We start from the raw sequence: 144179 nt of genomic DNA, 5'->3' as shown, positions 1-144179 counted from the left end.
GGAGCACCAACCCCTGATTTATGATCACCAACTCAAAGGAGCACAAACCCCTCCACTAAGCTACAACTTAGTGAAAACAATATAAAACTCAGATATACAAATGGAATCACTATTGCAAGTGAAGTTTTGCAACCTTACAAAATTCTCCTCTGCTGGTTTCACCCTTACTGGTCTATATTCTCTCCACCCACTCTACAACTTGACTTTACTGATCACCTTTCTCAATCCTCTCTCACAATTTCTTCCTCCTCTCAACTCACAATCAATCACTCTTAATCAAACACAGCTTCTGTCGATTTGTCATCTCTATGTACAATGCACTCTCCACCGGTTGTTCCTTATACCGGTTTGCTTTACTTCTCCTTGTAGGTCAATACTTCACTCATAAACACTTAAAGTGTTTTTCTTTTTGGCTCTTAGAAAACAAATTTACACTTGTCTTCTTATTGAAATAGCAACAATCACAATCTCAAGTCATCATATTTAAACTTGAGCTTTCCCACCAAGAATCAAATCAAACTTTGCGGTGGTTAGGGTTTCCTTTACCCGACAATATCAGCATGTGATCTGATCTAGCCTATCTTGGATTGATCGCCTGTACTCAAGGAATGCATCTGTACATGTTTTTCATTATCCAATGCATACTTGCTAAAGATAGCAATCTTGTACATGATTTTCTACCTTGAAATTTGTCCACTAATAAAAAGCTTAGTTGTTTACTTCTCAAGATTTTCTTGTAGTCTGATTTATTTGCTTCGATTGAGGCACCAACTACTCACTAATCTTTCTCTGTCATTCTTTCTTCCTCGAGCCACATTAGTCCGTTACCATCTGGTGATTTGTGGCTATTTCATTAATGTCGACTAGTTGTTTCAACAACCATGTCGATGGAGGCTTCACCGACCTCTGCATGTTTGCCACCTCAGCTCCACATGGCATCACAATGGTCAATCACTCAGCTCACCAACCCAAGGTCATTTTTTACTTGATAATTCAACAAACTCATACTAGTGCATGCCTTTACTGGTGAGACCTTCTTCTCTTGCTAACTAGTAGTGCCCACTACACCAGTAGCACATCTTCACCTCTGGTGGTTTGTGATTACTTTAACATTTTGAATCTTCATCATAAACAGGCAGCCAAACTTCAGACTGACAAACTCTAGAGTAGTTTATACTCTACCGGTTATCACTCAACATGCTAACACACACATTCATCTCACCTCATACTGGTGAAGTCACTTATAGTCTCAGTAACTACTTGTCTTCCACCATACTGGTAAACTCTTCTTCATACTGGATGACAATCCTCTATCGGTAGCCTGCCTGCAATACTAGTTGACATCAATGACAACTCAATGCCAACAATCTCCCCCTTTGGCATCGATGTCAACATCTTCTTTTCTGGTTTCTCTCCCCCTTTGACAACAATGGCAAAGGTAACTTCAGTCTGACACCAATAATCTCTCGCTTTATTACTTTTGGTTAAGACACTCTCCCTCCGTGTCCATGCTTCATGATTCAAAGGTCATAGGATAGTAGAAATGGTTGACTCCTCCTGAATTATGCAAACTCTTATGCATTTAAGTGTTACTAGATGGTTGGACAACTCCCATCTTTTGTCTCAAGTACTCAAAAAGACCCAATGGAAGTGTCTTGGTAAATATGTCAGCAATCTGCTCACCAGTGGGAACATATTCTACTATTACCTCCTTGTCTGCTACCTTCTCCCTCAAGAAGTGATACTTGATTGCAATGTGTTTTTTTCTTGAGTGCATTGTTGGAGTTTTGGAGATGTTGATTGCACTTCAATTATCACACCGGATTAAAATGGGTTCTGGTATCTCCACCAATATGTCTTTCACTATCTTCTTCATCCATAGAACCTGTGAACAACATGTAACAGCTTCTATATACCCTACCTCTACAGTAGATAATGACACTAAATCTTATTTCTTGCTATGCCATGATACTAACCAGTCTCCTAAGTAGAAAGCACCTCCACTTGTACTTTTTTAGTCATCTATACTTCTTGCCCAATCTACATCAGCATAAGCCTGCAAAGGGAAGTCTCCCCTCTTTGGATACCACAGGTCATAGCTGATAGTTCCATGCAGATACCTAAAGATCCTTCTGAATGGATTTAGGTGAGATTGTTTAGGAGCAGCTTGGAATATTGCTACCATCCAAACAACTTGTTCAATATCCAGTCTAGATGTTGTTAAATACAATAGACTACCGATCATAGACCTATACAATGTTTGCTCAACTTCTGGTGATTCATCTAGTTTTCCCAACTTATAGCCGGTAACCATGGGAGTACTGACCGGATTGCTATCCTCCATTTGAAATTTATTCAACATGTCTTTTGCATACTTGGTTTGGGAGATAAAAATTCCTTTCTCCTTTTGTGAGATTTGCAAACCAAGAAAATAGGACAACTCTTGGGCAACTCAAACTCTTTGCACATGATGTCCTTGTCTCCACCAAAGAGATCTGCAAACGTAGACATCTCAAACTCTATTTTCATTTATTCTGCAAATTCTTTGCACATGATGTCCTTGTCTCCACCAAAGATAATATCATCCACATATATATCAACTATAAGTATGTGATCTCTATTTACCTTGATATACAATTTGTTGTCTGCACTCCCTTTTTGGAATCCTTTCTCCTTCAAGTAATTGTCTAACCGAGAATACCATACTCTGGGAGCCTGCTTCAAGCCATACAAGGATTTCTTCAACCAGCATACAAAGCTCTCATCTTCATGTAGTGAGTACCCTTCTGAATATTCCACATACACCTCTTCTTCAAGATTACCATTGTGAAAATCAGATTTTACATCCATCTAATATACCTTATATCCCTTATAGGCTGAGAAGGCTAAAAACATTCTTATTGCGTCTAACCTAGAAATCGATGCAAAGGTTTCTTCAAAGTCAATACCTTCAGCTTGAGCATACCCTTTGCAAACTAACCTATCTTTATGCCAGACTATCTTACCTTCTTCATTCATCTTGTTTTGGTAGACCCATTTGGTACCTATGACATTCTTGCTTGTTGGTCTAGGAACAAGTTCCCAAGTTTGCTTTTTCTCAATTTGTCTTGGTTCTTCATTCATGGCACCTACCCACTTCTCACTTTTGCTAGCATCATCAAAAAATTTGGCCTCTACTTCACTCATGAGATAGAAATTTACTTGCTCACCTTCCCAGGCTAATCTCCTTCTGGTTTGCACACCTTCATTCCTATCTCCTATGATATGTTCTTCCGGATGATTCTTCTGCACATATTGGTTCAAAATCTTGTTTGGTACATCTTCTACTGGTCCATTTTCAGATTGTTCTTCATATTCAACATCTGACTCATCAATGTAGGGTGCAGGTGCAAATTGTCCTCTATGTGTCTTCATCTATTCTCACATTTACACTCTCAACCACTCTTCTCAATCTCTTGTTGTATCATTTGTAGGCTTTATTGTTAGCTGAGTATCCCAATAAAAAAATTTCATCACTCCTGGAATCAAAACTTACCAGTCCATCAACATCTCTCTTGATGAAGCACTTCCTTCCAAACACTCTCAAGTGTTTGAGTGATGGTTTTCTTTCATTCCATAACTCATATGAGGTCATTCTACTGTTCACTCTTAGCTGTACCTGGTTTAAAGTGTAGACAATAGTATGAACTGCTTCCTTCCATTATATATCCAGTATGTTGGCCTCATTTAACATTGTCCTGGCCATCTCCTTCACTATCTTATTTTTCCTCTCTACCACCCCATTTTGTTGAGGTGTCCTTGCAGCTAAGTATTATCTTCGGATTCCATGTCTCTCACAGTAGTCAACAAACTCATTTGAAGAGAATTCTCCACCCTAGTCTGATCTTACGAATTTATCTAGTATCCACTTTCATTTTCCACCATCTTCCTGAAAATATGTAACCTCTCAAATGCTTGTGACTTATCATGCAGGAAGGTTACCCAAGTCATTCTTGAGTAATCATCTATAAGTAGCATGAAATACCTTTCACCGGCCAATGCTCTTGTCCTTGTTGGCCCACATAAGTTTGTATGTATCAACTCTAAAGGTATTGAGGTGTTATATTCCTTATTTTAAAACTAACCTTTGCTTGCTTACCTTTGACACATTCATCACAAAATGTACTTGCTGGTTTTATGATCTGAGGTATGTTTCGCACACACCGAGTCTTTCTTATCTTAACCAGATTATCAAAATTCACATGTCCTAATCTCTAGTTCCACAACTATCTTTCATCAAACTATTCTATCCTACATTGGGACTCATAGCATTCCTTTAGATTATAGACATTTCCCTTTGTTCTCTTTCCTTCTGCTACCACCTGACCGGTACTCTTCTTTATTATTTGACAACCAGTAGAGTCAAATGAGAACTTGTACCCTTTGTCACACATGTGACTTATGCTCAGTAGGTTATGTTTCAAACCTTCCACATGGTACACATCATGAGCCTTGAGCTTTCCATCAATATTCAGTGTACCTCAGCCTTTGATCTTAATGGAGGAGTTGTCACCAAACCAGATTGAACCACCATTCCAATCATCAAGCTTGATGGAATTTTTCTTATCTCTGATCATGTGATTTGAGAAACCACTATCAACTACCCATAAGTTCCTCTTTTCAGCATGTAGAGTAGTCTGCACAATGAGGCTAGACTTTGTCTTGTTTTTCTCCTTCTCTACCCAAACTGGTTTCTCTTCTTTCTTTTCCTTGTCTGTCACTTTGTGTTCCGGTTTTATTTCCAACTTCTCATCTGGTACAACTCTCTCTTGCTTATCATTTCCTAGTTGGCAGTTCCTTGTTATGTGACCAAAATTTTGACACTTATAGCATTTGACATTAGCACCATAAGATGTACTCAATACATTCTTCCCAGAAATTTGCATATTACTCCTACATTCATAACTCTTGTGACCAAGCTCATTGTAATTATAAAATATGACATTTGTACTTTGTAATGCAGCAAATGTGTTTCTATTCTCAAAACTAGGGTTGACATTTATTTTCCTATAATCTGCCATTCTATGACCAAATTTATTGCACCAGTGATTATAACCATGAAAATTTGCAACATACCGGTTAGGTTGTCTTGAACCTGCAAATGACTGCCTCACCGGAGGTCTTCCTTTCATGCTACTAACCCTTGTGAATCCTTCATGATCAGTACTTGCATTTCTCCTTGGATCTACATGTCGATGCATTGAGTATGGTCTCTGGTTCATTGATTGAGCTAGCTAGTTTGTGTAGTGGTTTCTAGCAACATCTGCATATGTCTTCTTGCCAATATCCTTGCCCATCGCGAATGTCTTCTTCTCTTCACCTTCATTTGAAGAAGTGAATTCTATTTCCTTATTGGATGTGTCTTCGTTGTTTGAACTTTCACCTTCTTGAAAACCTAAGCCACTAGTATCTTTGGATTGCTTCTGTTTGCTCAACATCTTGTCCAAAGCTTCAGTGTTGCCTTCATATTTGCTTCTCACTTTTATTTCTTCCTGACTTCTCTAAGTCCTTCCAGAGTTTCACTATTTCTGCTTCCAGATTCTGAGGTTCCTTTTCCTTTTCACTTAGACCGGTACTAGTGACTTCACACATCCTCTTGGCCTCTTCCAACTAGAGTTTTAGATCATCAATATTTTTCTTGGACTCTTCAAGAGATTGTTCAAACAATTCTTGTTCTTCAGTTGCAACCCTTTTTACCTTCTTCAAATATCTCCTTGTTTTCTTTAGCTCATCTAAGGCACTAATGAGTTTTGTTTCAAGATCTACTTTGCCTTCTTTCTCTTCCTCTTCTCCTTCTTCAGGTACCAGAAGCTCTTAAGCCATGAACATTTTTGCTTTGACTTCATCTCCACTACAACAGTCATCTAAGGCACTTTCCTCATCTGTGGTATCATTTTCATGTGTGTAAAGACTGCTCTACTTCCAATAGCCTCTTCTGCCATATTGGTAGACATTCTTATTCCTATTCTTACCATTTGATCTTCTTATCACCATAAGGACATTTAGCAGCAAAATGTCCAATCTTTCCATAATTGAAACATTTCAAAGGCAGCTTGCCTTTGTATTTGCCTGAACCTGTCTTGAGTTTTGTGACAAAATTTGCCATGATGTCATCAGAGTCTTCACCGATTGCATTATGAGAAGATTCTTCTTTTCCTTTTCTTGATGCCTTGAACGCAATTTCTTTCTTCACAGCATCAGTATTGGCAGTCCTCATCTCATAAGCAGTTAGGGAGCCATGCAACTCATCCATTGTGAAGACTTTCAGATCTTTTTCTTCTTCTATTGCTAAGACCTTTGTATCATACTTAAATGTAAGAGATCTAAGTACTTTCTTCTCTACCATCTCATCTTTTATTTCTTATACAAGCCCTCTAATGGTGTTAGTTGTTTCATCAACCCTTTGGAGATAGTCAATAATCTTCTCTTCATCTCCCATCTTCAAACCCTCAAGTTCTTCTCTCAAAGTCTACAACTTGGTTTCCTTGACTTTAACATCACCTTCAAATATCTTCTGCAACTTATCCCAAGTTTCCTTGGCAGAAGAGTAGTGCATAACTTTGACAAACTCATTATCAACCAACCCACTAAGAATGGCATTCTTAGCTTTAGCATTGTTCTCATATTCCCTCTTAGCATATGGATCAATAGGGGGATTATTAGGGACTGTATACCCATTCACAATCGACATCCATACATCACAAGCTAGAGAGGACAAATAGGTTTCCATTCTTCTACTCCAAAAGGCATAGTTGACACCATCAAACATAGGAGCTTTTGAGGAGGTTGATTCATTTCTTGCCATTGTGAACACTTGACAGGATCAACCCAAGCTAGAGAATGCTTTTGACAAAAATAGGTTACCTAGGATCTGATACCAATTCTTGGACACAATGGTTCACTGAGAGGGGGGTGAATAAGTGATTTAAACTCTTTTTCTTGAAAAAGGGATATTGGTAAAGTAGAGAACAAACTAAGTGCTAACCGGTAACTTAAACAATGCAAGTAGAGTATGTGAAAGGACCTGCTAAAACACAAACATATCAAATGCACAAGAATACATCACACACCACTAGATATATACTAGGAAAACCTAATACGGGAAAACCCACAGTGAGAATAGTTGTTGGAGATCTTCTGATCCAATTCAACCTCATAATAAAACTCTGATTACAATATTTAGGGCACCAACTCAAGGAGCACCAACCCCTGATTTATGAGTGCCAACTCAAAGGAGCACTCAAATGGAAACACTATTGCAAATGAAGTTTTGCAACCTTACAAAATTCTCCTCTGTTGGTTTCACCCTTACCGGTCTGTATTCTCTCCACCCACTCTGCAACTTGACTTTGCTGATCACCTTTCTCAAACCTCTCTCACAATGTCTTCCTCCTCTCAACTCACAATCAATCACTCTTAATCAGACATAGCTTCTATTGATTTGTCATCTTTGTGTAAATGCACTCTCCACCGATTGTTCCTTATACTGGTTTGCCCTACTTCTCCTTGCAGGTCAATACTTTGCTCATAAACACTTCAAGTGTTTTTCTCTTCAGCTCTTAGACAAAAATTCCACATTTGTCTTCTTACTGTAGCAACAACAATCATAGTCTCAAGTCATTATATTTAAACTTGAGCTTTCCCGCCAAGAATCAATTCAAACTTTGGGTGGTTAGGGTTTCCTTCACCCAGCAAGATCAGCATGAGATTCGATCCAATCTATCTTGGATCAATCACTTGTACTCAAGGAATGCATCTGTACCCATTTTTCATTATCCAATGCATACTCGCTAAAGATAGCAATCTCATACATGATTTTCTACCTTGAAATTTGTCGACTCATAAAAAGATCAGATGTTTCCTTCTCGAGATCTTCTTGTAGTTTGATTTATTTTCTTCGATCGAGGAGACAACTACTCCCTGATATTTCTCTATCAATCTTTATTCCTCAAGTCATATCAATTAGATACCATCTGGTGATTTGTGGTTGTTTTATTAATGTCAACTAGTTGTTACAATAACCATGTCGATGGAGGCTTCACCAACCTGTGCATGTTTGCCACCTCAGCTCCACATGGCATCACAATGGCCAATCACTCAGCTCACTGACCCAAGGTCTATTTATACTTGATCATTCATAAAACTCATACCAGTACATGCCTTTACCAGTGAGAGCTTCTTCTCCTACTAACCGGTAGTGCACACTACACCGATAGCACATCTTCACCTCTGGTGGTTTGTGATTACTTTAACATTCCACCTCTTCATCATAAACGAGAAGCCAAACTCCAAACTGGTTTATGCTCTACCAATTATCACTCAACATTATAACACACACATGCATCTCACCTCATATCGGTGAAGTCATTGATAGTCTCAATAACTACTTGTCTTCCACCATATCGGTAAACTCTTCTTCATACCGGATGACATACCTCTATCGATAGCCTGCCTGCAATATCGGTTGATATTAATGATAACTCAATGCCAACATCCATCTCATTATCTCATGACATTGTTAGATCCGTCTCACCTAAACATGTAGAAGTCCCTAAATTGGGACTTTATGATGGAAAAGGTGATCCCTTAACTCATGTTAAAACATTCTAAACTTTGTGTAGTGACTTTTCTCATGATCAAAGGTTGATAGAAAAATTGTTTACTAGAACATTAAGGGATAGAGATTTGAAATGGTATTGTTCTTTTCCTCCTTATTCTATTTCTTCTTTTCAAAAACTGGCTAATGCTTTCATTCAACAATTTCACAATAACATTGGTCCTAAAGTTACTTTGACTGATTTAATGCATTATAAACAAGGTGTTAGAGAAAAAGTGATTGATTTCCTTGGTAGATATAAGCATTTGTATTATTATATTTCTTTTCTTTTGCATGATCAAGACATTCAAAATATTTTCATTGCTAATTTACAAAAAGACATTAGGGATAAATTTCTTTTAACTAATTTTACTTCCTTTTCGCAGTTGTGTGCAATACTTCACAATTATCAATTGGCTATGAGTCAATTGGAATAATCATCTCCTTCCATGGCTCTGAGTGATAAGGGTGATAGTGCTCAACAACCATTTGTGAAGTTCAAACCAAACAAATGATTCATCAAATTCAATAACAACAACAATCAAACAATCAATTTGTAGGTGCTATAGGTGTGCTTCCTTTGTCTAAATTATTTAAAAGAGAAAAAGAGTTTACTCAAAATAAATCTTTGCATAGAATTATGTCTCAATTAATACAAAAGAATATCTTACAACTTCCCCAAATCAAACCAATTGATCCATCTAAAACAACTTCCCCTTACTTTGATGCTAAATCTTTTTGTGAATATCATCGTTAGCTTGGTCATGATACTACAAAATGTTTTTAATTGAGAAGTAAGATTCAATAATTGATTGATAACAATACTATATATGTGGCAAGTGTGAATAATAAAGGAAACAAATCCATATCTCCTCCTAATTATAACTTTCAAATTTTCACTGATCCTTTACCATCCCATTTCATTAATGTGACTGAGTCTGATCATCTTGCTTTCTCTCGCAATGACGTGACCATTGAATCTAATAACATGGTGAACCTTGTAGATCAACAAGAACCTCCTAAGGATTTGTGCATAAAATTTGATCCTAGTGAGACCATTAAGGCACTTGATGGCCCATTATATATAAGTGCAAAAATTAAAGGTATTCCCGTTAGAGGAGTTCGTATTGATCCTACTTGCATGGTTAATATGATAGTTGAAGAATTTCTTTATACTTTGCAATTGAATCAAGTGATATATGATGATACTGATGTGATAATTAAAGTATTTGATGGCTTCTCTTGTCCTGCTATTGGTTCTATAAGACTTCCTATTGATGTTAGCACTAAATGCTTAGATGTTAAATTTTCTCATTCCTACATCTAATCGATTTAGTATGAAGCTGGGACAGCCTTGGCTCTCTTCCATGAAAGCAATTGCTTCTACTGTTCATAAGTGTTTAAAATTTCCTCATAATGACAAAATAATAACCATTAATCATATCATATTTCAACCTACACTGCTGTGTGGAGATGTTTGTCTTGATTATTTTTGGTCTGAACAATTCAAGCCTCTTGAACCTGGAAGTGATGCTCTTTTAGTATCATATTTAAAATTGAAAAAATTAAATGATTTTATCCTTGAGAAAACCTATAAATCCAACACTCAGCATTCCTTCTAATGATCATATACTCCCTCATGAGGATAAGATTGTTCTTCCTCCTAAGGAAAGAAATAATCTTCTTCCTAAAGAGGCACTTATTCCTTCTCCTAAAAAGAAGAGTATCCTTTCACCCAAGAAAAGAGATATCCCTCTTCCTACCAAAGAATCCATTCCTTCTCTTATGGATGAGTCTCCTCTTCTTCCTAAAGGTAGAAAAACTCTTCCTCCTAAAAACAAACTATCCCTCCTAAGGTTAGACCTATTCCTCCTCCTCACGATAGACCTGGTATCCTTCCTACACCTCACATTCCTCCTTTGTATGGTGTGGTTCCTCCTCCTCCATCTTATAGAGAGAAGTGACCGGCCTCTCCCATTGTTCAACCTAAAAGACCTCAACCCATTCATCCTTCCCTAAAAGAAGAGACAAAGACTAATGAACCTAAACCTACCCAGCCTTCACCCAAGGCTAGACAAAACCATTGTGCGAGAGAATACCGATAAAAATGCCATGCTAGAGATCGTGAGGTTTCTTATCAAACCATTTCTTCTCTTAAAACACCAACTATTGACATGATTCCATTTTCTTCTAAATAGGATATTCAATCTAATTCTCCAAGATGCAAAATGCTTAAAACAATTGATGGTTCAAGTTATATTCCTCCTAGAGATCCTATTCTTCTTAATCTTGATGAAGAAATAGGTGAAAATGTTCTTAATTATGAAAATGTTAATCCTAATATTTATGATGATGAATATGAATATGTTGACATTGACAATGACTTAACTGCAAAATTTTCAAAAGCATTAATTCGAGCTCCTAGTAATGAACAAAGTCACTTATCATTAGAGAATTGTCCTTGTTTGGTATTTGTGATACCTCCATCCACTGTGCTCGATGTGGCTCCTCTTGTGTGTTGTCCACCTTCCTGAAATAATGATCAACAAGATCGAGGGGAGGATGATGTGCTTGATTAGCTTCATTAACAATGTAGACTCTATCTCTCTCTCCTCTCTTTCTTGTTTGTGACATTCTTCTATTTGTTCTCCCTATTCTTCTTTATGTTGTCCCTAATGTTGTCTACTTGAGGACAATGCAAGGAGTTGATATCTGTTTTGGTCTCTCCCATGTTGACTCAAAAGACACATGTGTTCACTTTTTCCATGGTGGTTTCCTCTCCTTGGAGGATGAGGATGATTCTATGTATTTATATACATGATAAACATGAGTTATCATAAAAAGCATACTGACTCCAAATTTAGGTGAAACCACCTCATTCTTTGTGTTTTGTGTTCATTATCCTTTGATATATTGAAGTAGTCACTGACTAGAAGGGACGTCAAAGAGATTAGTCTAGACCTGTCAGCAAGAGTAAACACAATAGAAACACAAGAACATGATGGAGGCAATGCAAAATAGTTGAATTATGCCATGAAAACTATTTACAACCAGCTGATAACAACCGGGTTATAGAAACTGGCTCACACGCCTGCTAAAACATGCTCAAAATACAAAACATGTCACAACTGGGACCTCAAATCTTAAGATCTATCTTCTATTCTTAGTCTAACTTCTTCATTACATTATAATGCTCATTAAAATGATTTATATGATCCAAGAGGATTCGGTCAGCCCAAAAAGGGATCAAAAACCCGAAGAACAAGACTTAACATGTAGAAACAACAAGGTCGGCCTCCACCAAAGAAATTCCTTTGAAAACTCAAAAGGATGAAGTGTATATCATGGGGAAAGGTCAACCACATGCTATGGAACATCAGAATCAATTCTTAAGGCTCCACAAACTATGAAAGGGGATCTGGTAGATCACCAATGCAAATAGGTCCAGGCAACTGGTAATAGAAAACTGTATCAGAAACTAGTAGCGATAACTTGTCGGAAAATGATCCAAATGCTCCATGGTTTGGGAATAAGGAAGATGATCAAGTCTTCAATTAAAATCCAACTCCACAGGTTCTGGTGATCCAAATCCAGGACACAAAAAGAAATGTTGAAACTGCAAACAAAAAGAAAAACATAAAGGAAATATTTTTGGTTGATGCCAAATTGTTGTGAATTGGGGATGCTCCTGCATCAGACATCCGGGGTTGTTGAAAAAAAATTGAGTCTCTCACTTTCCTAAGGTTAGAGGAAAACCAAGGTGGTCTACGTTTTCTTGAGAAATACAAGATGAATCTTCAATTGGTCTTTCCTTCCACTTCACAAGATACTCCTTATACTGACTGCTTTGGGTCATGTACACCCAATCCTACTATCCAAAAGGTATTCAATCTGATCTGGTTACTTCAAGGGCAACTGTTTCTCCAAGTCTACAATATTGTCTTCACTGAATTATGGTTCATGATATTGATGAAGATATGCAATGTTAAACACAGGTGATATACTCGGTCTATCCAATAACTCCACTTCATATGCATTCCCAAAACTGAACTTCCTCAAGATCCTGCAAGGTCCAAACTTTCTCATCTACAATTTGTTATAAGTTCCAACTAGGAATCTTTCTTTTCTCAGATACACCATCACTTCATCACCAACTCTAAATTACTTTTGTCTCCTCTTCTCATCTTCCCTCTCCTTATACTTCCTATTCATGTCCTCCAAATGTTGCTTAACTTGAATATGTAAGTCCTTCATGTGATCTACAAATTCTTCTACTTCTAAAGTTCTCCAGTCTTCACTGCTAATATCTATTAATTCTGATATACCTCTAGTGTGTGCTTTGGTAACAATCTCAACAAATGCTCTTCTGGTACTCCTTCTTACTAAATTATTGTAGGCAAACTTTGCTTGTGCAAGAATGAAATCCCAACTTTTGGTTTTATCTCCAACTAAACATCTCAACAAATATCCCAAGCTCTGGTTAACTACCATTATCTTTCCATCAGTCTGTGGATGAAAAGTAGAACTGAACTTCAAATCTATTTTCATCTTCTTCCAAAGTGTTCTCCAAAAATAGCCAACAAACTTAGTGTCTCTGTCTGAAACTATGCTCTTAGGTAATCCATGCAATCTCACTACTTCCTTGAAAAATAGGTCTGCTACATGTAATGCATCTAATGTCTTCTTACAAGGTATGAAATGAGCCATCTTCAAGAATCTATCCACTACCACAAATATAGAATCATTCCCTCTCAATGTTTTAGGCAATCCAAGTATGAAATTCATGCTTATATCCTCCCAAGGTCTTATCGGTACTATCAAAGGTTTATACAATCCCACATTCTGACTACTACCCTTTGTAACTTGACAAACTCTACAACTTTGCACATATTTCCTAACATCCTTATGAATCTAGGGCCAAAAGTAATGCTCACTCGCTGATGCTACTATTTTGTCAATACCAAAATGTCCGACTAATCCTCTACTGTGTTTCTCCTTTATCAGATTCTCCCTCATAGAACTCTTAGGTATGCACAACTAAACTCCTATGAATAACATTCCATCCTGAATGAAGTAATCCAACCACTTGCTTCTATCTACCGTAATGGGTTCTCTACATGCTCTCCAAGGTTTTGCAAAATCCAGGTCATCATCATACAAGGTCTTCAATTCCTCAAATCCTAATACTGTTACTCTCATCTCTGTCAGTAAATTCCTTCTCCTACTCAGTGCACCAACAACTTTGTTAGATTTCTCACTTCTATGCTTCACCAAAAAGGTTTAACTCTACAAAAATTCTACCCCTCATATGTCTTTGATTCAACTTACTCTGACTATTCAAATACTGCAAAGCTTGATGATCCGTATACAACACAAACTCCTTAAGCAACATGTAATGTCTCTACTTCTTCAAGGCTTGAACTATGGCATAAAACTCCTGATCATACACTGAATATCTCCTTCGGGCATCATTCAATTTCTCACTAAAATAAGATAGTGCTCTCCCTTCCTGAATCAAGACTGCTCCTATTGGTGTTCCACTTGCATCATAATCCACTTTAAATACTTTATTGAAATTGGGTAACGGTAACATGGGCTGCTCATCCACTTTCTGTTTCAACAACTCAAAACTTTTATTTTCTCCAATGGTCCACTTGAATTCATTCCGATCTCCCCTCATGGTCTCAGTCATAGGGTTACAAACTAAACTAAAATTTCTGATGAACTTCCTATAGAAACTAACCAATCCATGAAATGATCTTACCTCTCCAATTCTTTCCGGTGTAGGCCACTCAATAATTTATTTTAGTTTCTCAGGGTCCATCTTCAAACCATCCTCAAATATCACAAATCCCAAATAGACTAATTCATCTTTCATGAAAGTACACTTAAGATTTATCAACAACTTTTCTTCTCTCAACCTCTCCAAAACTTGTTTCAAATGTAACAAATTCTCATCTTTTATCTTACTGAAAATCAGAATGTCATCCAAATATACAATAATAAACTTACCCAAGAATTTCTTCAATACCTCATTCATTAGCCTCATGAAAGTACTCAGTGCATTAGTTAACCCAAAATGCATCACCAACCATCCATACAGTCCTTCATTTGTCTTGAATGTTGTCTTCCACTCATCTCCTTCTCTTATCCTAATATGATGGTATCCACTCTTCAAATCTATCTTTGTAAAGTATTTGGCTCCACTCAAACAGTCTATTATGGCATCCATCCTAGGCAAAGGAAACCAATATTTCACTATGATCTTGTTTATTGCTCTGGAATCGGTACACATTCTCCACTCTCCATTCTTCTTAGGTGCTAATACTACTAGTACTGCACAAGGGCTCAGACTTTCTCTGATCAAACCTTTCTTCAACAACTCCTGCACTTGTCTATTCATCTCTTTATTCTATGTCAGTGTCATCCTATGTGCAACTTTGTTAGGTAAACTAGCTCCGAGAACTAGGTCCATGCAATGACTGATACTTCTCATAGGTGGTAATCCATCAAGCACATTATCTGAAATGATGTCTTCATATTGTGTCAAAAAATATTTTATCTCTTCCGGTTGTTCCTTTTCATGCTCTGGATTCTCAGTCTTCTTAGGAACTAAGGCAATTACACATTCTCATGTCTCAATCCATCCAGGAATTTCCTTCCATCCACCAAAGGGATTCTAGCATTCGTACAAAATTCATTCTTTAAAGGTTCCTCCAAGGGCAACAAGGTTTTCTTCATCCCATTGGCCACAATAATGTATGTATTCTTCCTCCCATCATGTATTGCATGTCTATGAAACTATCAAGGTCTACCCAACAAAAGATGACAAATATCCATAGGCATAATATCACACAAGATTTCATCATGATAATTCCCAATTTTTAATTTCACCAAACATTGTTCACTTACTAACAACTTATGCTCATCCTGAATCCATGCTATCTGATAAGGCTTAGAGGGTTTTGAACCTTTTCAAATTCAAATTATTCACCATCTCTTTTGAAACAAGATTATTTGAACTACCACTATCAATAACAACTTTACAGCACTTGCCGGAGACCTTACATCTAGTCTTGAACAAATTCTTCCTCTACAAGGGCTCTTTATCTCTCCCGGTATGACACAAAGCTCTTCTCATCATCAAAAGTTCTCCATCTTTTGATTTATTATCTGATCCGATGGGTTTTTCCTCCACCAATGTTTCTCTTCTGGTACTATCTGTCTTCTTACACTTGAAAGCGTGATATCCTTATCCCCCACACTTATAGTAAGTTCCTCTAAACACTCTCCTATCTTGTCTTCCAAAATTCTCATTTTGGTAGTCATCTGATTCTCTCCTCTAGTAGAAATTTCTATCATCTTTCTGGTATGAATTACCTTCTTTGTTCACTTATTTTTCCTTGTTCTCATCTGTACAGGTTCCTATACCTCCGGTATATCCTCTTACTCCTTGAAATATTCCTCTGGAAAACCTTCCACCTCTGCCTTTGCTCATGTCTTTTGTTTAGTTTCTCTTCTTCCTTCAGGGCATACTGGTAAACCTCTTCAACACTTTGTAATTTGATAAAACTGAGTGAAATATTGTATAGCCACCTATAATTCATTTAAATATCTTGCAATGTGTTCAACTTCATCATCAACATGTTCGAATCTGATATTCAACTTGTAAAATGCGTCAGTGTATTCCTTCACAGTAGATTCTTTCTGTCTCAAATTCTACAACTTCCAAAATAGATTCACTTGATAATCAGCTGGCATAAATTTTGATTTCAACTTCACAATCATGCGATCCTATGTCTTGATCTTTTGTTTACCTCTTGTATGTCTATCAACCTGCAAATTATCCCACCAAAGAGATGCATGACCTTTCAACTGGGTACAGGCATTTTCACCTTCCTTTCTTCTACAGTATTTTCAAAATAGAAAAATATTCTGCAAAAACATGCTCAAAATACATAACAGATCACAACTGGGACCTCAAATCTTAAGATCTATCTTCTATGCTCAGTCTAACTTCTTTATTACACTCTAATGCTCAATTACAATTATTTATATGATCCAAGAGGATCTAGTCAGTCTAAAAAGGGATAAAAAACCCAAAGAAAAAGACCTAACATGTAGAAACAATAAGGTCGGCCTCCACCAAAGAAATTCCTCTAGAAAATCCAAAGGATGAAGTGTAGATCATAGGGAAAGGTTTGCCACATGTTAAGGAACATCATAATCAATGTTCAAGGCTTCGCAAGCTACGGAAGGGGATCCACTAGATCACTAATGCAAATAGGTCCAGGCAATCGGTAACAAAAAACTGTCTCAAAAACTGATAGCAATAACTTGCTGGAAAATGATCCAAATGCTCCATCATTTGGGAATAACGAAGATGATCAAGTCTTCAAGTAAAATCCAACTCCATAGGTTCCGGTGAGCCAAATCTGGGACACACAAAAAGAAATGCTGAAATTGCAAACATAAAGAAAAATAGGAAGGAAATATATTTGGTTGATGCAAGATTGCTATGAACTGGGGATGCTCCTGCATCATTTATCCTCTCTTGGGGGCTAAATTATTGTGATAACGTGCTTGTATCCTTTGGATGTATCCTACCTTAAAGAAATTACTCCCGATAAGGCATACGCAATCACTTTAATGTGAGGGAATACACTTCGCTCATAATTCTCTCTTTTGATACTTAAAGTTACTTAGGAAACTTTGTCTTTGCTTTGTAATTTTTGGTATTTTTTTCTTGACTCACAGTAAGAGAACCTTACTAGTTGTAGTCATGGTTCTCTCTCTCTCATGATCTTCCTTTTTACCTTATCATTGAAGTCATAAGATCTTAAATTCCATTGGGGGCTTGGTGAATCTTGCCTCTTTGATGTGGTGAAATTCTTTGAATCTGAATTCCTTGTACTTTACCAACAGTATTTGTGTAAGCTCATACTCCCGCTAAAGTGGAGGCTAAATGTAACATCCTAAAATTACACCCCTTGCAATTTTTGATTCATGCACATAAAAACTACATTACAATTCAACCCTGAACTCTTCCTGCACCTTGATCCTGCCCCAAAATAGGGAAGGATTAGGGTTGGTGCCCTAGAATCTACTAGAACTAGGGCATGACACCTTGGGATCCACCTATTTGGGACATATTTTGGGGTCCCTCCCTTGTGCTCATCTCAAATTAGAATGGAAAAATCCCCCCTATGTCGGTCTAAGTTAGAAAATCAGTCAATTAAACCCACTCACAAGTATATAAGTGGGATTTCCCCTCTCATTTGAACATACATAACATTCAATCAAGCATCTAAGCATCCAAGAGATCAAGCATTCAAGCATTCAAGCATTCAAGAGAAATTGAGCATTTTTTGTCTTCCTTCAAGCTTTGGAGTAGCAATAGAGACAAGATTTCATGCATTGAAGAGGAGATCAATATTCTACTTCATGAAACCCTAATTCCATGTGGAGGCAAGCAAAACTTCACAAGGAGGTATAATCATTTCTATTTAACTCAATTCAACATCCCCTCAAAGAAGAGTATTTCTACTTTCAGTCATTTCATTTACATTATTTCAACCACTTGGTTAATTCCAAAATCGAGGTTTGATTTGAAGACAAACCCCTATTCCCAAAATATTTCCCTTTCTTTCTGTGTGCGGGAAAAAAGTGTGTAGTTGTACTTTTGTAATTAAGCTTTATTTGCAAAGATGGGATAACCCTTTTCGATGCGCAAAATGTTCAAGGATCGATAGGAGGGCGCCCCCATCCGGACACATGGTCCCTACAATTTTTGCCAAATTTCACAGAGCAGCTCTGAATCATTTCAAACTTCTCAGATCCAAGTGCACAGATGAATCCTGAATTTGTAGCTCACTATTTTCGCATACTTTGTCTCCATTTTTAGCACTTTGTCTTAATTCAATCAATCAACTTACAAAAGAGGGTTAATTTCATTCTAATCTGCTTAGTATTTAATCCTTGTATCCTCTAGGATTGGATCTAGTACATTCATCCCCCTCTTTTGAATTTAAAGTCTTCCCAAGTGAAAGTTGAACCTTGGTTAAGTTCCCATCTTTCTTCCATATGGAGAATTGGCTAAGGTTCCCAATTTTCCACTTTACAGGGTTCAACACACTATAGGATGTATGGGAGAGAATGGGTCAGGAAGCCAAGGGTTTGATCAGACTTTGTCTAGCTAATTTTGCGCTCTTCAATGTCCATGAAGAGAAGACTGCAACTGAGATTTGGAAGAAGTTGGGTGATATTGATTTTAAGGAAAATCAACCAAATCCATCTAACAATTAAAGAACTCAAAGTGCACATCATGAGCTCCCAAAAGCTAAAATAACCATGATCCTCAACTAAGAAGACACACTTTCATAACAAATAAATAATCCAATCAAATCATCACCAATTAAAGCACCTTTAAATCCAATCATGTGATTCCAAAGTCCCTAAACATAAGGAATATCTATGATATCATGATAACCTCCCTAAAATACACATCTAACTTTGAATGTGTCCAACCTGTAAGCATCACATTGTCAAGACTATAGTTTCTCCACCATGATTGTACTTGGTAACAACATATCTCATCCTCAACATGACAACAAAATTAGCAAACTATGTGACTAAACCAAGCCACCACATTGAATATGCATCAACAATGGAAGGTTTACGGGCATAGACAACCCATATCCAAGTTGTAAATACAATCCTATAAGTCTATACTACCTACAACACCGCACAATTTGTAGAGACAACAATGCAACATACATACCTAAACAAAATACTGATAACCATGTCAACATGAGAGAAATCTAAGATACAATACTAAGTGTACAATGACATAAATTCCAAATATTCAATATGTAACATGTCATAAAATCACAATATCACCATAGTCAAAGGAATCCATAAACAAATTAGATCAATATAAATCATGTAAAACTTGCTTCAAACATGATCCACTATGTAGTGCTCTTAACAAACTTTTTGTCAATTGTTCGAAGTCCAAAAGCTGACTCCATATGCTTAAGTTATGACCTGTCAAATTTAAAAGGGAACTAGTGACTTCTAGCTAGTATCTTACTACCCAAACAACAAAATTTAGAAAAAATAATTACACATACATAGTGCACCAAGTTACCTTTCCAATGACTATAAGATGTCAAAAAATTGACACCATACGCCCAAGTTATGTTCTGTGGGAAAAAAGTTGCTTATTAGGCTATACTTGCAATAATATGGACCCTAAGAAAATATTTCTCCAATATGCCATAATATGAATTTTGAAGTTTTTTAAAATAAAATATATCAAGTTGGTCCAAAACTTGGGCCCGACCACACTATAGAACCTGGCAAATTAAATTTTATTCTTTGGCCACAATAATTTTTATTGGGTGACAAAAGTTTTTACTAAAAAACATTATAAAAAAATAAAATGGCCAAAAGTTTTAATAAAGTTTAAAAACATTTATTATAAATTATTTTGGTTTTTAAAGTTCTTTAAACACTGGTTGGTAGTGGGACCCCAATCGATGTGTGACCGACATCGATGGACCTAGCCTTGCTGCCTCAACAACCCACAGATAGGGGGCAGTATTGCGATACTGTTGCCATAGTATGCAGTACTACTCCATGCAATAAGGGGCTCGTGGAGTAGGGTCAAATCCCCCTAAAAAATAATTATTTTGTAATGATTATCACATTGAAGTGTCTATGTTAGGGAAAGGAAGGGAAAGCTTTGTGACCTCTCATGGGGAAGAAAGATGAAGGATATGACAGATTTGTGACCTCTCACGAGAAAGAGAGATGAGTAAATGGGTACTGGAATTCTAGAAGAAGTGTACTAAATGGTCTGTAAGACTAGATGGATTGAACTATTGCGTAGTGAGTTGCAAAGAGTTGGATTTTGCCACATTAAGTTATCTTGTACTAGCAAGACCACGTTGAGTTGCAAAGGTTCAATTTTGAAATATTCAAGACAAATTATGAATCTCAGCATCAAGGGGGGGAGTGTGTTGATAGGTGATGCTCAAGTCTTACCGTCGTTCAACTGAATATTATTATCATGCACTGCCATGCTACAATTCTAATTTTAGACTGTTAGTTTAGAGTTTAGTTTCCTTTTTATTCGGTTTAACTAAAAATTAACATAGCTTTGTTTTCATCGTTATTTTGTCTTCTTCAAGTCATGAATAATAAATTCTTTGTTTTGGGTTGTGCATGCCCTATTTTTAGGAGCTATAAATTGAGGCTACAACCTCTATAAAAACTGCCAATTATAATGTTTTGAATGTGGCTTGCAAAAATGTAATCAACTTCCCAAAGTTGAATACAAGAATTCCTTTCATGTGTTTAAATAATCCTCAATTTTCTCCTCTATTTTTCCATAGTTGTGTTTACTATTGCAATATAAAATCTACAGGGTGGATTGAGCTTCCTTGATGTGCAATTTGTAGACCCTCTCATGCAACCTTTAGATTTGCAGATGTTGTAGATGAAAGCCACCAAGCTATCACGTCTTTGGGTTGCTTAAGTTAAGCTCCCTGTTTACTTAAGTCATGGAAATTTCTAATCGCAAGTTACATTTTAGAGCAAGTTGTAATTGAAATCAAGCGGCTAGTGTAGCAAGGTTTGTACCACCATACACATGGCCCTCCTATACAAGTTGCTAACACTATTCACATGTTCTAGGGAATCACCATATTTTTGAGTTGCTAGATGACTTATGAGCATCATTTTAAAAATAGGCAGCAGTTATTCTTGTAGAATTTAGCAGTTGTGGCTGCATAGCACAGGATAGATCTAGTTAAGAAAAAAGAAAGACAAACTTGAGATCCAATGGACAGAAGATAAAACAGAGCAAGGAAGGAAATGAATTTTATTAACATATTATGTCTTTTACATTATGCAAAGGCATGCATTTATATAATAGTAACCACCGCATGATCACATAATATATGGTGGAAACAAAGGCATAACAACCATATCAAACTTAGCGGTGAAAGGGGCGAAGATAACAAGTGTAGTTCTCTGTAGTTAACTTGCATGCAAGCATGCAATCCGCAGATCATAGAGATGATTGTGTTGCATGACTGACTGTTTTGCATGTGCTAACACCCCCCCTTAAGTCTAACTAAGGAGAGATAAACCTAATGAAAGGAAAGAGGGAAGAGGGAAAACCCAATGGGAACAAAACTCCCCCCAAAATAAACACTAACTCTACATGACACTTAATATGCTACAATGTCTTGCAACCAAAGAAGGTCTTGCAAAAAGTGGCTATTTGTGCCTTCACAAAGAAGAGAAAGAATGTTAATACACAATGTAGCAAAGTGAATGCTGTAGTAGGTTCCCTAGCAACAAATGATGCCTCTTCCTTTTGGAAGATAGAAACCTTGAGTTGTCAAACTGCCGAATTCCCACTCAAGAGAAATGTATGAAGGAATCAAGATGAATGGTTTTGAAAAATACCTATGTTTCTCCAACCCGATGGTGAACTGCAACTCTACCATACAAGATTCCAGAACAGTGACCACTGAAGTGTGAGATTTGTTCAGATATGAATCAGGATGTGTCAAGATAGTAGCATGGAGTGGTTGAGAGGAAACAAGAGAATCCAAACCAAAAGAAGATGCAACTTGATGCGAGCCCACGTCAGAGAGAGGACATGTGTCCTCAAAATTGTCATCATGATCAGAGAGAGATTCAACAAACAAATGATAAATGTCTGATAGGATGATAGCTCGCTCATCAAGAGGACAAGAGTGAATCTGCTGAAGAGAATCTGAAGTAGCATTCAAAGAAGCCAAGATCTCTATCAAACTCGCAGGTGAAGGTGAAGGTACATCAGCTATTTTTGTAGGTGGAGAAGGAGTAGCTTGCAATTTTGATGCATTCCCAAAAAAGAGTAAAAAGGCATTATGTGAGAAATGGGGACACCATTCATGCCCATGTTGATTGCTCCCACAATACATGCATTTGCAATCCTTATATATATACATCATTCACTCCTTAAAAATATCTCCAAAAAGATACAAAAACAAAACCTTCAATACAATGGTTATTCCAATCTAAAATGACTCTATCTTTAGTACCTGCAAATAAAAGTGTTTAGCTTTTTCTTCCAAGCAACCTTGCTCTGATACCATGTAGAATTTAGCAGTTGTGGCTGCATAGCACAGGATAGATCTAGCTAAGAAAAAAGAAAGACAAACTTGCAGATCCAATGGATAGAAGATAAAACAGAGCAGCTGAGAAAGGAAAGGAATTATATTAACCCATTATGTCTTTTACATTATGCAAAGGCATGCATTTATACAATAGTAACCACCGCATGATCACATAATATATGGTGGAAACAAAGGCATAACAACCATATCAAACTTAGTGGTGAAAGGGGCGAAGATAACAAGTGTAGTTCTCTATAGTTAACTTACATGCAAGCATGCAATCCACAGATCACAGAGATGATTGTGTTGCATGACTGACTATTTTGCATGTGCTAACAATTTTGATTTCAAAAATGTCAAATCATACATCATATTATTGACATAGTCATTGTTAATATCTGATTAACTTATATGTTATATATGTTATGCACACCTTACTGCCATTTTGAAACCAGAATAACTTATTCCATGTTACTATTTAAATTGATTGGGATAAATGCATCAATAGGATGGTTCTAACTTTTTGTACTTATAATGGTAGAACACCTATGTAAACATATTTCATTCCTAACTAGCTAACGTAAAAATATCACGTATTAATCACAGGCATTGATTTAGGCAACATGATTAATTGGACATACGTGAAAAACAAATGAAATATTCACAATCAAATTAGAAGAGGAAAATACCAAAACATAGAACACATGTATAAATCACATAAACCCAATGAAGATATTGTTGGAAAGTCTAAGAAAGACAAAAGTTAAATGGAGTATTCATGAAGAGATAAAGGATGAACTAGAACTAACTAAAACTATCTAAAGAAGAGTAACTCTCACATAATTATTAATTAAATCTAGCACAAAATTATTAAAATAATCTTATTATTAAACTTAAACCTTAATTTTTCCAATAGACCTAATAGATCTATGTTCTAAAATAGTCTTTGTAATTTCAAAAGACCTCTATATAAAAACACATTTGTAATGAGTTCTTCAACATTAGGAGTTCTAATTGATTAAGTGATCATGTAATCAATTGAAAAGAGTAATGTCAATGTTGTAAAATTCAAGTTGTACAAATTTGTTTAGAGAATCCTTAATGTAAGATTGTGTTGTAAGATTTAAGCAATATGTGTTTGTGCACGTACATTTTTGAATTTGTGAGTTGTTGGTGTTTTGAGTCTACGTATTCATTTATATCGTTCACCCCAACAAATATTAGATGAATAGAGAAAGGAATTCAAGATAGTTGGGGAATGGTAAGTGAACTGTTATAATAGTTAATTAATCATGCTTTGGTGTATGAAGTTACAAGGTTTGGGTTCTCTCTCTTTTGCAGTGGTGGGTGTAACAATTATTGTATTAGATGTTTAGGTGGGGCCAAGGAGTCAAATAGAAATCATTCTTTCTTTTGATTAATGCTTATAGGAAAAAAAAGAAAAAAAAAGGGAAAACAAATTAAAAAAATTGGAGTATTTAATATATGTTTTTGATCTATTGTGTGAGTCATTGATTCAAAGTCATCAAGTATCTAATGATTACTTTGAAAAAATTGTGAACAATTGATTACAAAATTTTATGAATTGTTTTTTAATAAATTCAATATGAATTTTTTTGGCAAGTATTTGGGGATTAACTGAATCCACTAACTATGCTATAGACATCCAAAACATATAAAAGAAAGTTAAAATACTTATTCATGCATGTTATTTTTGTTTATTATTGCCAATCACATCCTAACTCATACAATGAAGCAATTATTTCTTTAATGTTGCAAAGAATAATCATAAAAATATCTTATTGGATGTTATATATCTCAAGAGTTACAAGAAAGTTGAATAGAAGAAACCACAAACCTTGCAAAACACCATTAGACTGAATTCTAAACACACAAAATTCACCTTTGTTTGGTTTGATTAAGAAAATTGAGACTCACCTTTGTTTTTGGACTCTTTCATTTGTTCTCATTCATAATGGTTTTCATAGGGTCTCATTTATGTATAGTTTAATGGGTAATAAAAAGTTTGGTTACATAGAAATGATTTATAAACAAGAAATTTTTAGTAGCTATATGCTAACATTTGGGTATTTTTGGTATCTATACAGGAATAGAATGTTGAACCAGTTATTCTGATATTATCAGAAAGATCAACTGTAACTAAAGATTAGAGCAGAGAAGCAGAAAGTCAAACGACTCCTAGGTATGTAAGGTTGAATCATTTAGAAGATCAGATAATTGGACAAGATGATGGTTGGCAACTGATGAGGTATGTTTAATTTCTCAAGTTGAACCGACATTAGTTATTGAAGCTTGTAAGTATGAATGCTAGATGAAAGCTATGGAAGATGAATTAGATCAAATAGAAAAGAACAATACTTGGACTTTGGTTCCCCGACCTAAAAATAAGAATTTAATTGGAACTAAATGGGTTTTTAGAAAAAAACTAAATGAGGATGGACAAGTTGTAAGAAACTAGGCTTGATTGGTCTACAAAGTATACTCTCAAAAGGAAGGAATTGATTATGTTGAATCCTTGCTTTGGTAGCTAGGATTTTCAGATATTTTCAAGGTTTTTCGAGTATGGTTTTTGGTTTATGAGGACTTTACACTATGAGCATATTCAAATCCAGATTGGGCAGGTGATGTTAATAACCAGATAGGCTCATCCAGTGGAGCATTCTTTCTTGGGAAGGAGTTGGTTTCATGGATCAGCAAGAAGTAGTCATGCATCTCTTTATCTACTACTAAAGCTTAGTATATTGCGACTAATTGCACTCAAGTTCTATGGATGAAGCAAATATTGGAGGATATACAAGTGAGTTGTAATGATCTGGTAGTTATTCACTATGATAACTCTACAACTATTGACATATGAAAGGATCTAATATTTCACCCCAAGACTAAGAAAATATCAATCAAGTATAACTTTTTGAAGGAAAAGGTGGAAGCAAATGAAGTCAGATTAGTTTGAGAAATCATTTGAGTATTTGAGAGACAGATTGGGAGTTTTTGCCCTTTCGGTAGAGACTTGAGTGTTGTGGATTGGCATAAGTCCGGTTACATTTACAAAGGTTTTATTCTTCTCGGATTGATGAGTTGGTGCTAGTACTTAGTGGGAGTAGTCAGCTGTGTGGTTCAGAGGCACTATAGTGTTTTTCTTTGGTGTTTATGTTAGATTTCTGCCATTGATGTCAAAGGGAGAGAGATATATATGTGAAAAGAAGAGCTTAACAATATATCAGTCTAAGGGGAAGATTGTTGGCACAAGAAGGAGAAACATAATTTCAGATTGGTTGTATCCCATTGGGGGAGTTTGGTTCAGGTCTATGGATGATTAATTAGTACAAAGAGATTTGGTTTAGAGCTTCATTTCTATATCTTTTTATGGGAGATTGTTGACTATCTTCCATAGGAGAAGACTTGTTTGGCATTTCTTGACACTTGGATGTTTTTCACATCTAATGTTTCCATCAATTCCAAATGGGGAGATTGTTGGCAATATGAAGGAATTGATTATGTGTTGCATTGATATTTTGTCATTGATGGAAACACCGACTGTTTTGGTTGTTTATCGGTTTCCAGTTGGTTTTGGTAGAGTGGTTAGATTATAATATTGATCTGGTATACTTCAGTATGCTTTGGTTGGTGGAATTTGTTTGGATTGGTTATTCCTGTGTTCTAATGTTTATCACATTCAGGTTGTATTTCCTTGATGATCGGATGCTATCTTATGTTCTAGTAAGCCTGCTTTGTCGATCCGATAAGGGTTTCACCAACAGAGATTTATTAAACATCTTTGATGTAATGGATAAGTAGTGTTGGTGCAACTTCTAGAAGGGACTCACGATGCTGATGGTGATTGTGTTCGTGCCTCGACTGATTGGTGTCAATACTTTGGCATGTGTGGATCTCCTTTAGGTTGGGTGCTATCTAGGTTATGGACTGGTTTTCATGTAATGTGTTGGTGGATCCTCTGATACACTTCCAAGATGTTTTATTGATTGGATGATGTTTGTTTGGCCACAGGCCGACATGTGTTATGATTTTATTTCAGGATTATTTAATGGATTTATTGAATTATCATTTGTGTGGCCGACCTAATTGGTTAGGTCCTGGGTTGGTATAAAGTGATGTAAGATCTCATTGTAGATCATATGTATGCATGTATGGGCAAGAAGCAAATAATGTAATAATAATTTGTGCAAAGGATTTGGTCGATCATAGGTGATCGAGTTGTCTTTATGTAAGAGGTTTTAGACCTCCGACATTGAGATTAACTAGAACTGTAATCTAGCACGTTTGATGCTATCACATACAGTTCTTCTTTCTGGATTGTTGTTTGAATATTATGAGGTGGTTAACCTCTCTGTAGTCAGTGAGACTCCATTGTGATGAGAAGTGCGCTCTAGGTAGTGTGCCTTCATGCATGTGGAGGCCCCTTATTGCAATATTTATTCATCTGATATGTGGATAGATATTGTGGGTCTCCAATCCCATCGTGGTTTTTCCTCCTTGAGGTTTTCCATTTATAAATATATGTTGTTATGGTGTTCATCTTTGTGGTTGCATTGTTGCTTATTTTTATATGCTTTTATGTTTACCGGTTGCTGAGTTGTCATATTAAAAAGGTTAAATTTCTCCATTCTGGTAGAACATTGATTCACCCCCCCTCTCAGTGTTCTTGGATTCCAACAGACGATTGGCTATTCAATATTAGATTATCAACAATAAATGAGGTATGATTGGGTTTTTTTGGATTCAAGGTAATTTAATATAGGGTTATTGTGAAGATAGCATATTATTACCCTGGGATGTTTTGTCATTGGGTTATTGTGACTAGTTTATAATGTTGTGGGTTATTTTGGATCAGTTGTTCTGAATAGATACCTATTTGCAACCCTTTTTCTACTCTTTTCCTTTTTTGATCATACATCCAGTACTATTGAACAAATATTCATAGCCTTTTCTACACATCTAACTAACACTTAACAAACTATGTCTTAATCCTTTAACATAATAAAAATCATTAGTTTTATGCTTACCATCAATAGAAACACTTCCAATACCACAGATAGTTGCACCATCTTCTCTGACAAATTTCACTGATCCACTATCATATCCCTTGAGATTAATAAATCTATCTTTGTCACTGGTTATATGGTTTGGACATTCAGAGTCAATGATCCATGTATTTGGTTCTATTTTTGCATGCAATGTAGTCTTTACTATTTTCTCCTCTTTCAGTTTCTCTAGTGCATTCTTTTTTTCTTCAGTTGCCAAAAATAAGGATTCCTCATTTGAGTCATCATCAAGTTCATCTTTAGATGATTTTTCTTCTATATAACATAAGCCTTTTTTCTCTCTTATGTTAAAGTTGCGTCTTCTAGTTTTATTTTTCTTCTCCTCATCATCTGATCTCTTATAGTCCTCCTTGTAAATGCAATGAGAATCATAATGTCCAATTCTACCACAAGAAAAAAAAATTAGAGGTAACTTACCTTTGTATCTTCCAATGCCTTACTACAATATTCTCACAAAATTTTCCTCTACTTCATCCATGTCTCTACTAAATTCCAAATCATCATGTCTTGAAACATTAAATGTTGTCTCTATTTTTTCTCTTTTCTCTTACTCCATTTCTGAAATTTCAAAGGCTGCTAAGGTATTGGTAGCTGATCAATGGTATACTTTCTTAAATCATTTCTTTCTTTAATTCCACACCTTGTTTCTTTATAAGATTTTGGCAGGTTCAACAAGATCTTTTGAATGATATCACCTTCATCCAAAATTCACTCTATGTATATAGTTATCAACACCTTCATCTTCGAGTAACTATTTTCATCATTAGACAAAGTATTGGAGTCCTTATATTTACTGACATTATCAACTTGTATAGGAATGATAAATGTTTCATCATTTGAATCATCACATTCTTCTTCTTTAGATTAATAATTACTTTCTTTGGAATAAAAATAACTTTTAGGCTTGTCCCATCTATTTTTATCATCTCCTCCTCTATTTATATCTTCTTTGAAAGTATATTTAGCTGCATATTAAGCAATTCTTCCACAATTAAAGCATTTGAAGCATAACTTACCTTTATATTTTTCTATGCCTTTCTTCAATATTCTTACAATGTTTTCTTCTACATTGTCAAATTCATCATCAGGATCAACATTGTCTTCCACTTTCTTACTAGCTTTGAATACAAATTCTTTCTTAGGATTATCCAATTCAAATTCTCTCATCTCAAAATTAGTAAGTGCACCATAGAGTCAATCTATTATATATTTGTCCAGATCCCTACTTTCCTCAATAGTAGACACCTTAGGAGTATAGGTTTTAATAGGAAGAGTTTTGAGTAACATCTTCACTACTTCATTGTCATCCAGTTTACCACTAATGCCTCAAATTTCATTTACCACTTCAATTACTTGATGTATGCAGATATCAATATTTTATTCTTCTGACATCGATAGGTTCTAAGAAAAAAATGAATTTATGCAACTTGACATGTTTTATTTTCTAATCTCCTTCATATATACTGCAAAGTTTCCCCCAAACATATTTTGGAAACTTGTAGTTCATCACCTTCAAGGGTTCTAAATCATCCAGAACACTTATGATTGCATTTCTTGTCTCTCCATTGTTCTCGTGCATTTTGATCTCATTTGAAGTAGATGGATTAGTAGAATGCAAAGTATAACCATATACAATAGAGTTGCACATACAAAACCCTATAGAAATCAAATATGATTCCATCCTTATCTTTTAGAAGGAGTGATATGTGACATCAATCTTAGGTATCTTGTAAGGTCCATCTTGTACCATCTTAAACCTTTCTCAATCAGTTAAGCCTCTTCTAGAGGAACTTGGATCTGATACTAATTGTCAAACTCACCCCAAGACTAAGACGAGGTTGGGAGAGGGGGCGACGACAGCCGGGAGGGGGAGAATCAATCTTAATTAAGAACTTAAACTTTATTCCACAAATCAATGTTAACTTATCCTTAATCTTATTAGCAGTAATTAAAGACAAAATAATGAAACACCAAGCACAAGAGAACACCCAATTTACATGGAAAAACTAAAGGGTAAAAGTACAAAAATGTGTCATGTTTCAGGCCAACTTATCAGCACAAACAAATTTAATTATTTATAATTAAAATTTAATTTAAGTCAAACATATGGTCTATATAGATTCATATTCATTATAACTAAGTTATATATGGGCCACAACTTTTCCAAGTGGAAGTGCCTACTAAATGTATATTTTATACCACTTTAGGTCCAATTACCAAATTTATTTTTTTTAAACTCAATGTTTATGCTAGATATTGTTGAGAAGTTTGTTGGAATGATGTGTTGTCATTGGTGTCAAGATATTCCTTTGTGTGTTCTAGTGTTGCAGTCAGATTAAGTGAGTTGCTTTGGCAAATGTGTTTCAGATGAGTTGTTGTGGATTAAAGGGTTTTGAGATAAGTCTCTCTTGTTGATTCATATCAAGTTTTAGAGGTTCACATGAAGATTTGATCAGGTTATGAGATTTGGTATTGTGGTTGTTTTTTCAGTTATTCTGTGTTCTGGATTTTGCTCCACATTGCAATATCTTGGTTTGTAGATTTGATAGAGTGTTTGGGAAATTTTGGTGTGTCCTCATTTCAGATGGTTCATGATTTGGAGGTCTGCACATGAATCTTTTAGTTTGACAGTCAGTTCAATTAGTGTTCTTGAAGTTTGATATAATGGTGATGAAGAATTCTAGTAAGTGGTGTTGGTGTGGATTGTTAAATTTAGTTGTAAATTTACCCAAGATCAATGTGATTGAAGGAAAGCAAGACAAGAATCCAAAGATGAACAAAACTTAGCACTCTCATAGCACTGAACTAGACTCACAATTTGAGCTAGTGTTTTGATACTTATTACTTAGCATAGGGAGAGGTGAGGGTTGTATATATTGCAAAATATGAGCATATAAAACCAAGAGGAATAATAACTCCTTGTAGCCCAAAATAGGAGGGAATTTTACCTACTTGGTAAATGCCAAATACATGGTTATGCAAACTCAGGTGAAGGCAAGAAATGTTTATGGGGAGGTGGAAAATAAATCCAAAAGAGGGTGTGAAATTAAACCACTCAAATGTGGGTGTGAATGTAGGATTCTGCCACATGTCCTCACCCTAACCATTATATTATAACATAAGGAAGCTTAATAATGTGTAGGAAAAATAAATATTCCCTAACATAAGATAAAATAAATACCTACACTAACACGAATGTTGTTGTGGTAATTTATGATGCTTGTGGATGTTTCTAGATCATTTCCTATTTGCATTGATCGTTGTGCTCATTATTGATGATTTTCCTTGATCTAGTGGTGTTCTTCATGTTCTTAGTTGACATGTTGATTGTAGCATGTTGTCGATGTTCGAGGCATAATTATTGGAGGTGTTTCATGTTTGAGGTGGTGATTTAGGTCCATACTATATCTTAGCTGATATTGTTTTGCTCTGCATATAATGTTGTAGAGTGTATGGTTATATCTTTTTAATTTTTGATGTGTGTTGATCCAACCTTGAAAGATAGCTTGATGACATGTATAAATAAATATAATACTCATGTGAGAAAGGTATTTGTGTGTGTCAATAATCCATTAATCATTCAACAGTAGATAATAAGTGTGAAGAAGTGCAAAAGGGCAGAGTATGTGATATGTGCTTAACCAAAACTATAACCAATAATGAGAAGATGCTATTTTTTTAGTTCATGATCTTCTAGATGTAATTTCAATATGTTTCTAAGATAATGAGTCTTCCCAAGGGTTGTAGCCCTCTTTGTTATGCATTTTGAGAAGAGAGCTCTAGGGAGTGTGCCTGAATGCATGTGCATTCCCCATTGTAATATTTCATATACTTCTAACAATTAGTTATCCATGTGCATTTCCCATTGTAATTTGCTACAAACAAGTACTTATCCAGCCTATCATACCAAGCCCTGGGGGCTTACTTAATTCCATACAATGTCTTCTTTAATTTGCAAACTATATTTGAAATTTTTGATAACCTAAACCTATCTAATTGTTTAATATAAACTTCTTGTTCAAGCTCCCCATTTAAAAAGGCTAATTTGAAATCCATCCAATACACATTAAAAAAATTATAAACATAAAATGCAAGAAACATTCTTATGGTTTCCATCCTAGCTACTGGAGCAAATGTCTCCTCAAAATCTATACCTTCTACTTGTGAATAACCTTTACATACTAGTCTTGACTTGTTCCTTTTGACTTGTCCATTCTCATTTAACTTATTTTGAAACACCCACTTAGTTCCTATCACATTTGTCTCCACTAGTCTAGGTAATAGTTACCATGTTTGATTATTCTCTATTTGATTCAGTTACTCTTCCATTTTCTTTATCCAACTTTCATCTTTCCTTGCTTCCTCATAAGACTTCAGTTCCACCTAAGATAAGAAACAATAATTTTCCTACTCATTGACTTCAACAACTTTCATTCTATTCTAAACACCTTTATTTTTCTCTCTAATGATCAAAAATTTTGAGTGGTTCTTTCACACATACTGAGTTGGTTTTTTGAGTACTTGATTAGGTTCTTCTTCTTCAACACTTGTCTCTTCTTTGTCTTTAACTTTTAGATCATTCTTCTCTTCTCTAACAATCAGAACAACTTCAACTTTAGTCTTAGAATCAAATTCTAGAGAAGTCTAACTCCATTCTTCACACACTTTTACATTTGTCCTTTCTACCATCTTGTTCAGTCTTTTGTTGAAACATTAGTAATATTTTCTATTTGTAATATATCCCTAAAATATACCTTCATCTACTCTAGCATCAAACTTTCCTAGGTCTTCTTCATCTCACTTCATATAGCACTTGCTTACAAATATTTAAAATACTTCATAGTGGGAGGTTTATCATTCCAAAGCTCATAGGGTTTCTTAGTATGATTTACTCTCACTTATACCTTATTAAGAATGTAAACAATAGTCTGCACAACTCCTTTCCAATATACATTAGCTAGTCTAGCATCTTTAAACATAGTTCTAGCCATCTCAATAACAGTCATATTCTTTCTTTCTACAACTCCATTCTATTGTGGGGTCATTATAGCAGAAAATAGCCTTCTAATACCATGTTCCTCAAAAAAATTGCCAAACTTACTTGAAGTAAAATCTCCTCCTCTATTAGATCTCAAACATTTGATCCTAGCATCTACTTGATTCTCAACCATTGATTTGAACACTTTAAACCTTTCAAAAACATCAAAATTTTCCTTTAAGAATGTAACCCATATCATCCTAAAGAAATCTTCAATAAGAAACATAAAGTACCTTTCTTCGTTGAGTCCTCTTGTCCTAGTGGGTCCACAAAGGCATGTGTGAACCAACTCCAAAGGTTTTGAAGTAGAATATTCTTTCTTCTTGAACCTCCTTTTCATCTATTTTCCTAGTTTAGATTTCGTGCACACATCATTCGTAGGTTTGATGATCCTTGATAAATCTCTCACATATTTAGTAGTACTAATCTTCATAATATTATCAAAATTGATATGTCCCATTCTCTTGTGCTATATCCAACATTCATTATTATGTTCTAATAAACAATTTCCCCCACTCTTGTCTTTCATATAGTATAAATTTTCATTTGTTCTAACATCATTTGCAACCAATCTTCTAGAATAACCTTTTTTTAATCACACATCTAGACTCTTTCAATATAACCTCATAACCTTTATTGCACATCTGACTTACACTTCAACAAATTATGTCTTAAACCTTTGACATAGTTGTAACGTCCTAAAATTGTACCCCTTGCAATTTTTGACTACATTTTGGTCTTCGCCTTAGCGTTTGTGCCCCTCAGCTTGATCGAAGACCTGATTATGCTCACACATATCAAAAACTTCATGCAACTCAATAATTCACCCTTCCTACACCTTGATCCTACTCCAAAATTAGGGCAGGACCAGAGCATGGCACCCTAGTCCTCCTTAATGGGGACCTATCTTGGACCCCTCTCCTTGACCTATCTCAAATTCGCAATGGGAAAATCCCCCCTATGTCAGTTCATGTCAGAAAATTAGTAAATTAATCCTACGGGCAAGTATATAAGAGGTAGTTCCCCTCTCATTTTCCATAACATGAGAATCATCTATCTATCATGCACACACAAGAGATCAAGAATTAAAGCATTCAAGAGCAATTAAGTATTTTCATTCTTCCTTCAAGATTTGGAGCAGCAATAGAGTCAATATTTCAAGCATTGAAGAGGAGATCATCATTCTACTTTATGAAATCATAATTCCATGTGGAGGCAAGAAAAACTTTACAAGGAGGTATAAGCATTTCATTTTCATGAAATTCAATATCCCCTCAAAGAGGAGGATTTTTACTTTCAGTAATTTCAATTACATTACTTCAACCACTTGGTTAATTCCAAAACTGGGGTGTGTCCTGAAGGAAAAACCCTATTCCCAACATATTTCCCTTTCCCTTTGTGTGTAGAAAGTAGGTGCACAACTGTACTTCTATAATTAAGCTTTATTTATAGAGATAGAAAAACCCTTTTCGGTGCACGGAACATTCGGAGGACCGAGAGGAGGGTGACCTGGTCTGGACACACAGTCCCCACAACTTTTGGAAAATTTTGTAGAGTAGCTCTGAATCATCTCAAACTTCTCAGATCCAAGTGCATGACTGAATCCTGAATCTATAGCTCATTGTTTCCTCATACTTTGTCTTCATTTCTAGCACCTAGTCTTAATTCAACTAGTCAACTTTCAAAAGAGGGTCAGTTACATTCTAATCACAACCAATCTACTTAGTATTTAGTCCTCACATCATTTACGATTGGATCTAGTAGTTTCATCCCCCTCTTTTGAATGTAAAGTCTACCTCAAGCAAAAATTGAGCTTAGATCCTCCTTTCCCCGTGATGGATTTGATAAGCTCCCAATTTTCCACTTTACATTTTGGTGAACCCAGTCCATGACACCCTTAATTCTAATTTTTTATTTTCAGATGTGAGTGTATTCAATTTAAAATTCAAATTTTCAATTACAAGTTTAATTTCCTTGCAATTTTAAAAAATTAAGAGGTTAAATTCACAAAAACCCTAATTTTTAGATTCAAGATTGAGCTTGTCATTTGTCTAAATTGGATTAATTGTTTTAGATCTTATAACTCTTCAATTTTACAATTCAAGTTTTCATTTGCAAGTTCAAATTTCAAAAAAAAAAAAAATTAAAAATTAAGTGGTTAAATCACAAAGCCCTTAATTTAAAAATTGAACTTGTGGATTGTGTAGATCTTGAATGAATTTGAGTCTTTGATTAAATTTCACAATTTACTTTCCCTCCTTGCAACATTCAAATTTTTAAATTTAAAAAAATTAAACGGTTTATGCAACAAACCCTAAATTTTAAAATTAAATTAATGTTGTGTGAATTCAAATTTTTATTTAAGCATTTAATTGACCCAATTAAATCTAAAGCCTCTTGTCTTACTTCTAAACATCATAAAAGTTGGCCCTTAAGTGTGCCCTTTATGTTGTTCTTTCAATTAATCATTTTATCAAACATCCTAAGTGTGTCCTATTTTGACCTTTAAGGCTTACTTTCGCATATCTTGACATCTCCAATTCCCATATCCTTCTGGAATTCGCATTAAAATTATAATATCTTTCATCCTTGAAAATTTGATAAAAAGTTGGTCAGACTGTGTGTTCGGACCAAGTCACTACCTACTTGGTCTCGACTTTTTATCCTCAAATTTTGGGACCTTGTTTTGACTATATTTTACTGCACAATTCCTGAGATTTATGAAATTTTATTGATTTTAGGTCACTGTAAGGTCGAAAACAAATTTGAATTTCAACATTTCAATTTTTTATTTTCAAAATTAAGTGGTTAATTACATATACACTAATTTTTAAAATTAAAGTGATTCCTTCAATACTTCAACATTCCAAAAATTTCAAATCTTAAAATTAAGAGGTTAGATTTGGAAAACCCTAGTTTTAAATTTAATCTTCCCCCCTTTAAAATTTTTAAAATTAAGAGGTCATTTTCAGCCCTAATTTTGAATTTCTACCTTCTAAGGGATAATTTCAAATTTAAATTAAGAGGTTATTTTGGCAAAGCCCTAATTTTAAATTTTAAATTCCTAGGAAATTGCATTATTCTTTCAATCATTTTGCATTCAAATTTCAAATTTACCTCCCTTAGTGCATGAATTTTACTACTCTTAGTCCTACCTATAGTATCCTCATTAGAAGAAGTTATAGAATTAAGACTGCCCAAGGTTTAATTATCGAGGAGATGGATCCTAATTTGGCTAGCCTTTTCAATGAGGATATTGGCGATTCTTCCAATCCTACAGATATTCCCATTTATCCTCTTGATAATTCTCATGATGTGAAGGAATCACTAACTAGGGTATCCATTGATCAATTGTTGAAGATGAACAATCAATTTGACAATCTTCAATAATTGATGAGTCAAGAATACTCAGAAAGTGAATCTCTCCCATTGATTGAAGGATTAAAAAGAATGATTCAAAATTATAAACATGGTGTTGATATCTTTCATGGTATTGCTCACATTGTTGATTCTAATATCATGCCTATGAAGAGTTGTGCTGAAAACCTAGGTTATACATGTTGGTATTATGGATGTGTTGCATTGGCTTTGTCATTGATGTCAACACCTATCAACACTTGTGAACACTTATCAGCACTAAAGATCTTTGGTTATGTTCACTGGCATGTTCAGTGACTTATGCACAATCACTGGTATCTGGTTCACTGACAAGTTATATTGTTCACCGGCACTGAGGATGATCTGTTATCTTTTGGAGATTACTTGGGTATGTCGAAGACATTGTTTGGACACTTTATTTTGGTGATTTAGTTATTGTTCTAATCAAGTTTGCATATTTGTTGTTACAGAAAAATAGGTCTAGGTTATGGATCAACATGCGTTATCTATTCCAGATCAACACGACACATTATGGAGATGTTTTATTGATTGGTTATTATTGTAAATGCATTAAGCTAACATGATACATCACATATTGATTCATTTGTAATTGACTTAATTGTAAAATTCTTAGTGAGTCGACCTACACATTTGGTCTTAGGTTTTGGTATATATGTAAGATCTCATTTGTGAGATTATAGAGAAGGTGTGAAAAAGGAATGTAATAAGGTATATGTGAATATAAGTAGAGCTATACATGTAGACATCATTTGAAGATTCAAGGAAGGTATGACGAAGACAATCAGAGATTAACTGGTACTGAATCCAGCATATGAAGATGCTATTTTGAACATTACATTATCATTGGATCTAACCATCCAATTGTAGTCAGTGTGACTCTCATTTTGTGATTGAGTAGTGAGCTCTAGGCAGTTGGCCTTTCTGCATGTGTAGACCCCATTTGTACACACATACAATCTGCAGTAGTATCATCTGATTGTGGGTAAGGTTTCCCACCATGGCTTTTCCCCTTACATGGTTTCCACGTACAAATATCTATGTTATGTGTTATGGATGTTATTTGTCTTTCTATTTCATGCATCAAACTTTACCGATACTATTATTAACTGTTAAACTATCTACCGGCATTAAGTTTGGTTTACCAGTATTATGCATTAAGTTTGGTTAAGTTACATTTGGGTTGAAATTAATAGACAATTGATTCAAACCCCCCCCCCTTAGTTGCCTCCGGGTCCTAACAATACACAACCTCCTAGTCAAGTTAATCATTCCATTCCTTTGATAGCTCCTATGAATAGTGTTCCTACCTTCACATAAAATATCATGGCTACTTCTACACAAAATTTCATACCTACAAATGTTAGTCATGGTGGAAATACATCTTCTTTCATTTCTCCTAGCATGATTGTTCCCCTTGTTACCCAATCACACCCACCACCTATAAATGTTAGTCAAGGGGGAAACTCCTTAACCACAATTCCATCATTCCTCCTATGAGCCTTCCATGTGTTACCAAACCTTCTCCATTGCCTACTTATCATTGTGTCCCACCTCCTTATTCTCAATCTCTTCCTTCATTTGAACAATGTTACTCCTCCCTGTCAATCCAACATGTCTATTTTCAACCCTTCTACCGAAGCTACAATTAATAGTCTATCACAAACAATGTCTTCCTTACAACAACAAATAGCTTCTATGAATCAATCCAAGTATAATTTGCCCATATTTGATGTAGTGATCCCATTATCCAATGACATTGTTAGAGCCATTCCTCCTAAACATGTAGAAGTTTCTCAATTAGAACTTTATAATGGAAAAGGTGATCCCTTAACTCATGTTAAAACATTCCAAACTTTGTGTAGTGACTTTGCTCATGATAAAAGATTGTTAGCAAAATTGTTTACTAGAACATTAAGGGATAGAGCTTTGCAATGGTATTTTTCTTTGCCTCCTTCTTCTATTACTTCTTTTCAACAATTGGCTAATGCTTTTATTCAACAATTTCACAATAACATTGGTCCTAAAGTTACTTTGACTGGTTTAATGCATTGTAAATAAGGTGTTCCAGAAAAAGTGACTGATTTTATTGGTAGATATAAGCATTTGTATTCTCAAAAAAAAATTTCCTGTGCCTAATCAAGATATTCAAAAGATTTTTATTGCTAATTTACAAAAATATATTAGGGATAAAATTCTCTTAATTGAGTTTACTTCCTTTCCTTAGTTGTGCGCAATACTTCACAATTATCAACTGACTATGAGTCAATTGGAACAATCATCTCCTTCCATGGCTTCGAGTGATAAGGATGATAGTGCTCACAACCATTTGTGAAGTTCAAACTAAACAAAGGATTCATAAAATTCAATGACAACAACAATAACAGTCACTTGGTAGGTGCTACAGGTGTGTCCCCTTTGTCTAAATACTTTAAAAGAGAAAAATAATTTACTCCTTTGAATGAATCTTTGCATAGCATTATGTCTCTGTTAATACAAAGGAATGTGTTAAAACTTCCTGAAATCAAACCAATTGATCCATCTAAGACAAATTCACCTTACTTTGATACTAAATCTTTTTGTCAATACCATTGTCAGTCTCGTCATGATACTGAAAAAATATTTTTCATTGAGAAGTAAGATTCAACAATTGATTGATAAAAATACCACATTTGTGGCAAGTGTGAATGATAATGGAAACAAATCCATAGCTCCTCCTACCCAAAACCTTCATATTTTCACTAATCCTTTACCATCCCATTCCACTAATGTGATTAAGATTGATCATCTTGCTTTCTCTCCCAATGATGTTGGCCTTGGATCTAATAATGTGGTGAACCTTGTAGATCAACAAGAACCTCCTAAGGATTTGTGCATCACTTTTGATCCTAGTGAGTGATGGACCATTATATATAAGTGAAAAAATCAAAGGTATACATGCTAGAGGAGTGCTTATTGATCTTGCTTGCATGGTTAATGTGTTAATTGAAGAATTTGTTTATACTTTGCAATTGCATCAAGTGATATATGATGACATTCATGTGATAGTTAAAGTTTTTGATGGTTTATCTTGTCATGCTATTAGTTATATAACACTTCCTATTGGTGCTGGCACTAAATGCTTAGATGTTAAATTTGCTATCATTCCTACATCCGAACAATTTTGTGTGAAGTTGGTGTAGGACATTGCTACTGCTAAGATATGTTGTCATTGATGTCAACATATTCCTATCATTTATTGCTCCTATGGTTGCAGATTAGTTTATTGAGATCATGGTTCAGTATATGGAGTAGTTCTAGTATCATTACATCTTTCTGTATTAGTTTTAGTGATTTGTGAGCTTAATTGATAATATCATATGATCTGGTTTATAGTTTGGTTTTTCTGATCAGTGCTTTGCAGAGTTCAATATTTCCTCCGGTATATTTCGGTGTGATCAGATCTTTAGTTGATATTTTGGGAAATTATTTGGGAGGTTCTTGCGTATCTTCATTTAAGATAGATCATGATTTGGTGCTTTCCAAGTTATCTTTCCTCATGGTAGTTGTTGTTGTTTGAGTGTTTTTGAGTTTCAGATGTTGATCGATGAAGATTTGATAAGTGGTGTTGGTGTGTTGCCACAGATGATTCTAACGTGCTTGTTGGTGTTTCCTAATTATGTCCTATTTATTTTGCTGATCTACATTTATTATTGTATGATTTTTTGGTGATTTTCATGATCCGGTGATGTTATTCATGTTATGCGGTATTTTGGTGGTGTAGCATGTTGCGATTGATCTTGCCATGATTTCCATGTTGTGTGTTTGAGCATTTGGTTTAGGTCCATTTTATGTCATGTATATCGTTATATTGGTCTGTTGGTCAATCTTTGTATCATGTGATGTAATTTTGTAATTGTGAGTTGAGGGTTTGGCCGACCTTGTAGTCATGATGAATTGTATAAATAGGTGATATAGTCATATAGATTGGGTATCAGTACCATGTCTGCATTAATAGATAATGGTAAAGGTGTGAACAAGAAAATACATCCTTTAGAATTATGATTAAGTAGAGATTGGAGTATTGCAAAGAAGACATATATGCTTAACTGGAACTGTCATCAGGCATTTGCAAATGCTATTCTTTTAGTTCATTTGATTTCGGATTATAGTCTCAATAGTTTGTATGTCAATGAGACTTCCTTGTAAGGTAGTGAACATTCCCTAAGGGTTGTAGCCTTCCAAGTGATTGTATTTTGAGCAGTGAGCTCTAGGAAATGAGCTTGAATGCATGTGCATCCCTTATTGTAGTTATTTTCACATACTACTATAGAGTATCATCTTATTGTGGGTAGGTTCCCACCGTGGTTTTTCCCTTAACTGGGTTTTTCATATCAAAATCTTGGTGTTGTGTGTTGTGATATCTATTTGCTTATCTTTGTTGTTGCTGCAGTTAATCAGATTTGTATTTGAGGTTAAGTTTGTTTATCTGGTGAGAACTAATTCACCCCTCCCTCTCAGTTTTCCTTCATTGTTGTTGCTAACAATTGGTATTAGAGCTAGATCCTCTGGAAGAAGCTTGACCTCTTGAGGTGATCCAATATGCCAACTAGAGGTGTTATTTTAAAAAGGAGAGTACGATATTTGATGGAAGTAACTATGTTATATGAAAGAACCTAATGGAGGTGCACTATTGGCATTTTTAGTTTGTTGACATTTTGCATATAGAGTGCATTAATGATATGTTGTCATTGATGTCAATTGAATCGATAATGGTATTCATGTTATTGTTGATATTGTTGTTTTTTGATATTGGTGAGTAATCGGTAGGAAGAGCTTTGTGGAAGATGTTGTAAATCGGTATGTTAAGTTTGTGAGTTGAACCGGTAAACTGATGTAAAGGGTTAAACCTTTCTATGCAATGTAACCGGTAAACCCTATCAGTTGTTAAACCCTAACCGATCAAGTTTGTTGGTTTATTATCTAATGAGAGGTAATGATGGAGACACATGTGATCATTGTATGAGGATTAGTTCATATTGTTTTGGTGCGTTTGTTTGTTGACTAGGGAAGGAGCAAAGTGGATTGCATCTAATGCATAGCACGTGATGAGTTACAAAGTCCGATGAAGTGGTGATCATGGAGCGGTTGGAATTTTCTTAAAGAATGTGAAGAGATTGTTATGATTTTTAAATGGTCAAGATTGTACCAACTTGTTTGTAATCTCGATGATGAGAATTAGGTTTTTGTTGTGTTACCAACCTAATTGATTTGTATTTAAAGTAGATGAAGTTGTTTGTAAAAGTTGTTGGCAAGATTGGTAGAAACCTATTGAGTGTGTAGTTTCCTAACCGGTGAATGGATCTACACTTTGAGTAAAGGCATATTGAAGCTTAAAAGGATCTAATCAAGCAAATGTAGTGCTATTCAGACAGATCAAGAAAACCTATTGTTTTCTAACAATTATAGTAGAAGGGAAATCCCTTAACCAGGTAAGCTCTAACAAGCTTGGTTACTTATTAAATCCTCTAACAAGGTGTTCCATTAGCTTGGATTCTTAAATCCTCCAGCGAGGTTACTCCTAATAGGGTATTGTGCTTTTCATCAAGGCATATTTGTAAATCCCTTAATCGAGTGATTCCTAACCAGAATTAATTCTTAACAGGACTTATTGTAAATTTTTAATAGGCTTGGCTCCTAATAGGGCGAACTTCAGAAGATTTTAGATAGCTATCTTTGTGAGTCTCATCTCACCGTGGTTTTTACCTATTTAGGTTTTACACGTATAAACATTTGTGTCAAGTGGTGAATGTTTTTGTGGTTATGATCTTATTTGTTTATTTGATTAACTTCTAATAAGGCATGATAACTAGAAGCATTGAGAGATGAATATGTTGAGATATGATTAAGCATTATTGATTTTTACAAGATTGGAGGTGTTTACTATTAATTTGTCATAATAGTCAAACCGGTTGATGTCAAGTATTCTTATGAATATTGATCTTGACTGTGATATGTTTACTTTGTGTGATTGAATTTGAGTTTGGGAACTTTGTATCAATTTTTTAGTATACTGATTCACCCCCTCGCTCTTAGTATTCTACTAGATACTTATTCTTTCATCATACCATCAATTGGTATCAGAGCATCTCAGGTCCTATTTAATATAAAAGCCTAACAACTTGAGGAAAAGATCTTCTAGATCATGATGAAGAAAGAAGGTCTGAAGTTCAACAAAGATAACTATAGAATATGGAGTGATAGAATGAAGATTTACATTAAGAGTCTTGGTAGTCAGTATTGGGATCATATAGAAAATTAGTATATTACACTGACTGGAACCCTAATTGATGATCAGAAGAAAGAGCAACAAGAAAATCATCAAGCATTAGAGGCTACTATCAGTTACCTGTTTGATGTTGAATATGTAGATGTTCATGGTCTTGAAACTGCATATCAAGTTTGGAAAAAAATTGAAGAGATTTATAGCAGTGATGAACATATTAAGATTGCTAAAGAGAAGAGTCTAAGAGGAAAGTTTGATGACATGAGAATGTCTGAAGGTGAGAATATCTAGCAGTATGGTCAAAGAATAAAAGAGATAGTTGGTGAAATAAAGAGTGCGAGAGAGAAATTGGAAGATGCCACAGTGATCAGTAAGGTACTAAGAACCCTTCTACTGGTCTATGCTATCTGAGTTGCAACTATTCAGGAGCTGAAATCTATTGACAAGACAAAGGTATCTCTTGACTCTATTATTGGAAAACTTATTGAATTAAATGGTTATGATGGTAGTGTACAAAAATCAGAATCTGCATTCAGAGCTTCTGTCTCTAACCCATCTATGAGAAGAAGTAGAGATATCAGCCATAGATATGAATCTAGATCCTACAAAGATGTTGATGATGAAGACAACTTAGTGGAACTTGAAGCATTGTTGGCAAAATAACTGCCTAGAGGCACTGGTAAATATAGAGGTAAGCTACCTTTAAAATGTTTTGCATGTAACATGATTGGTCATATGGCAACTAATTGTCCTAATGGTGAAAATGAATACAAGAGAGGAAAATTTAAGAAGTATAAGGGTAAACGCAAGAGAGATTATCTTGTGGCTATTAACAATGGTATTACTGATGAAGAATCTGATGATGATGCTAGTGAAGATATTTTGTTTGTAGCTATAAAGGAAGAAATATTAGATCAGAAGGCATTAGCATCCAGGATGGATAACTCTGATGATTGGACCATTGATTTTGATTGTTCACATCACATGACCAGTGATCGGAGAAAATTTCTTTCCTTGAAGGAATTTGATGGTGGTGTTGTCAGATTTGGCAGTGACTCACCATGTATGGCTAAAGATAAGGGAGTCATTTCTCTTAATGGGAAGAGCTATGCTGACGATGTCTATTGGGTTGAAGGCCTAAAGCACAATCTTTTGAGTGTGGCACAACTTAATGATAGAGGATACCCACTGGAGTTTAGAAATGGAATGTGCAAAATCTTTGACAACAAAGGTGAATTGATTGCATTCGAGAAATAAACCAGAGATAATCTATTTCATCTTAATCCTAAAGTTAGCAACTGTTTGATTGCAAAGATAGATGATAGTTGGATTTGGCATAGGAGATTTTGTCATATAAATTTTGACCATATTGTTAAAGTAAGCAAGTCTAAGATAGTACGAGGTCTACCTCAGCTAGACAAACTGATTACTGCTCTTTGTAAAGAATGTCAGTTAGGAAAGATGACTTCTTCAACTTTCAAGAGCAAGTCCTTCTCAGCAAAGAACTTGTTAGATTTAGTTCATATAGATCTATTTGGACCAATAAGAACAAGAAGCATTCAAGGTGACATATATTTCATAATATTCACTAATGATTGTTCAGGGATGATGTGGGTCACATTCTTGAAGAATAAGAATGAAGCTTTTGGTAAATTCAAGGAATTCGGGGCCTTAGCAGAGAAAGAGAGTGGCAAAAAGATAAAATGTCTAAGAACAGATCAAGGTGGTGAATTTACTTCCGAGGAATTCACTAAGTACTGTGATGAGAATGGTATCAAGCGGTAACTTTCTGCACCAAGGACACCACAACAAAATGGTATAGCGGAGAGAAACAACTGGTTAGTGGTTGAAACTACTAGGACTATGTTGATACAAGGAGGTGTAGTGAAAACATTTTGGAAAGAAGCTATAAGTACAACTATCTACACAATGAACCGAGTTCTGGTGAAAAGAGGTAAGGACAAGACCCCTTATGAATACTGGTATGGGAGATCACCTGATGTTAGTTATTTTAAGATATTTGGAAGCAAATGTTTTATTAAAATAGGTGATTAAATAAGAAAGTTTGAAGCTAACAGTGATGAAGGCATATTTCTTGGCTATTCCACCAAGAGTAAGGCCTATAAATGCTTCAACAACCAGACACGGAGAATTCTTGAGAGTGTTGATATTCATGTAGATGAGTGTCTTGAAGTCTCTGAAGGAGCCAGTTTAGAGAAAAAGATGAAGATCCTTGAATTTTTCTTTTGGAGCCTAAAACTGTTAAATCAGAAACCGGTAAAGCAAATCCTTATGTACTTGTTCAACCAGAACAAATAAATTCAGAAGAAGATGATAATGAAGAAACTAAACTTGAAAAGAATGACCATGTTATTCCTAGGTATGTGAGACTGAATCATAGTCCTGAACAGATTATTGGGATAAGGATGTTGGAGTACTAACTAGAAGGAGAATAAGAGAGAACTCTTGCATGATCTCCACATTTGAACCTAGAAGTGCTAAGGAGGCATTTGGTGATGATCATTGGGTTAAAGCTATGGAGGAGGAATCACATCAAATTGAGAAGAACAACACTTGGACCCTGGTACCCCGACCGGTAAACAAGAATGTTATAGTTACTAAATGGGTGTTCATAAATAAGTTAAATGAAGACGGTGTTGTATTTCACAAGGAGGCAAGATTAGTCTGCAAGGGTTATGTCAAGAAGAAGGAGAAGATTATGGAGAAACTTTTGCACTAGTAGCAAGACTGGAAGGTGTCAAAACTTTACTTGCATTTGCAACTCATAAGAAGTTCAAGGTATACCAGATGGATGTTAAGTCTGCATTTTTGAATGGGATATTGGAAGAAGAGGTTTATATAGAGTAGCCTTATGGTTATGCATTAATAGATAAGGAAGACATGGTATGCAAATTGTATAAAGATTTGTATGGATTAAAGAAGGAACCTAGAGCATGGTATGAATGGATTCATATACATCTGATGAAGCTAGGCTTTGCTAGAACTAGTGATGACATCAACATTTATCTAAAATCTGAAGGAGATGAAATACTAGTCAGTGAAGTATTTGTTGATGACATTATATTTGGAGGTAATGATGACATGAGAAATAGTTTTGCAGATGAAATGAAGAATGAGTTTGAGATGTCACTAATAGGAGAAATAAAAAATTTCATAAACTTGCAGATACAACAAATGAAGAATGGTATTTTCATTACTCAATCTAAGTATGTGAAAGAGGTTTTGAAGACTTTTGGTATGAGTGGTTGTAAATCAGTTGGAACCCCAATGGTTACAGGTTGTATGTTGTCCAAGGAAGATGCATCTAAGTCTATAGATGAAAAGGAATACAGGTCAATGATTGAAAAATTACACTATGTTGTTCATAGTTGACCGGATATTGCCCATGCAGTTGGTATTATTGCTAGATTTCAGAAGAATCCAAAGGAAGCACATCTGATGGCAACCAAGAGAATTTTTAGATATCTAAAAGGTACTGTTGACTATGGGTTATGGTATCCATATGGTGGAAATTTTGATTTGAAGGCATACATGAATGTTGATTGGGCAGGAAACATTGATGACTAGAAAAGTAATACCTATGGAGCATTCTTTCTAGGAGGAAGGGTAGTTTCATGGAGTAGTAAAAAGTAGAGTTGTACTTCACAATCTATTGTTGAAGTTGAGTATGTAGCAACTTATATGAATTGTACACAAGCTATTTGGATGAGACACATTTTGGAAGGTTTTAAGATGAAAATATCATAACCAATAAAGATTTTGTGTGATAATACAAGTGCAATAAACATTTCTAAAAATCTTGTTTTGCATGCAAGGAGTAAGCCCATTGAATTTAAGTATCACTTCTTGAGGGATAAAGTTCAAAGTAAAGATGTTATCTTGGAGCATGGTTTCTACCATGGAGCAGCTTGGAAATATCTTTACCAAACCTCTGCCTAAGACCACTTTTGAGTATCCTAGAAGTCAATTAGGGGTTGTCCCTCTTCATGAAGTTAATTGAGCATGATGTTGATTGCATCAATCCCTGAATTACTTGTAGAATCTTACATGGATTGATGAAGAAGTAGATGTATTCCATAGGGGGAGCATCAAGTTGTAGTATGTAGTTGATGCATAGTGAGAGCAAAATTACATGTTTTTACTTTCACTTTGGCATTGCTATCAAAGGGGGAGAAGAATTATGTGATTGAGGAGAAGAATTATGTGTCTGATTAGGTGAACCAGTGACAGGCTAAAGATAGACAGAGCAAGGTGAATACTTGGTAATGTAAACCAGGATTCCTATTCACCAATCTCAGCAACAATCAGAGACGTTGATATTTGTATTGACATCAATGCCAAAGGGGGAGATTGTTGGCATTTTCCATATAAATTGCATTAATGATATGTGGTCATTGATGTCAATTGAATTGGTAATGGTATTCACGTTATCGTTGATATTGTTGTTTTTTTATATTGGTTAGTAATCGGTAGGAAGAGCTTTATGGAAGATGTTGTAAACCGGTATGTTAAGTTTGTGAGTTGAAATGGTAGACCGGTGTAAAGGGTTAAACCTTTCTATGCAATGTAACTAGTAAACCCTATCAGTTGTTAAACCCTAACCGATCAAGTTTGTTGGTTTATTATCTGATGAGCAATAATGATGGAGACACGTGTGATCATTGTATGAGGATTAGTTTATATTGTTTTGGCGCATTTGTTTGTTGACTAGGGAAGTAGCAAAGTGGATTGCATCTAATGCATAGCGTGTGATGAGTTACAAAGTCCGATGAAGCGGTGATCATGGAGCGGTTGAAATTTTCTTGAAGAATGTGAAGAGATTGTTATGATTTCTAAACGGTCAAGATTGTACTGACTTGTTTATAATCTCAATGATGAGAATTAGGTTTTTGTTGTGTTACCGACCTAATTGATTTGTATTTAAGGTCGATGAAGTTGTTTGTAAAAGTTATTGGCAAGACTGGTAGAAACCTATTGAGTGTGTAGTTGCCTAACCGATGAATGGATCTACACTTTTAGTAAAGGTAGATTAAAGCTTAAAAGGATTTGATCGAGCAAATGTAGTGCTATTCAGATAGATCAAGAAAGCCTGTTGTTTTCCAACAATTACAGTAGAAGTGAAATCCCTTAACTAGGTAAGCTCCAACAAGCTTGGTTACTTATTAAATCCTATAACAAGGTGGTCCATTAGCTTGGAATCTTAAATCCTCCAACGAGGTTACTCCTAATAGGTTATTGTGCTTTTCATCAAGGCATATTTGTAAATCCCTTAACTGGGTGATTCCTAACCGGAATTAGTTCTTAACAGGACTTATTGTTATGAATATTGATCTTGACTATTATATGTTTACTTTGTGTGATTGAATTTGAGTTTGGGAACTTTGTATCAATTTTTCAGTATACTGATTCACCCCCCCCTTGTAGTATTCTACTAGATACTTATTCTTTCATCATATGATCAATTGGTATCAGAGTATACAGGTCCTCTTTAATCTAAAATCCTAACAGCTTGAGGAAAAAATCTTGTAGATCATGATGAAGAAAGAAGGTCCGAAGTTCAACAAAGATAAGCTTGATAGAAATGATAGATATAAGAAGCATGAGAAGTATGATAAGCCTTAAAAGTCTAACGAGAAGTATAAACATTAGAAGACCTATTATTATGCTGATGATGAAGGAGTTATAGATGAAGAATCAGAAGGAGATGAAATTATGTTTATTTCTATTAAAGAAGTTGGACCAGTACCTATTGATTCCACAAGTTGCACTATTGAGGAGAAAGCTTTAGCTGCTAAATTTGAAGAGAAAGATGAATGGGTTATTGACAGCAATTGTTCAAATAATATGACCAGTGATAAAATAAAATTTGTGAATATGGAGAGGTATGATGGTGGAATATTAAGATTTGGAGATGACAAATCCTATGTGATCTGTGGTAGAGGTTCTATTTTCTTTGATGGTAAGCATAACACTGATGATGTCTTATATGTTGAAGGATTCAAGCATAATATTTTAAGTGTTGTACAAATGGTTGACAAAGGTAATTATTTACAATTCAAGAATAGAAAATGCAAGATCCGAAATGCCTCCAGTATAGAAATTGCATCAGGAAATAAGACTGAAGGTAATATCCTTCATTTGAATGCTAGTGAGAAAAGTTGCTTGATTGCTCAGATTGATGAAAGCTGGTTGTGGCATAGGAGAATGTGTCATGTTAATTTTGACTCTATGATTAAGATCTGTTCTACTCAAGCTATTGGAGATTTGCCTAAAATTGTTAAGCCTACTAATCTGGTATGTAAGGAATGTCAAATGGGAAAGGCAACAAGAATTTCTTTCAAGACTAAGCAATATACATCTGATGGATTGCTAGATCTTGTGCATATTGTTGGCATATGCACACTCCAATGAGACATTGTAGGTGATTGAAGGTTTTGTCATTGATGGCAACCTTACAATCCTATGGCACTTGCAAGGCATTACACGGGCAAGATAGTTCACCAACATCAATGATCATACTCTACACCGACACTCAGGACACCGACACCGACACAAAAAAAGGAAGTATACCAGCACAGAGGCTGACAGGATTTTGTTATATTATATTTTGTTTATTATTGTAAAAACTTTGTAAGCCGACTTGGAATGTTGTAAAATGACTCTTATATATAAGAAAGATCATTGTAGACATTTTATAAGAAAAAAGAAAGTGATGTAAGCAAAAGGGAAAAATATTAAGGCAAACCTATTATGCGAAATATGGGTTAAAGGGTTTATGTAAGAAATAGAGCAGCAACCGGTACTGAATCAGGCATTATAGATGCTATTGTAAAGTAGTACAAGATATTGGATTTGTTTAAATCCACATTGTAAGTCAATGAGACTTCCCATTGAGCAATGAGCTCTAGGCAATTGGCCTTCCTACATGTGCAGGCCCCTCTTATAAGTAGTAATATTCTCTTATTGGCCAGTAAGTGGATATTGTGGGTCACAAATCCCACCGAGGTTTTTCCCACACTGGGTTTCCTTGTTAAATCCTTGTGTCAAGGTGTTCTTTTCATGTGGATGTTTTTAATTCTATTTATTGCATTATTTCTTGCTTATCGGTACACTATTATAATATGTTCTACATGTTTTAAGATAAGAAATTCTACTCACCGATTAGATACTGATTCACCCCCCCTCTCAGTATCTGTGGGAATCCTAACAATTGGTATCAAAGCGTGGTCCTCTATTTTCAGAAGCCTAACAGCTTGAGGAAGATCTTGACACTAGTAAAGATGGAAAATCTGATAAAGCAACTTGAAGCAGCTCTCTCAGACTATGATACAAAAAAATTGAAAAATATCAAACTAGAAGATGATCTAAAGGTAGCTCAGGATATCATTCAGGCACTTCAAGAGAATCTTACTGTTGCAAGAAATAAGAGAAGAGAACTTTGTGAAAAGATGCAAAATGAGGATGATGAAAAGGAATCACTTAATGATCTGATAAGCAAGCTAAAACTAGAGAACATGACAACAAAGAATGAGATGCAAGATATGACTATGAGATTTTGTAAAGAGATTGAAGATAGGAAGAAGAATGAAGAAGAATTGACCAAAAGACTAAGTGATGCAGCAAATGAGAACACAAGACTTAGCTATGAAAATGATTTATTGAAGATAGATCTGATGCACACTTAGAATGACTCAAATGAACTGATGAGACAAAAAGAAGTCTTAGAAAGAGAACTAGAAACTGCAAATCAACATAAAGAAAAATTCAAGAAAAGCTTAGAGGAACTTGGCACCTTGCCGAAGAATGAAAAACCTAAAGGTGACACTTCTGGAATTGGCTTTGAAGTTGGTGAAAGCTCCGGTACTGCAAATACTCAAGATCACAAAAAACCAGTAAGACAACATAATGCTTATAAATTCAATGGAAAATGCTTTAACTATAATAAGTATGGTAATAGAGAAAATGAATGTAGATCTAGAAATTATCAGAATATCAACACACCCACTGGTCAATGTTCTAAATGCAACAAAGTTGGTCACAACTCTAAAATTACAGAATGAATGTCAGATGTTATGTTTGTGGAAGATTTGGACATTTATCTAATCAATGCAGAACAAAAACCGGCATAGGTTATGGGAAAGCTATTTAGAAGAATAATGTAACTTGTTATGCATGTAATAAGATTGGGCATATTGAAAAATTCTGTAGAAGTAAAGGATCATCGATAGACAACAAAAGTTCTAACTTGAAGGGTAAAGAAAAAGTTGAAGAGGTTAAGCAAGAATTCTAAAAACAATGGATTAGAAAAGCTGATCTAAATATTGGGAATACTCCTCCACAAGTAGAACCAGTCAATGCTTCACTGACAGGATAGAGTGATGCTTCACCGACAAGATAGAGTAGTCCTCCACCGGTAGGAAGTTCTTCATCAAATTGAAGAAATTTTCCTTGAGGGTTTGGCAATCTAATGACACATGTGCTATTATTCCCTTGATTAGAGATGAGAAATTGAAAATTACTTATTACCGATAGACAATGTTAAGTGAATACTTAACCGGCATGCATTTAATGTGGTAGATGGAAAAAAAGCACTATAAATTTGAGGTTTTGGCTCCATTTCATTTCACCGAGATTTCAAACCTATGAAAAGTGTGAAGATTCTGAGCTAAGGCATATTCGAGAAAAAGGCAAGAACACTTCAAGAAATCATCCATCCTAAAGGTAGTAAAAGGTATTTTATCATGGCATCCACCTCTGCACTTGAATATATAGCAAACCCTACTATTGTCAAAGTTATAAAAATACCTAGGCCCATATTTCAATTAGTTCCCGAAGTAGCAAAGAAAGATGATACTTTAGGTGCTTTTTCTCAAATTCCTAAGGGAGTTGTTTATGCTGAAGATCTCAAAATTTACATTCATTGCAACATTGAGGAACTAGGAGATGAAGAGATTAAAACCATGTTTAAATCTGTCATATGTGATGAATCTGGTAATGTAAAAGATGAACATAAGATCATTGAAACCCTAGGATTTACAAAGATCCTTAGCATTCCTGAATTCCCCAAGGATGTGATTAGGATAGTCTTAAGCAGGGTACATGGTGAATTTTTTTGGTTAGATGCAATTCACAAAATCACCAAGGAAGTTGTGAAAGCTATCACAGGGCTACTGACCATCGATAAAAGGCCAGACAAAACTAAAAAGGTCTCCAATGACCTAGTTATGAACCTAACTGGTGCCACATCCGACAGAAGGTCCTTAAGAGTCAATGATGTAAAAGATACTAATGTAAGATTTATTAGCATGATATTAGGATATAAAGCTACTCATGCAAATAGTCTCAATTCAGTTTTAAGTCTATGCATTAAGAGCGCTTACGACATGGTCATAGATAATGCAAAGATTGATGTATGTGAGTGGTTGAAGGATGAATTAATTGACAACTTAGGCAAGATTGAGAAGGACAAGAAAGGAACTTTTAAATTTGGAAATCTGCTAGTATGTCTGATACTACATATAACCAAACAGGCTCCCAATATAGGCTACAAAGAACTTGGATATGATATACTGGTATGTAAACAACTAACAAAACTATTCAATAATATGGGAGAAGATAAGGAAAACAATATCCATGATTTCTTTCAAGCACTTAAGGCCAAAATGAAGAAAAGAATTGTTAAATTCTGTGAGAAGCAAGAATTGAGCCAGGATCTGATGTCGGTCATAGATCACATGCAACTCCAAGCAATGGATGATCGAAGATCAAAATAGCTGAATGAAGATAAATCTGATATGAGAGAAAAATAGAGATAAAGAAGAGAATTTAGAGAAGACTCTCACCGAGCTATCACTTCACTTGTGAAGGTGAGAGTATATTGCTTATTATATAGAAAAATAATAGCATATACAACCAAGAGGTGCATTAACTCCCACCTCCATAAAAAGTGGGAGGTTTTACCTACTACCCCATAAAAGGTGGGAGGTTTTTACCTACTTGGTAAATGCCAAAACATGTGGCATAACCTCCTTACATGAAAAGAAAAAAGGAGTTATAAGAGGTGGCACATAAGGCCAAAAGAGGGTGAGAAACCCAACTACCCCATAACCCACTTAGGAAATGACAAAATAGTGGTTATGAGAGGTGGCACAACAAGCCAAAAGAGGGTATGTAACTCAACTACCCATGTGAGGTGGAGAGTTACACATGTAGCTAATGTATTCCGCCACGTGTCCTCATATTAACCACACCTAATAACCTAAGCAAGCTTAATAATATATGTGTAGGAAAAATAAATACCCCCTAACATAAGGAAAATAAAAAAACCTACACTAACACCCCCCCTTAAGCGTAGCTTAGGTGGGTGAAAAGATGGGTCCCGGCAAATGAGGCCATGTTAGGTACCCATGTACATAAATATCCCCCCCAAAAGAAGAAGACCCCCCCCATAAGAGGAATAGACCCCCCTAAATAGAGAGAGAAAGAATGAAGGACTAAGAAGCCCCTCCTGAAGTAGACACCTTTTGCATCCCAAGCAAAGATCGCAAATGAAGGAACTTGCTTTCAATGAAAGGTTTGGTGAAGATGTCCGCAGTTTGCTCCAATGTAGAACAATACTTAAGATCAATGATGCCTTCCTGAATGAGCTCCCGAATATAGTGCATATGTATCTCAATGTGTTTCGTCCTCTGATGATGAACTGGATTTCTTGAGATCTGTATAGCACTCTGATTATCACAAAAGATGATGGTAGGCTTTCTGACTGGAATACCAAACTCAGTAAGAATATTTTGAAGCCAAATAGCCTCAGTGGTGGCATTGACTGCCCCTCGATACTCAGCCTCTGTTGATGAAAGAGCAATTGCAGACTGCTTCTTGCTCGACCAACAAACTAGACCAGAACCAAGTGAGAAGCAATACCCAGAAGTAGACTTGCGATCCTGAGAATCACCTGCCCAATCTGAATCCGTATATCCTACCAAGTCAATATCCACACCTGCTACATACTGAATTCCATAATTGTGAGTACCCTGAATGTAGTGGAGGATCCGCTTAGCTGCTTTCCAATGCAACTCATGTGGCTCCTACATGAATCTAGAGACCATGCCCACAGCATAAGAAATGTCGAGTCTCGTATGAGTCAAATAAATGAGGCTTCCAACAAGCTGTCGATATAAAGTGCCATCAACCAAGGGTGAAGAGCACTTAGACTCAAGTTTGACCCCTGACAAAAATGGAGTAGGTGCAGGCTTACAATCAGCCATGTGAAATCTGGAGAGCATATCAAGTGCATACTTGGGTTGTCCAAGGAAGATTCCTGAAGATGATTGAGTGATCTCAATTCCCAAGAAGTAATGTAGAAGACCCAAGTCTGACATCAAAAATCTATCATGTAGAGCAATTTTCACTGCTTTGATGGTGGATGAGTGACTCCCTGTGAGTAACAAGTCATCAACATAGAGAACCAAAAATGTGAGAGTTTCATCCTGTTGTAGAATGTATACATTCGGATCAGAATGGCACCGAGTGAACCCAACTGTCAGAAGGAATGAGTCCATCTTGGCATACCAAGCTCGAGGAGCCTGTTTGAGGCCATAGAGAGACTTTCAAAGTCGACACACAAGTGAAGGATCTTGAACAAACCCCTGTGGTTGCTCCATGTAGATTTCCTCTTGAAGGTCACCATGAAGAAATGCACTCTTCACATCCATCTGATGAACTTCCCAACGATGGGCTGCAACTATAGCAAGAACAAGTCAGATGGAATTCATCTTAGCAACTGGAGCAAAAGTCTCAGAGTAATCAACCCCTGGAACTTGGGAAAAACCTTTTGCTACCAAGCGAGCCTTATACTTATCAACCGACCCATCCGCTGCAAATTTTGTTCAATAGATCCACTTGCATTGAACAAGTTTCCTTCCCTTAGGAAGAGGAACTAAATCCCATGTGTGATTCCTTTCCAAGGAATTGAACTCTTCTTGCATTGCAGCATCCCACTCAGGAACACCTAAAGCTTCTCAAAAGGACTGTGGATCAGAAGCTGAAGCAATGAAGAGATGTGGAGCTTGCTGAAATTGTGACCTTGTTCTTCTAGTATCTAATGGATCACCAAGCCAATCTCCTGCTCACTCAAAAGTTTGTCGAGCCCAAAGAGGCACTGAGGCTGGAGAGTCTGGGGGAGAATCATCAACCTCTGAATGATGACTATGAGAGGAATGTGAATCCTCATCATCACTGTCACCATCTGAAGTAGAGGAAGAAGACTCCTCATCAAGATTAGGAGGATTAAGATCCTCTGAAGAACTGTCATCATAATGCAATTTCTCCAATGTGATAGTGGATGGAGAGGTGGTATGAGAAGAACTCTCCTCAAAGCGAACACTCCTCTCAATGAACAACTCATGAGTAGTGGGATGGAGAAGCCTATACCCTTTGACATCATCTGGATATCCAACAAATATGCAAGGCTTACTCTGCGGATCCATAGCCTTGCGTTTTTCAGCTGGAATGTGGGCCCATGCAAGAGAACCAAACACTCTAAAGTGTTTAACTGTGGGTTTTCGACCAGTCCAAGATTGAAAGGGAGTTACTCCCTTCACAGCTTTATGAGGAACTCGATTCTGGATGTAACATGCACAGTTGATGGCCTCTGCCCAATACTGAGGTGCCAAAGACTTGGAGTGAATCATACAATTAGCCATCTCCTTCAAGGACCTATTCTTTCGTTCTGCTACACCATTTTGTTGAGGACTGTATGGAACTGTGTGCTGCATGTTGATACCTTCTGAAGCACAAAACTGTTCAAACTGATTATTAACATATTCACCCCCATTATCTGTATGCAGAATCTTGATGAACTTCCCAGATTTTTTCTCTGCAAAAGCTTTGAAATCTAGAAAATTTTCAAAGACTTCAGACTTTTGTTTGAGAAAGTAAACCCATGTATATCTGGAAAAGTCATCAATAAATGTCAAGACATATCTAGCCTTGCTGAAGGATGGTTGTGGAAATGGTCCTGCCAAGTCACTATGTACCAACTCCAATAGTTGTGTAGCTCTCCAAGCTTTACCTTTATCATACTTCTCCTCTGGATGCTTACCAAGAATGCACCTCTGGCACACTCCATCAGAAAATCGAATAGAAGGCAACCCTGAAACCATTTCTTGTTGACTGAGTTGTTGCAAGTAACGGTAGTTCAAGTGGCCAAACCGTTGATGCCACAAACAACTCACCTCATCTGCATGAGTGAGTAAAACTGTCGAAGGAGAATCAGGAACAAAGTGAGAAAATTGATATAATCTAGAATGATGATCTGCTTTTCCCGTAGCAACAGTAGACCCATTATGTATTTCGCTGATTACCACTGCATCTGGTGTGAACTCAACTCGCTTGCCAGAACCAGTGTGAGTGAGAGTGTCATCACCCATTAGGATGGAAGGCATAGAACATGGCTCTAAAGATGTGAAATCATCTTCTGAAGAAGCCATGTGATGTGAAGCACCTGAGTCAATTATCCAAGAATTTGGTTGTGAAGCAATAGCAACTAGGGCCTTACCCTTTCCTTTCCCCTTACTCTTATCTATGTCCTTAGAAGATCCTTCCGATGAACTTTGTTTGACTGAATCAGGAACCTTGATATTATTCTTTTCAAGAAGATTTGAAAGGTGATCAATTTGTTTCTTTAAACACTTATGTTCATCATGACCAGGCGTCTTACAATAAGAACACTTGACCTTCTCCTTCTTAGGTTGTTCACCTTTTGATAAAGAGGTCTCATTGTCTGCTTTTGAAGTAGCAGATTTCTGATCTTTCTTCTTCTCTCCTTGGTTCTTTTGTTTCTTATCTTGCTTACTAGACCCTTTCTGTTCTTTTGTGCCTTGATTTACAACTAAGGCATGTGACTTAGAGGGCTTTATTGTACCCATTTGAACCAATTTGTCCTGCTCCCTAGTGAGTTCTGTAGCAAAATCATCTAAAGAAGGCATTTTGAATGTGGTACCTAGGGCACATTTGGTAGCATAGAATGTAGAAACAAACACTGAATAGTTAGGACCAAGCTTAGAAAGAATACTCAAGATCAGTTGCTTATCATCTTTCTTAGTTCCACACTGTTCCAACTGCAATCTTATAGACTTAAGTTTAGTGAAGAAGTCTTGTATAGTATCAAAATTGGTTGGATTCAACCCTATGAGTTCATTCTCCAATTGATGACCTCTTAGTTCATCCTACTTACCAAAGAGGTTTCCCAAAGTAGTCCATACTGCATTTGGTGTAGTAGCAGATTCAATGTGAAAAAGAAGGTCAGGAGAGACTGACATGCACAATGTACCAAAAGCTTCATCACATTTATTAAACCATTTAATCTTTTTTGCAGCATCTTGAGGTTCAGTTTCAAGTCCCATAGTAACACGATGATATCCATGTCTTTTCAGATATATTATCATCTTAGATTTCCATTCAAAGTAATTATATGGTGTTAAAAGTGGAACTATAGATGCATCCATGATAGCAGAAAAGAAGATTGCAAAGAGTCAAGAAGAGTGCAAGAAAGAAGACACAAGAGACACCCCCCCTTTTCACTAGTCTTTGAAATCACCCCCCCCCAAATATTACAAGGTTGGCACTTTATAATTAGTGCATTTACAAGGCTTTTATCAGATTACAATGCTTTCTAAGGCTTTAATGGCCAAAATAGAAAGTTTAAATAAATTTAACACAAAATCTGAAAAAATTAGCCTTATAGCTGCTCAATGTATCTTAATACCTTTCCAACAACTATTCGTTTTTGTAAAATAGAGTTGTGAGAAGACAGATATGATCTATAGAAGGAAAAAAAAAAAAACATGCAACTGATTCAACCTGCAATATCTAACAAAGAAGGGTAGAATATTTCAATAAGACCTGCAATTATGAAGAGTGCTCATTTCCAGCTTTCCGTCAAGTACTCTGATTTTTTTTACTGTGTTCTCCAAACTCTGAATTTGGTGAAATAAAAGTCACTTATGATTTTCACAAGCCTTCTGGACACTCTGGAAATGCTAAAGAAGCCTCCAATATTACCAAAAATGCTGCAATCACCCAGATCTCAAAGAACACATATATAAAACCAAATTTAACTAGAAGCTTATTTTCCTTTAAACTATTCTGATTCTCCAGATCACACGAAAATGCAGGAGAAGAGCATACTTGGTTTTTAAGAAAAATATTAGCTATCTAACAATCTCAAATCTCTCAAATAAATCAGAAAAGCAATGAGCTATACCAAACAACATGGCTCTGATACCATGTTAAATTCTGTGAGAAGCAAGAATTGAGCCAGGATCTGATGTCGGTCATAGATCACATGCAACTCCAAGCAACAGATGATCGAAGATCAAAATAGCTGAATGAAGATAAATCTGATATGAGAGAAAAATAGAGATAAAGAAGAGAATTTAGAGAAGACTCTCACCGAGCTATCACTTCACTTGTGAAGGTGAGAGTATATTGCTTATTATATAGAAAAATAATAGCATATACAACCAAGAGGTGCATTAACTCCCACCTCCATAAAAAGTGGGAGGTTTTACCTACTACCCCATAAAAGGTGGGAGGTTTTTACCTACTTGATAAATGCCAAAACATGTGGCATAACCTCCTTACATGGAAACAAAAAAGGAGTTATAAGAGGTGGCACATAAGGCCAAAAGAGGGTGAGAAACCCAACTACCCCATAACCCACTTAGGAAATGACAAAATAGTGGTTATGAGAGGTGGCACAACAAGCCAAAAGAGGGTGTGTAACTCAACTACCCATGTGAGGTGGAGAGTTACACATGTAGCTAATGTATTCCGCCACGTGTCCTCATATTAACCACACCTAATAACCTAAGCAAGCTTAATAATATATGTGTAGGAAAAATAAATACCCCCTAACATAAGGAAAATAAAAAAACCTACACTAACAAGAATTAGATTATCACAAAAGATTGCTGACAAATATAAGGATGAAATATGCTTTGTAATCAAGAAGGATGAGATCTAGATGGAAGCAGTCATCCCTAGGATAGTTTGGGTAACAGAGATGGGCTATGAAACAGATGATCATATAATTGAAACTTATGCTAAAGCACATCTGGAAGCCCCTAAACAACCTAAGGAAGAAGTATTTGGTAGTGCAGAAACTATTGAAAGTCAAATACAATCTAAGAAAAGAGTGAAAAAGGTTGAGGCAGTTTTAAGAAAAGGTTCTAGGAAAGCAAAGGAAATAAAGGATAAAGTAATGGAACAAACCGGTATAACAGAGGATGAGTTAGCAGCTCCACAACCTAAAACTCACCTATCATCGGTAGGTACTTCTTCAGAGAATGACATGCCTGCAACTTTCAAAAGAGTTGTAAGGAAAAGAGATCCCTCAGCGGCAACCACACCCTCACCTAGGAGGACAAGACAAAAACAACAAGCAGTGAGATCTCCGGTAAGAAAGGCTACACCAAAGAAGAAGAAACTGACACCCAAGAAGAAGAAAAGGACAAATAAGGACTTGGCCCCTCTTGACATACTATTGAATGAAATTATAGAGGAAGGGAAATTGAAGAATATAGAGAAACTATATGACACTCTGATAGCTGATGAAAAAGAACAAGTAGAAAACAATTTTATATTGCATATGGATATGTATAAGAAATTTCTGATGGAAGTAGTAGATGAAGTACTAGATGAACTATTTAAGAGACTGGAAGAAAGGAGACAAGCAATAATAGAACTTGACAAGAAAATCAAGATAGAAAAGCTACTTGCTATATAATTCACCCAAAGAAATTGATGGCTTAATTGCTGAAGCCAACTGGTCAGTATTTTCTATTGCACACTGGCACATTGCTTTAATGGTTGGAAGAGTTAATGAGGTGACTGAGGAGACAGAAAATGCATGGGACATTTTCCTAGTAGAAAAAGAAAAATAGGAGGAATACCGGAACCCCAAACCAATAAAGGTATATCAGAAGGAAAGAGACAAGGGTAAAGGAAAAATTGGTGGACCTCCAAGTATAAAAGTTAAAGATAACTTATCCCCACCGCCTCCTTCTACATTGCTGGTAAAAACTACAGAAGATCAACCGGTAGTTGAAAGTATGGATGTAGAGGATGTCAATCCTAATCCTGAAGTCTTATATATAGTGGATGTTGATACTCAAAAGCTCAACATTGTGGTATACAAAGATACAGCTGATAAGACTGAAATGGCTAGTGAGCCACCGGTAGCTGAGCAAATTGATAACACACAGGAGAAACCACCAAATGAAAAAGAGAAACAGGTAGAAACTTAGACTCAGATAGAGACAATGCAACAAATAGAGAAACAAACAGAGCAAAAGGCTCCTGAACAGGAACAACAACAGAAACAAGAACAGGTTCATAAGGAAACAGTGCCACCGACAACTAGAGAAATAGAAAAACCATTGCTTAAGGAAATGCAAACACAAACAGACCTACCAGAGGTCAATTCAAGCTTGGTTACTTCCACTGGTGGTACTCAGAATGTAGGTTCATCATCAGGCTACAAATCAACAAATGTGACTGAAGTACTATTAGATTCAATTAAAAAGATAACAGATTGCAGCTCATGAGCTTATAAGGCAATAGATGACACAATACCAATTTTGAAGGTAATTTCTCCTAACTGTAATATAGACAATAAAGATTCTTTAGGACAACTTGATACCTTGTGTAAATATATCACAGAAAACATTGAGAAATTAAAAGAAGAGACATTGAAGGACAAATTGGAAATTGAAAAGCAAAGATTCTTTAATGAGCAGACAAAGAAGTATACCAGAGATTTTGACATACTTCTACCGAAACTGTGTAACTTATTGAAAGAGTACAAAACTCTGTACAGAGACACTTGTAAGACAAACTTTTTGACTGTAGATATAGATAAGAAGATGAGAAAGGTACAGGATGAAATCAATAAACTTGTAGATAATTTTGTTAACTCACCTGATACATTATCAGTTTTTGAACAAAAGACAACAAATTTTGAGGAAGGATTACTTAAATTGGAAAGAGAAAAGGAGATAACAGTGAATAAGGAAAAGCATCTGAGATTAAAACTGAGTCCAAGACTAGACTATCTAGCATCATTACGAAAGGAAATATCTGAGGCACTGATACAGGGACATAAAACATTGACAGAGCATTTGCAACATCTCACTGGTATAGTTAAAAGAACAGAGACAACAATAAGAGATAGTAAAAAGTTTATGGAGAGTATAAACTTGATTTTGGTGGATCTATTTCAAATTGTAACTACCCAGTTACAAGGTTGAAACTACAAACTCTACTAACATCTTGACAACCTTTGTCATTGATGCCAAAGGGGGAGTAGTGGGATGAGAAAATTCAACATCACAGGAATCATATGCTCAGGGGGAGTACACAATTTTTGGTAACATTTTTTTTGGACTTCACATTTTTGGATACACTTTTGAAATTTCTCATAAGTGTTGCCATCAATGGAAAAGGGGGACATTGTTGGCATATGCACACTCCGATGAGACATTGTAGGTGATTGAAGGTTTTGTCATTGATGGCAACCTTACAATCCTATGGCACCGACAAGATAGTTCACCGGCATCAACGATCAGACTCTACATCGACACTCAGGACACCAACACTAGCACAAAGAAAGGAAGTATACTGACACAGAGGCCAACATGATTTTGTTATATTATATTTTGTTTATTATTGTAAAAACTTTGTAAGCTGACTTGGCATGTTTTAAAATAACTCTTATATATAAGAAAGATCATTGTAGACATTTTATAAGAAAAAAGAAAGTCATGTAAGCGAAAGGGAAAAATATTAAGGCAGACCTATTATGCGAAATATAGGTTAAAGGGTTTATGTAAGAAATGGGGCAGCAATCGGTACTGAATCAGACATTATAGATGCTATTGTAAAGGAGTACAAGATATTGGATTTATTTAAATCCACATTGTAAGTCAGAGAGACTTCCCATTGAGTAGTGAGCTCTAGGCAATTGGCCTTCCTGCATGTGCAGGCCCCTCTTGTAAGTAATATTCTCTTATTGGTCAGTAAGTGGATATTATGGGTCACAAATCCCACCGAGGTTTTTCCCACACCGGGTTTCCTCGTTAAATCCTTGTGTCATGGTGCGCTTTTCATGTGGATGTTTTTAATTCTATTTATTGCATTATTTCTTGCTTGCTGGTACACTGTTATAATATGTTTTGCACATTTTAAGATAAGAAATTATACTCACTGGTTAGATACTGATTCACGCCCCCCCCCCCCCTCTCAATATCTATGGGAATCCTAACAGATACTGAATAATGTGGACCTACAAGTGTTAGGCCCAATATAGAAAGCTAATGTACTGAGAGGGGAGGGGTGAATTAGTACTCCAAAACTTTTCCTTTGTAATAACCTTATTGTTATGCATAAACAATATAGTGCAATAACATAAAATAAAACTATAATCAATAGATAACAATCATACATCATTCACTCCATAACACATATATTTTGGTCACATAGAAACTCTTGGTTAGAGAGAAAAACTATGGTGGGGATGGCACCCACAACTTCACTACTGCAATAATAAAGAATGCTTGGTTAGAGCTACATTTAGCTATTTCTGATAGCTTACCCTGTTAGGAGTATTAAGATCAGTTAGATCTACCTTACAAAAGGATTTTTACAACACTATATAAGTGTAGCACCTGGTTAAAGGATTTACAATTTATAGACTTGGTTAGAGTCTTTTACCCTGTTAAAGGTTTCTCTTACAACTTCAAAATATTACAATATAATCATTACAAATATCTGCAACTTTACATCTGAAATGCTAAGGTAGATTCTATGTACTCTGAATAAGATTACCTAGCTTGTAGCATACCTCGGTAACCCATAATGAAACTCGATAAACCCTTCTGTTTACTCTGTTCTTCGACTGTTCACTGATAACCTTCTTGGTGACCTCTCTGTGTCTCTGTAACAGTCTTCCTTCATGTATACACACTGCTATCTCATTGCATCTCATACCATATATATCTAACCCTAGAATCATGCTATATATATAGATCTCTTATAGCAGTGATCTGATTCATTGCTTCGATCTTACAAAAAGATTCTTCAAATGAATAACTAAACAAAATATCTCATAGGTTAGATTGGCCTTGTAATCATACATAATCTCATAGTGCAATTTCCAATGCAAAAATGGTTAGATGTGCCTCGATCTTGTAACACATTTTCATGTCCATGTTTAGGTTCAATGTATCTAAAATGTTTCACTCGGTGAATATCAAATCGGTGAGTTAACTTTACCACTCGATAGCTATGAACCTTTACTTGGTAAACAACTTGGTGAATACTATGTTCTGTGACTGCTTTCTTCAGTAACCGACTAGATTGTTCATACCGACTTCTCTGTGTGTACCGACTGCATGATTCGGTAATACTAACTGACTAGAATATAGTATGACTTTGGATATGAAACTAATGGCAATTTGATAAGTAGTAACAATCTCCCCTTTTGACATTAGTTGAGATGTTCGACAAAAACTACTTATAGAGTCATAACTCAAAAAAAAAAAACTATATACTTGACAAAATGACTATACTTGACAATATGTACAATAGTCAATAGTATATGTAGATATACTCCCCTTATCATTATCCTGTACATAACTTTAAATTTTGCATGTTCGGTTCTGTTCTGTACTTGTGTGCTCTGAATGCTTTGTATATTCTGCTCGGTATACTCCCCTTGTATACAATACTCAAAATTGTCTTATCAAAACTGTACTACTCTCCAAGTGTAGAATTACTCCCCATTTGTTGGGCTTTCCTCTATGTAGTAACATAATATTACTCCCCCTTTTTGACAAACATTAAAAACTTAATTTGCATCCGGAGGTGGTAACTGATCAAAACTAGTTTTATACTTGGTCTGAGCGTCAGTGAGGGTGACTAAGAGTGAGTCCTTGAGACTTTCCATTAATGAGTTATGTGCTTGAATATCAAATAAGAGTGATATCAAGCCACCAAGAGTGCTTCCCTCTTGGGTAGTTGATAAGCTTGTAGCTCAGTTGAGCTGCTCTTGGACTGATGAGAGATGAGGAAGGAATAATGTTTGAAGGGTCATTATATCCATCCTAATTTTATGCTCTTCATTCCTCAGTTCTAACTATTGAGCCATGAGCTGTTGTAGCTTTTTGTAAAAATTTTGAACTGAATTAGGTTCAGTGGTCAACTTGGATGAGAGATCAGTGATCTCTTTCTCAATTGCATCAGTTTTATTTTTGATGTCTTTAATAAATAATGAAAATGTACACAATTTTTGGAATAAATAAAGAATGTGCTTGAGTTGAGGGGACAACTCAACAATGAATTTGACAAGTTTTACCCTGCCAACAACAATTGATTTTTGGACTTCCTCTATCATTTTTGCTATGAGCTCTTTATCCTTGAGCTTGCTTAGGTATTCGGATGCATCAACTCCAGATGTTTCAATTTGATTAAGGAGTTCATCCAAATGAATATGGATGGCTGCATCGGTTGACACTGTGGCTGATGGTAGCATTTCTGTGAGCAGTGTCCTAACCTTTTGAAGTACCTTGTTCTTTTTCTATATGGCTAGTTGTTTCTCCTATTTAGCCTTTGCTTTGCATAGTTCACCGAATTTAGTGAGTGCTTGCCCTTTTAATTTGGAGATGTCGACATTGGGCAACACGATCGGTGTAGATAAGTCAAATTTAAAACCATGCTTTCTCACCTTCTTCTCTTTTCCTTTTGTCTAGGGCACTAAGATAAGTGCTTGTGAGGCTTGTTGTCCCTCGGTAGGTTGCTCGGTAGATGCAACACTTTGCACTATTCCTATAGTAGTTGCAGTGTCTTTGGATGGGTTAGTGTTAGGGGTCTCTACTGTAATGTTTGTTGTGCTTGTCTATCCCTAAGATGATTGATCTTTTGTTGTGTCTGCTACAGCTTCAGACATATTACTTGTATCTTCTGCAGCTTCAGATTTGTTACCTTTGGTAACTTGTTCAGTGTCCTTGGTGGTTTCAGTTGGTACTGTTGGCTTCACCAGCGGATAAGGTTGAACTTGTTCTAAGACCGATTCACTAGACACAAGTTTTTCATAAGTGCTGCCTTCAATCATATCTTTCTCTGGTGTGGCTTCATCCATTACATCTTCATCAATTTGTATTGTCTCAACCGGGTCTAGACCTTGCTCGGTGACATCTGGATCTTGCTCGGTGACATCAACAATTTCAATTTGAGATTATTCACCAACATCCTTTTGTTTGAAGATCTCCTACCACTTGGCCATAGTCTCATTCTCCACATCAATATATAGCCCATTCATCAATTTTAAGGCTCTTTGTTTCACAAGAAATTTTGAATTGTATGTGGACAAATGCTCCTTGATTTCAGCTATGAACATGTCAAGAAATAAGTGGACAAGACTTCTTTCTCTTATTTGTCTCTCTGAATCCATTGCAAATTTCCATCTGTTATCAATATGTGAGTAGAGTTCACTTGGAAGTGACTTTGCTAGTTCCAATGGTGCTAACCGAAACTTCAAAAGTGTACATATGACAGCTTCTTCAATCTGTCATTTCTCATAATTGTTCCTAGACTCATACTTAACATATCCAAATCCTGCAAATCCACCGTATTCCTTAAGATTGGCATAAAAGTTTTCAACACTGTGAATGTTTGCCTTTTTACTCTTCACAATCTAGAATTTGTTAGCATCATCAGACTCTGTATCACTCGACTCTTTTGCCAAGATGAGTCTCCGAGTAGATTTCTTGTAAGTCTTTGTTACCTTAGGAATGACAACAGTCTTTTGTTTCTTTCTCGGTGATGTAGCTGATGCTCTGGTGTTGGGTCTCTTTGTTGGTGGAGTCGGCAGGGCCTTTGTGATGTCCTGTTTCTTTCTTTTTAGAACTTTTCCCTTTGGCAACTTTGTGCTTAATGTTATTGCAGCCTCCTATGCTTCTGATTCTTCCTCGGTAATGGCAAGATTTCCTTTGAAAGGTGTTGATGAGTATTCTTCTTCAAATTTCTCAGATAAAGCTTTTATCATCTTTGTAGCTTTCCTTGCAGCCTTAGGAACTACAATGCTCATTTTTAGTTTCTCCTTTACCTCTTCATAGGTTCCATACCTTAGTTTAGTTGCATGCCTTGGAAATGATAGGTAGGCATCAATTTTTTGCTATGTGATGTCATAATCAATTTCATAACCCATTGGTTGCAACGACTGAATCCTCAGTTCAACAACATTTACATAGCAATAATCAGTGTCGACTTCAAAACAAATATTGTCCTTGTATTTTTCGACTAGTTGTGGTGGGATCCTGTACTTGTTGTGCATTTTCTCTTGGAATTTGCTAAAGTAATCATCCATGACATCATTAAAGTTATCTCCTAACTTCTTGATGTAATCATTGATCTGATGGGTGATAGGTCGGTGTAGCTCCCATACTACTTTACTGTCTGAGGGAAAGAACTTTTCAAAATAGAAAAATATACAAACAAGTAGTGAACCAAACTTGAGTGTGTTTGCTGAGTTGTTCTTCTTTGGTTTCCTTATTGTGTTTAGGTTCTCAAAGAAGTTCTTTAGTAGTACTTCACACAAGTCTACTTTCATTCCCTTCTTTACTATTTTGTAGGCCAGGTCCACTGCAACACATGGTACATTATTTTCCCTTGTAGATTGGAAGAAATAGTAACCAATGACTCTGATTGCAAATTTTAGTTCAGCATCAGTGACATTATTCAATTTCAATTCTCAGTAATCGGATTCTACTCCGGTTAGACTGATTAGCTCCTTTTGTGATATCATTTTTTGTGCATGAGCATGATTGTAGATGGGATATCCGGTGATCAAGTGAATGACTTCCTTTGTGATCTTGAACGGTTGCTCTTGTAGCCACATGAAATCATCATGTACTCTACTCAATACAAACTTAACCCATTGGGGTTTGAACACATGAGGATAAACTAGGGCTTCAGTTAATCCCTTGATTCTGATATGTTCAAATTTACTATCCAGTTTGTCGTCAGTGCACAGTTCATCATATGTGTCACTAATCTCTACATGACCGAGTTCCTCAATACGACACTTGGTAAAGAATCTGACATCTTCTACCAATAAGACTCGATCTGGGATGAGTGAAAATGTAGTTTTATCATCTGATTTTGAGGTGACTTTAGGAGTTAGGGAATACTTCAGAGATGGCTTCTCCACATTTTGGACAACTACAGGGTCTTGGATCTTGGGTGCCATGGTAGATCTCGAGTAAAATTCGATAGGCTATCCTTAGGGTTTACAAGTAGCTTACTCTTCACACTCGGTAGACACTAGCAATTTGACTAGATCAAAAACCAGCTAAACAGTGTGAATAGATTGATGTCAATACCTTAAAATTCGCTCTGAATGAAGTTTGGTCACTTTAATTTGCTCTGCTCTGCTTCTCAAAAACTTGGGTGAATGATAGTGACTGCGAAAACACTTTTAAGTACTCAAAAATACTGGGCTCTGTGCAAGTTAGGTCAAGATATTAAATGCACTTAGTTCACCTTTTACCATTTTACTTCATTTTCTATTTTCACCAAGTACCCAACTTTGCTTTGTTAACCGACTTGACAGGTTTCCTGTATAGTATGTAAATTGACTAATTGCATCTTAACTATGCAGATTTTGAATTTTGTTCATAATAAAATAGGAACTGTTATGATTTAACTTTTAAAGAATGCAATCCCTTCATACCTTTTCTTGGCTAATTTGAAATAGGTGCACCTAACTCGGTAGGTAAGGTGCTTTCTTCATCAGACATAATTTCTTTCTTTTTCCAGATCATCTTGAATTTTTCTTTTATCTCCTCAGTGTCTCTTCTCGGTTGATCTTTGCAATCTCCAGCTAAATGTCCAGCTTTGTGACAATGAAAACATGCCATACCGGGATTTCTCCATGATCTCCGGTTGTTCATTCCAAACCTTATAAAATAGTTGGCACTTATATGTCCATATCTCCCACAACATTCACACCATATCCTTGTATTGTAATCCCATGGTACTGCTGCATATTGTCAGTAAGAATCTATGTGAGTTTGGTAACCTCCAGTGTTTGCTCAGTGTGGATACTTCATGTAGCTCTTTTGCTTAAACCAGCACTTCTTAGTACTATGTCCATATTTATTGCAATTTTTACAAAACCCTTTGAAATTTGCCTTCTGATGGTTGTTAACAGACTTTGTCCTACATTGATTAGGTATGTGACCACAGTTTTTGCAATTATAACAATATCCATTGGACTTAGAGATATTCGGTTGCTTACCTTTTTTGATCTGGCATATGTTGGCAATATGACCTTGATTTCCACAGTAGTAGCAAATAGGCTTCTTCCTTTTGATGTTATTTCTTTTTCTAGCTTGTTTTGATGATTCTCCTCTCTTGGTAGTATTAATTCCTTTCTCAATAGAGTCTTTTCCTTTGTAACTGAGTCCTCCATCTTTGTAGAGTCTTCTTGTATTCAGTTGCTCATCCAACATCTTTGATGCTTCATAACTTTTCTCCAATGATTCTTTGGATTTGTTTTCTATTTCATGTTCACCAGTCAACCTTGATACTTCAAGTTTCAATGATTGATTTTCATCATTCTTCAGAATTGCTTCATGATGAGCATAACCTATTTGATCTGTCATATTTTGTTGAATACCAGTTAACCTTATGATTTCATCATCCTTATCAGATACTAGAGCTTCAAGTTGTTGTTTCTCTCTTTGTAGATCTCTTTCTTTATCCTCAGCTCTCCTTAATGCATCTAGATTTTTCAGTCATTTATGTACTGAAATGTTCATGTTCTCTTTTCATTGCTTTTAGTTGATCAACCAATGCTTTGTTCTTTTCTTTCAATATTCCAATCATTTCTTTAGTTTCTTTAGAAATACTTTTCTCAGATGATGTCTCAATTTGTTCCACTAGCTCTTGAGAATCCTACAAGTCATCAGATAATCTTCTCCTTACTTTCAGAGATTTTTGCATTTGCCTCTGCATGTCTGCAATCACTTGATTTGCATTATCCAGCTCTTCTTGAAGATGCACAATCCTCTGAGATTGTTTGTAGCCTTCCATTGCTAAGATCTTTCTCTTTAGGTGGTTAAACCCATTTCCAAGATTCAAGCTCTGATACCAATTGTTAGGCCCAATATAAAAAGCTAATGTACTGAGAGGGAAGGGGTGAATCAGTACTCCAAAAATTTTCCTTTGTAATAACCTTACTGTTATGCATAAACAAAATAGTGCAGTAACATAAAATAAAACTATAATCAATAGATAACAATCATACACGATTCACTCCATAACACATATATTTTGGTCATGCAGAAACTCTTGGTTAGAGAGAAAAACTATGGTGGGGATGGCACCCACAACTTCACTACTGCAATAATAAAGAATGCTCTGTTAGAGCTACATTTAGCTATTTCTGATAGCTTACCCTATTAGGAGTATTAAGATCCACTAGATCTACCTTACTAAAGGATTTTTACAACACTATATAAGTGTAGCACCTGATTAAAGGATTTACAATTTATAGACTTGGTTAGAGTCTTTTACCCTATTATAGGTTTCTCTTACAACTTCAAAATATTACAATATAATCATTACAAATATTTACAACTTTACATTTGAAATGCTAAAGCAGATTCTATGTGCTCTGAATAAGATTACCTAGCTTGTAGCATACCTTGGTAACCCATAATGAAACTCGGTAAACCCTTTTGTTTACTCTATTCTTTGAGTGTTCACTGATAACCTTCTCAGTGACCTCTCTGTGTCTCTATAATAGTCTTCCTTCATGTATACACACTGCTATCTGATAGCATCTCAAACCATATATATCTAACCCTAGAATCATGCTGTATATATAGATCTCTTACAATGGTGATCTGATTCATTGCTTCGATCTTACAAAAAGATTCTTTGAATGAATAACTAAACAAAATATCTCATAGGTTAGATTGGCCTTGTAGTCATACATAATCTCATAGTACAATTTCCAATGCAAAAATGGTTAGATGTGCCTCGATCTTGTAACACGTTTTCATGTGCATGTCCAGGGTCAATGTATCTAGTAAAACATTTCACTCAGTGAATATCAAATCGGTGAGTTAACTTTACCACTCAGTAGCTATGAACCTTTACTCAGTAAACAGCTCGGTGAATACTATGTTTTGTGACTGCTTTCTTCAGTAACCGGCTAGACTATTCATATCGACTTCTCTGTGTGTACTGACTGCATGATTCGGTAATACTAACCAACTAGAATATAGTATGACTTTGGATATGAAACTAATGGCAATTTGATAAGTAGTAACAACAAGTATAAGAACTGTGTAGGGTGAGAGATGTTTCATGTTACTGATTGATGATTATTCGAAGACAATGTGGGTTGCCTTTTTGAGGGAAAAATCAAGAGCATTGGACAAATTCAAGATATTCAAAGTGAAAGTTGAGACTGAGATAGGATTGGAGCTGAAATGTCTGAGATCAGACAGAGGAGGGGAATTTTCTTCCAATGAGTTTGACTCATTTTGTGAGAAGCATGGAATTAGAAGAAAATTTTCTACTTCTAGAACCCTACAACAGAATGGATTTGTTAAAAGGAAGAACAAAACTATATTGGATGTTACAATTACTATGTTGATTGAAGGGAATATTCTGAATATCTATTGGAGAGAAGTTGATAGCACTAGTGTTTACACATTCAATCGAGTGCATATGAAAGATGATACTGGTAATACTCCCTATGAGCTATGGTCTGGTCATGTTCCTACTATGAGATATTTTAGAATTTTTGGAAGAAAGTGTTATATCAAGAGAGATGAGAATATAGGAAATTTTGATACAAGAAGTGATGAAGGAATTTTCTTGGGATATTCAACAAAGAGAAAATCCTACCGGTGCTACAATAAGAGATTGATAAAGATAGTAGAAAGTGTAAATGTGAAGATTGATGAGAAGTGTGGAAAGGAAATCAGAGCATGTGGATATGATGATGATCAGAATGTTGTCTTAATGCAAATTCAGACTGAAGAATTGAAATAGAATGATCTGATAGCTGTAGTTAATCCAAATCTTGTTGTTGTTGGTGAAGAGGTGTAGGAACCTAAAAATTAGAATAATTAGAAGACTTAGAGGTATGTAAGATTGAATCATTCTAAAAAATTAGATCATTGGTGACAAAAAAAAAAGGCGTGATGAGTAGAAGAAGGCTAGCTACTAAAGAGGTGTGTTTGATATCTAAAATTGAACCTAAAGATGTTGTTCAACATTGCAAAGATGAAAATTGGATGAAGGATATGGAAGAATAATTGAATTCAAATTGAAAGGAATAACGAACTTGTGCCTAAACCTAAAAACAAGAATGTTATTGGTACTAAATGGGTATTCAAGAATAAATTGAATGAAGTTGGTGAAGTTGTCAGAAATAAGCAAGATTGGTATGCAAAGGATATTCACAAAAGGAAGGGATTGATTATGATGAGACTTTTGCTCCAATAACTAGACTTGAAGTTGTTATACTAGTGCTTGTATATGCTGCTTATAAAGATTTCAAGTTATATCCAATGGATATCAAGTAAGCCTTTTTGAATGGTTATCTTGAGGAAGAAGTGTACATTGAGCAACCTGATGGATTCTCATTATCAGATGATGGAGATATGGTATGCAAACTGAAGAAATCTCTTTATGGATTGAAGCAATCCCCTAGAGCCTCGTATGCTAGTTTGGATAAGTATTTTCTAAAATTAAGATTTAATAAAGATACTGTTGATAGCAGTCTATATTTCAAGATTGAGAATAATAACATTTTGATTTTTGAAGTTTTTGTTTATGACATTATCTTTGGAGGTGATGATGAATTGAGTATGAAGTTTGTTGGTGATATGGAAAAAGAATTTGAGAAGTCTATGATAGGATAAATGAAATTTTTCTTAGGCTTGAATATTTCACAGACTGGAAAAGGTAATTTTATATCTCAAAATAAATATGTGACAGAATTATTGAAGAATTTTGGGTTAGAAGATTCTAAATAGGTTGGAGCTTCTATGGTGTCTATCTCTAAATTATCTAAGAATGAAGAATCTCAGAAAGCTAATTAGACCTTGTACAGATCTATGGTTGGTGGATTGCTATACCTGACTCAAACTAGACCTGACATTATGCATGTTGTGTTGGCAATAGCCATTCATCTGGTGGCTTCTAATTGTTGATTATTGGTTTAGGGTTGTCATTGATGGAAAATCTTCATGAGATTCCCATCTGGTAAACACAAATCTTGATTTTCAGAAGAGGATGCCAACTGGTAGCCAATTAACCAATATTTCAGAATGAATTGAGCAGTTTTGGTCTAGAAGATTTTTGGTGATTGCAAAGCTATGAATTGTGTATGGGTTGATTGAGCTGACATAGAGACGTCATTTTATTATTGTTTTGGTGATCTACATTTATCTTTGGTGATTTGGTCAAGCTGATATATGACTACACATTACATTAGCAAGTTGACATGATAGATGATCTATTTTGTGATTGTGGATATATAAGTCCAGTGTAGATGATCTTTTGATGGATGATATAATTGTATGTGAGCGAGTGGTGATCGGGAATCTATTTTTGTGTAATTTCACGTGCGCATTCTTGATTCGGTACTTAACTGAGATAATGTATAGGGAAGAACATAGTAGAACAATAAAGGTGATTCAGTCAGTGTATTTATCACTTAATCAGAACTCATCCAAGCATTCTAGATGCTATTTTGGAGTTCATTTACTGTAATTCATCATTGTAATTAATTAGTAAGGCAGTGAGCCTTCTGAGGTTGTAACCCTTATTGTATTTGAGCAGTGACCCTTTCGAGGTTGTAACCCTTATTATATTTGAGCAATGAGATCTAGGCAGTGTTCCTGAATTCTTGTGTATTCCCCATATTGTAATTGTTAGACACAATGTGTCACTGAGAGGGGGGGGTGAATCTATGGTTTTTAAACTTTTTGTTGAACACAAAGTACCTCTGAGAGGGGGGGTGAATCAGTAGTTCCTAAACTTTTGGACTTTTAAAAAAAATTCAGAATACTGGTTATTATCTTAAGAACCAAACAATCAAACCGGTACCCACAACACCAGATACATGAGGAAAACCCAACATTGGAAAAACCTTGGTGAGAAATGCTACTGGAGACTACTAATCCAATCCAGCCTCACAAGTAAAATACTGGATTACAAAAATTTAGGGCACCGACCCAAGGAGCACCAACCCCTTCTATTTCAGGACACCAACCCTTGCACCAAGCTCCAACTTGGTGATGTATATAATGAAATACAATTTAGATACAATTAAGGCTTCTTGTTGCAAATGAATTCTGCAACTCTTGGTCAAATGGCTTACTATCGGTTGACAGTCTTTTCTTCTCCACTGGATCTCACACTACTGGTTGTGAGATCACTCTCTCTGATTCTTGGCCTCTCTTTTCTCTCTCTCATAGTCTCAACTTACTGTGTCACACTTGGATGTTGTCTTTCTCTACCACACCTCACCAGTTTTCTTTCTCATTCACTCTCCAACTTTCTTAGAATAAATTCTAAGGCAAAATTAACCTTCTCTGTGCTTAAGCTCTCATTTCTCTTTTTCTTTTCTACAAGCATCAATCTTCTCTATTTCAAGCTCATGTATTTATATTCATGATTTCCCATCAAGAATGCATTCAAACATGGTCATGTTAGGTTTTCCTTTTCCAACTCAATCTGAATCCCCTCTGATACAATCTTCTTTTCAAGGATATGGTCTTTATGACAACGTTCAATCACCAGCTAAACTTCACATTCCAATGTGCATTTTCTAAATCTGGAGTTTTGCACCATGCTTTTCTTCTTTCCTCTGTTACTCACCATTAATGGATGTGTTGTTTCCTTCACCTAACAGGTATGAAGATCAAATATTCTTGTGAGATAAGTGTATTTTGCTTTTCCATCTTGCCTTCATTGAGCCACAATCTTCTTGCATCCTCCATGACTTGCGGGTTCCTCATAAAAACCAACCTTCCTATTGATTTTTTACCTCGATGCACACTCCACCAACTTGTGTGGTACCTCCACCTAACATCCAACTATCATGCTTGTCAATATCCACCTTTACTTGAATTGCTATGTCAATTTGACATCCTTTGTCGATCCAGGTTGATTACTGGTTTGGTTTATGTTACCGGTATGACCATCAACCTCTTATTTTTTCTATTCACTAGTTGTTGTCCCTTCATGATATACAACCAACCTTCATTATGGTTTATGCCTTACCGATAGATGACCCAAGTCATGTGTGCTAGCATTTGCATGAAGATTGCATTAATGAAATGTTATGTTGTCATTGATGTCAACTAACCGGTAATGATGTTGTTATAATGTTGTTTTCGAACCGGTAATTGAGCTTGTGAAGGAAACTAGTATTACTAGAGATGAAGTGAGATCAATCAGTAAACACTACCAGTTGATATGCTAAACCCTAACCAATGAATTTTGGTGAATCGGTTGTATTGGTTTATGATCAAATGATGAGCAATAATGATTATGACATGTATGAATGTTGTTTGAGAAGAGTTTCAAAAGGTTTTTGGCATGTAGAGATAACAATTTTTGTCTTGGGAATGAACAAGTTCATTGCATGTAATGTAAACCGCATGATGAGTTATAGAGTTTGATGAAGCGATGATTAAGGAGTGGTCAAGGATATCTTGCATGTTGTGCAATGATTGTTATGTAATCCAACGGTCATACTTAAACCGATTTGTTTGTAATCTCTATGAGATATTAGGTTTGGTTTGGGATGTGTTACCGACCTATTGATTTGTTTATAAGGTCAATGAGTTGTTTTGTTGAAGTGTTGGCAATTTGTGATTGAGAGTAAGAGAGTGTGGTGGCCGAACTAGATGATATATCTACAATATGTGTAAAGGAAGATAGGAGCATGAAAAGGATCTGAACACGCAAGTGTAGTGCTATTCAAATAGATCAGCAAACCCCTGTTGTTTTCTAACAATTACAGCAGTCAAATCCCCTGACTGGGTAAGCTCTATCAAGCTTAGTGTTATTCAAATCCTCTAACTAGGTGATCCATTAGCTTGGATTCCAAATCCTCTATCGAGGTTATTCCTAGCAGGGTATTGCTTCTAATAGGGAATTATAGTCAAACCCTTAACCAGGTGGTCCCTAACAGGATATGTTCTTAACATTAATTTTTGTTAAGCTTTAATAGGCTTGGCTCCTAATAGGGTGAACTTCTGAAGAGTTCAGAATACTTGTGGCTATTCATCCCCAACATGGTTTTTCCCATTTGGGTTTCCACGTAAAAAATATTGTGTCAAGTGGTGAATGATTTTGCAGTTATGTTTACTATGGTTGAATTGCTTAACTGCTAGATCCACTTTGATATGTTATGTTAATTAGAAGCAATCTAAATTATGTTTTAACTACCATCAGTAAAGTATTTGAATGATTCAGTTAAAAGGTTTTCATAGTTTCAAAGATGTTATATTGTTAGTCTGTTAAACAGTCAACCGGTTTAACTTGTTACTATTATTACATTTGAAGTCCAGTGTTTAAACCAATCAGTTTAGAGTTTGCTTTGAGAGGTTGTTTCTGAGATTGGTGAAAGTCTATACATTTTTCTATCTACTAATGCACCCCCCCTCTCAATAGTTGACTGGATCCTTATTCTTTCATCATACCATCAATTGGTATCAGAGCATTTTAGGTCCTCTAAGGTCTAAGCCTAATAGCTTGAGGTAAAGATCTTGAAGAAGATGATGAAGAAAGAGGGTCCAAAGTTTAATAGAGAAAACTACTGGATATGGAGTGATGGAATGAAAATTTATATCAAGAGTCTAGGAAGTCAATATTGGGAGCATGTTGGTACTCAATATGTTGCACCTAGTGGGATTATGACTAATGATCAGAAGAAAGAGAAACAAGAAAACAATCAAGCACTAGAGGCCACTATCAGTTCCTTGTCTGATGCAGAGTATGTTGATGTCCATGGTCTGGAGACTGCTTATAAGGTATGGAAGAAACTTGAAGAGAACTACAGTGGTGATGAGCATGTGAAGATTGTCAAAGAAGACAGTCTAAGAGGAAAATTCGATGACATGCAGATAGCTGAAGGTGAGAATATACAACAGTATGGTTAGAGGATGAAAGAGATAGTTGGTGAGATCAAGACATTGGAAACTAATAACACTGAGAGGGGGGGGTGAATCCATGTTATACTAGAATAGAAGATTTTAGCCTTAACAAAACATACATACACCAACCAGTATATCGGTATAAACAAAATTGAAAGAAGTAATGCAACCAATAAGTCAAACACATAAATGAGAACCATAACACAGAGATTTATACGTGGAAAACCTCAATGAGGAAAAACCACAGTGGGATTTGTGACCCACAATATCAATTTACTGGCCATATGAAGAGATATTACAATATATGATGGGCCTGGACTTGTAGGAAGGCTTATAGCCTAGAGCACATTTCTCATCACAATAGGAGTGTCAGTGACTACATAACAATCTAGACAACAATCCGTAGAAGTGTGAACTGCTCAATATAGCATCTCCTATTCCAGAATATAGTTCCAGTTTTAGCTATGTCTATTCCGGTTAAAAATTTAAAACCTTTGTTGGCACTGTGTTGTCATTGATGTCAATCATTATGAGATGACCATCAGTAGAAGAGATGAATTAACAACACTGCTATGAAGGAGTATAGGATGTGATATCCTTGATATCATCTTATGTTGTAAAACACTGGTAAGACAAGAAAGAGTGGCCAGTGGAGTCACCAGTACACAAGTTAGTGCCTGACTTGTGTGATGAGATAGAGGAGTGTTTGAGTGGTCATTTGTGATGAAGAGACATAATATTGCCTAAATCACATCAACATTGGAGGAGAAGAATGAACAGGTCACTGGTATGCTATGAGGTTGCAGAACAATGAGACTCCCACTGGATGAAGTTGCAGTCTTGATGAGAAGAAATGACTGATAGTGAATGTTCTCACATCATATCAAATATACCTATTTAAAATGATGTTGCACAAATAGGGAAGCCACTTGAGTATATTGTGGGATGCAGAAGATAAGGTGTCACTCCACTAGTAAGTGGAGATTATCTCTTATTATGCATTGTGTGCATAAGTGTGAAGAGATAAAGGCAAGTACTTGAAGGCTCACATCGGATCCACCAGTGAATTGAGGGAATGCCTTAAGTACATGAGATCAGGACTGACAGAGAAGGCATGTTGATACACCAGTTCAGAGGAAGTGATAAGTGTTTGTCACCTTGAAAAACTAGTGGAGGAATAAACATAATTGATCAGGGAAAAGGTAAGGCTAAGCAGATGCAACTAGAAATAGATTGACCTGATTAAAGATGGAGTTTTGTGAAGGTTGATGACATGGTATCATCAAGAGTGGTAATCGATATGTAAGTCCATTGCACATATACTTGATGGGAATGTGCGTGCATAGGTATGTCATGTCTGAAGACTGGTTTGAGGGTTACACCAAAAGATTAAGAAAGGTCATGACAAGAAGGACAACTGGCAAGGTGTCATATGCCAATAGGGTTTTCTTATTGGTAGATGGAACCAATTGTTTGAATGTTTGGTGACTAGGCATGAACCGATAGAATAGTGTGATGAGGTGGATACCAACAATGATGCCAAGAAAGCATAAAATGGCAAACGTGCATGAGTTGGCAAACCTGCATCAGATAAAGATGAAATGTACATTGATGGGGTAGGTGTAGAGTTGATTGATTGTGATAAAATGTCCCACAAATCACAGGACATGTTATCAATTTTTACAGAGGTTTGTGACTTGAGGTCTGAAGGACAACTACGAGCCAGCTAAGAGTGGTTGAGGAGATCAAGGAAATGAAAGAAACAACATGATGGATTGTGTGTTTTTTGACCAAGAGATCTGTTGTTAGGATAAAAAGTAGATCATGATAGATGGAAGGCGTGATCCAAGAGGTACGTAAATGATGGAGTTGTGTAGACAAGCTGTCTGAAAGATCAGATCAAACAAGATCTAATTGGATTTGGTTTTTCCTCGAGGGTGGTGAAGAAACCCTAACCACCTGATTTTTGAAATGGTCTTTTGGTGGGAAACTAGTCTATAAAGATGAAGGCAAAAGACATTATGACATGCTGCAGTAGTAGAAGAATGCATTGCTATTGCGAAGTGTGATACTTCTGCAGGGAAGAGAAAATCAGCTAAGTGCTTTATGATCATCTTAGAAGTGAGTGAGAGTGAGGGAGAACCTAGTTGAAGCGTTCAACTAGTATGAGAGAAGAGTCTGTAGTGTTCATACCGGCAGAGCAACAAAAGTAAAGGAGGTTGTAGAGAAGGAAGACAAAGAACTGGCAAAGTGTTATACCGATGAAGAGAAGAGAGTAAGGTAGAGATCCAGCAGAGTAGAAGAAGAGAATAAGTATACCGATAGAGTTCATCAACAATTAAGCAGCAGTAGAGAAGTGAGTCAGTGTAGTAGAGAAGGTATCTCACCGACAGAGTAAGACATAAGATAAGATTGCAAGATTCACTTGTAACAAGATAACTACTTATGTATTTGATGTTTATATTGTGAACACTGAGTTGTAGCTTGGTGCAGGGATTGGTTCTCCTTGGGTAGATGCCCTAAAGGTAGGGGCTGCAGCTCCTTTGGGTTGTAGCCCATAAATTAGGTAGGGGTTGTAGCTCCTTAGGTTGGTGCTCCTTGGGTTGGTGCCCTAAACTTTGTAACTATTTTTTCATTTTAAGGCTGGATTGGAGTAGTAGACTCCAGCAACATTGCTCACCAAGGTTTTTCCCATCTTGATTTTTCCTTGTATGTGCTAGTGTTATGTGATGTCCCTTGTGTGATTGTATTTATGTTGGTCTCTCCACTAACCGGTCTGTCTACATTGAGGTAGATCTATGCTCATGTAGGATTAGTAAAAAGAAATGATTTGAGAACCATTGATTCACCCTCTCCCCCTCTCAGTGGTGCATTGTGTCTAACAATTGGTATCAGAGCGTAGGTTCCCAGTTAGATGAGCTTTCTCCAACTTGGGTAGATTTGAGCTTAAGGACACAATGGTTTGTTTAGTGTCAATCTCTTCTCCTGTATTTGATGGTTCAAATTTTTCTATTTAGAGTTGTAGAATGGAATTTTCTTATCCTCTTTGGGGTTTGATGTATGGATGTCAGTAGTTGATGGTCTCCCTAGAAAGATCAGTCTCCTTATCAGATTTGTAGAAGAAAGAAAAAACCAGTGCAATGAATAGGCCATGAAGGCTATATTCAGTGGACTCACAAGTGATGTCTCTTTATAGGTGGACAAGTGTAAAACAACAAAGAGCTTATGGGAAAGATTGAATAAGCTCTATGGAAATGAACCCTCAACTATAGAACCAACAATTGAAGGAAATATGAGAAATACCTCTCATATTTATCTAGATGATGAAGATAGATCTGCTAGCAGTAGTAGTTGTGGTAAAGAAGGAACTCACCTCTTTGTGGTTCAAGAATCTGAAAGTGGCTGGGCAAACAGTTCCGCCCAATAAGATGTGTTGGACAGTGATGATGATGAAGAGGAAGACATGGCAAATAGATCTAGCCATCAAGATCCTTTTGATAATGAAGAAGAAGTAGAAGTTGACCTTGAAGGAGAGCTTGTAAATGCACTTGAAGAACTCAATAGAGTTAGAAGGGAATACAAGCTATTCAAGAATGTTGCCATAGTAGAGCAGAATCGATTATCAAAATGCCTTGAGGAATCTTAGAAAAGCCTCTTAGATTTGATGTCTCAAGTAGGAGACACCAAGGAGTGTTGGTGTGAAGATCTAGCATCTAGGCTAGAAATGAAGAATGAATAAAATCAACAGCTACTTGGAGAAATGAAGATTCTCTAAAATAACCTTGAGAAGTGTCAAGATGAGCTCAAGGTAAGAGTCTGATTTGATGGCAGTAAAGATACCTTGGACAAGATACTGAAGAATCAAAACCATGCCAAGGATACTAAAGGTTCAGGAAGTGGTGCCGGTGAATGCTCCACCAACAAGGATGTCCCTCACAATGACATTATGTTTGCCTCCTCCAATGGAGAAAACAAAGGCCAAATCTTCTTAGTGAGAAATGCTCCCCGGAAGAAGATTGATCTAGATACAACCGGTGAGGACTTGTAGACAAGAAATAATACTGGTGCTGCAAGAAGAAGGAACACTAAATATCCCAAAGGAAAGGGGAAGATGAGAGTAGAAAGCTTCACTGGAAGCAAGAAGATGAGGAAGTAGCAAAGAAGACCTCCTACCAGTAGAGGACAAAGAAATGCTATCACCCATAGGGGAAAGAAAATGTGCGAGAAGAAGAGACTAGATGAAAGAGCTGCACAAAATGGACAACCAAGGATCCATTCTCAAAGAAGAAGAAATGAAGATGCAAAACTGGTAAGATCTCCTCATGCATCGAAAAATAAATTTGTAAGTCATATGCCATCATTCACCGGTTACTATTTTGCATGTAATGCCTATGGCCATAGGGAAGAAGAATGTAGAAAGAGATCTAGAAGGAATAATCTAGGATCTCATAGACAAAATGCATATGAGAAAAATTGATCTAGGAATAGATACATGCATGTCCCTTCTCCCAGTTATGCAAATGTTATTTGTCATGACTACAATGGATCTGCCCATAGAGAGTTTGAATGTAGGAAGAGGAAAATGCAGTGACATGGAGGCTGACAAAATGGCTATGCTCTACCAAAAAGTGAAAATAGAGCATATGGAAGACATAGACTTGCATGGAACCAAAGGATAAATTTCTCTACTAAATCAAGAGGTCCACTACTTTCAGTTACCAATCACAACAACATGACCGGGAGAAGATGGTCAAACTATTATGCTAAAATATTTCCAAATCATAAAGTTGGGATGGATTTTGTGTGCTACTATAGCACTACTTCTAGCTATAATAAAGAATCAGGAAATGGAAGGAAGCATCAGTAGAAGAAGGAAATATCTTCTCCCAAGCTTGAAAATGGGAAAAAGGATGAGACCAAGTAGGCATGGAGGAAAAAGACCATGGACCAGCACTGTGCATCCAAGGCACATGTGATATCTCCTAAGGCCTAAAAGAGATGTAGGACCCCAGGGGGAGTAGCACATTGAATTTTTTATTCATCCCCCCCTTAGGGAAGAAGGCAACATGGAAGAACATATTGTTGCCAATGAAAAGGAAGGAAGTAATAAGTGTGTGTAGAAGCTGCATTAACTACACACGTACTGATCAGTGTTGGATCACCATTGCATGCTTCAATGAGTAAAGGTTAACAATTAGTACCAGATGTTAAGCGATATGTGCAAGATGTTACCGACATGTATTCTAATAGGTACTTGTAGGTTATGTAAGACAATGAAGTTGGAAGTTCATTGCATCAGTCCCGATAGCATGGAATGTGGAGTTCAAAATATATGCGTACCTTTTTCATGTATATATTTTCAAAGAGTTTTCTATCAAAATTAACCTCTCCTCAATCTTTTTCTTTTCTCTGACCATGATCTGATCAAAAGTGACTCTCTTAGCCAAAGTGAATTTTTCAAGTGCTAGCTGGCTAGAGATCTACTGTAATGATTGAAAATATTTAGAGATTTGTTATGTTATTATCTTAAACTTGTCGGAAGGGTTTGCTTCATTCTTAATCTTACATTCTGGGACCAATCTATGCAAAACAATTATGGATTGATCTATAATCCCTTTGTCTGTGGTTCCCTCCATCAATTTCTGAGCAGCCATCATCATCAGCTCTATGGGACTCATCTTTGTGATGTTTTTCTTTTCCACTAGAGAAGTGTCAATTTTCAATAATGATGTGTCAACAACTGGTTCACTACCAGATTCCCCTATTTTCTATGGTGATTTAAATTTTATTGCCTCCTCACTTGCACTAGTGGCTTTGCCACTTGGTGCAGTTTGTGCAACTGTCGGTTCCTCTCTAGGAATAGTATCCTCAACTTGTATATTAGTATCCAGAGGACAATTGTCCTCAATGTTAGTATCTTGTACAATTTTCTCTGCATTAATCAATGTCTCTATATGAGTTTGTACATTTGTGTTAACTGATGGCTCAATTTCCACTATCTTGATATTCTTCAAAACTGAGGGTGGAGTACCCATAATTTCTTTACCTTTCCCTTCAACCTGTGTATCTACAATATTAGTCTTTGTCTTTAGTGAAGTGAATAATCCTCTATGCTCTCCCAAAAATTTTATCCAACCCTTTTGTGTTTCCATTATAATCTCATTCATCCTTCCTAACATTAGGCTAGTTATTCTATGTTTGCTATTAAAAACCTTTCTGTCTGCAACCTCAATTGTCATCTCCATCTCATCTAGAGTTATAGAAACACATATAGCTAAAAGTTATTGCATCTTAATGTGTTTATCTTCTTGCATTGCAGATGACCTTCTATCATCTAACATGATGTATAGCTCTGTTGGTATTTGATTTTCTATTTCAATTAGTGATTTCTTATAGATGTCTAAATATAGAAGAATTGCTTCCTCTACCTCTCTTTGTTCATCAACTTCTAATGTATCATAATATGATTTAACATTTTTCAGCATCCCATCCTTAGTAATTTCATCTACAATTTCAGCACAAGACATAGTCACATTACCAGTCTCTGGTATCAAATCAATGTCACTCTTCTTCCTCCTTCTAGTAGTACTAGATGCAGTTGATGGTTTAGCCTTGGGTGTCTACTTCTGTGCCAGTAATTTGATGGTAACCTTCCTAATCGGTTGTTTCTTTGCTTCCACTTTAGGTTCTTCCAATTTCTTCCTCACAACCCTTTTGAATGCTAATGGTGTCTCATCTTCAAGTTCATAATCGGCAATCACGGGTTCAATATGAACTACTAGATCCTTCCTCTTTCTCCCTTTCTCTGGGACAACATCAATGAGTGCCTTAATATATTTAGAAACCTCTTGTACAAACTTGCTTGCCTTACCTTCTTGTTTTTCCCTCTTCTTCTGGTTGAACTCAATTTCAACCTCAAGAGTCTTTTGCTGTGTTGTTCCATAAGGTTTTTCTTCTTTATCTATCTCGGTATCAAGTAAAATTTTAAGATATGCATCAATAATTAATGTATCCACCTCGTATCCCATTTCCTCTATCCAAATCATCTGGGGCTTGACTGCCTCCATGAGAGTCACATCCTTCTTGACCATGAAACAAATGTCAATAGAGTATCTCTCTACTATTTTCTCAGGGATTCTTATTCTAGACCTCATAGATTTTTGAAATGGCTTGAAGTAACCCATACCTTATCATCTCTAAGACTTCATAATGCAACAATTGATTGCTTAAGGTGTCTTCCTACTGGGATGTCAAAAGCCCATTATTTATTTCCAGTACTGAGGGTATCATTCAAAAAGTATAACATTAAGCATACTAACAGATTGGTGGCCTTCTTCTCACCTTTAATCTTTCCTAAATTGATAAATAACTCCTCAACCATCTAGACATAAAGATCTAACTTGATATTTTCTCTCATCATTCTATAAGCGGCCAAAATACATGAACTGGAAACTAAATTCAATCAGTTAGACTGAGTTACCTTGTAGCCTACGATCATGCTTCCAAATTTGATGTCAGTGTCAGTGATAGTGCTCACCTTCATAGATCTCTTGTTTTATGTGGCACTGGTGATCTTCGTTACAAAGTCATTTGATACTTTCTTATCCAGATGTTACCCTATCGATGGCAAACTAGTAATTGATTGGATGGCTTCCTTAGTGATTTTATAGGGTCAGTCCAGCCATATGAATTCCCCATGTACTCTACTTAGTACATATCTGACAATTTCATCCTCGAACTCCAAAATATCCAGAATATCAATGAACCCTAGATCTTCAATGTTTTGATATGTCGGTTTGACTTTACCAGCTTCTCCCATGAGTTCATTCATATGCATCCCTTTGATCTCCAAAGTGCCTAAGTCCTCTATATGAAAATGAATATAGGCCCTAACATCTTCCACATAGACCACTCCCTCTAGGACACGAGAAAATGCTCCAACCGAATCATCCTTGGTAGCCACATGTGCATACCATTTGAAAATTGGCCTTGGGAGGTCCTTAACTTCTACTACAGTTGGATTTGCAATGAAAATAGGAGAAAAAAGATGATCCTGATTCCACGATTCAAGAAAAATACCTTTAGAACGCTGCCGATGAAAACCTCTAACAAAACCTTCCAGATGTTGGTGTGATCATTCATGAAGAAATTTGATCGCCTTTGAATAGCTTCTGATTGCACTAAATCACTTTGAATCGCTCTGAAATCACTCTGAATTCTGGGTGAATAATGATGAAGTGTAATCAAAGTTTTATCCATTGAGAAAACCCTAATTTTATGTTGACATAGATGACTGTCGGTGAATGATACCGAATCTCACTCTAAACATATCAATGCCGGATAATCCTCTCCAATATCTAAAACATCTTCTAGAATCTCCTCTAGGGGCATATGCATCATCTTCCATGAAATTTGTCTACCCCTAAGGCATCTTCCTTAGTTACCGGATGAGCTCATTGCCACTGCAGGGGCAACCTCTTTTGTTGGATAGGTAACCGAGACATTCCCATCTGATGATTTCTCTTCAGTCTTTCTAACCCATCTTTGAGTATGATATTATCAAATTTCACTAACCTTCTCTTTGCCTTTATCATTTGATCCTCCATTGCCAACCGGTGGATTTTTGCTTCTACAGAACTTAGCAATATGTCCAACTTCATTACATGCATAACATGTAATATTGTTCTTTTGAATCACCTTACTAAAACTAGTAAAATTGCTTGACTTACACTAATTAGCCATATGTCCAATTTTCCACAAGTATAGCATTTTACATTCATTCTGCAATCTTTTGTCATATGACCAATTTTATTGCATTTACAACATTTACTAGGAGCAAAATCACGGTTTTGATTTTCTCTATTTCTACATTGCCTAGCCATGTGACCAAATTTGTTACAAAAAAAACATTTACCATTGAATTTATAAGCATTGAATTGCCTTACCGGTGCTTTATGGTTTTGATCTTCATTAGCAGTACTGGAACTCTATCCTTGTTCAAATCCAAGTCCATTGGAATCTCCAATCTGCCTATGTCTCTTCAGTAACTCATCAAGTTGTGCTGAGCTCTTGAATTTTTCTTTGTACTCACTTGCAACAGTTAAATCATCTCTTAGTATTGTCATTTGTCTCTCAAGCTCTTACTAATTGCTCTAGGATTGTACCAAATTTGACCTTAATATCTCATTTTCATGAGTCAACCTACAACATTCTTCAAATTTGTTCTTCAGGGATACAACATGATTTTATTCCTTTTTCTTTCTATCCTTAATATCCTTGGACAACCTCATAGTCATAGTTTGCATTTCATTCTTTATAACCATGTTCTCCTGACTCAATTTCTGACATTGTTCCTTAAGGGCATCTTCATCATCCTAATTTTGCAAAAATTCCTTCCTCCTACCTTGAACATATGATAGTCTCTCTTGTAGGACAAGAATAAATTCTTTAGTAGAATTCAACTCATCTTATAGCTTTAAGTTCTTCAATCTTTTAGCATCATAATATTCAAGTGCCATCTCAAGTTGTTTCTCAAAATCCATATTCAATGATTTTGATTTCAGGATCTTCCTCAAGCTGTTAAGCTTCCTCCGACGCACAAGGCTCTGATACCAATAACACTGAGAGGGGGGGGGGGGGGGGGGTGAATCAGTGTTATACTAGAATAGAATATTTTAGCCTTAACAAAACATACATACACCAACCGGTATACTAGTATAAACACAATTGAAAGAAGTAATGCAACCAATAAGGAAAAGACATAAATGAGAACCATAACACATAGATTTATAGGTGGAAAACCTCAACGAGAAAAAACCACGTTGGGATTTGTGACCCATAATATCAATTCACTGGCCATATGAAGAGATATTACAATATATGATGGGTCTGCACTTGCAAGAAGGCTTACAACCTAGAGCACACTTCCCATCACAATAGGAGTCTCACTGACTACATAACAATCCAGACAAAATCCAAAGAAGTGTGAACTCCTCAATATAAAGTCTCCTATTCCAAAATACAATTCTAGTTTAAGCTCTGTCTGTTCTGATTAAAACCCTAAACCGTAGTACCAGAATAACCCTTACAATGAATTCCTCACATTCATAGCCTCTCTAATATATTTCTCATTGCATTACATCCATATATCCATTCCACATGTCTATCTCTATTCTCTTATTCATGCAAAATGATCTAATCAATCTCCCCTATATACCCTATACAAATGAATAAGCATTTAAACAAGTTTCTGATGCCAGATCCAAGATGTGTCGGTCTCCAATACCAATGACCTTTACTATACCATGTTGTCCTGCATTGCTAGTGACCAATGAAATCTTCTATCCTGGTAGTGTCGGTGTCAGTACTAGTGTAGAGTCTGTGAAGTGCCTGTCGGTACACCATATAAAGCTGAAACTCAAAATAATTTTGTCATCAATGACAACATAATGAAACATAACCAGTAGAGTGTCAATTTCCAACACAAGAGTGTTGGTGGTAAAGTGGAAGATGACACAATGGTTAGTAAGGTGTTGAGAACCCTTCTACTGGTCTACGCTATCTGAGTTGCAGCCATTCAAGAGCTAAAGTCAATTGATAAAACTAAGGTAACCCTTGACTCCATCATTTTTAAGCTTACTACTTTTGAATTAAATGGTTATGATGGTAGTGTTTAGGAGTCTGAATATGCATTTAGAGCTTCAATTTATAACTCTTCTATGAGGAAAATTAGAGATGTATGTCACAGTTATGAATCTAGATCCAGCAGAGAAGTTGATGATGAAGATAGTTTGGTTGAGCTTGAAGCATTGTTGGCCAAGCGGTTGCCCAGAGGTATTGGTAAGTACAAAGGTAAATTATCCTTGAAATGTTTTTCATGAAACAATATTGGACACATTGAAGCTAACTGTCCTAATGGTGACAATGAGAACAAGGGTGAGAAGTTCAAGAAGTACAAAGGAAAAGGCAAAAGAGATTGTCTCATTGCAGTTGATGGTGGTACCACTGATGGGGAATCTGAGGGAGATGCTAATGAGGATATTGTTTTTGTAGCCATTAAAGAAGAGACATTTGATTAGAAAGCATTAGTTTCTCGCATGGATAATTTTGATGATTGGATCATTGATAGTGGTTGTTCACACCACATCACCAGTGATTGGAAAAAATTTCTTACCTTGAAGGAATTTGATGGAAGAGTTGTGAGATTTGGTAATGATTCACCTTGCATGGTAAAAGGTAAGGGAACTATTTCTCTTAATGGAAAGAGAAGTGTAGATGATGTCTACTAGGTTGAAGGATTAAAGCACAATCTTTTAAGTGCAGCCAAACTCAATGATAGAGGCTATCCATTGGAATTTAAGAATGGAATGTGCGAAATCTATGGAAGAAAAGGTGAACTGATTGCAACCGACAAGCAGACTAAAGGTAACTTGTTTCACCTAAATCCTAAAGTCAACAACTGTTTAATTGCTAAAGTAGATTATAGTTGGCTTTGGCATAGGATATTTTGTCATATAAATTTTGATAACATTGTCAAAGTGAGTAAGTCCAAGTCAGTGAGAGTTTTTCCTCAGTTGGACAAACCCGTTAATGTTATGTGTAAGGAATGTCAGTTGGGAAAGATGCAATCCTCAAATTTAAGAAAATCTTTTTCAGCAGAACATCTATTAGATTTGGTTCATACAGATCTTTGTGGACCAATAAGGACTAAAAGTATTCAAGATGACAAATATTTTATGATCTTCACTAATGATTGCTAAAGAGTGATGTGGGTAATATTCTTGAAGGACAAAAAAAAGAATTTAGTAAGTTCAAGGCATTCGAGGCCTTAGCTGAAAAGGAAAGTGGTAAGAAGATAAAGTGTCTTAGGATTGATCAAGGTGGTGAATTCACTAGATATTGTGAATAAAATGGTATCAAAAGGAAGCTTTCTACATCAAGGACACCACAATAGAATGGTAATGTAGAGAGTAACAAATGCTCAATTGTTGAAGCTACTAGAATGATGTTGATACAAGAAGGTGTAGCAAAAACTTTCTGGAGAGAAGCTGTCAGCACAGTTGTCTACACTATGAACTGGATATTGGTTAAAAGAGGTCGAGATAAAACTCCTTATGAATACTAGTATGGTAGATCACGTAATGTTAGTTATTTTAAAATATTTGGTAGTAAATGTTTTATTAAGAAAGGTGACTATGTTAGTAAGTTTGAGGCTAAAAGTCATGAAGGCATATTTCTTGGTTACTACACCAAGAGTAAGGCCTATAAATTTTACAACAATCAGACATAGAGAATTATTGAAAGTGTTGATGTTTGAGTGGATGAGTATCCTGAAGTCTCGGGGGAAACCAGTGCGGAGAAAAAGGATGAAGATCCTTGCATTCTATTTTTGGAGCTAGAATTGGTGAAACCTGAAACTGGTAAAGAGAATGTTGTTGTACCAGTTCAATCAAAACAGGTAAATTTAGAAGATGATGATAATGAAGAAAAAGAACGTGAAGACAATGATCATATTATTCTGAGGTATGTGAGACTCAATCATAATCCTCACCAAATTATTAGAGATAAGGATGTTGGAGTGTTAACTAGAAGAAGAATTAGAGAGAATTTTTTCATGATCTCCTCTATTGAGCCTAGAACTGCTAAGGAAACATTTGGAGATGATCACTAGATCAAATCTATGGAGGAGGAGCTTCATCAAATTGAGAAGAACAACACATGGACCCTAGTGTTGTTCCCGATTTCTGATCTCCTTATCTTCTCTATAAGAATTTTCAAGCCTCTATCGCATATGGAGAGAACAAGAAAATAGAAGTCCAAGACAACATTTAACAAGGTTTATACAAAATCCTTCTACACTTCACGCTTATACTAAGCTTAGGTGGGTATACCATTTGTGAACACTTTTCACAATTATGACAAAAGATTCACTTGAAAACCAGTGTCAACTTCTCCAAACCCTTATCACCTTAAACATAACTAAACATAAAGGAAAGATTCATATTCATTTTTATTTTTGATCTCCAAGAAGGTTATAAAACTTATCAAACTATACCAATGCCTTATCCCAGGCTTCAGAGTCACCTAAGACTAGATAAGAATTCTAAATAGGAAATCCACATACATTTCATCATTTTGACTTCACCAAATTTATATATGCCTGACATATATAAATTTTACCTTTGTGCTAAACCCAGTTATCAAATTCAAGCAAAATTACTTAAGATTTTAAGTTTTTTTACAAAATTCTTGTGATACCTTACAAATGAGAAGAATAGAGGATAAAAAGAGGAGGGAAAAAGATTAGGTCTACATCAGAAATCACCAAGTGCCTTCTTTCCCCAACTAAAAAATATTCGTTCTTCCTTCTCATGGAAAATTCTCTCAAAATATCTCATGTTTGTTGAAAAAAACCAGATGACTAATTTCCTTGTCTCGAGAGCTTTCCACTAATATATAATACTTGCCATTTCGGGTAAAAAATACCTCTTGAGCGAATTAATCTTGAATGTGCAAGCCATCATTTAAATTTTCATATTTTCCTCATTATTTAAGACTATGCAATTTAACTTTGTTTTTTCACAAATTTATCCTTTGCGCCTTGCCATGTGGTAGCTTGTGATTCTCCCGTGGCGCCACCTAGGACAACACTTGGACCTACCACCTCAGCTCCATCTCACCAGCTTGCGGGCCGCCACCTGTCTGCCACTGGATTGCCACCAAACCTGCCAACTCACCTCCATCTCAGGGCCACCTCACTTGGACCCACTAACTCACCTGCCACCTGGACTTGCTAGCTCATCTTTCACCATTTTGCAAAGGGTAACCTTTGTGCATCTTTGCTTCATGAAACAATGCCAGTCGCTGATCACCATCGAACTTGCTCGATCTTTAACTTTTTGTTGTTTAATGAAGGGTAACTTTTGTGCATATTCTCTTTGTGAAACAACACCAGTCATTGATCATCCTCGAACCTACAAACTCGTTAATTCTCCCTTTTACTACAAAACCAGGATGCTTACCTCGGGAATCATGCACACATGGAGTCCACCTGTTCGCCAACTATCTCTTCATCACCTCGAGGTTTGTGCATACATGTGTGGGGTCCACTATGTTGAAATGTGGCGACTGATCAGCAAAGTATTGTACCCTCAGCATGTATCCTTGTCAAGATATTTTTTGGGTATTTTTTTTATGAAAATCGACATTGTAATAAAACCCTAAAAAGGCCAACTTTGTTTTTGCCCTAAAAACTCATGTTATAAGCAGCTGGGATGCTTAAGGTATTGTAAGGTTGATGTACTATTTTTGCTAGATAATAAGAAAGATTGGATGACTGTGTATGGTGGACCTAACCTATTCTAGGTAAACCATGTTAAATCTTTGTGTTATCTGTGTCCTGTTTTATTTCTTTATCTTTTGTATTTAAATCTGCATATAATTGTTAGTTCATATTTGCTTCAGATCTGCTTGAAACCCTAACAATTGGTATCAGAGCGAGGTTTTCTGTAAATTGGTAGGACTCTCAAATTTGAGTGGGAGCAATGGAGGATTCCATATTCAAGGTTGAAAATTTTAACGGCCAGAACTATCAATTATGGAAAATGTAGATGGAGGATTACCTGTATCAAAAGGATTTGTGGCGGCCATTGGAAGGAAAGGCAAAGAAAGTGACCACAATGTCAGATGAAGAGTGGGACATTTTAGATAGAAAGGCACTAGGATCCATTCGATTGTGCCTTGCACCATCTGTAGCATTCAATATAACAAAAGCAAAAATGACTGTAGATTTGATGGTGACATTGGCAAAGTTGTATGAGAAACCCTCGGCTTCGAATAAGGTATTTCTTATGAAGCATTTGTTTAATTTGAAAATGAGTGAGGGAGGATCTGTAGTGGAGCACTTAAATGAATTTAATACAATTACCAGTCAATTGTTTTCGGTAAAAATTACTTTTGCAGAAGAGGTTAGGGCTCTCTTGATTTTATGTTCTTTTCCAGAAAGCTAGAATAGCTTGGTTATGGCTGTAAGTAACTCTATCTCTGGTAAAAATACTTTGGTATTTGATGATATTGTTGGTGTTATCCTAAGTGAGGAAATGCGAAGAAAAAGCATAGGTGAGACTCCAACATCATCAGGTAGTGTTTTGAATGTGGAGAATAGAGGAAGATAAAAGGAAAGAGGAAAAGGCCCTGGGAATGAGAAGTCATGAGGAAAGTCAAAGAAAGGACGCTCTCAATCTAGAGGAAAGAAAGATTGTTGGTACTATGAAAAGCTTGGTCATCTAAAGAAAGACTGTTGGTCTTAGAAAAACAAAGGAGGAGACAAAAATGAAAATGACAGTAAGGAAGCTAATATTGCAAATAATATTTTACAAGATGCTTTAATCTTATGTTTGGATAATGTTAATGATTCCTGGGTAATAGATTCTCGGGCTTTATTTCATGCTACACCCCATAGAAAATATTTTCTAGATTATGTTCAAGGTGATTTTGGACAGGTATATTTGGGTGATGATGAGCCCTGTCAAATTATTGGAAAAGGAAAGATAAAGATCAAGTTGTAGAATGGAAATGACTCGTTTCTGCAGGAGGTAAGACATGTTCCTAATTTAAGAAGAAATTTAATTTCTACAGGGTAACTAGGTAGTGAAGGTTGCATAGTTACCCTCTCAGACAGTATGTGGAAGGTCACTAAAGGATCATTAGTAATAGCTAAAGGTGTGAAGGTAGGCACATTATATCTGTGTACAGGTAACACTTACTCTACCCTAGCTGCTACAGATAAAGTTACTGCAGGGACAACAACAATAAATGTTGCAAGAATAGATTCGATAATGTGGCACCATAGGCTTGGGCACATGAGTGAGAAAGGGATGAAAACCGTTCACTCCAAAAATCTATTACCAGGACTAAAGAAGATTGATTTAGAGTTCTGTGAAAATTGTGTTTATGGTAAATAGAAAAGAGTCAGATTTTTGAAGGTTGGGAAAGAGAAGAAGAGTGAGAAGTTAGAGCTTGTACATTCAGATGTATGGGGACCAACTCAGGTATCATCTTTTGGTGGCTCTTGTTATTATGTTATTTTTATTGATGACTCAACCAGAAAAACATGGGTATATTTCCTAAAACAAAAATCAGATGTTTTTGAAACTTTTAAGAAATGGAAAGCTTTGGTTGAGAATGAGACAGGAAAAAAGTTGAAGTGTCTCAGATCGGATAATAGAGGTGAGTATTGCAACAAAGCATTTGAATATTACTGCTCCTTAAATGGGATTTGAAAGAGAAAGATAGTTCTAGGAACTCCACAAGAAAATGGTGTGTCAGAGAGAATGAATAGGACTATCATGGAATGCACGATGAGCATGAGATTGCATGTTGGATTGCCCTTACATTTTTGGGCAGATGTTGTACATACTGCTATCTATTTGATAAATAGAGGACCTTCAACCCCTTTGGATGGTGGTATTCTAGAGAAGGCATGGACTGGTAAAAAGGTAAATTATTCTTTTCTAAAAACTTTTGGTTGTGAAGCTTTTGTCCATGTTGATAAAGAAAACAGAACCAAGCTTGATGCTAAATCTCAGAAATGTACCTTCATTGGATATGGGATAGATGAATATGGCTATCGGTTATGGGATTTTGAAAATAAGAAAATAATTAGAAGTAGAGATCTTATATTCAATGAGAAGGTTATGTATAAAGAATAGATGCAGGAAAAGAAGCATGAACAGGACAAACAAGAATATGTGGTGTTGGATGAGATTCCTGAAAATGAAATGCCACAGGCACCTGATGCTTAGCAACAACAGATTGTCCCACAAACTCCTGCAAGTGTTAGACATTCTACAAGGTCAAGTAGACCCCCTGAAAGATTTTCTCCTTCTTTGTATTCTATTTTATTAACTGATTCTGGTGAACTCGAAGAATATGAAGAAGCAATACAGGTGGATGCCAAACAATAGTTGGAGCTAAGCATAAAAGAGGAGATGGACTCCTTGATGACAAATAAGACTTGGGACTTAGTCCCTTTACCTGTAGAAAAAAGAGCTTTGCCTAGCAAATGGGTTTATAGGCGGAAGGAGGAGGAAGGAGGTCAGAAATATATAAGGCCAGACTTGTGGTAAAAGGTTTTGCACAGAAAAAGAGTATGGTTATGATGAAATATTTTCTCCAGTTGTAAAAATGACTTCAATTAGAACTGTACTTAGTCTTGTGGCTGGAGATAATTTACATCTTGAACAATTAGATGTCAAAACAACTTTTCTCTATGGAGATTTGGAGGAGGAAATTTACATGTTGCAACCACAGGGATATGAGGTCAAAGGTAAGGAGAACTTGATGTGCAGGTTGAAGAAAAGTTTGTATGGCCTAAAGCAAGCATCCCGACAATGGTATTTAAAATTTGATAGTTTCATGGCTGAACACAGTTATCATAGATGTCATTCTGATCATTGTGTATATTTTAAGAGATTGGATAATGATAGTTATATTATCCTGTTGCTTTATGTTGATGACATGCTTATTGCTGGGTCTAACATGCAACATATAAATGATCTTAAACAGAAATTAGCTAGGTCATTTTCTATGAAGGATTTGGGTACAGCTAAGCAAATTCTCAATATGAGGATTACACGGGATAGGAAAAATAGAACCTTGAATTTGTCCCAAAGTGAGTATATAAAGAAGGTGTTGAAAAGATATAACATGCAAGATGCAAAAATAGTTAGTACACCTTTGGCTAGTCATTTCAGATTGACTAAGGAGATGTGCCCAAAGGCATAGGAAGAGGTTAATAAAATGTCTAACATCCTGTATTCATCAGCTGTTGGCAGTTTGATGTATGCAATGGTATGCACAAGGCTAGATATTGCACATGCAGTGGGAGTTGTGAGCAGGTTTATGAGTAATCCAAGTATGGAACATTGGAATGCTGTGAAATGGATCCTTCAGTATTTGAAAGGAACTACTATGAAGGCATTATGTTTCAAAGGATCTAATGCTACTTTGATTGAATTTGTTGACTCTAATCTGGCAGGTGATATTGATTCATGAAGGAGTACTTCAGGGTATGTCTTTACTATAGGGGGAACTGCAGTCAGTTGGATTTCTAGGCTTCAAAAGGTTGTTGCACTATCAACCACTGAAGCTGAGTATGTTGTTGCTACAAAAGCTAGCAAGGAGATGATTTGGTTTCAATGTTTTCTAGAGGAATTGGGTCAGACACAGGAGGATCATCCATTGTATACTGATAGCTAGAGTGCCATTCATCTTGTGAAGAACTCTGCTTTTCATTCAAGGACAAAGCACATTCAGCTCAGGTACCACTTCATCTGGACTGTTTTGGAGGAGGGTCAGATATGGCTTGAGAAGATTCACACAAGTGAGAATCCTACCGATATGTTCACCTTTGTAGTTCCACAGGAGAAGCTGATTTCTTCATCAGTTTCTGTTGGTCTTCTTGATTGATAATTGTGGAATTTATGCCAGTTGAGTCCTAGTGTTTTATCCAGCGAATGTTGCATGTATAGTGGTATTGTGTAGTATCAGTCTCCAAGTTGGAGATTGTTTGTTGTGGAGCTTGATTAGTCTCCAAGTGGGAGATTGTTGAAATGTAGCGACTGATCAGCAAAGTACTGTACCCTCATATTGTTTATTTCTTTATCTTTTGTATTTAAATCTGCATATAATTGTTAGTTCATATTTGCTTCGGATTTGCTTGAAACCCTAACACACTGGGCATTAGCCAACACCTTGCATCAAAAACCTTCAAGGCTTTGACACTATGGTTGTGTGTGTTCTTACTTTTAAGCACCAAAATATTTCTTCACCCAGCCAATGTGGGATAATAGCCTTTTTCCTTGGAATGCATTTTTTGAAAGTTTTTCGTGCAGGGAGGAGCTGGGTGCTTTGCCATTGCACTTGCTGAAAGTTATAATTCTCTTTGCATTCATGCAGGAGAGGATGAGGACTGGTTTACACCTTCCATTTGCATTTTCCTGAATTTGGCCTTCCAAACTCCTTCTCCATTTCCACGCACAGCAAGGAGAACTTCATGTTTTAAACCTGCCAAGGCATTTGCTAACAAGTTTCATGTTGCCTCTTCCAATACTATGCAGAAGAGGATATTTGGCATTCAAACCTGCCATCCATTTGTAGAAATTTTTGTTTATGCCCTTCAACAACATTCTACGCAGGGGAAACTCGAATTATACCTTCAACGCTGGGAGGTTGGTTTTCAACCTAGCAATGCAACTTGCTTTGAGTTTAATGTGGTCTATACCTACTGCCATGTAGAGGACAGGATCTAGCATTTAACATGCCATTTGCATTTGTTTGATAGTTTTCTAACTTTTTCATTGCCAATGACATTTGCTGCAAGTTTCTAAACCCATGCCAAACTCCACTATTTCCCACCTTGTCTTTTCCAGCCATCAGATTTACTCCTACCAATTGAAATTGCTTGAAATTCTGTGTCTTCATTGCTGCATGATAGGGGAAGATATTGGCTTTACCTACCAAATTGTATTTGTTTGAAAATGTTTTTATTTGCCTTCACGTTTGTAGGGAGGGCTTTGGCTTTGGAGCTGCAAATCTGCAATTATTAAAACCTTCCATGCCTCCTATTGGGACTCATTAAATTTGAGTGAATTTGAGAGGCCCATTTCAAAATTTTGCTCTACATTTCCAAATGATCATAAAATGTGTCAGTTTGAATGGCTTAGTTAGAAAGAGGGTAAAATGGACTCAGTTAATCATCAAGAGGTAAAGATTTGAAATGTGTCCTACACCTTTCATTTAGCTAATGAAGTGTTGTGTAACTTTTAGAATTCAGTTTGGATCAATTGATCGGGTACCCATTTCAAGGGGTGAGCTAAAAGTGCATGTTAGGTGCAAATGCAGATTTTATTAAGTGGCCTACTTTGAGCACCTATAACTATTGATCGGTTGATTGCCATATTGAATTTCAAAGTGCACTAAATTCCATGCATAAATATGAGCCTCCATGCAAAGTTTCAAGTCTTTGTGAATCCATTTGCTCAGTTTAGCAAGCTCAATCTGTTTGCAGTTTGTGTTGTTTGACAAGTCCCTGTTTCAGCAGCTAGTCAGAGCCTTGTTTTGCATAAGTGTAAAAGTTGCCCCAGTGAATGTCATGTCAGAATGTTTTTTCTGGGCTATTGCTGGTATGAAAAATAAGCTACGTTTCCAATTTCAATCTCCTGCCAATCTGTTTGATCAATTTTCAAAAGGGTTTCTTGAGCCACCTTATTCAGTGTTTCCGTACTTTCATTGCCGCATCAGTTAAAGTAGCCATTTTCATGAGCGCACCATTTGCACCCAGTCAGCTTCCCAGTCAAACTAAGAATTCTAAGATTTGATTAGTACTGCAAGGTACCTATGCCTCAGATTTGAGGGTCTACGGAGATCATTTGATATTTTGAAGAAAGGCGTCATGAGTTGCTTGCACATTGACTTCATCAGGTCCACGGTGCCAACAAAGCCAGTTGGTCATCTTTGACCACTAATATTTTTCACTCAGGATTTGTCTAGACAAACCGCTTGGTAGATTTCATGTTTGTATATCAGAGTACACGCCTGTCAGATGGCGAAGTCCAGAAAGATGTTTTAACCAGTTTGAAAATTACGTCTTTGCGATCAAATGTGAAAATTTGGCGCAAGTGCCCGAAAGTTGCAAAACTCAGTTTGATGATCCAAAAATGGTGCTAATCGATTCCAAAGGTATGCTCAAGGTTCCTAAGGTGTTTTCAGGAGTCAATTGCATGAAAACGATTTTTTTTTAGTCCGTCCCACCTTGGGGACCGACCTGACTTGCCACTTCATATATGTTTTAAACAAGAATTAGCTCTAAGTAGTATGCATCTGATGTAATTAAGCTTAATAGGATATTGACAAAGAGTTATGAGGATTTTTCAAGTGAAATTCCAACTTGTTGCACCTGATGGTTCTTTCATGCAAATTGGTTTAAGGAATTTCTTCATGAAATCAGGATAAAACATTGTAGGTGTTGTTACACATCATATTTACAATTTGGGGCCAAGTGTTGATCAACATCTTGTGGATAAGACATTGGATCTATCTTAGCTTACCCGATAAAAGACTACATTCAAAAACCTCAAAAACTTTCAATGTAAATGGCAGGTTTAAGGCGTGATTCCATAACCTTTGGCAACTCCTCCTTGCCTATGCATGGCTCTGTATTGTAAGAAGTCATTTAAACTTTCAACAAATGCAAATTGGCTAGTGTAATTATAGTATAGTCCTCAGCATGGTGGGTGAACTGGAGAAGGTGTTGAAGAAGCTTTATAAATTTGCAAGCAAATCCCATGGGCATACATAATGCCAAGCTCTTCCCACACCTGGCTGAAAGGAGAGGGATTTTATGAGCTATCAACCAAATGCAATTGGTAGATTTGAAGCAAATTCCCCTCTGCGTGGCTAGTGAAAAGGTCGTAGAAATCCAAGCAAGTGTAATGGCAGGTGTAAGACAAATCTCGCGGCCCCTGCCAAGTCTTCCTCTCTACTATGGCATAGATCCTCTGGAAGCAATGGAGAAGGTGTTGAAACTATTAGCAAATGCAATTGCTAGGCATGAAGCCAACATCTTATGGAGAGGGTGTTCAAAACTTTAGAAACCTCTAGGCATCTACAAGGGGTTACGTGAGGGAAAATGTTTTGAAAAGGTTTTAGAATTTCTACAAGTGTTCTCCTGCGCAACATGTGAGGTGTAAACTAATTAATATCCCCCTGCGCAGAGCTGTGGGTGAAGGAAGGCATTTAAAAAATATGTGGCAGATGCAATGTCAAACACAATTCCGAGGTGAAAATGCAGTCTTCCCTGTCACGGGGCATGTTGAAAGGATAATAGAAACTTTTAGGTGTAAAGCTTTTCAAACTCCTCCTACCTGGCATAGTGTAGAAGAGCATTAAGGAAATTTCCAAGCAAATGTATTGGCTACTGTAGTGCCATTGAAAAGCTTCAGAATATGCAAATGCATATATCCCACATTGGTTGGGAGTGGAAGTATTTGATATTTAAAAGCAACGCTCCACACAAACATAGTGTCAAAGCTTCAAGGGCTTTTGATGGATGGTGCTAGTTGGGTGCCCAAGTGGACCCCACACATGCAGGCATGTTTTCCAAGGCAACCAAGGAGGCCAAGTGGTGACTAGGTGGACCCCATGCGGACACAGTTCTCAAGGAAAATTTTGCAGTGAAAGGGTGACTTAACTGGTGAGCAAGTTCGCAGTAGATCAACGATGCGCACGGTTTCGCAAGCTGAAGTTCCTTGAGGATTAACCATCATGAAGTGGTGAAAAGTACGCACGGAAAATGGGATGGTTAACGATCATGTAGGTTCATTGAGATCCGATGGCGGGTGTTGTTTCGCAAGCCGAAGATGCTCGAGGATTAACCATCATGAAATGGTGAAAGATGACATGGCGTATAGGTGGTGATGATGGAGCAGTTCAGTGGTGGTGATGAGGCAGACAAGTGGCAATCCAGTGGTGGTGATGAGGTGGACAAATGGAAAAAGATGAGGTGTCATACCAGGTGGCACCCAGTGGATCCTCCTAGCGAATTGCAGTCTACCACGTTGTAGGGCGTCAGGCCAAAAAATGGTGAAAAATTAAAGTTAAATTGCATAGTTTCAACTATAGAAGAATTTAAAAAATTTAAATGATAGAGGTGCATTGAGAGATTAATTCACCTAGGGGTTGTTTTTTGGCCAAATATGAAAGTATTATATATCACCGGAAAGATCTTGGAATGAGGAATGCAGGTATTTAGTTTGTTTTAACAAAAATTAGATATTTAGAGAGAAGTTTCCATGGGAAGGAAATGCAATTCTGTAAGGGAAAGAAGACACATGGCTTGTTATGATGAAATCTGATCTTTTCCCCTCTCGTTCATATTCCCAATTCTTCTCATTTTGTAAGGGATCGTCACAAGACTTTTGTAAAGAAACTCTAGCAAAATATATTTAGGGTTTTTTTTCAGGTTTTGAGAAGATCACTCTGAGTTATGTAGAATTTGATGATGGATATTAATATACAGATCAGATCATTTTGAGCTAATATTTATGTTGTCTTCTTGCATGCATTTGTTGATTTACTGTGTTCTTTTAAATAATCAAGGGTTATTTGATTGGATGGGGATTACAAGGCAAGCTTATAAATGTGTTTTAGGTTTTTCTCTCAAGGGGAGGAATTAAATATACGTAAAACCCCTTTGTTAGTGAATCAATAGTGTTTTCTGCTTGAATTTAATGAAAAGGTTTAGCATAAAGGAAAAAATTACATATATGCTAGGCATATATTAAGTTGATGAAGTTGAAGTGATAGGATGTATGTGAATGTCCAAATTCAAAATTCTTGTATATCTTAGGTGACTCTAAAGCCTGAGATAAGGCATTGGTATAGTTTTCTAGGTTCTATAACCTTCTTGGTGATCAATGAAAATGATTACAAGCCTTTCTTTAATGTTCATTTATGTTCAAAGTGATAGGGTTTGTAGAGGTTGGCATTGGTTTTCTCTGTAAGTCTCTAATTGCAGCTGTGAAAGAATGATCACAAAGGGTATACCTGCCTAAGGTAAGTGGAAGCTTAAAGTGTAGAAGGTTTCTATATAAACCTTGTTATATGTTGTCTTTTTCTTTTGTTTCTTGTTGTTTCTCTCCGTAAGTAGCAAAGGCTTGAGAATTCTTGCAGAGAGGATAAGGAAATCTGAATTTGAGAACAACACCTCCCAAACACCATGCAGACTTAGGACACTTGCAAAGGGAGGAATTTTGACAAAGGTAATGACATTGGGCATTAAACCTGCCATTTCAATTTGCTTGAAAGTTTTTATTTAATACCTTTTCCAACCACCATGACATACTCAGAAAGTGCTAGCAGAGGGCATGGAACTTGGCTTTTATGCCTGACACTTGCATTTATTTTAAATTTTATTGCCTCTCTTTCCCAACTTACCTCATGACAAGGGGACATTGCATTAAGTTTAAATGCCTTTGCTTGAAGTTTATAAACAGTTTTTTCTAGCAAAATCTGGTGGGATTCAAGTATTGACAATATCTCCTTCATAGTCGTGGCCTGGGCTTCTTCAGGACGAATGCAAAATCCTAATAGGAGTGTGGGAATCGAAGTAAACCATGATGCCTTGTCTTTCCTTGGGATATATCTACTTGACTGCAATCATTTTTTGGTCTGGAAGAATTCCCTTGAAAACAACACTAAATCCTCCTTCTCCTATCTTATTCTCAGGGTTGAAGTCATTTGTGGGATTTTTAATCACCTCTAGACATAATGGATTTGAAATTGTGTCCATATTTGTCAATTTTGTATCTCCATTATTTGCAAAGGATCTTCTCTTCATTTTTTTGGAAACTTAAATGTCTTCTCACATTCGCCACTTTCATTTGCTCTAAAACTGCATTTATTGGTTGTTGAATTTGGTTTAACACCTGCCAATTGCATTGCTTGAAAACTTCTCTTCTTTATCCAGTCACAAGAATGAAGTGAAATCTTCTCTCACCAAATAAAATTGTCAATTACAGTCGAGCTGGTATTGATATATATTGTTATGAATTAAGACCACTTCGCCATAAATTAATGCATGAGCCAAGTCGGGCCCCAAAGTGGGTCCGACTAAAAAAAAATTCATTTTCATGCAAATGACCTTTGAAATGCCTTAGGCACCTTGAACATACCTCTGGAGTTGATCGACACAATTTTCTAATCACTGAACTGAGTTTTGCAACTTTTAGGTGCTTGTGCCACATTTTCGCATTTAATCCCAAAGATGTAATTTTCAAACTGGTCAAAACACCTTTCTGGACTTCCCAAACTGACAAGCATACTATCTGATATATAAGAATTAACTCTTCCAAGCCATTTCTCAAGAGGAATCCTGGGTGAAGAAATATTAATGGTCAAAGATGACCAAATGGCTCTATCAACACTATGAACTTGATCAAACCAATGCACAAGGACCTCAAAATGCCTTTCTTAAAAATATCAATCTCTGTAGACCCCAAAATCTAAGGAAGAGATACCTTGAAGTACAAAGAAGACCTTGGAATGCTTAGTTCGGCCAAAAGGTTGACTAGGTGCAAATGGTGCGCTCATGAAAATAGAAACTTATAAAGTTGTAGCAATGAAAATGCAGAAAACTGAATGAAGTGCCTCAAAAAATCATCTTGGAAAATTGATCAAACGGATTCATAAAGACCTGAAACTTTGCATGTAGGCACACTTATATGCATAAAATTCAATGTACTTTTAATTTTGACATGATGATCATCTGGTCAAAAGATATAGGAGCTCAAAGTAGGCTATTTAATAAAATCTGCATTTACACCTATGATGCACTTTCAGCTTACCCCTTGAAATGGGTACTTAGTAAACTAATTCAAACTAAAATCTAAAAGTTACACAACACTTCATAGGTCAAACAAAAGGTGCAGGACAAATTTCAAAGCTTTACCTCTTAATGATTGACTGGCTCCATTTTACATGCCCTCAAAGTAGGCCTATTAGGTTGATTCATTAGGTGGTCCTTTGAAAGTGCAGAGCAAAATTTTGAAATGGGCCTCAAAACTTGACTCAAATTTAATGAGTCCCAACACCTAGTACCCAGACCGGTGAATAAAAATGTGATAGGTACTAAATGGGTATTCAGGAATAAACTGAATGAAGATGGACTAGTAGTCTGAAACAAAGCTAGATTGGTATGCAAAGGTTATTCATGGGAAGAAGGAGAAGACTATGGTGAGACTTTTGCAATAGTTGCTAGACTGGAGGGTGTCAGGACTTTATTTGTATTTGTAGCACATAAGGGATTCAAATTATATCAGATGGATGTGAAGTCAACATTTTTGAATGGAATACTAGAAGAAGAAGTACGCATTGAGCACCCAAATGGTTATTCTTTGACTGGTGCAAAAGATATGGTGTGTAAGTTGCACAAGGAACTATATGGTTTGAAGCAAGCACTAAGAGCATGGTATGGAAGGTTACATTCACTCCTGATGAAGATAGGTTTTTAGAGAACCAGTGAAGGCAACAATGTATATCTCAAATCTGAAGGAGATAAGATACTGGTTAGTGAAGTGTTTGTGGATGATATCATATTTGGAGGCAATGATGACATGAGTAATGAATTTGCAAATGAGATGAAAAATGAATTTGAAATGTCTCTAGTGGGATAGATTAAATTATTCATAGGTTTGCAAATACAACAGATGAAGAGTGGTATTTTTATCACGTACATAGTCTAAATATGTGAAAGAAGTATTAAAGACATTTAGAATGAGTGATTGTAAACTAGTTGGGACACCAATGGTTATAGGTTGTAAATTGTCTAAGGAAGATGAAGCCACATCTGTTAATGAAAAGGAGTACAGGTCAATGATAGGGAAATTGCACTATGTTGTTCATAGCAGACTGGATATAGCTCATGAAGTTGGTCTAGTTGCCAGATTTTAGAATAATCCAAAGGAAACACACTTGATAGAAACCAAGAGGATATTTAGATATTTGAAAGGTACTATTGACTATGGATTATGGTATCCATATGCAGGTAACTTTGATTTGATGGTGTATACAGATGCATACTAGGCAGGTAATGTTGATGATAGAAAAAGCACAATCGGTGGAGCATTCTTTCTTGGTGGAAGACTTGTTTCATGGAGTAGCAAGAAGTAGAGTTTTATATCACAGTCCACTGTTGAAGCTGAGTATGTTGTAGCTTATATGAATTGTACCCAAGCTATTTGGATGAAACACATACTAGAAGGATTCAAGATGAATTTTACAGAACCAGTAAAGATCTTATGTGACAACACTAGTGCCATAAATATTTCAAAGAACCCTGTTTTGTATGCACGAACCAAGCATATTGAATTGAAGTATCATTTCTTGAGAGAAAAAGTGCAGAGTAAAGATGTGTTATTGGAGCATGTTTCTACCAAGGAGAAGCTTGCAGATATCTTTAAAAAACTTCTTCCTAAGACTACTTTTGCATATCTTAGAAGTTAGGTAGGGGTTGTGCCCCTACATGAGGTTAATTGAGCATGATGTAGAATACATCAGTCCCAGAGCTACTTGCAGAATTTTACAACAAGATTGGTGTAGAGTGGAAGTTATTCCACAGGAGGAGCATGAAGTTGCAAGTTGATGATGCTTAATAGTGATGTTTGACACTGCATGTTTTACTTTCACTTTGGCATTAATGTCAAAGGGGGAGAAGAACTATATGATTGGGAAGAATTGTATGATTGATAGAGAGAAGATCTACAACTAGTTACTAGCTGAAGACATGGAGACTCAATTGAAGGTGAGTACATGGTAAAATGTAAATCAGGATTCCTATTCACAATCATAGTAATCAAGGGTATTGATACTTCTATTGCCATTAATGCCAAAGGGGGAGACTGTTGGAATTTATATGAAGATTGCATTAATGAAATGTTATGTTGCCATTGATGTCAATTAACTGATAATGATGTTGTTATAATGTTGTTTTGCTACCGATAAGTGAGCTTGTGAAGGAAACCGGTATTACTAGAGATGAAGTGAGATCAATTGGTAAATCCTACCTGTTGATATGTTAAATCCTAACCGATGAAGTTTGGTGAATCGATTGTATTGGTTTATGATGAAATGATGAGCAATAATGATTATAACACGTATGCATGTTGTATGAGAAGAGTTTCAAAAGGTTTTTGGCACATAGAGATAATGGTTTTTGTCTTGGGAATGAACAAGTTCATTGCATGTAATGTAAACTGTGTAATGAGTTACAGAGTTCGATGAAGTGGTGATCAAGGAGCAGTCCAGGATATCTTGAATGTTGTGAAATGATTGTTATGTAATGCAATGCTCATATGTGAACCGATTTGTTTGTAATATCTAGGAGATATTAGATTTGTGATGTGTTACCAGCCTATTGATTTGTTTATAACGCTGATGAGTTGTTTTGTTGAAGTGTTGGCAATTTGTGATTGAGAGTAAGAGAGTATGGTTGCCGAACCAGATGATGTATCTACAGTATGTGTAAAGGCACATAGGCAAATGAAAAGGATCTGAACAAGCAAGTGTAGTTCTATTCAAATAGATCAACAAACCCCTATTGTTTTCTAACAATTACAATAGTCAAATCCCCTAACCGGGTAAGCTCTAACAAGCTTAGTGTTATTCAAATCCTCTAACTAGGTGATCCATTAGCTTGGATTCCAAATCCTCTACCGAGGTTACTCCTAAAAGGGTATTGCTTTTGATATGGCATTATAGTCAATCCCTTAATCGAGTGGTCCCTAACAGGAGCCGTTCTTAACAAGACTTTTTTTAAAGCTTTAATAGGCTTGGCTCCTAACAAGGCGAACTTCAAAAGAGTTCAAAATACTTGTGGGTATTCATCCCCACCATGGTTTTTCCCATTTGGGTTTCCACATAAAAAATATTGTTTCAAGTGGTGAATGCTTTTATGGTTATGTTTACTATGGTTGAATTGCTTAAATACTAAATCCACTTTGATATGTTATGTTAACTGACAACAATATGAATTATGTTTTAACTACTGCTAGTAAAGTATTTGAATGATTCAGTTAAAAGGTTTTGAGAGTTTCAAAGATGTTTTACTGTTAGTCTATTAAAAATTCAACCAATTTAAGTTGTCAGTATTATTGCATTTGAAGTTCAGTGTTTAAACTAGTCAGTTTAGAGTTTTCTTTGAGAGGTTATTTTTGAGATTGGTGAAAGTCTATTTAGTTTTCTATCTACTAATTCAACCCCCCTCTCATTAGTTGGTCAGATCCTTAGTATTTCATCATAGCATCAATGTGTACTAGTAGCCTTTCTTTTGTCTACTCACTCTCATGTGTATTGCCACCATATTGGTCACCACATCTAACTTACCGGTGACCTTGCCAAACTGGTTGAAATCAATGATAACATAATTCCAAATTGCCAACAATCTCCCCCTTTGGCATTGATGTCAATTTACCACAAGACAATTCATATTGTTACCTTTCTCCCCCTTTGACACAATGACAAAGGAAACTATACACTCCCCCTTTGATCCATACTGAGCTCCCCCTTTGACTGCTATGAACTCCCCCTGAACCATATAAATTATTTTATGCTCAAGTGCAAAAGGAGGACGACACAACTCCCAACTTGTTTCATAGGTACTCAAAGGTGCTTACCAGTAATGGTTTGGTGAAAATGTCTACTACTTGTTCTCCAATAGGGACATAATCCATTCTTACCTCCTATCCTTCAACCTTCTCTCTGAGAAAATGATACTTGATAGCAATGTGTTTTGTTCTAGAATGCATCACCGGATTATTTGCTATGTTGATTGCACTTGAATTATCACACCACATGAGAATAGGATCAATGATGTCCACTTTTATGTCTTTCAGGGTCTGATTCATCCATAGCACTTGAGAGCATCATGTAGAAACAACAATGTATTCTTCTTCAACAGTTGATAGAGAGACTAATTCCTTCTTCTTGCTATGCCATAAGACCAACCGATCACCTATGAAGAATGTACCACCACTTGTGTTGTTTCGATCATCAATGCAACCTGCCCATTTAGCATCACTGTATGCTTCCAAGATGAATTCCCCTTGTTTAGGGTACCACAACCCATAACTGAGTGTCCCTTGTAGGTACCTAAAGATTCTACTTATAACATTCATATGTGACTGATTAGGTGCAGCTTGGAATCTGGCCACCATGCATACTACTTGTACTATATCCGATCTAGAAGAGGTTAGATACAATAGACTTCCTATCATGGATCTATACAAAGTCTGATCCACCACCGGTGACTCATCATTCTTGCTCAACTTACTTTTGGTCACCATGGGGATACTTACCGGTTTACAATCCTCTAGTTGGAATTTCTTTTACATTTCCTTAGCATACTTGATTTGAGAGATAAATATTCCCTTATCTTGCTGTAATATTTGCAAACCAAGGAAGTATGTCAATTCACCAAGCATTGACATCTCAAATTTTGACTGCATCTGATAAGAAAATTATTTGTAGAGGGTGTCCTTGTTACCTCCAAAGATAATGTCATCTACATACACAACCACAATGATCACGTGGTTTCCATCTTTCTTTATGTATAGATGGTTGTCAGCACTCCCCTTTTTGAATCCCTTCTCCTTCAAGTACTGATATAATCTTGAATACCATGCTTTAGGAGTTTGCTTTAGACCATACAGGGCCTTCTTCAACCGACACACAAATGCTTCATCATCATGCAGCATAAACCCTTATGGTTGCTCCATGTACACTTTGTCTTCCAATTTTCCATTTAGGAAGGCAGATTTTACATCCATTTGATATAATTTATAACCCTTGTAGGCAAAGAAGGCTAGAAACATTATAACTACTTCTAGTCTAGTTACCAGTGCAAATGTTTCTTCAAAGTCAATTCCTTCTACCAATGAGTATCCTTTGCACACTAGTCTAGCTTTATGCCTAACAATGTTACCTTCTTCATTCATCTTGTTCCGGTAAATCCATTTAGTGCCAATGATGTTCTTGTCTTCTGGTTTAGGGACTAATTCCCAAGTCTTGTTCTTCTCAATCTGTTGTAATTCTTCTTCCATGGCATCCATCCATTCTTGTCTTTTGTTAGCTTCATTGAATGTTTTAGGTTGTACTTCAGTCATGAGGTAGAAGTTGACGTGTTCATCATTCCAAGAAAGTCTTCTTCTCATCTGCACACCATCACTCTTATTTCCTATAATTTTCTCTTCCAAGTGATTCAACTGCATATACCGATTGGGAGTCTTCTTGGATGCTTCTTCTGGTTCATTATCTGACTGAGCTTCATCACCTTCATCACTGGAATCATCATACTGGTTAACTTGTGGTTGACTTCCTTTGTGCATTTCCTCATCGTCTTTTACATGCACACTCTCAATGACTCTTCTTAGTCTTTTTTTGTAGTATTTGTAGGCCTTGTTGTTAGATGAGTAACCAAGGAAGATTCATTTATCACTTCTGGAGTCAAAAATTTCTAGACCATCCATATCTCTCTTGATAAAGCACTTGCTTCGAAATAGTTTGAATTATTTGACTAATGGCTTCCGATCATACCATAACTCATAAGGTGTCATTCTGTTGTTTGTTCTTAATTGAACCTGGTTCAAAGTATATGTAGCAGTATGAACAACTTCCTTCCAATGTGTGTTTGGCAAACTGGCCTCATTTAACATGGTTCTGGCCATCTCCTTAACTGTCATGTTCTTTCTTTCTACCACACCATTTTGTTGTGGTGTCTTAGGGGCTGAATATTGCCTTCTAATTCCATGTTTTTCACAATAATCTTTAAACTCATTTGATCACTAGTACATTTGGGGCTGATTTATGATAGCCTATTGTCGGAATTTTGACTATTTTTTGTCAGACTGCCGACAAATGAAGTCATCTAAAACTCATCGTCGGTCATTCTAACAGTGCCATCTAACATTGGAATTCCAATGACATCCTGAACTCTTCCGATGGTAGCCATGACCGCTCATCTAGCGAGAGAATGGTCATCAGGCATAAAGCATCCTTGTCAAAATTTCGATGCCTACCAAGAACTTGCACTGATGAGGATTACGAAGAGCGTCCGACAATAGAGTGTTGTCAGACATACAACATCCTCATCAGATGTTTCATCAATTGGCATCAGAATTCTGATGCCTGCGAGGAACTATGCACCGACAAGGATATTGTTTGTCTAACGGTTTGGTCGTCAGTGCAAAGTTGGGAGGATGTCATAATTTCAACGGTGATTTTTTTTTTAAATAATACGCATGCCAATTATAATGGTGCTTGTTGGTTCCCTTTTAGCATGTCCTACTAGATGGACCCAAGTAGTACAATTTCAAGTATACTGGGATTAATTTCAATGCCATTTGGAATTCCACATGAAGCCACATTGATATTTTATCCATTAATGGTATTCATAATGCCAAGGGTGGTAGGTTGAGAGAGGTAATAAAAAATGATAGGAATGCGGTTTGAAGATAGGGGTTGGCAAAAGGGATCGATGATGGCATGTACAACTCTAAATTACCTATGAAGAGATGAGTGAAAAATAAAGTAATGGTTGGGAGGTGAGATAGGGGAAGGTTAAATACCTTGATGGGGATAGAGAGAGAAGTAAAATTGAGAAGGGAGTCATTTTCGGAAGGTTAACTTTGTCACTCTAATTTCTTACACAAACCCATGAGATTTACTATGCTTTCATACTTTGACCTTTAGGGGACTTAGACCAACACTTGGAAAATAAAGGGGAAGGATCTACATGAAAAGTGATATCAAGGAAAGTTTCAAAGTCAATAAATGTGCATTTCAATCCATGACATGAGTTACATGAAAAGGGGACATGACAAGTCTAACCTAACCAATTTATATTTCCCTCGAGCAATTAAAAGCTTGGATATTCAAGAAAGCATGGGCCTTCCCATGTTGCATCCTTATAAGTAAGAATATTATTCCATCTAATCAAGCACTTGGTTATGGTTTTTCTCTTGAACTTCCTTTTTTTGGTCTCTATGATTGTCTTAGAGACCAAGATGAAGAGGTATCTTCAAGGAAGGTTCAATATGTTTTCCCAGTGCCCTCTTCAATTAGAATATATAAAACATATTATGCATTTTAATTTCATCTAGTAATTACAACTCATACACTACCTCAACTACCTACTTTTGGACCTTATATGACCTGTAAAAGTGAGGACCGATTTTTTCATATTTGATTGCCTTTACGAATGACTGCTTGCAAGTCTACAATGAAAAAAATTCCAACTCTCCTATTTCAAATGTTTCATCCATATGATCGCAATCAACACATATTTTATTTTATTTTATGGTTGTCGAAGATTATTTTTGAGTGACTTTGAAATGTATTAGCCTTGTAGGATCAAGTCACTTTCTCCTTGGAACCTATTATCAAAATAAACAGGGTCAACAAAAATTTGAATCTTCATACCCATATAATATCATGAAGGGGTTGAACTCAATGACAATATGATGAGTTGTATTATAGTGGTACTTCCCCAAGGGGAGCCATTTTATCCATGTATTTCGCTAGTCCATTGAATAGTTTTTTATTGCATACAGACCTAAACAATAGCATAAATCTCTGTCATATTTCAGGTGCCTAGTCTCACAATGGTAGGCAAATAGAAGCTAATGTTAGCCAAGATTGCTCCCCATACATGCTCTAAGGAATCTATTTTGATCTCAAAATATTTCTACAAATTAGACAAAACAAAGATTGGTACTTCCTCTTATTCAGTATAAAATCTCACATAATACAACCACAGTGTCCTAGGATCATCCCTAATGAAACCAGAAAGGGACCAGTAAAACATCCTTCACCAATTACTATTTCATGTATATCAAGATAGCTAACCCTATCTAGTAATGCCAGTATTGAAGGAGGTAATCAGAATAGCTATACCGAACGCCGATATTGAGAAGCTTATCGAAATAACTAACAAGGGTGGAATAGCAACATTTCGCAATAGTGATGAGGTGAAGTTGTCTTGATAAAGAAAGTATAAGCGTAAGTGTCATTTGAGCTTATCGAGATAACCTGTGAAATCGGAATAACATATTAGAGACATTCCGACTAGTGAGAAGTATCCCGATGACATGTAAACAAGGCGGTATCGGGGAAACTATCTCGACTATACAACTACGGTTGGAAGATGGATATCAGTGGAATCTATGGAGATACAGAGAATGATACCCTTATCAGCAAAGCTGATAAAAAATGGAGCAATAGGATTGTAGATAGGAATTTGGAAACCATCAAAGCAAGTAGCAAATTAGACTAGCTCAATCACGAAAAACTAAATTGCAATGACAAATCTTAAAAACATTCAATAGAGACATGAAAACAAGACATTCAAATCAAATGCAAACCATCACAAACGTGAATGTCTCCTCCAGAATTCTCCATTGTCCTTCTTTCTCCTTCAAATTGCTTTGTTTGTGGATCTCACCTACAAATGCAAAGGTATAGCATGAAAGCAAGATTGACAACATGAGATGACAGGGTAAGGATACTAGAAGCATGATTGATTGATCGAGGGATGATTAGTTGATTAGAATCCTGATTGAAGAAATTCATCCAATTTATAGACAAATTGGAGAGAGGACAAGATTAGCATGAAGAGATTTGAAAGGAAATTTCAAATCAAGAATGACAAATATGACAAATTATGACAAAATTGACACTTTCTATGCAAGATTGATTGATTGACAAATTATGACAAAATTGACAAGGTTGCTATGCAAAATTGATTGATTGACAAATTATGAAAAATTATGACAAGATTGAAATGTCATTCCCATGAAATTAGGAGAAATATTAGAAAAATAGGAGAAAATAGAAAATTAGATGAATTGGAAATTAGGAAATTAGGAATTAGGAGAAATTAGTAAATTGGAAAATTAGGTAAATTAATTAATAATTTTTCATTCATTAATTAATTCACAAAAAGAGAGAGGAATTAATTAGCCAATTAAATAAATATTTAATTGTGACAAGAAGACTTAGGATAAATAAATAAATTATATAACCTAAAAGGGAAAATGACAAACAAGATTAAATGAATAAATCATAAAACCTTAGAAGATGAATTAGAAATGCAAGGACGACAATTAGGTCTTGACAAAAGATAATTGATGTCGATTCGATCATGATTCTGAATAACAAAGGACCAATGCAGACAAACGATTGAGATTGGTTAACAAATTAACCAAGATTGATAAAGAGACCAAATTGATAAGCGCCAATTGACAAGGAACAATGACTAATTGATCCAAATTGACATGATTGAAAAGGACAATGATCGATGACAAATTGATCGCAAAATGACAAGATTGACCAAGACAAGGATTGATGACAAATCAATCGCAAAATGATAAGATTGAAAAAGGACAACGATCAATGACAAATCGATCCCAAAATGACAAGATTGAAAAGAACAACAATCGATGACAAATCGATCGCAAAATTGACAAGAGGACAAAACCCTAATTCTATCATCGATTAGGATTGACGATGTCCAAAATACGACAAATGAGCATGCACATTGATGCGACAGGATAAGATCAACCAAAATCATGATTGAAGATTGATATCGACAAGACCAAATTCGAAAGCAAGACAAATGAAGAATGCAGAAGAAGGACTCGATGTTCACAAATGATAAAGACCAAGTGCACAACATAGAAGAAATGTTAATGCGATGTAAAAAACCCTAAAATAAGGCAATGTGCAAATGTTAAAGTATGACTCCGCAAGTTTTGACCATTTTTAGATGTCTACATTTTGCCCCTCTCTGAGACAATGCAATTCTAAGCGTTGTTTCAAAGAACAATAATGAAAATGCCCCAGACAATGACAATGACATATGCATGCCCCCTCGAGGAATTGGCCGGAAACATCCAGAAAAGAGGCCAATTGATTGATAAGAATGATAGAAAATGATAGGTTCAAACAAATCAAGAATTGAAGGTCAGATGCACGGATAACAAGAAGTGGAAGGTGCAAAAGACCATGACCAGCATAAGATGGAGAGGGTGCACATCCATCTATGCGCTGACAAAGATCTATAAATGAGACAAGGAGAAGGAAAATAGCTCATTTGCACTAGCCAAAGTGGAGGATTTGTTGCTCTGGAAAAGGACCCTTGCATAGAGATGGCGAACATTCCAATGGTAGATCACCTCGGGGAACGTGTACACACCTATATATGATCAGACGATGCAGGAGCAGTGGTATGTATCTCAAAAACCCATATTGTCAATTGCATGAATTTTACTGGATTGCGGGACATTGCGAGGCCCACAGGGAAGTCAAAACTAGACATCTGTGCCTGTGTGGGCGCATTCTGCACTTGTGTAGGATGTTCTGCACCTATGTAGGGTACATAGGCATAGCTTGATGCTGCACAAGCATAGCACAGGGTACACAGGCGCAGTTGTGCACTAAAAACACCAATTTGACCTAAAACAGTGCGCAGATGATCCCGAAAAGAGGGATAAGGGTAGGATAGGTCAAAATAGATAAGAAAAACCCTGATTTATGCATGAAACAAGGAAATGCAACCCTTAGGAGAAAACTCTAAAACTGACAAAGTGTGCCCCAATTGTGATGCAGAGTCGACAGTATCCATTGATTACGTGGGAGAATAGACCCGACTGCTTCATGTTGTCACATAGACTCAGGAGTACGGATAGAGATACATTAGCAGGACTTGGATTATACTTGTTGGATACAATTGTTTAATTGTGTATTGTCCTTGATGTTACACAAATGTCATATCAGTCTACCGAGCTCAGAATGTTCGGCAAGGCAGTTAGACAGAGTCTACCGAGTTCAGATGGTAAGAGAAGCAAGTTACAGAGTCTACCTAGCACTCCAGAATGCTATACTGAGTTCGCAGTCTTTACCGAGTTCGCAGTACTTACCGAGTTCAGTCGGTTACCGAAGAATCAGCAGTGTTCACCGAGCATCAGTGAAATGTTTATGCAGCCAACCGAAGCAATATTTATTGAAACTTGTATATGTAGCCGACCTATGTAATATTTATTGTAACTTGTAATTGGGCCGACTTGGTAACCTGAATGGTATATATGAGAGATCAAGTTGCGATTTCGAAGTGTGAGGAAGTGTGAGGAAGTGTGAGAAGTATGGAAATGTGAAAGAGCAGAAATGTGCGAATTCTGATGAAGGATCAGTGATATCCTTGAGGTGCAGAAAAGATATATGTGATCAGTAAGGATCTATTGGCGCAGAACAGAGATCTGTATCAGCAGGATAAGTTGTATTTAATTCAGATCACTTCATTGTTGCTTTCTAACCATTGTAGCAGTGATACCGAAATCTCTTAACAGAGTTGGTCTAACAACCATTTTTGTAAATCCTCTGACAAGGTGACAATTCGGTTGAATTGTTCTTAAGACCTTTCACAAGGCCACTCCTAGCAGGGTGATTAAATCCTCTAACAGGGTCACACCTAACAGTGTGTTTTGTAACCTTTTATAGGGTTGGCTCCTAATAGGGCTCACTTCAGAAGAGTGAAAATCAGTAACTAGTTACATTGGTGGTTTTCCCAAAATTGGGTTTCCACGTTATATCTGGTGTTACTTGTGTTCATGTTATTTGTTTTATGCATGTTAATGTTTAATGAACAATGATAAGTTAATTTACCGAGTTTCAGTAGTTTATATTTAAGACATCTAAGGGACTTGTGGATTTATTTTTGTGGTAACTGATTCACCCCTCCCCTCTCAGTTACTCCATCCATATTTTCAACAATTGGTATCAGAGCTTTCGGTGCTTGTAGGAAGGATTTCAAGGATCTAAGCTAAAGATCAAGATGTTTTACAAGAGGGAAATTCCAAGGCTAAACAGAAATAACTTTTCAGCATGGCAAGGTCTCATGAGACTCCATTTGGCTTCCATTGGAGATACAGGATTGACACATCTTGACACAGAATATGTGACACCCACTGGTACACTAACTGTTACTGATATTGCTGCAAAGAAGACTCATAACACCATGATGATAGACATTGCATCTGCCCTAAGCTATGAAGAGTTTGATGATGTCAAAGATTGCAAAAGTGCATTTGAAATGTGGAACAAGCTGAAAGATATCTATGGTGGTGATGACAATGTGAGAAGAGCCAAAGCAGAAAGCTTGAGAGGACAGTTTGATCAATTAAAAATGAGTGAGGATGAAAATATTGCAAAATATGTTGAAAGAGTCAAAGCCAGTGTCAATGCAATCCAAGCTTCTGGAGGTGATATCTCAGAGGAAACAGTCATAAGCAAAGTTCTCAGAACATTACTACCCATTTATGCAATCAGAGTTTCTGCAATTCAGGAAAGAAGATGTGAAGCAAATCATAAGATAAATTTAGAGGCCATAGTTGGAAGATTAACTGCATTTGAGTTAGACAACTATGACAACTATGTTCCAGCTTCCAAAAACATGGAATCAGCATTTGAAGCTAAGGTTTCACTCAAGGAGAAAGGCAAAAAGAAAAAGGAATCTCAGTCAGAAAGTGAAGATGAATCAGAACCAAGTTCAGACAGTGATCTTGAAATAATTGAAGCTCTTCTAGCAAGGAAATATTCCAAAGGCAGAGGAAAATACAGAGGCAAAGTTCCTCTAATCTATTTTTCATGTGATGAAGTCGGTCATATTGCTGCTAGATGCCCAAACAAGCAGAGCAAAGATGAGAAGAAAGATCACAAATGGAATGGCAAAAAGGACTACAAATCATTCAAAGGTAAGAAAACATGCTTTATGGCTAAGGATTCTGATAATAGTGAAGATGAAATTGTTTATATTGCTATAAGAGATGATTCTGATAATGATGAGGAAGATAAGATGACACTTATTTCTCAAATAAGCAAAAATGATATTTGGATCATAGACAGTGGTTGCTCTCATCATATGACTGGTGATAAAACCAAGTTTGAACATTTTATAGACTATGATGGAGGTAGTGTAAGGTTTGGTAATAATGAACCTCACTACATAAAAGGAAGAGGTAGAATCCCTATAACCAAAGAACTTGTATTTGATGATGTCTACTGGGTTGAAGGTCTCAATCACAACTTGATGAGTGTGGCACAGCGACTTAATAGTGGACTCAAGGTGGAATTCATGCATGGAAAGGCCAAACTGCTAAATAATCAAGGAAAGCTGATTGGATCAGGCACTCAAACAAAAGGTAATTTGTTTCGACTTGAAACGAGTGAAAATTCATGTTTTATTGCTCAAGTTGAAGAAAGTTGGTTATGGCACAAAAGGTTATGTCATGTAAATTTTGATAACCTAGTGAAAATAAGTAAATTCAGAAAAGTAAGATGTATTCCAGATATAAAGAAACCTGAGGTCGGTCTATGTAAGAATTGTCAAATTGGAAAGATGGGAAAGACTAGTTTCAAAAGCAAAAACTATCAATCTGAAGATATATTAGAAATTGTGCATACTGATTTATGTGGACCCATAGGAACTGAAAGTTATACTGGAGAAAAGTTCTTCATTCTTTTTGTTGGTGATTACTCAAGAATGATGACTGTCATGTATTTAAGGAACAAATCAGAAGCATTTGAAAAGTTCAAATGGTATTTGGCCAGAGTAGAAAAAGAAACAGGTAAAAGACTTAAATGTCCAAGGTCAGATAGAGGTGGTGAATTCATCTCTCATGAATTCAATAACTTTTGCATTGAAAGAGGAATCAAAAGACAAGTATCAGCCCCTAGAACTCCTGAGCAAAATGGAATAGCTGAAAGAAGGAACAGATCTATCATGGATTGTGCAAGAACCTTAATGATTGAAAAGAATATTGCTATCAAATACTGGAAGGAAGCTATCAGCACTGCTGTTCATACCTTGAACCGAGTACAGCTGAAGAAGGACTCATTCAAAACCCCCTATGAATTATGGTATGGCTACAAACCTAATGTAAGTTACCTAAAAGTATTTGGAAGTAAATGTTACATTTTGAAAGAATCTAGAAAAGGAAAATTTGATGTGAAAGGTGATGAAGGTATATTCCTCAGATATTCTTGCAAGAGTAAAGCATATAGATGTTTGAACTTGTCTACTCATAAAATTATAGAAAGTGCACATGTGAAAGTTGATGAGTTTGCAAAAAGATCTAAAGAAGAAAGCAAAAGAGAACTAGAAGATTATAGAAGATTTGTGTCTATTGAACCTGATACAATACCAGATACATCTGTTAATCAGGAATCTTCTACTCCCGAGTCATCAGTAACTGAGTTACAGAAAGAGCAAACCAAGCCAGTATCTACCGAGTCTCATGAACCAGAACCAGTGTCTACCAAGTCTGAAGAAACCAAGTCAATATTTACCAAGCCGGACCAGCCAGTTGAAGAACAAGAGGACAATGATGAAATTCATTCTAAAGGCAAGAAACCTGTATTAGCCGAGTATGTCAGACGACATCACTCAGCAGATCAGATCATTGGAGACAAATCTGAAGGAACCATGACAAGAGGTAAGTTGAAAAGCACTTGTTTACTTGCTGATTTTGAACCTACAAATGTCAAAGATGCATTGGGAAATGATAGTTGGACAGAGGCTATGAAAGAAGAGATAGAATAGATAGAGAAAAACAAGACATGGACTCTTGTACCCAGACCTAAGGATAAAAATGTGATTGGAACTAAGTGGGTATTCAGAAATAAACTAAATGAAGATGGTAAAGTTTCAAGAAACAAAGCAAGACTAGTATGCAAAGGATATGCTCAACAAGAAGGAATAGACTATGGAGAAACTTTTGCTCCTGTTGCAAGATTGGAAGGAGTCAGAACCTTACCTGCATATGCCGCCTACAAAGGATTCAAAGTTTATCAGATGGATGTTAAATCTGCATTTCTTAATGGTATATTGGATGAAGAGGTTTATATTGAACAACCTGAAGGTTTTGTTGATCCACAAAAGAAGGACATGGTCTGCAAATTACATAAAGCATTGTATGGTCTGAAACAAGCCCCTAGAGCATGGTATGAAAGATTGCATAACTATCTTATTCAGATTGGATTTCAAAGAACTAATGATAACAGTAGCTTGTATATCAAGGAAGGATCAGATAACAAAATTGTCTTAGCAGAAATATTTGTAGATGATACTATTTTCACAGGAAATGATGATCTTTGCAAAGAATTTTCAGTACAAATGAATAAGGAATTTGAAATGTCTATGTTTGGTGAGATCAAATTCTTTGTTGGTCTTCAAATTCAACAGAACAAAAATGGTATCTACATTACACAATCAAAATACATCAAAGAGATACTGAAAAAGTTCAGTATGGAAGATTGTAAACCAGTTGGAACTCCTATGTGTACTAGATTGAAGCTTACCAAGGAAGATGAATCACAAGAAGTAGATCAAACACTGTACAGATCTATGATTGGAAAGCTGCAGTATGTTGTTCATACTAGGCCAGATATTGCTCTTGCAGTTGGTATTGTTGCAAGATTCTCAGCAAAACCAAGAGAAAGTCACATGACGGCAATCAAAAGAATAATGAGATATTTGAAAGGAACTGAAGAGTATGGATTATGGTACGAATTTGGAGGAAATTTTGATTTGAAAGTATTTACTGATGCTGATTGGGCAGGAAACATTGATGACAGAAAAAGTACAAGCGGAGGAGCATTCTTTCTAGGAAAGAGATTGGTTTCCTGGACAAGCAAAAAGCAGAACTGTATATCCCAATCTACAGCAGAGGCAGAATATGTTGCTGCAGCAGTAAATTGTTCAAATATTGTTTGGTTTAAACAGCTATTGGCAGGCATGAAAATGGAAATCAAAGAACCAATTGTTATGTTCTATGATAATACAAGTGCAATTGACATGTCCAAGAATCCAGTGATGCATCCCAAAACCAAGCACATTGCAATAAAATATCATTTTGTCTGAGAATTGGTGTAGGACAAGGAGATCAGATTGGAATATATTCACACAAAGGAACAAATTGCTGACATATTCACAAAACCATTGGCTAAGGATGCATTCTTGTATCTAAGAGGTAAGTTAGGGGTCACTCCCCTATCTGAAATTCACTAAAGAAAAGTTTTAGTGATGCACCAACTCATCCTAAGTAAAAAATCTACTAGTTGATGTAGTATAATCAGGAAAATATTGCATATGATTCAGTACAAAAGGTACATTATAACTCAGATGAAGTCTTATTGTCTTTGGCATGTGTTGTCAAAGAGGGAGAGTTTTACTGTCATATCCTACTAAAATTTGAAAGAAAGTTCATTAAGATAAAGAGGGAGAGTTGTTTGATAAAGAGGGAGAGTTTTACCATCCAAAGATGAAGTTACTTCACAGAGGGAGATTATTGAAAGAAGGAGTGTTCTCTATCCAAAGGGAAAGTTATGTTGGCATGTTGCTGTCATAAAAGAAAAGACCTATTTTCAAATTTCATTCTGCTATGACATGTTGTGTTGCCATCAATGCCAAAGAGGGAGATTGTTAGATACAATTGTTTAATTGTGTATTGTCCTTGATGTTACACAAATGTCATATCAGTCTACCGAGCTCAGAATGTTCGGCAAGGCAGTTAGACAGAGTCTACCAAGTTCAGACGGTAAGAGAAGCAAGTTACAGAGTCTACCTAGCACTCCAGAATGCTATACCGAGTTCGCAGTCTTTACCGAGTTCGCAGTACTTACCGAGTTCAGTCGGTTACCGAAGAATCAGCAGTGTTCACCGAGCATCAGTGAAATGTTTATGCAGCCGACCGAAGCAATATTTATTGAAACTTGTATATGTAGTCGACCTATGTAATATTTATTGTAACTTGTAATTGGGCCGACTTGGTAACCTAAATGGTATATATGAGAGATCAAGTTGCGATTTCGAAGTGTGAGGAAGTGTGAGGAAGTGTGAGAAGTATGGAAATGTGAAGGAGCAGAAATGTGCAAATTCTAATGAAGGATCAGTGATATCTTTGAGGTGCAGAAAAGATATATGTGATCAATAAGGATCTATTGGCACAGAACAAAGATCTGTATCAGCAAGATAAGTTGTATTTAATTCAGATCACTTCATTGTCGCTTTCTAACCATTGTAGCAGTGATACCGAAATCTCTTAACAGAGTTGGTCTAACAACCATTTTTGTAAATCCTCTGACAAGGTGACAATTCGGTTGAATTGTTCTTAAGACCTTTCACAAGGCCACTCCTAGCAGGGTGATTAAATCCTCTAACAGGGTCACACCTAACAGTGTGTTTTGTAACCTTTAACAGGGTTGGTTCCTAACAGGGCTCACTTCAGAAGAGTGAAAATCAGTAACTAGTTACATTGGTGGTTTTCCCAAAATTGGAATTCCACGTTATATCTGGTGTTACTTGTGTTCATGTTATTTGTTTTATGCATGTTAATGTTTAATGAACAATGATAAGTTAATTTATCGAGTTTCAGCAGTTTATATTTAAGACATCTAAGGGACTTGTGGATTTATTTTTGTGGTAACTGATTCACCCCTCCCCTCTCAGTTACTCCATCCATATTTCCAACATATACTATATGACATTTATGCCCAAGATTAGGGCAAACATAGGACTGCTTACCGCATTAGCAGAGCGATGGCATTCAGAGACTTCCTCTTTCCATCTAGCGACTGGAGAGGCGACTATGACACTAGAGGATGTGTGGTGTATCCTCCGCATTCTGATTCATGGGGAGATGATAGAGTATGATGCAGTGACAGGGAGAGACACTTTGTGTAGATTATTCGAGTGCGATGCAGATGATCTGGATATCATAGAGAGGGAGATTGGCTAGAGACCACGATAGCAGAGTATGATCAGCGATATGTGGTGATAGCCGTGGTTATAGCATGTCTATTAGCAGGGGACAGACAAGGACATGGATTCCCTATTGGATGGGGAAGAGTGCTAGAGCAGATGGCGACAGAGGGGACTGTGTACGCATGGGGACCATGTGTGCTTGCTATGCTATATTTTCAATTGCATCAGATAGCATATCAAGGGATGCAGACTTTGAGCTGTGGGGTCACACTATTACAGGTATGGGCATTTGAGCACATAGCCATATGTTGACCGATTACAGAGAGACAGGTAGTACCACACCGACTATATTTGTACAGTTATGGGGGTATGTTGAGACAGGGTCTTTTCGGATACATATTGTATTGGTGACATGAGCTAGACAGATTGAGAGAGTTCACATGGAGGCCATATCTTGATTGCCCTGGATGGTCAGATGATAGTGAGGAGCTATTGTATTGCAGATAAGAGAGATACCTGATTGGGCAACCAATGAATCACCAAAGAGTGATTGAGATGTACCTGCTAGAGAGAGTCAAATGACAGTTTGGAGAGAGACAGAATGTACCCAGAGGGATTGCACACTTTGCCCAATCTCACAAAGAGATGAGTCAGTGGGGGAGGATGATTCAGCCACACATAGCATATGTTGACTTCACACATCTACAATCAAGATAGTGGGATTGGAGATCAGATATGGTGGATGTTAGGATGATAGAGGAGTATGAACGATGGTTTGCACGACGACGACCTATGCCATTGACAGATCCTGATATTCCAGTACCGAGGAGATAGAAGGACTTCCCACTCGCTAGAGAGGAGGAGGGAAATGATGAGGACAGAGATGAGGAGGATGATGAGGAGGAGGGGGATGACAAGGATAGAGGGGATGATGAGGAGGATGATGAGGATGGAGGGGATGATGAGGATGAAGAGGATGAGTCAAATCCGGTCGATCACGAGTCATTGCAGGATGTACCCATAGAGCCGGAGACAGCTAGCATAGAGGAGATGGAGATATGTAGGGCCACCATAGCAAGTCAGCATGATCACATTGTGACATTAGAGAGATAGAATGCTATCTTAAGGATAGAGCAGGATCAGTTCAGAGAAAAGATAGCTAGACTGATAGCAGCTCGAGATACAGCGATAGCCCAGGCACAGCAAGCAAAGCAGAGAGTGACTGAGTATATTGGGTCGATTAGGGATGCCAGTGCACATGAGATGGCACAAATGTTGGTAGAGACTAGAGAGGAGATACACCATTGGAGGACACTATATGAGAGTGCAGTTCCACCAGAGCAGAGAGCAGCATCATATCGGACATGATCGAGGACAGAGAGCAGGCCACGTTCTTGGAGGTCAGTGAGTAGCATGGGGGTGAGTGGACCTATGAGACCACCACAGCCAGGACTTGGGACAAGAGGGACATCATCCTTGAGACATGGCAGGGATGAGGAGGATAGAGGGAGCACCCAATGACAGAGGCACGTTCTCCTTATGAGAAAGACATATGTAGTGTGACATTATGTATTTAGCCTGCGGGCCATACTTAGGACAGACAGTCCAATTTTGTACTCTGATATTGTTTTGATATATGATATGATATGTAGCTATATGATGGGATGCAATGTGTTATGGCTTATGTTGACTTTCCATGCATGGATGTCTTATGCACTATTTATGTACCAATGATGTTTATGTTTTTGGATGCATGTATAATATGAAATGGATAAAATGCTTGATATGGGCTTGATATAATGCAAATTTACTAATCAATGAATGCACGATGCTGCATATGTGTTTGGAGATCGGAGAACTAGATTGAACTAACTGCCCAAACTAACGGAAGAAATGTTAGTAAGAATAAATTAGATAGAGGATAGTTAGAGACAGAGAAAAACTTGCTTTCACCAATGCACTTTGTAGGTGAGAACCTTTATTTAATGTAGCAAAACAGATGCAGAGCATCATGGCATTGAAGGCCAGAGCTGAAACGCAACCCTTTTTGCAAAAGACAGACACATCGTACACAAGGAATGAGTGAAGCATCATAGGGTGCATACATCAAGGGTCAAGGTATGTGCAATGTTCACAAAGCGAACGTACTTATCACAGACACCCAATGATATAGTTGCCCTAGTTTGTGACAAACATTCCACAAACAGCAAACACAACAAAAAAGGAAAGGGACCATGAACCATCCCTGTCACTCTAAATCACTCAGTGACATCATCGAGCAACATAGGAACATGATCAAAGCCAAAGATAAATCAGTAAAAAGATAAGACACACAAATTCAACCAAGTCAAACAAACAGTCTAATCGTCATTATCAAAAGTGGAAAGCAAGAATGATTATGCTGTCTGGTTCCAGGGAATGTTGTACCCCATCTAAGATAGGACGCAATCTAGTTTTGAGTATACCACACCCTGTATAAGACCCATGATAATAGTGACAAGGAAAAATGATATTGATGTTGATTGATAGATTGATATGACAATTTTAATCAATTTGAATGTCTGATTTGATCGAAAAGTTCATCTATTAATGCGTGATTTCATTAAAGCACAATGTTGTAACATGTTATCTGTTTGTTGTCTACACAAATGCTTTGTCATTGGATGTATGCTCAATGATCTGTATATGCACAGAGGGGATATTTATTAACGAAATGCAAAATACCAAAGAAATTGTTTTTGGATTTTGATGTTTTAAATTTTTTTTGGTTTCGAGTTTTTTACAATTTTTTTGTTCATTTTTTTAGGACTTTATTTGACTTTTTAGGGATTTTTTTAAGGACATTTTCCAATTTTTATGATTTTTTCAGGACATTTTTCAATTTTTATGATTTTTTCAGAAATTTTTCAATTTTTATGATTTTTTTTTAAGGACATTTTTCAATTTGAAAGCTCCAATAATTGATCATGACAAGGGGCACGCACCCAATGAAATTTTGAAAGACATATACAGCGACCAGGACCGAAACATATGCACAAGGATTGGAAACCTGAGTATGCAAGACAATGATGTTGACCAATCATAAGCCTGGAACAAAACACTAGGTCAGAGCAAGCATGATAAACCTGCGAGGGAAAAGTATAGCTAGGGGTCATGATAGATGGCGGAGCAATAATCTTTTACACATGGCGCCTGTTTGCTAGGTTTTCACCATCGTACTTGCCCAAAGTGCCTGTTTGCCAGGTTTTCACTAGAGGGCAAATTATTTTTCTTTACTTTTGTTTGTTTTTTTCTCAATTTTTTCACTTTTTATTTGATTTTTTTCTTTCACTTTTTGATTTTTTTGTATTTTTTGAGCTTTTTTTTTTTCAGGATCATATTTGAAGAACTGCTGACAGAAAACTATGCCCAGTACTTGCGAAGGTGCATGCTATTGACTAGATCTGACAAAGGTTCACCTTCTGGGGTGGCAAGTTGATATGCCCCCGAGCCATAGGCTACAGTAACTATGAAAGGCCCAACCCAATTAGGTTCAAACTTTCATTTGATGATGTCAATAGATTGTGCATTCTTGGGGTTTCCCTTTAGAACCAGATCTCCCACTTCGAAGTGTTGCCCTTTGACCTTCTTATTATAAGAGCGACGGAGACGGTTCTGATATGCTTGCAAATGTGTCAGGGTTGTCTGACGTTTCTCATCTAACATCTCAAGCTGATGCAATCGTGAGACTCTGTGTGTCTCATCATCAATCAAATGTTGCAAGGAAACACGCAATGAGGGAATCTCCACTCCCAAGGGTAAAATAGCTTCCACACCATACACCAAAGAATAAGGTGTTGCTTCAGTAGGTGTGCGGATAGAAGTACGATAAGCCCATACTGCTGGATTCAACTGTACATGCCAATCTTGACCAGCATCATTGACAACCTTTTTCAAGATCTTAATGATGGTTTTATTTGATGCTTCGGCCTGACCATTACCCTGTGGATAGTAAGGACTTGAGAAATGGTGTTGAATGTGAAACTTTTCACAGAGTTCCTTAACATCTTTGTTCTTGAATGGACGACCATTATCTGTGACAATTGCAAGGGGAACTCCATATCTGCAGATGATATAATTCAATAGGAATTTTGAAATTTGCACACCAGTGATATAGGTCATAGGAATAGCCTCAATCCATTTTGTAAAGTACTCTGTGGCTGTAATGATAAACTTGTGTCCATTTGCCAATGTCAAGTGAATCTTGCCAATAAGATCCAATCCCCATTGAGAAAAGGGCCACGAAGATATGACAGAATGAAGTTCTTGGGTTGGCACATGAATGTAATTTCCATGGATTTGGCATTTGTAGCACTTCTTGACAAAATCATGAACATCCTTTTTGATAGTGGGCCAATAATACCCAACACGAACCAACTTTTTGGCTAAGCTCAGACCATTGAAATGGCCCCCACATATACCATCATGAACCTCATGTAAAGCCGTTTGTGCTTCGTCAAAATCCAAACATCTGAGGAGGGCATGGTCAAAGGAACGACGGTAAAGGGTGTTTGCGATGATGACATATTTGGCTATCTGGCGGATGAAGGCTCGGCATTGGTTAGAGGAAAGGTTAGGTGGTAAGGTTTGGGATTTCAAGTATTGATAGATGTCATTGTACCATGGGGAATTAGGACCAACAAGAACACACATCATATCTACTATTGAAATTTCAAAAGAAGGGATAAGCAACTGTTCAACCAAAAATTCACATCTGTCCATATTATGGGGCATATTCAACATGGAAGCAACGGTGGCCATCGCATTTTCTGACTTGTTTTGAATTCATGGAACTTGACTGAAATGGATATTCGTAAATTTTGTCTTGAAGAAATCCATCATATGCTTGTAAGGAATAAGCTTTTCATCTTTTGTTTCATAGTCATCATTCACTTGATGGATGACTAACTGGGAATCTCCATAGAGTTGTAAATGTGTGATGTTCCAGTGGATCACTACTCGGAGTCCTGTGACCAGAGCTTCATATTCTGCAATGTTATTGGTACAATGGAAAGTTATTTTGTAGGATTTGGGAATAGCATCACATTGAGGGGTGACAAACAATATACTTGCGTCGGACCCGAATTTGGTATGGGATCCATCAAAATATAACTTCCATTCATTAGAAGACGTGAGAGAAAAGATTGATTCATCTAGAAAATCGGTCAACATGGGATGATCATCATAAATAGGAGCCTTAGCAAGTTGATCTGCTATGATTTGTCCTTTTATTGCCTTTCACTCAATGTACTCAATATCAAACTCACCGAGGATCATAACCCACTTTGCTAGGCGACCTGTCAAAGCTACCCTACTAAGCAAGTATTTCAAGGGATCAATTTTTGCAACTAGCAATGTCTGGTGATTTAACATATAGTGTCGAAGTTTCTGTGTTGCAAAGACCACTACTAAACATGCTCATTCAATAGTTGAATAATTTAGCTCATAGCCCACTAGTGTCTGACTAATATAATAAATAGCCCGCTCTTTGTCTTTCTCATCCTGTTGGGCTAAGAGAACTCCTAGTGTCATTTCAGTTGCAAAGATATACAATATGAATGGCTTTCCTTCTATAGGAGGCATTAGAATAGGTGGCAACAACAGATAATCCTTGAGAGTTTGAAATGCTGATTGCCATTGCTCAGTCCATTTAAAGGCAACACCTTTATGCAATAAATGCTAGAAGGGATGACATTTGTCTACCAGTTGAGCTATAAAATGGCGGATTGACTATAGCTTTCCTTGCAGACTTCTTAGTTGATGGAGATTGGAAGGTGGAGGCATATCCATTATTGCTTTAACCTTGGCAGGGTCTACTTCGATGCCTCTGTGAGAAATAATGTACCCTAATAATTTGCCAGTTGTGACACCAAAGACACACTTCTTTGGGTTGAGTCTGAGCTTGTAGGTTTCCATTCGGTCAAAGATTGGGCCAAGGATGGCTAAATGACTATCTCTTGTGACAGACTTGCATAATAGGTCATCAACATAGTCTTCCATCAAAGTATGCATAAAATCATGGAAAATTGTCGTCATAGCTCTTTGATATGTTGCTCCAGCATTTTTAAGACCAAAGGGCATCACATTCCAGCAGTAGGTACCCCAAGCACATGTGAATGCAGTCTTATGTTGATCTTTAGGAGCAATGCGAATTTGGTTATATCCAGAGAAACCATCCATCAATGATAGCATCTCATATCCAATAGTCATGTCAACTATGATGTCTATATTTGGCAGTGGAAAGTCATCTTTAGGGCATGCTTTATTGAGATCCCTAAAATCTGTACAGATTCTAATGCCCCTAGTTACTTTGCTAACTGGTACCAAATTTGAAATCCAGTCTGCATAATCAATGGGTCTTATAAAGCCCACATCTAATATTTTTTTTAGTTCTACCTTGACCAAGAGAGCCACCTGGGGATGCATCTTTCTGAGTTTTTGTTTGATGGGATTGGCATCTAATTTTAATGGCAACTGATGAAGGACTAATTCTGGATCAAGGCCAGGCATATCTGCATAGGACCATGCAAAACTGATCTTCTTCTCAAGAAAGAAATTGACAAAATCTATTTTTTCCTATTTTGATAGAGAAGAAACAAAATGAATGACCTTAGGGTTGTCAGGTGTACCCAAATTTATCTCTTCAGTCATTTCCACAAGCAATGTTGATTTATCCTGACTTGATAGGGGTATGTCCAATCTTCCACCTTTGGGTGCCTCAGAGAGGTTTTCACCCGTAGGTACATCTTTTATTTTTACTTTTTCATGGTCAGAGAGCACCTTACGGTTTTCACTCAAAGACCTATTCTTTTGATTTTTTACTTTTTCTTTTCTTTTTTCATTTTTATGATTGGAAGATGGAGTTGACTCCCCAAAATATGCTGTGGAATCTAGATCAATAGCAAATCCTACCTTATGATCACCTTGTGGTATGCCTTCTCAGAGTCCTAGAAATTTGGCAATTGCTTCGTCATTTTGAAAATAATCTAATGTGAGTGATTCTTGTTGGTCATGTTGGATAAGCTGAGGATAGACAAGGGGCATGTCATCATCGGTTTTAAGGAGAGAGAGGCCTGAGATGGTAAAGATGTAAACGTTCATTGTATCACTGTCTAAACTGCTTGTATCTGATTCAGAGTTTGGGTCCCAGAATGACTCTATCCAAGCATTAGGACATGTTTTGGGAGGGGGAGTTATTTCATGTTTGTCTTTCATGGGCAAATCATTGGGGTCAAGGAAAACATTATCAAGGGCATAGGAGCTAGAAGAAAAGGAACTCCACTCGCATTCATTGGAATCAGTTTCAGGTCGGGTACCCTCAAGTTTTGTTTCATCATCAGAGTCACGCTCCTTTCTACACATGGTCACTTTGGTAGACGAGGGTCCAATTCGCAATGGTACAAAACCTAACCCTAAAGTTGGAGGTCGCATCTTGGGTATAATAGGTTCTAGCCTTCCTTTCTTGTCAGGGCCCAAGCCACTGCAGCCATCATATCCTTTCTTTTGCAGCATAGTAAATCCTTTGCCGTACTGCTCCATCGGCAACCTGACAGGTGGGGTCTCAGTTGGATCCTTATAAAGCCAATCTATGACATCATCATCCAAAGTTTCTTTGTCAAGTTCACCCCATCTTGTAAATGTAGTGGGGGGCTAATATTGAATGACTATCTTAGGTTCCTCTTACAACAAATGTGGTTTGCCATGTGATTTTGGAGATATTGGTAAATTCCCAATGAGGAATGTTTGAGCCATTGAATACTCTCTGCATCCTTGGTCCTGTATCTTCATTTTTCCTTTGACAACATCTAACAATTCATTAGGATCCATATAATTATGTGAGTGGGCCTCTCTATTGATTGGGACTTGTTGCTACGGGGAATCCTGTAGATTAGCACAAAATTGAAATGGATTAGGATCTCCTGGAATTGTTATCTCAGTCCCATTGTAAGGATATTTTAAACATTGATGATAAGTGGATGGAACTGCTTTCATTGCGTGGATCCACAGACGGCCAAGAATCATATTGTAAGGGAGATCGAGGTCTAGGACCTGTAGGAAAGTGTTTTCTGTCACTGGACCGACTCTGGTAGGCAATGTAATTATCCCTTTAGATGGGCACTCAGCATTATCATATGCTTTGATTGTTATTCTTTTGGAAGAATCAATGTCATTTTCTATATAACCAAGACCAATGACCACTCTCAGGGTACAAATGTTAAGACCTGCTCCACCTTCTATCAAGACTCGTCAGATCTTGCAATTATGGACAAAGACTTCAAGATGTAAAGGATCATTATGCGGGAGCTTATCAGGTGAAATATCATTATCAGAAAAGGAGACATGTTGGGAGATGGCTAAATGTCCAATTCGGGCTTGAAACTGGTCAACATCAATGTCTGTCGGGACAGTGGACTCAATTAAAGCTTTATCTAGGACTGCGTGATGCATAGGGGACATTTTCAACAATTCAAGAATTGATATTTATGTAGATGTCTTCCCCAGATGATCTAGGAGATTATATTGACTTGTAGGAGTTGATTTGGGAGGACTGCAGGAGCTCCTTTCAGGACTATTTGGAAACCATCAAAGCAAGTGGCAAATTAGACTAGCCCAATCACGAAAAACTAAATTTCAATGACAAATCCTAAAAGCATTCAATAGAGACATGAAAACAAGACATTCAAATCAAATGCAAACCATTGCAAATGTGAATGTCTCCTCCAGAATTCTCCATTGTCCTTCTTTCTCCTTCAAATTGCTTTGTTTGTGGATCTCACCTACAAATGCAAAGGTATAGCATGAAAGCAAGATTGACAAGATGAGATGACAGTGTAAGGATACTAGAAGTGTGATTGATTGATTGGGGGATGATTAGTTGATTAGATTCCAAATTGAAGAAATTCATCCAATTTATAGACAAATTGGAGAGAGGACAAGATTAGCATGAAGAGATTTGAAAGGAAATTTCAAATCAAGAATGACAAATATGACAAATTATGATAAAATTGACACTTTCTATGCAAGATTGATTGATTGACAAATTATGACAAAATTGACAAGGTTGCTATGCAAAATTGATTGATTGACAAATTATGACAAGATTGAAATGTCATTTCCATGAAATTAGGAGAAAATAGAAAATTAGATGAATTGGAAATTAGGAAATTAGAAATTGATGGAATTTAGGAAATTAGGAATTAGGAGAAATTAGTAAATTGGAAAATTAGGTAAATTAATTAATAATTTTTCATTCATTAATTAATTCACAAAAAGAGAGAGGAATTAATTAGCCAATTAAATAAATATTTAATTGTGACAAGAAGACTTAGGATAAATAAATAAATTATTTAACCTAAAAGGGAAAATGACAAACAAGATTAAATGAATAAATCATAAAACCTTAGAAGATGAATTAGAAATGCAAGGACGACAATTAGGTCTTGACAAAAGATAATTGATGTTGATTCAATCATGATTTTGATTAACAAAGGACCAATGCAGACAAACGATTGAGATTGGTTAACAAATTAACCAAGATTGATAAAGAGACCAAATTGATAAGCGCCAATTGACAAGGAACAATGACTAATTGATCCAGATTGACACGATTGAAAAGGACAACAATCGATGACAAATCGATCGCAAAATGACAAGGATTGATGACAAATCGATCACAAAATGATAAGATTGAAAAAGGACAACGATTGATGACAAATCGATCACAAAATGACAAGATTGAAAAAGGACAACGATTGATGACAAATCGATCACAAAATGACAAGATTGAAAATAACAACGATCGATGACAAATCGATTGCAAAATTGAAAAGATGACAAAACCCTAATTCTATCATCGATTAGGATTGACGATGTCCAAAATATGACAAATGAGCACGAACATTGATGCGATAGGATAAGATCGACCAAAATCATGACTGAAGATTGTTATCGACAAGACCAAATTTGAAAGCGAGACAAAAGAAGAATGTAGAAGGACTTGATGTTCGCAAATGATAAAGACCAAGTGCACAACATAGAAGAAATGTTAATACGACACAAAAAACCCTAAACTAAGGCAATGCACAAATGTTAAAGTATGACTCCGCAAGCATTGACCATTTTTAGACATCTACAAGGATTATCAAAAGGTTGATAGAGCATCCTATCCCAATAATGAATATATATAATAACATCAAAATAAGACACTCTAATAATGCATCCTCTTCTAAGTACCTATATCAGTATAACTCATAATGATGGGATATCATCTTTCTGCTTCGTTGATGGTAAAGGTAATTCTGATAAAGAACTGCTTAAGAGGTATTTGGGATAACTTACATAAGCAGAATAACACATAAAAGTCATTCCAATCAATGAGTTATCTCGATGCTTTACAAATGAAACAACATCAGGAAAGTTATCTCGATCTGACATTCACAAAACAAAATAGCAAATGGGAGAAGGATAAAACCCTTATCGAGATAACTTGTGGTATTGAGAAAATGAACTTTGGGTATGCCGATAGTTAAAACAATGTTGATGGACACCGATCGAGACATTATAGGTGTGGATAGATAAAAAATAAAACAAATTGAAGATTACTTGTCAGGATAGCTCAAGACAAAATGACACAAGAGGTAGACGGTTACTAATATAACCATATTTATCTATGGTGACTAATTTGTTAGAAAAGTGCCAAATTTGGAGCAATGACGAAAGGAGCTAAGCCAATGTCCTACTGTGAGATTTTGCCAAGATCAAGGGCACAATGAAAAGTATAAAAATAGAGACAAAACATTGACAAGAACAAGCTGTATTCTCATCAATATGAAAATAATCAACTGGATTCAATTGATGTTACATACAATGAATATGAGTTTGCTTATATAGGCAAGGCTATATGGATATGTGAGCATGCAAGCATGACATGTGGCTCAATAAGAAACAAGGGTAGGTAGGAAATAGGTGTGGGTAGGTAGGAGAAACAATATAATATTCCACATGAGGTGGATCGCCCACTGAATGTGGAATGTAACAACAAGATAAGTCCACAAAATGTGGAAATTCTCCTACACACACTATCCCAATGTGGCACAAACACCCAAGTGTCTCATACCCAAAATACTATGAAATGCATGTACCTAAGTAAACTTAAGGTGTAATAATATCCAAGATGAATAATTATTTACACCAACACCCCCCCTTAAGTGCAACTTAGGGGAATGCACTTAATTCTACAATGCAACTAAGCAATGCAAGATAGGTCCCAGCTACAAGGCCATGTTAGGTACCCATGTACAAATGGAAATGCATGCAAACCAATAAAATGAAATCTCTCACAAAGTGGGGAAAGAGAGAAAAACCCAATGGGAAAAAACCCTCCCCCCAAAAAGAGATGAAAACTAGATACAAAGAACTCTTATAGAAGTATGTGAAGGACAAAACCCCATGTGAGGAAAAAGTCCCCACCATATGAGAGAAGAAGAAGAGAGACTAGGAAGCCCCCCCTCAATGTTGAATCTGCACCAATGATAGAAGCTCGAAGATTAATGAAGAAACTACTCCATGAATGTTGAACCACGTTCCTCCCCTTAGGACGAAACAAAACCAAAGGTGGATCCAAAAAGTCTCCCCAACCATGAAAGGAAGATGGAGAAAAAATACTCATGATGAAAGGAATCTTTGAAAACTGCTCAAGTGTCCCCATGTTGATGTTGAAAGGTACCCCCTCCAAAGGTGGTAAACTGTGCCACACTACTGAAAAAGGTACTCCAAGATCTAGTGGAGATGAATGTAGAACAATGTCCTAAGACTCATCTGTCTCCTCAAAAGATAAAGAGACCTCCTCCAAGTGTTGTACAAAAGTATCCACAATCATGTCAACCTCTAAAGATTGATCATGTATAGAATGCACAAGAGGGTCAGAGTGATCCCTCGCAACAATCAAAGAAGGATCATCTTCATCAAAGAGAAGATGAATGTCATCAATGGTGTCTCTCAAATCTACAATGTCTATCAAGTAGGCATCCCAATCAACTGAAGCTAGAAGACACGAAATATCTTGCTGCACTGAATCATAAGAAGGCAAAATTGTTGCACTAGATGTATCATCACGTGCAATAGGTGGATTGATATCAATAGAAGGAGATGATATGCAAGGCTCAAGAATGGGGTCACATGTTAGAATCCCCAAGTCCAAATGCCCAAAGTTCTCCTCAAAATCTGAATCATCAACATAGGAAGAATCAACCTTATCAATAGGACCAAAATCTAAAAAAGAGTACAACTGAGATGCATGATCAACCACCCCAGTCACAATTATAGCTCCATTATCCAAGTCTGTAATGATAACTAAATCAGGTGTGAACTCTACAGTTTTCCTAGTTGCCCCATGTGTGATTTGATAGATGGAAAGAAGATTGTTTGTCAAGTGGGGTACACACAACACATCATTGAAGGAGTTATCCCCAATGGCAATAGATCCTTTCCCAATTACATCCATATGTGTATGATTTCCCATCAAAATTTGTGGCATGTGGCAAGGCTCAAATGTAGAAAATATAGACTACAAAGATTCCATATGATGGGAAGCCCTTGAGTCTAGAAGCCATCTCCCTAAACCATGACTTGTAGTAGCACAAAGAGCTTGTCCCTTTCCTTTATCTGTCCCAAAAGAGTGATCATTTCCTTTATCCTTGGAAGAAGAATTTGATGTAGACATTCTAGAAGGTAGGTTGATTCTATTCTTCTCAAGAAGATTCTTCAACTCATCAATATCCTTCTTATAACAATGATGTTCATCATGTCTTGACTTCTTGAAATATCCACAAAAAAGATTATCCTTATATGATTTCCTCTTAGGTGAGAACGGTGAATCACCTTGTTGTGGTTTAGACTTAGGTTGCTTTTGATTCTTGTCTTTTCCTTGATTACTTTGATTCCCTTTGTTAGCCACCAAATCTTGTGACTTTGAAGATTTGAGAATCCCCATCGTGGTCAATTTAGATTGCTCAAGTATCAACATCTCCATGAATGAATCAAATGAGGAAGAAGTGTATGAGGAACCTTGAGCTAACCTATGGGTGTGAAAGCTAGATACAAAGGTTGCATACTCTAAAGGAAGATTGTCCAACAAGTTATAAACCAATTGAGTATCCTTTTTGTCAATTCCACAATCCTTTAGCTTTTCTCTTAGCTCAGTTGCTTTTGTGACATAATCTTGGATTGTATCAAAATCCTTGGGATCCAAAGTTGTGAGTTCACTATCAAGCTTGTAGCCCTTAATCTCATCAACTTGACCATACAATTTCTTAAAAATATCCCAAGCCTCTTTAATTGTTGTACACTTATCAACATGAAAAATGAGGTCATCTGATACATACTTTCTAAGAGTTCCAAGTGCCATAGCATTCTTAGTAAGACATTCAATTTGAGCATTAGGATCGGCCTTAGGATTAGGTGGTGCTGTAATAGTTTCATTTACATAATGAATGAGTCTTTTTCCATTAGTTTACTCCATGCCTTAATTTTCCATGATGCATAATTATGAGGAGTTAAAAGTGGAAATTTAGGAGAACCCATAGCACCAAAATGAAAAAACACAAGATAGAGAGAGACACAATCACACAAGACACCCCCCAAAATACTCAATCAAGAAATCCCCCCAAAATGGTGATTTTGGTACTTTATACTTAGTGCGTATACAATGGGCCACTTGCAAAACAATGCAAAGTGGACTTATGATTTCAATTTAAAACTTCTCAAAATGAGATCTAAGAGACTTCAACAAATACTGCTAGTGATCTAAACTGAGATCCAAGTAAAATGCCAGTACCAAATATGCCAAAAATGGCCAAATGCTGAAACTAAAATTTCTACTTAAAATCACTGAAAACAAATGGAAGATTATGAAATTAGATGAAAAATAATGCACTTTCAAAAAAAACGGCACCTGAAAAGGAGTCCATATGAGCCCAAACAAAGCCTCCAAAGTTGTAAAAATTGGGATTTCGTGATTTCTGAAAAACCTGTATCTGAAAATAAGAAAAATTTTACACCACTATACAGATCACGAGATTCTACCCCAAAACAAAAACAATTGCTCAAAAAAATGAGTCCGGATGAGTTAAATATCACTATTTGAAAAATGCCTGCAAAATTATAAGTTCTAGAAAATTTCCGCCGTAGCGTCAAACTTCAAATGCCTCTAGATTTAGCCTCCAAAGTCTAATTTGGATGAAACAAAAGGCAAAAATAACTTTCTTGGACCTCCTCAATCCAATGGTGACCTCAGATTTGACCCATCAAGCTTCAATAATAACCTACAATAGAAAACTCCAAAATACACAACCCCAAATAGCATCAAATATCTCTCAATTAGCAAACCAATGACACTCTAATGGCTCTGATACCATGTGAGACATGGACCAACTTTGATACCATGTGAGATTTTGCCAAGATCAAGGGCACAATGAAAAGTATAAAAATAGAGACAAAAGAATGACAAGAACAAATTGTATCCTCATCAATATGAAAATGATCAACTGGATTCAATCGATGTTACATACAATGAATATGAGCCTGCTTATATAGGCAAGGCTATATGGACATGTGAGCACACAAACATGACATGTGGCTCAATAAGAAAAAAGGGTAGGTAGGAAATAGGTGTGGGTAGGTAGGAGAAACAATATAATATTCCACATGAGGTGGATCGCCCACTGAATGTGGAATTTAACAACAAGATAAGTCCACAAAAGGTGGAAATTCTCCTACACACACTATCCCAATGTGGCACAAACACCCAAGTGTCTCATACCCAAACTACTATGAAATGCATGTACCTAAGTAAACTTAAGTAAGGTGTAATAATATCCAAGATGAATAATTATTTACACCAACACGTACATCATCAAAAAATTTAAATTTCTAAAAGATGGCACATTGATTCACAGAGTAAAGGTATATTTATTGTTGCATGAAAGATGCTTTTTGAGAAGCGTATTAAGGAGAATGTTGCATTCAGAATTATAGACTTGAGATGATATTGAGGTAGGTTGAAGGCACATTGGACAGGGGTGAGTAAGTGCTTTGATCGATTCCCCTATTATTGTTTCGAATAATATGTTAAATTGCTTGTGAAATGGAAAACCCTAGTGGTGTTGTAAAGAGGCAGAGAGGGGAAACAAGCAAGGGTAAGGGAAAGAAAAAAAAAATAGGTGAGACAAGTCCTAAAACTAAGGATGAAGATAGAAAACTAAATCAGGACTTGCTAGATCAACTTCCAGGTTCCACTCCAAAGCCTAAGAGATCTTTAGAGTGGAAATTAGAGGATAATTATACTGATGTGGGAGACATGTACACAACCATCAGGGGATATGAATTGTTTTTGTTTCACTATCACAGATGAGAGAAACTAGAAACCATCTGCAATCCATGGCAATTAGGTCTAGTAAAACTTGTAGTCCCAGATATCTTTGTTAATATTGATCTCCTAGAATTGTTAGCACTGAATTTTAATCCAAACAAAAGACCAATATGTGACTGAGATGGAAATCCTTGTTTCTTTGTGTCACGAGAAGCAGTTTCTAAGGTTTTTGATTTGCCTGGAGTTTATGACCATCCCATAATTCTTGAAAATTTGTTGGAGGAATATATAAGATTGGATACCACTTATGTTGGGTGGAGATTACCATTTCATTTATTGAATCCTGAGGTCCCGTGGTAACAGAGGAAAGTCTAACATTTCATGTAAATCTATTCAAGGACTACTTAAAATACACATATTATTCAGTAGGACAAGTATTGGGGCTAAATACTCCATATTTCATGAGAATTGAATCTGTGGTCATTGCAGCAAACAATCAATCACAGAAAGCCAGGGAATTTGACTATGCAACATTTGTGGTAGAACAATTTGTCCTTGGACTCACAACCATCCAGAGGGACTTTGGAAAAATTTACTTCTCGCACTATTCCCTACTTATGCATATGGTTCTATTCTATGGGCATGAGATGGGTCTATGGCCTGAAGAGATGAATATAAGAAGACATGATGATAACAACCATTCTCTACCAGCCTAATTATGGACTTCAATATGGGATTGCAGATTTGTCAAATCTAATTACATTCATTTTGAAGAATATTTTGTTAAAACACTTTACAATTTTTAAAGTTATCCTTACCACTCTGCACTTTTAGAAGATGTAAAGAGATTCTTGAGGCATGTAGACTTTGGGAGACCATAAACTATCAAACACAACTAGGGAGATTGGTACTACTTCTCTGATGTAACCATGATAAGGGTTTATGGATTCGAAGATGCCCCACTATTGTTGCCTAAAACAGTTCCCAACAGGATAGCTTATCTAGAGATCATAAGGCAATTGGAGGAATCAAATTCTATGCATCTGTCTTCACATGATAAGCAATCATTTCTACCTGGGACTGTATGCATAGGAGAATTTGTTGTAAATGGAAGAGAAGGGCAAGAGATCGCATGGAACAAATTGTTCCATTATAACATGAAATTGGGAGCACAAAGAAAAGGCTTTGACGCAAAGCTTTATATTCATTCGATGAGAAAAAGATAGAAACTAGGTGCCTATGAACACATCCCGTATCTAAGAGATGACTTGATAAGAAATATAGATGAAAATGATACTGAAGTGGCTATAGATGATCACAATAGAGATGTTTAACAAAAGGCTAAGGAGAAGAAGACTATAAACATATCATCTTTAGAGGATAAGGAATCATCAGAGGAGGATGAGCTCTCATTTGAACAATTCTCTAAAATACTGATTGAGGAACGCATGCCGCATGTAAGAGATCCTAATGAAGGAGCCCTGGTGGAAGATGATCCAAGGAAATTGGGTGAATTCACAAAGCTGGTTCCCACTTTTGCCAATGAAGGAATTTGGCAAAAGTGGGAAGTTCAATTTTCGAGGTGTTCGAGCGAAATAGGGGTCTTCACTCGAACTACCCTTGGGAATTCAAGCGAAACCGCATTGTGGACCTAGGTTCACTCAAACTGTGGGTGACTTTTGGGTTCGAGCGAACCCCCCTTCACTCGAACCCTTTTTCAGTTAGGGCTTTTTAAAACCTTTATAAATAGCGAAAGCGACAATTAAAGGGTCATCATCAAAGTTGTCTTTTTCTATCCGGTGGGGGTTGGATTGAACCAGTCGTCAGCATCACGTCATCGAGCTTTGTCTACAGTAGCTAGCATCTTTCATATTTCAATTTTCGACCTTTATTAGATCAGGTGCACAAAATAACCCTTTGTTTGGTTTAATAATGTCTTTTTTTATTAAATTAATAAATAATTTGTTTATTAATTTATTTTTTTAATTAAATAATTGTATATAGTTATTATTTTTCAACATTTTAGAAAGTGGTTTGATAATTTATTGTTTTTCATTATTTTAGAAAAATGTTTGATAATTTAATGTTTTAACTAAAATGTGTCAATTTGTTTTTAAAATTACATAATTGTATATATGTATATTTTTTTCAACATTTTAAAAAATTGTTATGAAAAACATAGAAAACTAAGGTAGTAAATTAGAACTTAGAAAAACATTAGCAAAAAAAGAAAATTAGAAAAATGTCACAAACATAAATATAATAAATTAAATGTTAGAAAAATTAATAAATTTTAATTTAAATAAATATTAGAAAATTTAGATAACAAATTTAAACAAATTAGACAAAATAAATCCTCTACAATGTGACCCATTTTCATATCTTGTTACACGCACAACATGACCCCTTAAGACCATATATGCCCTGATGACACTATACGTTCCCTTAGGAGGTCATAGAGGATCACATATAATATACTAGTATACATATGACATTCCCTTTAGGATCACATAGTGTCCTAAGGGGTCATACGCGGTCCTAAGGGGTCACACATGTGTTATAACACATGCGTGACCCCTTAGAACTCCATATGACCCCTTATAAAATTGTAGTGTGAATGACATACCCCTTAGTCCATCAAATAGTATCTTAACACATGCATGACCCATTAGAACCGCATATGACCATTTATAGAATCCTAGTGTGAACGACATACCCCTTAGTCCATCACATAGTGTCTTAAGGGGTTGTATATGGTCCTAAGGGGTCACGCATGCATTAACACATGCGTGACCCCTTAGTAGGTCACATAGGACCCCTTATAACATCCTACTATACATATGGCATTCCTACTATACATATGACATTTCCTATGTGTCCTAAGGGGTCATATGTGGTCTTGAGGGGTCATGCATGCATTATAACACATGTGTGACCCCTTAGTAGGTCACATATGACCCCTTATAACATCCTACTATACATATGACATTCCCCTTATGATCATATAGTGTCCTAAGGGGTTGTATGTGGTCCTAAGGGGTCACACAAGCATTGACACATGTGCGACCCCTTAGTAGGTCACATATGACCCCTTATAACATCCTACTATACATATGAAAATCCCCTTAGGATCATATAGTGTCTTAAGGGGTCATGTGTGGTCCTGACCCATTAGAACCGCATGTGACCCCTTATAAAATCCTTGTGTGAACGACATACTCCTTAGTCCATCACATAGTGTCTTAAGGGGTCGTATGACATTCCCGTTAAGATCACATATTGCAGATTTAATACTTTTATAATCATATGGGCCCAAATATAATCATATCCAGGCCCAAATGTTATATATCATGTTCTTGAATTTTTTATGTATGTCAAAGATTTAAATATACACATGTTAGATCTCTCTATCTCTCTGAAATATATGTTATCTCTAGATCTGAAATATATGTTATCTCTCTCTCTCTCACTGAAATATTTGAAATTTTTACATGTATTTTTTGAAAATGAAAATGATCTCTATCTCTCTCATGAAGATTAATATGTATAATCTCTCTCTCATGAAAATGATCTCTCTCTGCTTACATATTTATTTTAACTTTATGACATGTACCTAGATAGATGGCATCCCAGGATATACCTTCACAAGATCCTGATCAGGATCCACCTGCGCAGGCTCCACATCAAGAGCCACACATTGATGATGTTGATCCTCCACAGCAAGATCCTCCCTTGCCCGACATTGCTACTATTTTTCAGTATAGTGATCGGGAGTTGCATAGGTTGAGGGCCATATTAGATGACCCTCGTACTGATGGCATGTACAAGAGTACATGCATGCCCATTTTTTATAGTTTTCAGATATTGAGGGACTGCTTAGTTTCTCATACCTCATTCTCACCTGAGGTTATAGAGGATATATATAGACAGTTGAGGAGTGAGGTGAGGGGTCCTCATTCTTTTTGTGATGTGGTGGGGGTGGTCTTGAAGGAGACCATCAAGGAGAGATGCTTTCCACAATATCAAGAGAAGAGTAAGGTGAGGGGATATTAGGTTACCAGATGTATTGACCCACAGGTTGCATCACTGATTTACCCACGCTTCTTAGCTGCCCATGGTTGTTATCCTAATAACAACCAAATACCATTATACTTTGCACAGGAGGTATATGTTGAGGTTCATTGTCAGATGAAACCAAACTACCTTGATATTCTAGGATATTATGGACAGGGGAGGGGCAGGATTGCTAATAGAGATGCATATTGTAGGTGTGATAGAGCTTCGCCTAGACACAGGGACCTTGTTGGCAAGAGATTTCCTGTAGTAGTCCCAGCCATGGCACCCATAGCAGATCATGTTGTGTTTTCTTCTCAGAGAGAAGCAATTGATAGGATTGGACAGATTGCATCAGCAGCAGCCACCATATCTTTTAACAGGGTGGGCAGATATATGATGAGTCGACCACATTCACAATCATCCATAGATCATGCATCTTCTAGTCATGGGGGGGATTCAGATTTAGATGATCTATATATTTTTGTTGGCATCCCCTCCCTAGATGAGGTAGCAGCTATAGTCGGAGGTAGTAGAAATGTACAGATGTCACAGTATTTAGTCGAGGACCTACTACATTCTTATAGTTTTATTTCATCCTAACTTGGGATACCATTGGTTGATGTTAGAAAGGAGATTCTCAGAGATGGTTAGGTTACAACGACATCGATGCATACCCTGAGGCGGTCACAAAATTCTCATCACTCTACGTATGCTCCAGGCACTAACCCACCTACATATCACTCTGTTGCTACAGAGGAGGAGCTATGAGCTGATCAGGTCCATATCACAGATGAGGGCTGCTTGGATTCATTTAAGGAGGAGATACGAGCTGATCACGTCCATATCACAGATGAGGGTTTGGACTCATTTGAGGATCAACTAAGAGATTTGAGCCATACTAGATTTATGGACATGCTACTACAGTCAGACACTTCATCCATGATGCCCACTCATCTCATTAGCCCGTTGCACTCCTTAGTGATACATACAGCTAGAGAGAGATATGCAGGCACAAGTGATGTTGTTGATATGATCACAAGACAGGATCAGACTATACAGCCTACTCCAAGTGATACACAGGTATGTACATGTACATGTGCGTTTAAATTTTTAGAAGATATGTATACATGTTGCAAATTTGTAGGATATATATATATATATATATCATGTTTAATAAATAATCTAGAGTTCTAAGTTTTAATTTGTAGATCATTTAAATTGATCATGGACTAATCCTTAAATTGATAGTTAGCTCATGTCACTCCTTCCTTGAGCTATGAGCATGTGTGTAGGAGAGATTCTTTAGATGTTGTTAGTGTACAGGTTAGTTATGGTTTTTGGTATATATATGTACATGTATGTATACATGCACGTTACAATTTATATTTAAATTTTTATTTAACTCTACTTGGATTTGATGTACATGCACGTCTAGAGAGATAGATATATTATATTTAATATTTAAATAAATTCTACTTTTGTAGGACTCCCCCTCAGATGGTCACTCAGTTCGTAGCCAACATGATCCCTATTGATTTGCTCTAGACTTTATAGCTCATTTACATTTATCTTTTTATAGACTTTCATATTATATATATTCATGCATGTACATGGAGTTTAGACTAGATTATACTTTATACCTCGTTTGTGTTTGATCAGATTATATATGTTTGATTATATTAGAATTATACATGTTTGATTAGATTATACTTTATACCTGGTGTGTGTTTGATTAGATTATACATGTTTGATTATATTAGATTTATACATGTTTGATTAGATTAGATTTATACATGTTTGATTAGATTAGATTTAAATGCATGTTTTATTAGATTGTATATTTCACATGCATGTACAATGAAGTTTAGACTAGATTATACTTTATATCTTCATTGTGTTTGATCGGATTATATATATTTCCACTGCATCATGTGATATGAAGTTTAGACTAGAGATTATATATATTTCATGCACATGTACATGTGTTAGATTATATATTCCATGTGCACATGTACATACATGTTAGATTATATATGTACTTTATGTTCGATGGACTGGACTAGATTATATATATATATATATATATATATATATATATATATATATATATATATATATATATATATATATATATATATATATATATATATATATATATATATATATATATATATATATATATATATATATATATATATATATATATATATATATATATATCATGTGCACATGTTAGAAATACAAGTAGATATGCATTAAAATTTAAAAGAACATGTTCAAGCAAAAGAGTATGTATGAAACGAACAAACTAAACTTAATAGGTCATGTATTGAATAGTTCACATGGTATGCGAGCTTCTAGGTATGTATACTGTAGTTAAATAGTTGACAACATGTACATGTCCTAATTACAAATTTGTCCTAATTCCATATTATATCAATTTTACAAATGTACATATTACATTCTAATTTAAATATGCATTTTTTAATTAAATTATTTTAACTAGTGGTCCTTACAAATTAGATGCATTTAGAATTAGATACAGTACCTTATACATACAAATTAAACATGCGTTTAAACATGTACATGTACTTGAATTAACTTTGAATACATCCTAATTTGATATAATGTATTTAAAATTAAAAAATATTTATCCTTTAGTTTCAAAACAAGTTAAGAGATCTATATATATATATATATATATAGTTCATACCACATCAAGTGGTTCAGAACGCTCTTCAATAACACTTAATATTTTGTCATGATCTTCACTATCTAGTCTCCACTTTTGAGACTGCCCTCGACGTGGAACTGTTTGAAGAATTAGGCCAACAACAATGACCAAGTGACTATACTGATATACGTTGTTGTCAATTTGGTATTCAGTGAAATGAATCCCATGTTGAACAATTTTACTTGTTTGAAATATGTCCCTTACACTACAACTAATCCTGCATGTACATGTATATAAGAAACATGAGAAATTAAAAATTTCCACTTAAGCGATTTGTACATGTACATATTCAAATCAGAACTCAAACCTGTGGGAAATGACATTCCATCACTTATCTCAGATTTTGATAACTTCTTTCTCTCTTCTATGCAACACAATAAATAATAACTAACACCTTCTATATTTCCATCTTCTGCTATGACTGCAAAAATATCTCCTGCAATTTGACACAAGTTAAATAAATTCTAAGTTATATGTCATTTTAAAGGAAATATTTACTTGTCTACGTCATGTATGTACCTTTTTTAATCAATCCTGAAATATGATCATAATCACTAGAAATCAAAGGAATGTCTTCAAAGTTTTCATCCTCATTTGAATCCTCGTATGTGTCAGAAACATCTAGTGGCATCATTTTCCATTCACTAACATATCCAAGCTCTTGGTTCTTGCAATCAACATAGTTTTAAAAAATGCATTCAGGACTAAAACATGAATAATCCCTAGTGTATAATGTCCATGGGTGATTATCTGTACTCATGACACAATGCAAAGATCTTGTCCTCTCCATGCTCTTGCATCCATGCATTGATTTTCTGTCCACATCTGCAAAATGTACATGTGTAGAAGAATGTACCTACAGATCAAGTTGTTAAATTGAAACATTTGAACTAGGAACATTTTTTTTTTAAATTAAATAAAATATTAAAAGAGAACACGTACCGGTCATCTCCCAAAACACTCTATATGGAATGGGTCTGTATGTTATTGATGATGATTCCCCAAGATAATTAGGTTGCTCAAAGTGTTTCTTACACCATTCAACAACATCATGTGCATCTTCTATACGTTCTCCTGTGTACTTTATTTGATGCTTTCTTAGAGCACGTTTGATACAAGTTCCTGCACCATCATGTTCACCCTTTCCATGACCACTCTAAAAAAAACTCCAAACATGTGGTATTTTGTCATTTTGATGATATCTACATAGTGCATAAAATGGCCTCGAAGATTTGAATTGTGTCGTACATCCATAAGACCAAACAAAATGTTTAACTATTGTTAAGCCTCTATCTTTCAAATATTCAAAAAACTTCTTAAAGCAATGTTCTACAAAAAGTGTGTCATGCTCCTTATCATCACTAATATACAAGTGGTACTCTTTCTTAATGACACAATTTTCAAATGTACTATCAACACCATCCAAATTCATCTGTGCATGTCGATAACACACATGCACCAAAATAGTGATTTGCTTTGAAAAGTAATACTCTGATTGAATCTCTTTTTGATGTGCAAAAGAGTAATTCTCTGTGAAGTCAACTACAAATAGAATAGTTCCAAGTGGGAAAGTGTCTCTTAATGTTTTAAATTGTTTTGCTTTCCACTTGGCAAAAAAACCATGGCATATGTATGGTTTTATCAACTTACGAAAATTTTTCCATAAATGTTCCAATAGGTATTTCCTCTTCTACATAATCTAGCCTTGTAGATTCCTTTCCAAATTTTGTTTCAAATTTTTTGTACTTGTAACTCTTGCAATTTACCATCTTCCTCATGTCAATATCTTCATCTCTCAAAGACAATTTAGCCAAGTCCTCACATGTTCCACAAATTCCTCTTATGCAATTTATTTGACCGGTTGCATTATCATCTGATTTATCACATAAGATGGATGTTATGAATTGACTTGTTCGTTTAGGAGGAGCATTTTCAAAACCATCACTATCTTCTCTAATCTTTTGAAACACCTGATAGTACAAGTCAAATTTGATGTGATAACGACAACAACAAGTTTCAAAAACTTTGTTTAACTTCACATAATATGGCCTTAACCGTTCAAACACGGTTTGTCCAATCTTTATATGAGGGTTTGTTTTAGTAAACAATACATACAATTCACATTTTGTTGTGTCTATCCAATTTTTTACATGGAGATCATAATGATCAGGACCAATCCTTTGCTTGATAACATCTCTACTATTTGATGAAGGACGAGTATTATCATTCCAAAAAATTGTCACAAAGTTCCTAACAACATCTTCAATTCTATCAGAACAAGGAGTTCTACACATAATTGCCCAGTTCCCTTCTAAGGTAGTATCATCCAAAATATTTCTCCTTTTAACATATTTAGATATTGTCCTTCTACTAAAACCAAACTCAGATGACAGTGAAGAGATTTGTCTTTATTGAGGCAATCTTTCATTTACTAAAGATGTCAACATCACTCTTCTTGAAATGGTCTTATCTAGTTTTCAAGATTTTTTACCAATGTTCACCAAACCTTTCTTAACATTCTCAATAATAGATTTTTGTAGCCGAGAAGTTTTCCTCGTTTGGCTTGTTGTATCTATACCCAACAATTTCATTGGATCTATTAAGTCTTTATGAGTAAGTACAATTGATAACAATTGAGCTTTTTCTAGTGTAGTATCAAGATTGTTGAAATGAGACATTATTTACTTTCCACTTTTATTCATTGACCTCCTTTTAGTATGTCTAGGTTCTTCACTGAGACGTTTCAACTCATC

This window comes from Cryptomeria japonica, chromosome 3 (assembly GCF_030272615.1).
Source record: "Cryptomeria japonica chromosome 3, Sugi_1.0, whole genome shotgun sequence".
NCBI classification, from domain to species: Eukaryota; Viridiplantae; Streptophyta; class Pinopsida; order Cupressales; family Cupressaceae; genus Cryptomeria; species Cryptomeria japonica.
Note: the sequence above shows the minus strand (reverse complement) of the source record.